Below are 144,179 nucleotides of genomic sequence, written 5' to 3'. Positions count from 1 at the left end.
ACAGGATGAGTAATCACTAGTCAGGGTTGAGGCACTGAGCCAGCATGAGCTTTGGAAATGAAATTACTGTACGGCGGTCTGCACGGACAGATTATGTTTGCATTGGCTACGAGCCCAAAGTGGGATTCCGCTGTCAAAGAGCTTGAGATGAGACGAGATGAGGGGGAAATTCCAAGAATTAATTCAATGAATAGCTCTGTTTTGGGTGCACAGATGTATGACAATGAGCCTTTAGCAATGAAAGGATTAGAAATAATTTTCTCACTCAAGCACATAAAGCTCATAAAAGCTGATGATATTATAATAGTAAAATGCTATGTAATATCACAGCCATAAGACATTTTTTACTCACAGTCTTTATCCATGATGATTGCGTTAGGTGCAATGATTATGCAGCTCTGACCAGACAACTTTGAAATGGTTACCAAAATATTTTTTCAATATTATTTGAACAAACAAGTGTAACCGGTCCTACTCGGCCTGCTCTGGGCAGGATTCGAACTGGCATCTCCAGCATGGGAGGCGGGAACGCTAATGAGGAGGCTAAAGGCTACAGCCTCTAGCATCAGTCGCTAGTGTGCCTCTTGAGGCCAGGGGAGTGAGGTTTACACATTGCACAGCTACCTACAGCTGGCTACCATTACACTCACCCCCCTAAACCTCACTCCCATCCGGGTCATGGCAACACTGTAACCGGTCCTACTCGACCCGCTCTGAGCGGGATTCAAACCGGCATCCCTGATGGGAGGCGGGCGCGCTAACGAGGAGGCTAAAGGCTACAGCCGCTAGCGTCAGTCGCTAGTTTGCCTCTTGAGGCAAGGGGAGTGAGGTTTACATACTGCACAGCTACCTACCAGCTGGCTACCGTTACACAAGCATCATTAATAGCCTACTATCAAAACCATAAATAATCAACTTTGGCATGAAACTCATCTCATGACATTTTTGCTACAGACATGAATGATACCTCAAATCGTGCGGCTTGTTGAGGAAACTTTTCTAATGCACGAATGTAAACACGTTCAGCGGGAAATGCTGATGTATACACAGAGAAGGTGCAACGGTTAAACCCTTCCATATAGCGCATGGTGTAGTTTTAGGTATTACATTTATGTTTAATTTAATGTTGTCGCCATGTTTGTCTAACCCTTACAAAAATTAACCTTCCTTTACTATAATAATGTTGTAGTAACTATAACTATAGTAACCATGTTTTTTTTTAAAGGAAACCATGGTTTTGATTAAATGTTACATTGGTTTTACTACAGTTATACTGTGGTAACCATATAGTAATATAGTTTTAATATAGTAATCTTGTAGTAACCATGTGGTAACTATGGATTTACTACAAATACCATGGTTAAGCTAAGATTACTGTAGTAAATCCATAAAACATTTTTGTAAGGGAATGTCACCCTAATTAAACATTTCACAGGTGATATTATTGAACTCAGAACCTCTGACTGCAGAATTCAATAATATCATCCCATTGTGATATTTTCTTCTTTAAATGGCTTCAGTGTAGTTAGCTACTTTTTGTTAGGAGCTTGTAGCTAAAAACCTTTTTAAAAGAGTAATTTGGCTAGTTTAACTACTTCAGGTTTATAAGTAGCTTGGGAAGTAACTACTTTTATAACCAATGATTCTTCAGAGAAAGAGGTGATCAGGTGTATGCAATAGCCTAAATATAACCCAGTTGTTTCAGATCGATAACTAAATGGTATGCATTATATGTACACAAAATCACTAATAACATTAACTAACAACATATTTTTTTTTTGCTGTTAAACAACATGGCTACAAGTTCACCAGACCAGCCTACACCAGCATGGAATTTCATGCCGGTTTATGCTGGTGGTCTTTTAACAGGGTAGAGACAGAAAGGGGTGAGAAAGGGACAGAGAAATGGAGAGAGAGAGAGAGAGAGAGAGAGAGAGAGAGAGAGAGAGAGAGAGAGAGAGAGAGAGAGAGAGAGAGAGAGAATGTGTGTGTGTGTGTGTGCTGGGGTGGTGATTGTCCTCATTTGATTACAAGTCATGTTCATCTTGCTGGGAGTCAGCTGGTCTGGAGTCAGCAGTATTATAAGAGCATGGCTGTGCATTTGGCTCAGGTCTGCTCGTACATGTGCAACTCCACTTCTGCTAAATCAAATCAGTGCTGAGACACTTGGAAATATTAAGCACCTGCTTTTACATGCAAATATGAAGCTTAAGCAATGGCCAATGAGCTCCTGCTGTGACATTATAAATGCCCCACTGTGGAACATTGAGACCTTCATGCATCAGGGCCATATCTCTACATGCACAAACGCAATAACTCTGATTAAAGTAAACTGAAATATACAACATGAGTGCACATTAAGATTGAGAATTTGCTGTGACGGTAGGCAAATGGAGTATTTCATCATAGTAATAAAATCTGCCCTTTAAACACTTGGTGTTTTTGACTTATGCATAGTAGTTTACCATAAAAAGCTTAAAAAGAAGCATGTATAATTGTGATTAAGGAGCAAAATGAACACTAGCTATTGAATAAAGTGGTGGTTTATTGTTTGGAACACTGTTTTTATGGGTTAGTGCTATTTAAATGAAAAATTATTTATATGCAATTTTTTACCATAAACACAATTATACTATAGGTTATCAAAACACATGACATTTCCATAAAAACAATAAGAACAATCAAGGACCAAAATAAATGAAAAAAGAAGAAAGAAATATAAACACAAATAAATGAATAAATACAAACATTCATGAATGCATGCATGCATAAATAAATGAAGGAATAAATAAATAAATGTTAAAAGAGATATTAAAATAATTAAATGCAGTGATACATAAATAAATAATAATGAAATAAGATATTGAAATGAATGAAAGGATAAATAAATATGGAAATAAACATATTTAAATAACAAAATAAATAAATGCAAGAAATATTTACAAAAATAAATTGAGAAGTAGCAAATCATATAGTAATAAATAAATAAATGTATTGTATATAGTATTGTATTGTATTGTAGAATATTGTATATATAATGTTATATTATATAAATGATGTTAACTAATGTTAACACATTTACAATTTGTTAACATTAGTTAACTTAATTAGTTAACATGAACTAACAATGAACAATACTTGTACAGCCCTTATTCATCTTGGTTAATGTTAATTTTAACATATACTAATACATTTCTTTTTTAATTAAAAGTATATGTTTACATTAGTTCATGCATTATGAACTAACAATAAACAATTTATAAATGAACATTTAGTTATTTAATGATACCTAATGCAGTAAAATAGAACCTTATTGTAAAGTGTTATAATTACAAGTATACAAGTATATACTATATTATTATTATACTGTATATTATTAAATCATATAATATACAGTACATACAGTATATATACAGTACTGTGCAAAAGTTTAAGCACTTGTGAAAAATGTTGCATAGTGAGGATGTCTTCAAAAATAATGCCATAAATAGTTTTCATTTATCACTTAATGTCATACAAAGTCCAGTAAATATAAAAAACTAAATCAATATTTGGTGTGACCACCTTTTCCTATAAAACAGCCCCAATTCTCCTAGGTACACCTGGACACAGTTTTTCTTGATCGTTGGCAGATAGGATGTTCCAAGCTTCTTGGGGAATTCACCACAGTTCTTCTATCTATTTAGGCTGTCTCAATTGCTTCTGTCTCTTCATGTAATCTCAGACTGACTCGATATTCAGTGGGGGGCTCTGTGGGGGCAATGCCATCTCTTGCAGAGCGCCCTGTTCTTCAATTCTAATCTTTTTTACTTGCAAAAAGTAATGTTTGGGAGTCTAAAATGTATATTTCCTATCGACACACTAAAGCTGAAGATATAAATAACCATCTTAAGACAAACATTTTTGTGAAACATCTTAAGTGCCTAAAACGTTTGCACAGTATTGTATATATATATATATATATATATATATATATATATATATACATATACACACAACAGTTAGTTCCGGTCCTCGAATCTGATTGGACAAGAGACATTCCATGAGTACTCGGACGCATCACAGTGTGTATCACTCCACTTGTGTTCGTGCCGTTCTAAACTAAAGTGTAAGAGCAGTGCAGATGTCTTAAGAGCTATCTGTCTCTTTACATTTAATATTTTGACACTACATATTTTAGCCAGCAGGTGGAGGCAAAAGACCATTTTTGTGTGTAATATGAGCCAGTTGGTGACGTGAAGTTAGTCAGCGTCACTCAGTGTTTACATTCAACAGCACTCCGTGATTGCTCGTATTACTACTACACTACTAAAGCTAGGAAATAGCTTTAAAAGGCTTTAAACTGACAACTTCAGCATTAAGGCTCATCACAGCTGAGAGACACAACAGATTGATTAATTACACTAACTCAAGGCGCTTACCTCTTACCGGAGTTTCCACATTGGAGAGAAAATACCATTCAAAATGGCGGAGGAGACTGCGGTTTCTATAGTGAAAGACTCTTGTGCACCAGCTACCCCAAAATAGGGAGGAATACCCCCGATTGAACTGCTATTTTTCCACTGAGAAAATAGGATGAATTTCACCAAAATGACATTATCTTCAGAAAGCTGACTAACAGACTATAGCATCATCAACAGGTGATCGCACATGCTCCATCTCTCCATCTCTCTCTCTCTCTCTCTCTCTCACACACACACACACACACACACACACACACACACACACACACACACACATCCTTGTTTCTCCAACAGCATGTTAGAAACAGCCCAAGCCATGATGCTAATAGTTCTGAAGTGATGTTTTTGAGAGGCTTGGACGAATCATTTGTTTTGAAACAGCAACGGCAGATTCTGATCCGTGGTGTAAGAAAGTAGTTCCATGCATAAATGCGTTTTAATGAACGTACTTGGTTTTTCCTAATTTTTAAAAATGTATTTGTTCATTGAACTGTTGTATATAAGCAATATCACATGAGCAAGAGTGCTATATGGCCCTAAATCAGTACTGCTGTGATTACCTATGGCCGAATCACAGCAATGCTTATGTAGGGCCATATCGCACTCTTGCTCGTGTGATATTGCTTATATATATATATATATATATATACAGTTTTTTGTATATTGTAATATATACCCTAGTTGTGTTCATGTAGACTACTTTTCTGCTACTTTTGATGCATGAAAGCCCCATGTCACAATATACAGTAGGTTCATTCTACGAGACAGCAGCGTAAAAATTCTTCAGAATATGTCTTTTCATGTTCCATGGAAGAAAGAAAGACATATGAGTTTGGTACAATATGAGGGTGAGTAAATGATGACAGAAATTTAATTTTTGGGTAAACTATTCCTTAAGGAAAAATGTATGTCTTCTAAAAGGGATACAGAAATACAGTAGATGATTACAGAGCTATCATGAAAGCGGGCAAAAGAGTGAACTGTATTGGTGTTGGTTTGGTGCCAGTGACAGAGGTGACCCTGTCACAACACCCTGTCTCTTTAATTAGTCCGGGTACCCCGAGGATGTGCTGATTACTCCTTTCATTACGACCGCTAAGAGCTGAAGAGCAAATGGTTGACAATTATCCGCCTGCTCTGATGTCAGGCTGTGAACTAATCACTGCTAAATCAATTGATACAGCACAGATTGACCGCACTGGACTGAAAATATGCAAAATATGCAACAATATGACAAAACATTTTCACGAACACAATTTACTGAAGTAGGATGTGTTTGTGAATCAACATCCCTGTTGGTCCTGTTTTATTAACCAATCAGATTTTAGGGTTAGGCTTTGTTCCACACAGCAATTGAACTGCAATTCTGTCATCATTTACTCACCTTCATGTTGTTCCACACCAGTATGACTTTCTTTCTTGCATGAAACACCAAGTAAATGTTGGACAGAATGTCAGCCTCAGACACCATTCCCTTTCAATATATGAAAAAAAAAAAAAAAAAAAAAAAAAAAAAAAAGGATGCAATGAAAGTGAATAGTGACTGGGACTAGAACATACTGCCTATAACATCACCTCTTATAAAATACATTACAAGGTTCATGAGGAATGGCCTTTAAATATGTTCTTTTACCCTAAAGAACGAGTGACACTAACACATCAGCTGGCTCTCAGCAGAAGGAGTGTCAAGGACAAAATCTCCTGGAAAAAAATCCATCGATGCAACCTTGAGCTGCTGTTTTTGCCCAATTAAAGCACTCCTTTGGCATGACTCCACTTCTGCTTACTATACACTGGTGATGTACACTTGAGGGTATAAAAAGTGTTGAGGGTCATTCTAATGATGAAGAAATACTGGGATTGAAAGGAAGAGTTTGACTTCTTGTTATAACAAAACTGGCCGATTGGACACTGCCTCACCAGGGAGGGCACTTATCAGTTGAGATCAATGTTAAATTAACTGTTTCACATGCAGTTTCAGCAGAACACATATGTAAGCACAGTCATGACTTTAAACAAGGCTTACAGCACCTTTAAGACAAGAGTATATATATATATATATATATATATATATATATATATATATATATATATATATATATATATATATATATATATATATATATATATATGTATACTCAATAGCCACTTTATTAGGTACTCCTGTACATCTGCTCATTCATGCGATAATCTAATCAGCCAATCGTGTGGCAGCAGTGCAAGATATGGGTCAGGATCTTCAGTTAATGTTCACATCATCCATCAGAATGGGGAAAAATGTGATCTCAGTGATTTAGACCATGGCATGATGGTTTGAGTATTTCTGTAACTGCTGATCTCCTGGATTTTTCACGCACAACAGTCTCATTCTCTCGAGTGTAAAGATAATGGTGCGAAAAACAAAAAAACTTTCAGCGAGCGGCAGTTCTGTGGGCGAAAATGGCTTGTTAATAACAAAGGTCAGAGGAGAATGGCCAGACTGGTCCAAGCTGACAGAAAGGTGACAGTAATGCAAATAAACATGTGTTACAACAGTGCTATGCAGAAAAGCATTTCTGAACACACAACATGTCAAACATTGAGGTGGATGGGCTACAGCAGCAGAAGACCCCTCTGGGTACAACTACTGTCAGCTAAGAACAGGAAACTGAGGCTGCAGTGGGCACAGACTCACCAAAACTGGACAGTAGACGATTGGAAAAACATCGCCTGGTCTGACAAATCTGAATTTCTGCTGAGTTACACAAATGGTAGGCCCATTACAGCCTCAATTTTCTTTTCTTGGCTGACAGAATTGGAACCCAGCGTGGTCTTCTGCTTTTGTAGCCCATCCGCCTCAAGGTTTGACATGTGCATTCTGAGATGCTATTCTGCTCACTGCAATTATACAGAGGGGTTATCTGAGTTACCATAGCCTTTCTGTTAGCTCAAACCAGTCTTCCCATTCTCCATTGACCTCTCTCATCAACAAGGCATTTCCGTCCGCAGAACTGCCGCTCACTGGATGTTTTTTGTTTTTCGCACCATTCTCTATACACTAGAGACTGTTGTGCGTGAAAATCCCAGGAGATCAGCTGTTACAGAAATACTCAAACCAGCCCGTCTAGCACCAACAATCATGCCACGGTCTAAATCACTGAGATCAAATATGTTTCCCCCATTCTGATGGTTAATGTGAAAATTAACTGAAGCTTCTGACCCATATCTGCATGATTTTATACATAACACTGCTGCCACATGACTGGTTGATTAGATAATCGCATGAATAAGTAGATGTACAGGTGTACTTAATAAAGTGGCCAGTGAGTGTATATTTATACATATATGTATACTGTATGTACTACTAACACTTTATACAGGGCAGGGTAACATGTTTTTTACGTTGCAATTTTATTAATTAATTACGATTTCTTCTAGTCAAAACAATGGTTTGATATTTTGTTTACTTTTTCCATTTTTGCTGTTTCATGAATTGTTTTGTGTTTTATAATTGTTTTACTTGTTTAATTTTGTTAAAATAGCCTATAATAAATTTAATAAAGTTTTTCAAAAAGATATTTATAATTTTTTTTTTAAACTTAATATAGTATTTCATGTTTCTTTAAAGGTCTTTTTTTTTCTTCAAATCAGCATAAAAAACAGCAAATTTCCACTGTGACAACTTGCCCCATGTAGTGTGCACCACTGCCCTGCTATTAGTGCATGTTGTCAAACAAATTGTATTACAGAAATATTAAGTAAACAACTAGGCCTTTTCTCCCCTACATAAGATAAAAGGCATAGATTGGCACATAAAGTGTTTTTTTTTTTTGTGTGTGTGTGTGTTTTGTTTTACTTATATTTTACTTGTTTTTAAATAATAATAATAATAAAAAAATGTACATGCACCACACATCAAATTTGTTTTAAGCCAGCTTTGAATAATAAAAAAAAAAAAAAACACACACACAAATATTATTACACCTTGACATTTTTTACATTTTCCTCTCTAGTTTGTGTTAAATAACTACATTAATAAATCATGGAAGGCACAGTGCTGCATGTCGTGATAGATGGCTTCGACTCGTCAATACTCGCACCACAGAGGATTTTAATCAACTGTGCCTACCGATTTATTCTTCATGGTCAAATATAATTTAATATCACTTTGTCAGTCACAAATGCACAAAGATTTATTTGCAGTTTAAAAAATTACGTTAGACCCCAAATGCGTGTGTGTCTGCACGCATTCATATCTGCAAACTCTGTTTCATTTATTTTGGATGGAGAGCCAATTTCTTCAGGTAACTTCTAAAGTGATGTATTATATCACACAACTGCTACGGCCTCATGCCTCTCCATTAGATTTCAAAGCAGTGCAGACAACTTTCATTCCACCAGCCATGGGCGGTGCTAGGGGTGGGCTACTGTGGCTTAAGCCAGGAATGTTTTCAGGAAAGCTCTGATTGTTTTTATCAACTTGTAGTGATGTGAAAAGTACCAGTGCTTCGGTATCAAGTTCATACTAAAATCTACATATTTTAATATAAAGTAATATGTATTTAAATTAATAATCTGTCTTTCTACTGTATCAATAATACCAAATAAAACTCAATTCAGTACCCATGCGCTGTCTTGTTGGTGGCTGTTTTCCATCACTCAAGCCTGGTTCATGTGTATGTATGCGCATGCAAGAAGATAGCTTGCGACTCGTATGTGAATGGTCAAAATGCCTGTCTTGGTGAGACGTTGGAAACTGTGTTCAGTTGGTTCATCCAGATGCAGTAAGTACCAAATATTTAGAAATACAGTAAAACACTGAAATAATAAAGTAATATCACACAAGCAAGAGTGCTGTATGTCCACACAGCTGTGATTCAGCCGTAGGCACGGGGCGCAGGTAATCACAACCATGTAACAAGTTATTGGAGAAACAAGGATGTATGTGTGTGTGTGTGTGTGTGTGTGTGTGTTTGAGAGGGAGAGAGAGAGAGAGAGAGAGATATTGACTGAGCGTGTTATTGTAGTGTGATAGTAATCCGCTCCAATTGTGGAGTGATGCTGCCATACGTGCTATCGGAACTACCCTAAGAGTATTACAATTACATTCAAGTGTTTTGTTGTCAGAGAGAAAACAAAGAGGACACCAGTTTCATTCTTGTATATTTCTTGGGGAACTCTTATTTTGACACAGAAAGTGTTCTCTCCACCACCATGTTAAAAATGTTACTTCTTCTACCAACTCTGCCAACAGAAAGTTGTGTATCAGCTAGGCGTCCATTCGTCGGAGCACAGCAGGGAAGTAAAAAATAACCCACTTGCTGTGAAAGTGTGCAATATTAACAACAAAGCAAAGATTCGGGTGTTCAGAGCACAAGAGATGAAATCGTGACCCTGAAGGAGAAAATTCTGAAGAACTGGAGCCATGCTCTGCTTTATATGCACATCGGGGGTGGAGCATCAGGCATCATCTGCCAATAAAATGTTTTTATAGAGCTTCAGAGATCTCCACTACTGGGGGGAGTTTCTCATAGCGTCAGCTACTGACGTAGTGTCGAAGTGACCTACTTGAAAGGGAACTAAAGGTAGCGATGCTACTACATTAAGTACATTTTTCAGTAGTATGACAGTAGTTCAGATATTTTCTTAATAGTGTAACTTTCCCACTAACAAGCTATATTTTCCAACAAGTAGTGCTGTAGCTACACAAAATGCTACATTTGTCACATTTTACTGTGCACGCAGCAACGGAGTCGAGGAAGTAATATAACTTGCTCACCTAAACAGTCCTCTCTCTTTCTCATGTAGCGCTGGGAAAACCAAATAATTTCTGTAAATTGGTTAATGTAAAAGGACCAGTCAAAATAAATGATACCCGTAGGCTATATTTAGCATTAGGAACACCAGTTAATTTAGAGAGTCGTTGTTTCCCCCCGGATGGTTCATGTAAATGAACTAGTTCATATAAACGCTTCACTGATTCACTTGAAATATCAAGTGTGTGCTGCTGTTTATCACTATATTTTGATTCAGTTGTATTAAACAGGGTATTTTCTAGTTTATTGATGTATATTAGGTATAAACTTATATTCCGTTTAATACTGTCACACTATTTGTTTAATCCTTATGAAAAATTAACCATGGTTTTACTATATAGTAATATTGTAGTAACCATGACTGTAGTAACTTTAACCATGGTTAATTTTGTGTTTACAGTGGTTTTACTACAAATACCATTGTTAAACTATAGTTACCGTAGTAAAAAAACAAGGTTAATTCCCATAAAAAAAATGTCACTCTAATTAAGGTGATAATATTGAATTCTGCAATCAGGATTCAAAATCGTAGCTACTTTTGTTAGTAGCTTAAAGTGTAGCTAACTACTTTTTTAAAAGAGTAGCTTGTTTGTAGTTGAACTACTTTAAGTTATGAGCAGCTTAGCTTGGAATGCTACAGTTTCAAAGTAACTTCACCAACACTGGAAAGTCCCGTAGCGAACACAAAGACATTATTCCAAATAAAAAATAAAAAAAAGTCTTCATAGTCTTTAACCAAAATAACTTGCTCTGCCTCTGAAATGACTTTCCATTTGTATGACAGTATGAATCTCTTTATTTTTCAACCTATCCCCTCTAACCACCTAGCTTCATTATACTATATATCCTTTTTATCACGATCCAATGAAGTCCCAACCCACACTTCTGAATAACCTGTTTCTCTCGGATATATCTTGTACATCAGATTACAGAAGTAAATTGGGTTGCTAACAGCATTTCAAATTGACTAAGATTACGGATCTGTTGTAGAGTGCTTCTCTCTTATAATATGAGGTCTCTTTCTCACCCAGTCTCTGTGGTTGTGTTTCTATTACTCAACATTGTCTCACCTTTACCCTTCTGTGTGCTAGCAATGTCTCACCCTGACTTGCTCTGCACCCCTATCTCAGAGAAACAATAAATGGAGGCTAATCTAATGCACAAACACACAATAATCCACTCAAACCTATGTATGAATGTGTGTGCGTGTGTGTGTGTATGTGGAGTACCTGCAGAGCACAAATACATGGTACAACACGATAAAAACAATGTAGATGAACAAACAGGAATAAACACTTTATGTACAAATGTTACCATTATCAGTATCTTGATGTCTTAAAGGTGTCCCAAGTTGTAGTATTTTGCCACATAAAATACTTTTACAACAAAAGAAATTTGATTGACTTTTGACAAATACTTTATGATTAACACTCACATGAGATGAAGAAAAAGCTGTTTTATTCTAAGGGCAACACCATGCTGAGACAAACACTCTCTGTTGTGGAAAAAAGTAATCATCTACAATGGTATCAGTAACCAAAAACATTTGCTTTTGAATTATGCTGCATCCACGCCAATAGGTGTCAGCATAAATTTCAAGATCACTGTAGTATCAGCCAGCAAAACACACAAAAATTACTTTGTGCACCCCTACTTCAGAATGCAAATAAATGTATAAATTAATACTGCATTTTCACAAAATGGTTGGAGAATATGCTCAAACTTCTTTTATTACCTGGAATTTACCTATTTTTATTATTTAATAAAAGGACCAGAGCTCCACACTACACAACCTCTTGAGTCTTACTTGTCTCGCCTGTTCAAGACCCAGCAATAATTCTAAACTGAGATTAAAACTACATGTGTGGTGGAGATTTCCTTGCTCTAGATGTCTAGATGAGTCAACACAGCCCATGAAATCAAGTCAGACTGTGTGCTCTCTGTCATGTGTCATATTAACAGCTCGAGGACTGGCCAGCGCCCTCGGCAACTAATCCTTATTCCACAGCCCCATATTGCTCTGCGGCCTTGAAAAGCGTCTGAAGGTAATACAACACTGTTTATTATTAAGAGCTGGCTGCTCCTTCAGCTTTCATAAACCAAGATCAACACAATATCACCTTTGACATTGTTTATTTCCAGGGTTGGAGAGGCAGGACATACAGAGCAGTTGAACCGATGTGTGATTTTTTTTGGGAAATGTTGCTAATCAAGCTTGTAAATTAGAAAGTGGGAGAGTTTTACCCAACATATAGTAGTTTCATGTCAACTCTTAATAATTCGTACAAGTTGGCAAAATATTAAGATATTATTTTAATATGTTCTTTGAGTTCCACTTATAATATAAGTTAAAAAAAACAAAAAAAACATATATTTGGTTATACAAACATTATAATTTTCCAACCCTCATTCTGACCCTCTGTCAGAAATACTCGATTTTGGAGCTGCTTCTCCTTTAAGGCTTGACAGCAAATGCCCACTGTTTTGATTGGCTGTCTGGTTTTGACTGACATAGGCTGAGTGCGGAATGGCATACTACCCATATTACTCTAACTACTTCTGCCATATGTGTCAATGGCAGAAATAGCATGAGTAGTATGGTAGTACGCCATTCCGAACTCAGCCCTACTCACTTGATATGTTGTTGTGGAGGTAGTCAGATGCAAATGTCTACCACAGTGTGACATCACAATGTGAATGAAGAAGAGAATGAGTCGTTTTGGCAGGTTGGTTTCAACAAATGCTCTTTTTGCAATGAGGAGGAAGTTTTGAGTTTTGAAACTTACAGTAGGAAAATGTTATTCTTCATGTTCAATCCCTTTAATACAAATGCCTGATGTTTATCAATAAGCTGTAATATACTTGCCTCATCTCGTTCAAAACCCCAATGTTTTCTTTCTTCTGTGGTACACCACAATGATTTTACCATAGAACCATAATTTAGGTTTAGGGTTTGGGTTAGGTGTTAAAAATCGTACTACTATTACAACTTGTCATGAGATTAGGTTAGTTTTACCTCCTACTAATAATGTATTTAATTTTACAGTACTCAGTGAAAAAATAAAATTTTCATAATTTGTCTGGACAGCCAAAACCATAAATTTTATCCGTAAACATAAAATTATCTATTTAAATCGTTTACATTTTTTAACAATTTCAAATAAAATGTGAAAATTGTCCTGCAGTGTGATTGTCTTCATTATGAACTGTGAAATACAGAAACATGTTAAAATGAACAATGTCAATATTGTTTCTATTCAAAATCTTAGACTGTTAAATCCCGAGGGACGTATATTATTTTATCATTGTGATGGTGATATTTAATAGTGGTTTGTGTGTATTGTGTCTCCCTGTGCTTTCCTTGTCACTTTCACTGTCCATTAAGCAGGATAATGAGAGCCACCTGCTGATCATTACCTATGATTGGCTCAGCTGAGGAATGGAGAGTACAACAGGCCCACAACTCTCTTCTTGGAGAGAGACGCACAGAGAATATTTTCTCTTGCAAGGTTATTCTATCGCTTGGTCCCAGCTTTTGAGCAGATTGTGCTAGTTGCTGTGCTAAAGTGAGTAGTATAACAACAATCTTGTCATATTTGCAGTTGTGTACTGCTTATACTTGTGTTGAAATACTTAACAGTTGTATGTGTATTTTCTACACTAGTTTTATTACACCAGCTTTATTTTGTGTAACTCATAACTCAAGTTGTTTATGTTGTGGGATTCTTTAGTAGGGAGGTGGATGCCATTTACTTTAAAAGATTCTGTTTTCTCCTGTTTATTTATAGAGAGGGAGTTAGGGAAGTGATTGTGTTTTCTTGTCTTTTATTTTCGATAGGTAAGCTATTTTCTACACCCTCTAGGAAGAGTGTCTTTGTTTGTTATTTTGTCCGGTTCCACTCCTGAAGTCTGTTTGTTTATCCCACTGTTTCTTTAATAAATTGTTATATTTTTGCAATATCACATGTTGATGTAATTTGTGGTTGCTCTGGGACCTGAAGACAGGATCACTCTTGCACTCTTTCCAAAACATTTGTTACCCACCTTCCCATACCCCTAGACAAAGGAAGGTGTACCATAACAATTGGGGGCTCGTCCGGGATAAAACGAGTGCTCGTTCTTTTTGAAGCCCACAGCGTGACAAGTGGGGGCTCTTCCATCTGAAACAAAACAATTAAATTGATGCTGTAAGTACAATTTCTCTTAATGTCTGTTTTTCACTGTTTTCACTCTTGTGTGGGGAGAGAAGTCTCTGTGATGATAGAAATGGAGTTCGATTTGATGATGTTTACTCCTCCCACCATAGAGGTTTTACATAAGTGTCGAAAAAAGGATCTGCTCTTGATTGCAGATTTCTTTAATTTGGAGGTACCGAGAGAAGCGACTAAACGGGTAATTAAAGAGTCTCTTTTTGAACATTTGGTGCACACTGGCATTCTACCAGATGGTGAGGGGGTAGAGCGACCCATAGTTGCAGCAGAGGCTGTAGCTGAGGACGTTTTTTTTCTGGTGTAAATGCTATTGAAAATGTGAGTTTCGATCCTGCGCTAGCCATTCGTTTAAAAGAGATAGACCTCTTGATTAAACAGCAGGAGAACAAAAATTTACGCTTAAAATTTAAGAGTTGTGGAGGCGGAAGCAGATCGAGACATTAAACTCTGCAGTATAAAGTTGCGAGCTGAGGAGATGAGCAGGAAACCTGTTCCCGCTCCGCACTCTATGCCCTCCTCTGTCACTTTTTCTCCCTCCACACCTAGTCCTCATGTTCCTGTTACCTCGAATGTAGAGCAAGAAAATCATGAATTCTATGTTGGTAAGTACTTCAAGCTCATGCTTCCCTTTCGAGAGTCCAAGGTTGATGCTTGCTTTGTTGCTTTAGAGCGCGTGGCGGGTAAGCTTGGATGGCCGAGGGATATGTGGGCCTTGCTGCTACAATGCAGTTTCACAGGTAAGGCTCAAGAGATTTGCGTGTCATTATCAATTGAGCAGAGTCTCGATTATGATGTAGTCAAAGCCGCTGTTCTCAGAGCATATGATCTGGTTCCTGAGGCTTACCGCCAAAAGTTTTGAGGGCATTAGAAATCCGTGAAACAGACATACGTAGAGTTTGCACGAGAGAAAAGATCACTGTTTGAAAAATGGTGTTTCTCCAGCAAGACCACTACCTTTTTGAGCAGTTACAGGAATTGTTCTTGCTGGAGGACTTCAAAAGTTGTCTGCCCGAAGGTGTCGTCATTCATCTAAATGAGAAAAAAGTACATTTGCTGCCGTGTTGGCAGATGAGTTTGTCTTGACACACCGAAATGTATTTCCATCTGTTCGGCCGTCGAATGCTTCACTTTCAAATAAAAACACTGTGACATGAGATGCGACGCGTGTGTTTTCACATGTGTCAAAAGACAATGTTCATTCAGACAGCAAGTCTGCCTCATGGAAGAGACAGACGTGTCTTTTACTGCCTTGAACCGGATCACCAGATTGCTGAGTGACATGCTTGGAAACGGAAAAGTGCTGATGCATACTAAGTTGCGCTTGTCCAGACTGTGCCCAGTTTATGTGGGGTAGAGGATGCATCAGTGCAGCCTTTTCTCCTGTCTGGAACAGTTTCCTTTTCTGACACTGATCACAGACCTGTCGTAATTCTGAGAGACACTGGTTCAGCTCAGTCCTTCATTTTAGAGGAATTGCTGCCCTTTTCTACAGAATCATACACAGGCACTAATGTTTTGATACTTGGAATTGAAATGGGATGTGATAGTGTACCCCTTCATAATGTTTATCTAAAGTCTGACCTTGTGACTGGTCCAGTTAAGCTTTGAGTGCGTTCACAGTTACCTATTGATGGTGCTGGCCTAATATTAGGTAACGATCTTGCAGGTGACAAGGTTTTCCCCTGACCAATCGTAGCAAGTGATCTTGATGCAAACGAACAGTCCAACCTTTTGCATCAGTTTCCTTCGGCATTTCCTGTGTGTGTGGTGACACGTCTTTGAAGTTTGGAGATGTTGACCTCTCTGACACGTTTTTAAGCGTCCTGTCTGAACCTCTTGAGTGTAAGTTAACTGTAGAACCTGAAGTTCTTACTGGCTCTGTTAAGTCATCAGTGGAACCAGAGTTATTTCTTAAAGTTGGAAGAGAGCAGCTGGCTGCCACACAAAAGGCAGACCCTTCCTTAGTCAGGTGCATCAATGCAGTAGTGGACATTACATATGTGCCTGAGGCTAGAGTAGCTTATTTCTGGGAAGATGGCATACTCCTGCATAGATGGAAACCCCAGCTCTCTGACTCGGAGGGACAAGACGTACAACAAATTGTCTTTCCCTCTGGTTACCGTTCACAAGTCCTAAAATTAGCCCACGAGCATGTACTCTCTGGACATTTGGGGGTCAGGAAAACATCTCAACAGGTCTCTAAATATTTCTTCTGGCCTGGTTTCAAATCATCTGTTTCGGAGTTCTGTAGAACTTGTACGGTATGTCAACTAGCAGGTAAACCAAACCAAAAGGTTCCAGTTGCCCCGTTACAACCTACACCGGTAATGAATAAACCATTTGAAAGGTTTATTCTAGACTGCGTGGGACCATTGCCTAAGTCTAAATCAAGGTATCAGTACATATTAACTATCATGTGCACCGCAACTAGGTTCCCGGAAGCAGTTCCGTTACGAACAATTAAAGCTCCAGCAGTAATTAAAGAACTGACATTTTTGTACTATGTTTGGGTTGCCAAGAGAAATCCAAACGGATCAGGGTTTGAACTTCCAAAAAGTTCAAACAGACTTTGGCGGCACTGGGGGTGTCGCATTGGTTGTCGAGCGCTTACCATCCTGAGTCGCAGGGTGCGCTCGAGCGGTTCCACCAAACTTTAAAATCCATGATTCGTGCTTCTTGTGTTGAGACTGGAGGAGATTGGGATGTAGGTCTTCCTTTACTCATGTCCGCTGCCCGAGAGTCTGTGCAGGATGCTGTGGGATTTAGTCCTGCCGAGATCGTGTTTGGTCATACGGTTCGAGGACCCTTGAAAATGTTGAGTGAACATATGCTGGCTAAAAACTCCTTACCCGTGTCTAATTTGGACTATGTTAGTTCTTCCGAGAATGACTTCATAAGGCCAGGGAGGTTGCTAAAGTACATTTGGCTACAGCCCAGTCTGAGATGAAGACTCGTTTTGATAGTAATGAACGAGAATGTAAACCAGGTGATCTTGTTGCTGTACTTTTGCCTGTTCCTGGCTCAGTGTTCCAAGCTAAGTTTTCTGGGCCTTATAAAATCAAGAGAAAACTTAGTGATGCTGACAATGTGATCTATACTCCTGATAGCCAACGAAAAACACTTGTGACATGAGTGTGTCACTTAAACATGCTAAAGAGATATCTGGTACGTACTGACAAATCTCTTCCTGTAGCTATAGCTTCTGCTGTTATACCGTCTTCTGTTAGCTACTGTCTAGATGATGATGGGTTGATGGACAAAGACCCTCAAAATTCTGACAAACATTTTAAAAAAACTCTGTGATATTTAAAGATTTGCCTAACTATCTTTCTCACTTGTCTGACAGTCAGTGAGAGGAGGTGATTAGTTTAATGCACACGTAACCCAATCTGTTTTCGGATGTGCCAGGGAGGACCACCGTGCTGTTTCATGATAATGATGTAGGTGAGTGTACTCCAATAAAACAGCACCTCTACAGATTGAATCCCAGAAAAAGAGAAGTTATGAAAGAAGAAGCTGAATACATGTTGCGTCATGACCTTGCAGTGCCCAGCCAAAGCCCGTGGAGTTCCCCCTGTCTGCTCGTTCCCAAATCGGACTCCTGTTTTCGTTTCTGTACTGATTACCATAAGGTAAATAAAATAACTAAGGCAGATTTATTTCCCTTGCCACAGAAGGAGGATTGCATTGATAAGGTAGGGTCCTCAAGGTTTGTTACCAAGCTTGACCTTCTTAAAGGATATTGGCAAGTGCCTCTTACTTATCATGCTTCTGAGATTTCTGCAGTATAAGGTACTCTCTTTCTGGATGCGTAACGCACCCGCAACGTTTCAGTGGCTTGTGCAGAAAGTCCTGGCCAGGGTGAAAAATTTTGACATTTATTTAGATGTAGTCATCTATTCTAAAAAGTGGAGAGCATGTGCAAACTCTTAGGTTGGTATTTAGCCGCTTGGCTGAAGCCTCGCTAACTCTGAATCTCACCAAGTGCGAGTTTGGAAAGGCTGTAGTCACATACCTGGGCAAGCAAGTTGGTCGGGGTGTGTGAAACCTGTTGCTGCTAAGGTAGAAGCTATCCTTAAGTTCCCTACCTCACGTAATAAGCGTGAGTTACGTCGATTCCTGGGAATGACTGGATACTACAGAGGTTTTTGCAAAAACTTCTTTGTGGTAGTCTCCCCACTTACTGACCTCCCTGAGTTCCAACAAAAGTTTCACATGGAGTAATGAATGTACCATGGCATTTGAAGCTTTGAAAGATCTGCTTTGTAACACTCCCATTCTTTCTGCTCCTAATTATGAATTGCAGTTTAAACTGCAAATAGATGTGAGCTCTCCAGGCACTGGAGCAGTGTTGCTGCAGGAGGACAGACAAGGTGTTGATCATCCTAACTCTTACTTCTCTAAGAAGTTCACTAAATGTCAACAGCATTATAGTACCATCGAAAAAGAGGCTCTTGCTCTTCTGTTGGCATTGCAGCATTTTGATGTATGTAGGAGGTAGCTCTGTTCCCATTGTGATCTATACTGACCATAACCCCTTAATATTTCTATCATAGATGTCTAACTCAAACCAACGGTTGATGCATTGGGCGCTCCTTGTTCAGGAGTATGACCTCTACATCGGTCATATTAAAGGCTCCGAGAATGTGATTGCTGATGCGCTTTCCAGAGTAGATCATGTTGAAAGTTAAGGTGGTGTATGTGTGTGTGTGTGTGTGTGTGTGTGATATTTATTTATATATAATTTCTATTCTTTTACTCTTTATGGTAAGTTATACTAGTAGAATTGACAACCTATATTTGTAAACTTAATGGTGGGGGTGTTACGTCCAGAGGGATGTATATTATTTTATCATTGTGATGGTGATATTTAAATATGGTTTGTGTTGTGTCTCCCTGTGCTTTCATTGGCTGTGTCTCGTTTGGAAGGATGCGTCCTCCGGAGGTCGCATTTGTCGACCGCATATGTCATCGAGGCTGTCTCGTTTCAGAAAAGTGAGTAGGACACTTCGAATGCGACCTTCTTTCATGGGAATTCGGAGGATGCATGAGGTGTATCCTTCGTGGGCACTCGCAACCCACAATTCTTTGCTTCAATGGAAATGTCTAATAAAAAAATGATGCCAATTTGCCCGTAAACATGTTCAAATGCAAGGAATGTTAATTCCCAAGTTAAAGTACCTCAGTAGATGGTGCAGTATATAATGTGTATAATTATATTAATATATAATTAAAGTTTTAGACTAAAAGTGCAACTGTAAAATCTATTTTCTTTTCTTTTTACATCTTTATAACTCTCCTAAAATGTACCTCATACATTCCCTTCCAGAGGGACTTTGTTCCCTTCTCACTCAAAGTGCTCCCGCTTGTTAAAGAGTGGCATGCTGTTATAGCAACCATGTTACTTTCTGTTTGTCCTACGAAGTCTGTCTCGTTTAAACGAGATTTGTTTAAAGGAGGACACTCGGTATACTGCAGCCTTCAAAGGACACGTCCTACCTAGCATGCAGCCTTCCAAATGAGACACAGCCCTTGTCACTTTCACTGTCCATTAAGCAGCATAATGAGAGCCACCTGCTGATCATTACCTATGATTGGCTTAGCCGAAGAATGGAGAGTACAAGAGGCCCACAACTCTCTTTACCTTGGAGAGAGACGCACAGAGAACATTTTCTTCTGCAAGGGTTATGCTATTGCTTGGTCCCAGATTTTGAACAGATTGTGCTAGTTGTTGTGCTAAAGTGAGTAGTGTAACAACAATCTTGACATTTGCAGTTGTGTACTGCTTATACTTGTGTTGAAATACTTATGTGTATTTTCTACACTAGTTTTATTACACCAGCTTTAGTTTGTGTAACCCATTAAGTTGTTTGTTGTGGGATTCTTTAGCAGGGAGGTGGATGCCATTTACTTGAAAGATTCTGTTTTCTCCTGTTTATTTATAGAGGAGGAGTTAGGGAAGTAATTGTGTTTTCTTGTCTTATTTTTGATAGGTAAGCTATTTTCTAAACCCTCTAGGAAGAGTGTCTCTGTTATTTTTGTCTGGTTCCACTCCTGAAGTCTGTTTGTTTATCCCAGTGTTTCTTTAATAAATATGTATTAAATATTTTTGCCATATCACATGTTGATGTAATTTTGTGGTTGCTCTAGGGCCTGGAGACAGGATCACTCTTGCACTCTTTCCAAAACATTTGTTACCCACCTTCCCATACCCCTAGACCAAGGAATGTGTGCTGTAACAAGACCATAGTCAGGGTAGACATTTAATTTTTCGCACTTTGAAAATGAGGCTGTGAAGGATATGTACAGTCTGTCAATGGATTGTACTATCTTAATGTTATTGATCATGTTAACAGCTGAACAATCGACACCAAGGTATTAAATAGTACAGCATATTGAACAGACAAAATTTGAATATGCTGTCTACCCATACTAAGGACCAGAAGCGGATTTAGGCATGGGCGACGTGTCGTTGCCCAGGGTGGCATCTTGCGGGGTGGCACGAGGCACCCACAAAAAGCCATGTTTGCTGGAAATTGGAGAGAATAATTTGTCATCCTCAAAGCACGACACTTCCTTTTTTTTTTTTTTTTGTATGCTCTCTTTGAAATATCTGAAGGATAATCTGGGAGGAAACTTACATCTTGACACAGCAGCTCTCGCTACTTTAGTTGTCCGTCTTATCATGGAGTGCAATCAAGAAGTTATCAGTAAATAAACCAGCTATGAAAAACATATGCATTGACATTTTCCCTGTTAATAGTATTTTGGACCCGCTTAAGAGACTTCAAAACATCTTCCATGTATAGCTTTCATATAGCGCTACCTAAGAAACCAGTAACAGGTCTTAAATAATGGTGTATGCCATGGCAAATGCCACATTTCATAGACCTAACTCATGGTAGCGGCTTCTTTGATTTTTAATGGGAATGACAACGAGGCTGTGAGGGGGATAGACTTCCATTTCTTCAATGGCATGCACAGTATAAAGCTGTGAAAAGCTTCAAGATCAAACCTGATTTTCCACAACTCATGTCGTCTGGGTTTTTTTGGCTACTGCATGTTCTTAAATGTTTTCAATGTTTTGTCTACAGAACGATCCAAAAACACTTTAAACTGCAGTACAACCTATTGAAGAAACTACGTCTATCCCACACAGCCTTGTCATCCCGTCAAAAATCAAAGTTGCCGCTGCTGTGAGTAAGGTCTTACAGTAAGTATTAACGTTTGTTGCATAACTCATCTTGCATTGTACTAAAAACGACTCAACACGTTTAGGCTAGAATCATACTTGAAACAAGTATGCCAACGCAGACACAAATGTTTAGCCAATGCATTTTGCAAGTGTGTGTGGTCGTGTCAAACATTATTGGCTGTAACAAACCACAGCACAAAAGGGGGTGATAGAGTAACTATCAAATGCCTGTGATTAAACCAAATGTATTAGCATTCAGGGAGCTAGCTATAAACACTGACAAACTAATTTTCTCAGCAAGATTCTCTTCAAACTATTGTTTCGCTATGACAGCAGAAAACTGTAGAACAAAATGAAGTGCGTCTGGAATTTTATTTTTACTACTTGCTTGCATACCTAAAGAACATACTTAACATCCGAATGCAGTTAAAACTCGGACAGTATGCATATTGGGATGCAGCTGTAGAGTTTGTTTGGGATCTCAGAAACCGTATAGAAACAACCCTGAAAAATTCTGTTTTAAAAATGTAGAATGTAAAAATCAAGTTTGTTTTTGTCAACAACAAAACATCATTGAAGATACAGGTTTAAAGAAATTTGATCACTTTGTATAACCATGGGCTGCAACAGCAAAGAAATGAAATGTACAGATTTTAAACATCAAACAACTCTCGCAGCTAAACACTTTTGCTAATTAACATCCACAAATTAAAATTGAGCAGTTTTCTTTTGATCTGGAATTAATTCCAAATAGCCTGCATGATTACAATACATTACAGTTGAGTCATCACTTGTGGCATTGGTATTATTGCATATAGTTAGCAACAAAGGAAAAAGACTTACCTTGATTTAAAAAGTTCTCTTCTTTAGAATAAAGAGTCGTCAAGTGACATATGTGACGTAGGTTCCTTTTCCCAGGTTGCATTGTATTTTTAGCCCCATGCTTTCGCCTTTTGTGTGTACATTAATAGCAATGTTTAAATTGGAGGATGTCCTTTTGATAAACCCTCTACTGAGGGAGATGTTCCCATAGGTTGATCTCCAACGACAGGCCGAAGTGACAGTAAAAAGCATCTGAGCTTGGGGAATGTTTGACTTCCTTTGCTTGTTTTAAGCAAAACCACTCGATTGACATCAGTGATAAATCCATGTTCCCATGGAAACTTGCTATTTTTGGGCATGTGAGTCGAGCTTCTATCACTGACGTTTGCATATTCATGTCTGGACAAAGACAAGATGCTTGAAGTGTTTATCATCGACTGTGAGCTATGACTGAATTCAGAATAGCTGCTTGTATCATTATTAGGTTCCATTAGTTCTAAGAATAATCTGGCATCATTGGATAAGGACATTTTAGCTCAAAGATGGGCAGTGTTTTAGTATTCACAAAGATTTCAAAGTAGCTGGTGCAATTACGATATGAGATAGATCTCAAAGTAATTGGTGCCACATCTTCATATCAAAGTGTAACAGCTATCAATTGGTTCATATTTCACAGCTCATTTTTACCCCTTATCAAAGACACATCCCTTAATATGAAAATGCTAATGCAAGGAAATGTAATCTATGTGAACCTTGCCATTCCTAGAACTAAATTCCCTGCTAAAGAAAAGCAAGTAGAATGCCTAAGCAAGTTTGCCGGCCTTTTTTGGTTTAGCTGCTTTCCCAGCCTGGCCAAGTTGGTCTTCAGTTGGTCTCCCAGCCTGAGTAAGCTTGTGTTTAGCTGGTTGGCCAGCTGGTCTCCCAGCTGAAAAGTGCCAAAAACCCATCTAAAACTAGCAAAGCAGACCAGCCTAACCAACTTGGCCAAGTTTGGAGACCACCTAACCACGGTAAGCTGGTTTTCAGATGTTTTTTTGGTAATATTCTCCCATATTCTGAATTTCCAGATGCTTAACACAGTAGATGCTCAAGGTAGTTTGGTTCAGCTGAACAGGGACCGGGGTGATGGATGACCTTTAGGGTCATGGATTGATTGTACATTGAAACCAATGTAAAATCTAATTCACCAGTAGTGTAAGCTCATTAGCATAGCTGAAGACCTAAACACAACCTTTCTTGGAGATCTAAATCTAGACAGTGATTGATAAATTTACGTGAAGCTGCAGGAAAATCCCATTAAGATTTCCTATATAGTGAATGGCAGTGAGTGCACTAACATCTCAGCAGTGAGTGAACCAAATAAGTGAGTGAATTCGGATGCTGACGTTACACACCGATCGTCGGAGCTCTGGGGCTGTCGCAGAAACAATGTCGCATGTGAACTTTTAAAATACTTGGGCCTTGTTCTTAAATATATTATTAAAATAAATCTTCATTCTGTTTGTCATTTTTAATATATGTTATTATAAAGAGTAAACATTTTATCAAAAGTACATTTATTGTATTGATTTGTTATACTTTTAGTATCTTTAAACTTCAGTAAAAGCTGGGTAGTGTTTCTGTGCACCCTCATCCGACCATAAATGGCACCAAAGTTATCATAACCTACATGTTATAACCAAATATTTGAATCATCCACAGAATTATCATTTCCACTGTGTACCGTCTGAGTTAAAATAATATCACCTCAGTGAATTATTTTGTAAATAAAGAATTCTTCAACTTAATGGCAAAATTCTGAATAAAATATAATTAAAGAGTACATGTTAAAATGTATCTGTATCTCTATATTTTGTTTTAATCAAGTAATGATTTGTCAAAGTAATTTAGTACATTCAGTATGAAATAAAACATTGCAGGAGGAGTGAAGGAAGCAGTAAACTGGCATCTCTCTCCTGCACGTGCTCCCTCTCTGCCCCCTATCCACTATATAGTGCGCTATTTTGGGTGTCCACCATTTTGGAAAAGTGTCTGATTTCTGAGTGAGCCACTTTTTCCCTACTTTTGCTCACTCATTCAAGTGTACATTTCGATGACGGTTAATTGCCCATAATCCACCACGTGGAAGACATACGAGCTGGGAGAGGGAGCGCGTGCAGGAAAAAAAAAAGATAAATATATAAAGGTAGGGCTACAAAACATTAGATCTCTTTCAACCAAAGCACTAATTGTAAATGAAATTATTACAGACCATAGTTTGGATGTGCTGTTTGACAAAAACCTGGCTTAAACTGGATTAATATTTTAGTCTAAATGAATCTACTCCCCCAGGTTACTGTTACAAACGTGAGCCTTGCCTGAAGCGTCAAGCAGGAGGTGTTGCTGCAATTTACAGTGACGTTTTTGGTGTTACTCAGAGGACATGATATAAGTTTAAGTCTTTTGAACTAATAATGCTTAATGTGAAACCGTCAGATACAATTAAAAAATCTGTCATCTTTTGCGCTTGTTACAGTATATAGATCACCCAGGCTGTATTCTGATTTCCATGGTGAATTTGCAAATTTTCTATCAGATCTAGTAGTTACTGTGGATAGAGCTTTAATTGTTGATGACTTCAACATTCACATAGATGATGAAAATGACATATTAGGATTAGCATTAATCAATATTCTAAAATACCAACTAAGCTCTTAAAAGAGATATTCCCTGTAATCTCAGAACCTCTTCTCAATATTATTAACTCCTCGCTTTCCTTAAGACATGTCCCAAGAAACTTTAAAATGGCAGTTATCAAACCGCTTAAGAAGCCACAGCTTGATCCTAGACAGATTTCAAATCTCCCGTTTACGTTGAAAACACTAGAAAAGTTAGTCTTGCTCTTACCATCTGATCGCGGCAGCATTTCTCTTCTAGTGCTTTTAGATCTTAGTGCTGCCTTCAACACCATAGATCACGACATTCTCTTGAATAGGCTTGAATTACGTTGGCATTTGTGGTCTTGCATTAGCATGGTTTAGGTCCTATTTTGCAGACCACTACCACTTTGTCTGTGTAAACGAGGAATTGTCAAATTAAACAAGTTTAGTATGGAGTGACACAGGGATCAGTTTTAGGGCTTTTGTTCTCCTTATACATTGTAACAGTATAAGGACGGGCAAGGAGGAGGCGGGAAGTGGCTGAACAGTCAACGTAAAATGTAATTATATAAATGAATAACAAACAAACGAACAGACACATGCAGTGCAGCCACGTGCGTCTCTCTCTCTCAAACTGGCATCTCTGGCTCCACTTTATCTCGCTCTCCCGCTGATCGGCTGATTCAGCGCCGGCCGTGCATAATCACGGACTGGCCACGCCCTCCTCGTCACACTCCTCCCCTGCCCGATTCAGACCAGAGTGCCACCGGTCTGACCAACTTCCCCCCCCCCCTCCATCTTTGGAGGAGAGACGCTGCCCTTCCGGCCATTCTTTCAGCCGGTGGTCCACCCCACCTCCTGTGAAACTGGGGGAGAGACAAGGGGAGGTGTGGGGAGAGAGAAAGGGAGAGAGAGCATGAGAGAAGAACTTGCTCTCCTGGATGGGCTGTCGCCTGGTCCTCAACCGCTTCTCCACCCTCTGGCGGACGGCAGCAAGTCCTCCGGCCCCTGGCAGACGGAACCGCTCCTCCCCTTCTTCGGCAGATGGCAGCGGATCCTCCGGCTCTCAGTGGCCGGCAGCGACCCCTCTGTCCCCAGGCAGACGGCTGCGGCTGCTCCCCTGGTGGATGGCAGCAACGAGGACTCCGCGATAGCGCATCCCTCCTCCCTCCTGGGTTTCTGCACCACTGGAACTGGCTGAACAGTCAATGTAAAATTTAATGATTTAAATGAACTTAAAACATAAATGAACAGACACACATGCAGCGCGGCCACGTGCGTCTCTCTCTCAAAATGAAGCCAGAGACACCAGTTCATCTCGCTCTCCCACTGATTCAGCGCCAGCCGTCCATCATCACGGCCAGGCCACACCCTCCTCCTCACATATATGCTTCCCCTGTGAGATATCAGGAATCGTGGAATTTTCCACTTATGCCGATGATACCCAAATTTATATTTCTTCGAAACCTGACGAAATTTCACAATTCTCCAAATTAGCATGTATATCAATGAAATCAAAGATTGGATGGCCAGAAATTTCCTTCTACTCAATTCCGACAAAACAGAGGTACTAATTATTGGACCAAAAACCTCTAAAAATAATTATATATTAAAATATAATTTGACAATCGATGGATGTACTGTTACATCGTCTTCTACAGCGAAGAACTTAGGTGTTATATTTGATGGCAATTTGTCCTTTTGAAAACCACATTTCCAATGTTTGTAGAACAGCATTCTTCCACCTCAGAAATATTGCTAAATTACGACACATGCTCTCTGTTGCTGATGCCGAAAAACTAATTCATTCGTTCATGACCTCAAGACTAGATTATTATAATGCATTACTGGATGTCCTGCAAGTTCAATAAATAAACTTAAATCGGTTCAAAATGCAGCAACCAGACTGCTGACTAGAACAAAGAAATATGATCATATTAGCCCCATTTTTATCGTCATTCCATTGGCTACCTGTTAAATTTAGTATAAATTTTAACATTTTGTTAACTACGTACAAAGCTTTGAATGGTCTAGCTCAGCAGTAATTAAGTGACCTTCTACCACGCTATATTCCATCATGTTAATTATGATTGCAAAATTCTGGCCTGTTAATAGTTCATAGAATATCAAAATCCACAAAAGGAAGTAGATCATTTTCCTATTTGGCTCCTAAACTATGGAATAGTCTCCCTAACACTGTTCGGGATGCAGACACACACTCAGTTTAAGTCTAGACTAAAGACTCATCTATTTAGCCAGGCATACACCTAATTTATCCATCAACTCACAATTAGGCTGCTTTAGTTAAGTCTGCCAGAACCAGAAACATTTATCGTGCTCTATAATTCTGCAAAAAATTGAATTGCATCTACGCTAATATTATTCTATTTGTTTCCCTGTCTCAACCTCGGGATTCATATCCCGAGGTTACCGGAGCCTGCTCCATTCCTGCTTGGTGTCGGACTCCACTGCTATGTGTCTCTGAGTGATGACAATTAAATGCAGCCGGTGTCAGCCAGACATCACTTCAGTCTATTATGATGGACTTCAGGGGATGAACTGATGCCAGCTCCAACCATAAGACATGGGATACTTCATATGCCACTGCCTGAACCTTGCGATGCACCTCATTGATCACCTTGGTCTAATGATGGACTACACTCAAATACATAGACTTTCAATTATTTGCCAAAAAAAAAAAAAAAGCCTTCATTGGCCAATTAACAAATGACAATGCATCAATGTGAAGTTCTGCACTTAATCCAGGCTGAACATTTTAAAATATACTCTTTATATTTTATACAGAATTTTGCCATTAAGCTGAATAATTCTTAATTTACTAAATAATTCACTTAGGTGATATTTAACTCAGGAGACTGCACACAGTGGAAATGATAATTCTGTGGATGATTTAAAGCTATACTGTAACTTTATTTTTTTACAAAAAAAAAAAAAAATGTTATTAATGTTACGTTGTGCAACAAAAATCCATCTTCCAAACCAAATCTTTACCCAAATACACTCTGATAAACCTATAATAATGATTTATATTTTAGAGCTGTCAGGATGGATTTTGCTGGAAATTGCATGGCTGTGTCTCGTTTCGAAAGCTGCGTGCTAGGTAGAATGCGTCCTTTTGAAGGCTGCAGTATACCGAGCGTCCTCCTTTAAACAAATCTCATTTAAACGAGACGGCCTTTGTAGGACAGACAGAAACGTAACGTAACATGGTTGCTATGACAGCACGCCACTCTTTAACAGGTGCAAGCGCTTCGAGTGAGATGGTAACAAAGTCCCTATAGAAGGAAATGTATGAGGTAAATTTTAGGAGAGTTATAAAGATGTAAAGAGAAAAGAAAATTGATATTATATACTCTGCACCCATCTACTGAGGTACTTCAACTTGGGAATTAACATTACTTGTGTTAGAACATCATATTTATGGGCATATTTATGGTATTTATTTTAGACATTTCCGTTGAAGCAAAGAATTGTGGGTTGTGAGTGCCCACGAAGGACAAACCTTATGCATCTTCCGAATTCCCGTGAAAGAAGGTCGCATTCGAAGTGTCCTACTCGCTTTTATGAAACGAGACAGCCTCGATGATGTGTGCGGCTGAGAAATGCGACCTCCAGAGGATGCAGCCTTCCAAATGAGAAACAGCCATTTTATAGCCGCAGACAAATCTCCAAACTGCCAGCAAAGTGATTCTCAGTCGGAAGGCTGCAGCCTGGATTTCTCAGCCGCCATGTCATCAAGCACCGTCGAAGGTCGTCTCAATTGTGAAGACCCTTGGAAGGCAGCCTCGTTTCGCTGCCTTTGCTCGCCTTATTTTGAAGGATGCATCAATTAGCACCTGTAGGATGCCCCTAACCTAACATTTACCCTCACCGTGTGTGGAAGTGATGGCCCCTTTGGAGTTGGTGCAGCCATCTTTTGGACTAACCCCACCCCCTTCTGGAGTAACCCTGTCCTCTTTGGGAGATTCCATCCCCATTTGGAGATCTCGGGCTTGCAGCGATACCTACTTGGCTATTCCAATATCTCCAATTAATGTTAATACAAGTGCTCTGTCTTGAGCTAAACAGTCTTTGACTCACGCACATTTTGTAAAATAATTTCAGCCATCCTTTTTTTTTTTGTGTTTGTTAAAGTTATACTGCTACTCCTAGCTATGGTGGTACTGTAATATTTGCATGCTGAATTTCAGTTGATCATCTTTCTTACATCTATTTGCAAACTGAATTGTGATTGGTCTTTTCTATCGGGAACGCGATAACTGGGCACAGAAGCTGTCGTTATCCATTCATCCAAAATTATTGCATATTACTATCAATCTCAATCTATATTTGGAAAAAAGTTTGATAGTTATATCATTGAAAAAAATTATATATATATATATATAATATAAAAATATATTTTAAAACCTTTCAAGCATCAGTATTTCCTTCAGAATTTAAAAAAATGTGTGCAACTACTGTATAACAATGCAGCTCATTGAATAATACTATACACAAAGCGTATTAAATTCTAGTTTATTTTATATAATTCACAGCTATGCACCACCAACAGACAAAAACAGCTGAAAAACATGTCAGACATCAACATAAAGAGAGATGTGTCATTGTTTTATCACATGCAACATGAATAAAGGCATTACACCTACCGCCTCAGTACAATCCATCTCATATTTCAACATTGACATGGACAGAGTGTCAAGTTAATCTTCAGATATATGGGCTATTACATTAAGAGTTGTCTGAAGAGAACTGATTTCCTATGATTTATCACTGGAGTTAATGACTCAGTGTTAACTGTTGGGCGGACCAGCGAGAAATCGAGCTGGTATTTTTAAATACACAGCAGTCTTGTGACTCTGAGCAAAATTATCCCAAGACAAATGCTATTATTCACAGTCAATTCTAAAATAAAGGCTCTGGCTGGGGGGTTTTAGAAGAAGAACCTTACCTCCATCTGTCTGTCATAATCCCCTTCTTTTCCTAGATCTACCCAATAGCCTCTTACAGTTCAACCAGAGCCAGGTATATGCAGGGATAACTTAAAAGCTCCCAAAATACAATCTGTGTCCATTTGTCTTATTTATCTGGTTTACAAGCCATTAAATGTGAACCTTTTAATCTGGATTTAATCTAACCAAATTTATTTACAGGGATTTGATTATGGGAGCACATTCTGCTGTTCTGAGTGTGTTTAAAGCTCATAACTGTGTACAGATTTGAAACAGACAAATAAATCATTCTTGAGGTCTGTAATCTCCTGGGATTTGTTGTTTATGAAATTTGGCAGCACTGGTCTGTTTTGAAGGTACGTCAGCAAACAAAAAGCATAGAGAACTTGCGGCTGAGTGCAAGTTTTATATTACACAATTGTACACAACCAAATGTTATTTGGACACTTAAGCCACACTTATAAATGAATGTCTTTGCATTTGATATACATGTATGGGTATTTATTTAAAATAATTATAGCACAAACAAGTTTTTTTAATGAAGTTTGTTAGGTTTTAAATCATTAAAAAAAAAAAAAAAAAAAAAAAAAACGATACATTGTTCAAAATTAAGAAAAAAATGATTTAGACACTTTCTGGTTGTCAAACCCGAACCAGTTAGTGGAATATGCCAGTAGTTAATGTGATGAACTCTGCTAAGACACCTGCATAACCACTAAAAATCACTTTGAGACTAAAAATGTTCAATGCAATTACAACAATAGTAAAGTTAGTTCTGAGGAAAAAGTCTAGAATCATTTGTTTGCAGATGCCTCTTGGATTGATATTTTGCTTCTAATGCACGTCTTAAGAGCCGAAAAGTATCAAAATAATTTGTGCCGTCACTGTAAATCATAAAACATCTATCTAAAAATAAATCCAGGATGTTTGAGAACTGGCTACAGTAGTAACTTGCCATCGTATTGTTTAACCAAAGAGATGACGACATTCAACTGCTGTGAATGGAAAGGATCTATATGGTATCCGTTCTTCACTCTGGTCTTGTCATGAGTAAATGAGATGTGACAGGTCGATTTTTGATTGAAAGATGAGGGAAAATTCTTTGGAGAGCAGATTGTGCAAAGCCACGCCGTCGTGAGCATACACCCATCGCTCCCCCGTCCAATCATAGCGTTTTGGCCCACTGAGTAGTAAAGCAAGTAAACAAGAAATTTGCTGATTATATTCTTTTACATAAAACTGAATGTTACAACAACAGTAAAGCATGAAATAACATAAATCATCAAATGAATGACAGAACTTTTGTACCTTGTTGGTGAGGAGAGCCAAATCTGCCGGTTGGGTGTTTGCTTGTTGATGACATATGTACCATGGTCAGAACCCACTTTTACTGTCAGCACACCATTCTGTGAAGAAATAAAACACACATGTAAGCATGAGCTGCATGAACGATTCTTCAGAAATTCCACGGAAGAGAGAAAGTCATACAACAACATGAGGATGAGTCTGGCCACATTCACACTAACACATTTTTATGTGAAAACATTGATTTTGCTATATTTACGCATACTCATCCCCACTAGAACACAATTTTCCTCCATTGAAAACAGAACTTATTGAAAACACTCTCCATTACCACATACCACATAAACTATGACATTAGGAGATTGAAAATTGAGTTTTCAGGGGGCCTGGGTAGCTCAGTGGTAAAAGACTCTAGCTACCACCCCTGGAGTTCGCTAGTTTGAATCCCAGGGTGTGCTGAGTGACTCCAGCCAGGTCTCCTAAGCAACCAAATTGGCCCGGTTGCTAGGGAGGGTAGAGTCACATGGGGTAACCTCCTCGTGGTCGCTATAATGCGGTTCGTTCTCGGTGGGGCGCGTGGTGAGTTGAGTGTGGATGCCATGGTGGATGGCGTGAAGCCTCCACACGCGCTTTGTCTCTGTGGCAACTCGCTAAACAAGCCACGTGATAAGATGCGCAGGTTGCCGGTTTCAGATGCAGAGGCAGCTGGGATTCGTCCTCAGCCACCCGGATTGAGGCGAATCACTACGCAACCATGAGGACTTAAAAGTGCACTGGGAATTGGGCATTCCAAATTGGGTGAAAAAGGGGACAAATCCAAAAAAAAAAAAAAAAAAAAATTATAATTACAACGGATTAGTGTGGATGTTGCCTAAATAATGACTGAATTTTCCGTACTGTTCTACACTTTTAGCTTATAAGGGTTTTTCCAACATTCCTAAACCAAGACCAAAATTGGCAATTGTACATCCTTCTAGAGCTTTCAAACTACATCCACCAAACTTGGCACAGACCTTCAAACTGTTCTGACTTGGGTTGTTATGACTTTTCTAACTGATCCGACTTATGGTTTCCCATAACGGATGATTAAAATTCCCAAAACTCCCAAACTCCAATTTCCAAATGTCAAATTCCAAATGTCAAACCATTAAAACATTTTAACACACAAGACCTATAAATCCTTCAAACTCCAAGCTTTTACTATTTAAACTATTTTAAACTTTAAGACAAGGCTTTTTCATGCCAACATAAAAGTTTGTCTTGACCTATCTAGTTTTTGATAAAACTACGCATTTACCAATAAGGCAACAACAATATTCTTTGAGTTTAGTTAAGAGTATTTCCAGCCTGATCTCATGACATTTACGTGACAATGGCACAGTTTTTGCAAACCAAAATTACGTGCTTCATTACACGTTTGGCTGCAGTTTCCCAGTGAAATGTCCAGCGAGGGGCGCCAAAAACAAGTGAAATGATGTTGTAATCAGACAAGGTTTTAAAGGTGTATATTAGATGGATGTTTTAATGAGTAAAATGTACCTCCCCAACCTAAAAATGTAACCTAAACATAAACAATAGTGTCCTTAAAGATAAATAAGATGTGAACAAAACAGACATCTTTACCCTAAACCAACGCTTAAACCTAACCGATAGTGTTTATAAAGATAAATGAGAGGTGAACAAAACAGACATCTTTACCCTAAACCAACGCCTAAACCAAACCGATAGTTTTTATAAAGACAAATGAGAGAACAAAACTGAAATCATTACCCTAAACCAATGCTTAAACCTAACCGATAGTGTTTATAAAGATAAATGAGAGGTGAACAAAACTGAAATCATTACCCTAAACCAACGCCTAAACCTAACCGATAGTGTTTATAAAGATAAATGAGAGGTGAACAAAACAGATATCATTACCCTTAATCAACGCCTAAACCTAACCGATAGTGTTTATAAAGATAAATGAGAGGCGAACAAAACAAACATCATTAACCTTAACCAATGCCTAAACCTAACTGATAGTGTTTTAAAAGCAAATTCGACATGAAGCACATTTACTGAAGCAACCACGTCATACTGTGTCGCCTCTATGAGACTTTCGCTTCACTTTCACTTTTATTTCGAGCATCCTTGGCTGGGATCGAGGCTCGATCTCCTAGTCCAAAGTCCAACACTCTATCAGATGAGCTACCCCGGAAGTTAAATGTAGGTGGGTCTGTAATACATGTGTTAAACTGTATTGTTTTACAAATGATATGTTAAGAGTAAAAGTGTTTTGTTATCATTTACATAGCAGGGTGTAATAGTGTGAAAAATAAGTGTTTATAAATTCATAAACAGCCATAGTATCCATGGTTTGTGTGAAAGTGAATAAAACGCACAGTTGTAGCACCTGTAGTGTTCATTTCACCAGGAAAATGCAGCAAAACATAGAAAGCTAATTCTATGAGACTAGATTGAATAGTTAACCCAAAATGAAATTATGTCATCATTTAATCACCCTCATGTTGTTCTAAACATGTAGGACTTTCTTTCTTCCGTGGAACACAAACTAACAACATAAGGGTGAGTAGATGATGACAGAATTTTCATTTTGGGTGTACTATCCCTTTAAGCACCAAATGATGGTTGAATGATGTGCAACAAAGGAGATATATACGAAACAACCACAACAAAGCTGATCTATGTACAGATGTTCACTGCATGTGTGGTTGAGTGTAGTGAGATCCGAAGTCAAGTGTGCTGCCAAACTGGAATACAGCTCAATCTGTCAGCCACACCTTGGGCTGTCCAGATGCTTGATTTAAAGGGCCGCAGTCTCATTATATCATCCCAACTCCAGTGACACAGTTGGTGTGCAGTATGTTCTATATGACATTAAATGGGATGACTTTATTAATGTTGCGAACACCAGCACTGCTGTGGGTGTCTGTGAGTACCAACTGCACGTGAGGCTTAAGAGAGTTGTAAAAATGGACTCCTCAGAATAAACAGCTGACAGTAAGCTCACCTTCTGACATTTATCCAGCCAGCCGAGAGAGTAGAGTATGAATGACCAATCAGTCTGTCAGCACTGCCTGCTGGTCGCTCCACCAGATTTGTAAAAAGAACAAGCCCATTGACTTAAAGAGCTGCAAGCAATTTTTTATGGAATAGTGTGCAGAAAATGTTCCTTCTCCCTGAAAGATATCACTGAAAGAACTGTCCTGAGATATCTCACCAGTCTCTGTGACTGCACTTGACTGCAGATACAAATGTGATCGCAGGCCGCGGACACATTCTTTGATCATCCAATAATGTTCTCATAGTGTAGTAAATGAGGCGGAACATTCCGGTTTCTCCAGCATTACTCCATCCACTCCAACAATAACATACTGAAAGCTCAGAGTGTTTGTGGCCTTCATAAATTCAGCAGGAGATGTGCATTTTCTCTCAATACATGATGCTGCAACAAAGGCTGCTATACAGAAAGATGTTTTTTCACTGTGATTTTTTAACAGAACTCTTGCTGGAGCACTCAAACAATCCTTTCTTATAAAACCAAGTGAACAGATCCCATCATAAAAGTTTAAAGATCTCTTTTCACCTCACAATAAAAAAAGGCTGGAGATATAAATGCAGGTTAGACAGATTTGTTTGTACATAATGGGTAAAGTGTGTCATTTCTCTGCTACTACCATTGGTTGGGCAAAAAGTTTGTACCATCTTAATCTTATGTCATTGGTTGAGCCAATGTTGCTGTTCCAGGCTGGTCGGGATGCTCAAACAGAGCAATGTTTTGAAAGCGTCACAGTGTCACTGTATTTACACTTTATGGGAAGACAACCAAATAAATGGCTTGCAAACACATTTTTTTAAACAGACCAACAGCATCCCCTAGTGGATATTTAGGAAAACGACACCTTTCATAAGAAAGAGTTGTGAAAGCATATGTAATTGGTGTGTAGATATGTGCATGTGTACTTACAGAGAATACGACATCATAGTCCATTCCAGTGAAGCTCTCATCTGTGAGGTCTTCAAAATAATCTGCTAAAGCGTAGAGTGTCTCTTCTGCTAGTCTGTCATACTCTGTCTCTGTTAGTTCTCTGTACATAACAGTTATTGGGCAAGTTAAGGCAATAGTGGTACTCCTACTGCAACATGATTACGCAAATTGTATAATAATGGATGGAAATTATGCTAATACATTTAAGATGAAGAATTAACACACACACGTTGATTCATGCACTGATTACTACAGTATGTAAGTAGTGCATGAAACTACTATCCATGAAACTAATATGTAGTAGTACTTACTATTACATAACTTACTATGCTGGCAAACTATTCAGATTCTATTTTGAGTTTGTGCAAAATAATAAAATAAAATTCTATGGACGAAGAATCGGATGCTGAAATTCTTGAATGGGACTATATTTTTATATTCACACGCAAAAAAATAAAAATAAATACACTGTCCCTTCATGCTTTAAAAGCCATTTTCTATTTTTACACACACAAAAACCTCACTAACGGATGAACTGCCTTTTAATCAATACAATGACTAATATGTCTTATTACTTAAGACAGTAATAAATGTAAAAGAAATGGCAATTATTTGCTCTGTGAGTCTAGTAAATATTACAAGATGAATCAAAACCTTAAGCTCAGAATTCAATGTACACTGTTTACCTGACCCGAAGTGCATTTTCCTCCTCAAGAGGTGCGCTTAAATGAAGGTCTCTTCTCTGTAGAGTGCTATTAAACCACTGAAAAAAATAAAAAATAAAAATAAAAATAATAATAAATACAGTTATGCTCAAAAGTCTGCATAACCTTGGAGAATTGGTAATATATGCACCATTTTTAAAGAAAACATGAGTGAGCAGGCAAATCACATTTCTTTTATTTCTTATGGGATTCATATTAAACTGTAGGTTATAACAGAATGGCACAATCATAAAACAAAACATGGAAACAAAGAAAAAAATGAAATGACCCCTGTTCAAAAGTCTGCATACCCTTAGTTCTTAATACTGTGTATTGCCCCCTTTAGCATCAATGACAGCGTGCAGTCTTTTGTAATAGTTGTCTATGAAGCCCCAAATTCTTGCAGGTGGTATAGCTGCCCATTCGTCTTGGCAAAATGCCTCCAGGTCATGCAAAGTCTTTGGTCGTCTTGCATGAACTGCATGTTTGAGATCTCCTCAGAGTGGCTCGATGATATTAAGGTCAGGAGACTGTGATGGCCACTCCAGAACCTTCACCTTTCTGCTGTAACCACTGGAGGGTCAACTTGGCCTTGTGCTTAGGGTCATTGTCGTGCTGGAAAGTCCAAGAGTGTCCCATGCGCAGCTTTCGTGCAAAGGAATGCAAATTGTCTGCCAGTATTTTCTGATAACATGCTGCATTCATCTTGCCATCAATTTTCACAAGATTCCCTGTGCCTTTAGTGCTCACACACCCCCAAAACATCAGTGAGCCACCACCATGCTTCACAGTGGGGATGGTATTCTTTTCACTATAGGCCTTGTTGACCCCTCTCCAAACAAAGCTCTATTTTGGTCTTGTCACTCCAAATTACAGTCTGCCAGAAGCTGTGAGGTGTGTCAAGGTGTTGTCAGGCATATTGTAACCGGGCTTCTTTCTGGCAACTCGACCATGCAGCTCATTTTTGTTCAAGTATCGTCATATTGTGCTCCTTGAAACAACCACACCATCTTTTTCCAGAGCAGCCTGTATTTCTCCTGAGGTTACCTGTGGGTTTTTCTTTGTATCCTGAACAATTCTTCTGGCCGTTGTGGCTGAAATCTTTCTTGGTCTACCTGACCTTGGCTTGGTATCAAGAGATCCCCGAATTTTCCACTTCTTAATAAGTGATTGAACAGTACTGACCGGCATTTTCAAGGCTTTGGATATCTTTTTATATCCTTTTCCATCTTTATAAAATTCCATTACCTTGTTACGCAGGTCTTTTGACAGTTCTTTTCTGCTCCCCATGGCTCAGTATCTTGCCTGCTCAGTGCATCCACATGAGAGCTAACAAACTCATTGACTATTTATACACAGATACTAACTGCAATTTAAAAAGCCACAGGTGTGGGAAATTAATCTGTAATTGCCATTTAAACCTGTGTGTGTCACCTTGTGTGTCTGTAACAAGGCCAAACATTGAAGGGTATGTAAACTTTTGATCAGGGCCATTTGGGTGATTTCTGTTATCATTATGATTTAAAAAGGAGCCAAACAACTATGTTATAATAAATGGCTTCATATGATCATTATCCTTAAATAAAAGATAAAAAAAAAAATGTGCACAATCAGTCATATTTTCAAAATCAATGCCAAAATTTCACAATTTCTGCCAGTGTATGCAAACTTTTGAGCACAACTGTGTATATATATATATATATATATATATATACACACACACTACCAGTCAAAGGTTTTGAAACACTTGATTGAAATGTTTCACATGATCTTAAAAATCTTTTGATCTGAAGGCGTATGCTTAAATGTTTGAAATTAGTTTTGTAGACACAAATATAATTGTGCCACCATATTAATTTATTTCATTATAAAACCAAGTTTTTGAAATTGATGACTTGGACTAAATAATAAAGAAAAGCAGCCAATAAGTGCCCAACATAGATGGGAACTCCTTCAATACTGTTTAAAAAGCATCCCAGGGTGATACCTCAAGAAGTTGGTTGAGAAAATGTCAAGAGTTCATGTCTGCAAATTCTAGGCAAAGGGTGACTATGAAGATGCTAAAATATAACAGTTTTGATTTATTTTGGATTTTGTTTAGTCACAACATAATTCCCATAGTTCCATTTATGTTATTCCATAGTTTTGATGATGTTACTATTATTCTAAAATGTGAAAAAAAAATTATAATAAAGAATAAGTGTTTCAAAACTTTGGATATATAGTGTGTGTGTGTGTGTGTGTGTGTGTGTGTGTGTGTGTGTGTGTATATATATATATATTTATTTATTTATATAAATCAGACAATATGGATGATAGCAGTTGATTTTAACACTTTTATTCCATCATAATATATACAAACAAAGAGTGTTATGTCCATTACCTTTGTGTGTGTGCGTCCTCCCAAAACATTGGTCCTCACATCCGTCTTTGCAGAAGAAATACTCTTAAATCTGCCGCCACACACTGACTAAAAGTTAAATGGGTCAGAAACAAACAAATAGAAATGACAAGTTTTTCAAGCTTCTCAAAGCACAAATAGTTAAAGGAATATTCCGGGTTCAAAACAAGTTAAGCTCAATCGACAGCATTTGTGGCATAATGTTGATTACCACAAAAAATTATTTCGACTCATCAGTCCTTTTCTTAAAAAAACAAAAAATAGAAAAAGAAAAGTTACAGTGAAATGGAAGTGAATGGGGCCAATTTTTGGAGGGTTTAAAGGCAGAAATGTGAAGCTTATAATTTTATAAAAACACACATTAATCCTTCTCTTAAAACTTGTGTGTTATTAGAGCTGTAAAGTGGTTTTACCTGTTAACTGTCAAACCCCCTTGTTTTTCTCCCCAATCTGGAATGCCCAATTCTAATCGCGACCACAAGGTTACCCCATGTGACTCTACCCTCCCTAGCAACCGGGCCAATTTGGTTGCTTAGGAGACCTGGCTGGAGTCACTCAGCACGCCCTGGATTCGAACTCGCGACTCCAGGGGTGGTAGTCAGCGTCAATACTCACTGAGCTACCCAGGCCCCCGTCAAACCCCTTTTTGAGCATAGGCCAAAAAATTAAATACTCAAATTTAAATGGTCATAACTCATGAATGCTTGGGAGTACAGACCTAAATTTGGATTGGACATTTGTAGTGGAAGTGAAATTAGTTATATATATATAAAAATAATTATAAAAATAATTTAAAAAAAGTTATAGCAGTTTAAGTTTATTTCAATAAAAATACACTGCACTAAATTTTTTTCCTTTTTATAAAAATATATATATAAAAAATATGATTCACCCTGAAAACAAATGTCAGAAAATCAAAGCCATATGGCTAACAAGTTTCTAAGTTTTAATATAAGCTGTCTGTAACAATTTGTTTGGACGCAGTACCAGAAAATGGCCACAAGATAGCGACAAAACTCCATTGTATATTAGAAAGTAACTAGTCTTTTTTTTTTTTTTTTTTTTTAATGAAAGTACAATACAAGAATCTTTGAAAGAGGGCAAGAAATGACATTAAAAAAAAAAAAAACACTGTGGAGCCAGCGCCACTTGTCTGACCATGTCCTGATATAAATTTGAGAATGATACTATAAAAGGATGAAATTTATGAAGGCTTTATCAAAGGACAGGACTAGGCTTTTTTTAATTTATTTTTTATAAAGTTTTTCTGGGAATGTGGGGATAGTTAGATTTACAGTATGTGATATAAACAAAACTAATTTCAGAAATACCACTCAAAACACATATGAAGACAATTTCTATTTATTTAATTTTTTTGGCAAAACATTATATAAGATGTTTAATTTGAAACATAAGACATAGTCTATAAAAACAAATGCCTTTTACCATGAACATATGAATACAATAAAAAACAACAACAATACAAATAAGAAAAACCAAACCACAAATTATTTATACTACTACATAAATATATACAATTATATAAAACTATATGGCAGATCTCTGCCTTCCCTACGAAGGAGGAAGCGGGAGCCGGGTGAACTGTTCACTGAAAACTTTAATTAGACAGTTTCACTTGGACACAACATAAAACACACACAGCTCCGTGTGTCGCTCACACTGTTGGCCTTCCCAGCCCAACGCAGAATGCACACGTTCGTCGGCTGCATGCATCTCTCTCTCTCTCACTGGTGTCTCCAGCTCCTCTTTATCCCTCTCCCGGCTGATTGGGGTAATTTAACGCCAGGCATCCATCCTTAAAGCCCGGCCACGCCCTCCTTGTCACAAACTATTTACAACTTTTCAGTGCTAAACACTACAAATTATTCTCATCATGACAGTGATTGAAGCAGTCTCACCTAATAAAGGTCACAACACCTTACAACTCCACACAACTCCTAACAACAGATGTTTTGATGCATAATGATGTCACAAATTAATACATTTCTGTTGGTATATCATTTCTAATCACAAAACAGTGGCCAAATATGGAAACTTGAGACTCAGATCTTTCCAGTGATATATACAGTTGAAGTCAGCAGTTTACATACACTTTAGCCAAATACATTTAAATTCGGTTTTTCACAATTCCTGATATTTAATCGTAGAAAACATTCCCTGTCTTAGGTCAGTTAGGATCACTAATTTATTTTAAGAATGTGAAATGTCAGAATAATAGTAGAGAGAATGATTTATTTCAACTTTTATTTCTTTCATCACATTTCCAGTGGATCAGAAGTTTACATACACTTAGTATTTGGTAGTATTTGGTAGCATTGCCTTTAAACGTTTTGGTGTCCTTCCACAAGATTCTCACAATAAGTTGCTGGAATTTTGGCCCATTCTTCCAGACAGAACTGGTGTAACTGAGTCAGGTTTGTAGGCCTCCTTGCTCGCACACACTTTTTCAGTTTCAGTTCAGATTGAGGTCAGGGCTTTGTGATGGCCACCCCAATACCTTGACTTTGTTGTCCTTAAGCCATTTTGCCACAAATTTGGAGGTATGCTTGGGGTCATTGTCCATTTGGAAGACCTATTTGCAACTGAGCTTTAAATTCCTGGCTGATGTCTTGAGATGTTGCTTCAATATATCCACATAATTTTCCTTCCTCATGATGCCATCTATTTTGTGAAGTGCACCAGTCCCTCCTGCAGCAAAGCACCCCCACAACATGATGCTGCCACCACCATGCTTCACTGTTGGGATGGTATTCTTCAGGTTGCAAGCCTCACCCTTTTTCCTCCAAACATAACAGTGGTCATTATGGCCAAACAGTTCAGTTTTTGTTTAATCAGACCAGAGGATATTTCTGTGATGAATTTCTTTGATTTCTTTCAAGATATTTGTCCCCATGTGCACTTGCAAACTGTAGTCTGGCTTTTTTTATTGTGGTTTTGGAACATTGGCTTCTTCCTTGCTGAGCAGCCTTTCAGGTTATGCCGATATAGGACTCGTTTTACTGTGGATATAGATACTTGTCTACCTGTTTCCTCCAGCATCTTCACAAGTTCTTATGCTGTTGTTTTGGGATTGATTTGCACTTTTCGCACCAAACTACATTCATCTCTAGGAGACAGAATGCATCTCCTTCCTAAGCGATATGATGGCTGCATGGTCCCATGGTGTTTATACTTGCGTATTATTGTTTGTACAGAGAACGTGGTACCTTCAGGCATTTGGAAATTGCTCCCAAGTATGAATCAGACTTTTGGAGGTCCACAATTTTTGTTCCTGAGGTCTTGGCTGATTTCTTTTGATTTTCCCATGATGTCAAGCAAAGAGGCACTGAATTTGAAGGTAGGCCTTGAAATACATCAACAGGTACACCTCCAATTCAGTACACCTCCTATCAGAAGCTAATCGGCTAACTGTCTAAAGGCTTGACATCATTTTCTGGAATTTTCTAAGCTGCTTAAAGGCACAGTTAACTTAGTGTATGTAAACTTCTGACCCACTGGAATTGTGATATAGTCAATTAAAAGTGAAACAATCTGTCTGTAAACAACTGTTGGAAAAATTACTCGTGTCATGCACAAAGTACATGTCCTAAATGACTTGCCAAAACTATGCTAATATGAAGTCTGTGGAGTGGTTAAAAAATGACTTCAAGTGTATATAAACTTCTGACTTCAACTGAAGTTTATCAAGATTATAATAGGATTTGATGGTAAAATAGTGCAGTAAAGTCAAAAACACAAAATGGCAGTTAACAGTGACAGTTATTACATTATATTTTAATATTTTTGGACAAAATCTAGAGTGGATGCTATGTCATGAACCCTTAGCATGAAAATTGAAGTTTGCATTGATTGTAAGTTTGTGCATTCACTATTCCTAATAAAGGTCACAACTCCTTACAACTCCATAAAAACGTAAGATTTTTTTGATGCATAATCATGTCACAAATTCATTTCTGTAGCTTTATCATTTCTATCACAAAACAGTGGCCAAATATGGAAACTTGAGACTCCGATCTTTCCAACGATATATACTTTATCAAGATTATAATAGGATTTGATGGTAAAATAGTGCCGTAAATGTAAAAACACCAAATGGCCCACCAGTGGGTCAGTAACAGTTAACAGTAAAATTGTCATTTTTACAGTCGTTTTAGGGTTTGTTGACATTACATCGTCATGGCAACGAAGTTGTAAATTTGGATATAACTTTCCAAAGAAAAGGTTAGTAAGAGATTTTATCACACTAAAATCATGTACATACACTATATTGCCAAAAGTATTCGCTCACCTGCCTTTAGACACATATGAACTTAAGTGACATCCCATTCTTAATCCATAGGGTTTAATATGACGTCGGCCCACCCTTTGCAGCTATAACAGCTTCAACTGTTCTGGGAAGGCTTTCCACAAGGTTTAGGAGTGTGTTTATGGGAATTTTTGACCATTCTTCCAGAAGCGCATTTGTGAGGTCAGACACTGATGTTGGACGGGAAGGCCTGGCTCACAGTCTTCGCTCAAATTCATCCCAAAGGTGCTCTATCGGGTTGAGGTCAGGACTCTGTGCAGGCCAGTCAAGTTCTTCCACACCAAACTCGCTCATCCATGTCTTTATGGACCTTGCTTTGTGCACTGGTGTGCAGTCATGTTGGGACAGGAAGGGGCCATCCCCAAACTGTTCCCACAATGTTGGGAGCATGGAATTGTCCAAAATCTCTTAGTATGCTGAAGCATTCAGAGTTCCTTTCACTGGAACTAAGGGGCCAAGCCCAGCTCCTGAAAAACAACCCCACACCATAATCCCTCCTCCACCAAACTTCACAGTTGGCACAATGCAGTCAGACAAGTACCGTTCTCCTGGCAACCGCCAAACCCAGACTCGTCCATCGGATTGCCAGATGGAGAAGCGTGATTCGTCACTCCAGAGAACGCGTCTCCACTGCTCTAGAGTCCAGTGGCGGCGTGCTTTACACCACTGCATCCGACGCTTTGCTTTGCACTTGGTGATGTATGGCTTGGATGCAGCTGCTCGGCCATGGAAACCCATTCCATGAAGCTCTCTACGCACTGTTCTTGAGCTAATCTGAAGGCCACATGAACTTTGGAGGTCTGTAGCGATTGACTCTGCAGAAAGTTGGCGACCTCTGCGCACTATGCGCCTCAGCATCCGCTGACCCCGCTCTGTCATTTTACGTGGCCTACCACTTCGTGGCTGAGTTGCTGTCATTCCCAATCACTTCCACTTTGTTATAATACCACTGACAGTTGACTGTGGAATATTTAGTAGCGAGGAAATTTCACGACTGGACTTGTTGCACAGGTGGCATCCTATCACAGTACCATGCTGGAATTCACTGAGCTCCTGAGAGCGGCCCATTCTTTCACAAATGTTTGTAGAAGCAGTCTGCATGCCTAGGTGCTTCATTTTATACACCTGTGGCCATGGAAGTGATTGGAACACCTGAATTCAATTATTTGGATGGGTGAGCGAATACTTTTGGCAATATAGTGTATATTGTTTACATCTTGTGTCTATTATATAGTATAGTATTTAATGTTTATGCATTGGTCCCATTCGCTTCCATTGTAAGTACCTCTCTGTAACCCAGAATTTTGCTTTTTTTTTTAAGAAAAGGAGGGCAAGTGAAAGTGTATTTTTGTGGTTATCAACATTATGCCGCAAATGCTATCGATTGAGCTTATCTTGTATTGAATCCGGAATATTCCTTTCACAGCATACATCCAATTTAAAAAGTTAGACTGCCATTTGCCATTGGCTGCAATTACACAGATTGTTGTGCATGAAGGACCAAATACTAAAATAAATAAATAATATAACAGAAATATAATAATATATGTATATAAACATAAAAAAGTAACAAATAAATGAATATTACTTATTTAAAAAAAAAACTATAATTTACACAAAACAAAATGTCTTTCCCCTCTGCACACATATCATAATATATGCATCACATAAAATATTAAAGACAGTGGTGGCTAACAGCAAGTTACCACAGTTTTATTCCTAGTAACAATTACATTAGTGTCTATGGCATTTCGGAGGACACAGATGAGCAAATTTGATTGTTTTCTTAAGAGATTGCTTTATTGACTTGTTATTTTGGCATGCTAATGTATATTTATTTATACATAAAATATATTTCAGTGTGAATGACTGAAGTCAATGCAGTTGACCAAAAAACAACCAACCAAAAAAAAAAAAAAAAACAACAACAACAACCAACCAAACTTTTCTGTAATAATTTATCTTTTTTGTTTATTCCTTTTACCATTTATTTTTTATGTATTTATTTCTTAGCCAGTCCTGTGAGCAGCTGAACTATAGGCAATCTGTCATGTCAAATTTTCCATAGCATCCAAAGAAAATAAAACTTGAAATCGAATCTAAAAGAAACACAACTCACATGCAGTTAGTCTATTTACATGCATTTTACATGATGTTATTCTGCAGCATTAAAAGTTATGCTACTGCGGTAAAGTTGTTTTTATATTGGATATTCGTTAGACATTCGATCCTTCCTTTAACATTATTTGGTATGTAATCACAAAATAGTGGCGGTTCATGCTGTCTTGTTCAGATAATACTGTAAATCATAATAGCAAAAGCAATTATGATGTTATTCGATAAATGTAATTGTTTTAAGCATCAAAAGTGAAACATGCACAACTGAGAACCCAATAAGGGCAATCAAAGTTAGGGAGTGTCTCAAAAGTGCAATACGCACAAATCAGTTAAGAAATACATTATTCCATGACTACCTTAAAAAGTGGTTCTTTTTACATGTGTTAAGTTTATGTTGGTAAACAAATTAAGTTACATTTAGACAATTTTTAATTTTCTTATGAGTTATATTCCTGTTGTAACTATTTAATATAAACTGAATGCTTTAATGAAATAAATTGATTTAACTTTCTGGCTTTATTACCTAAAGATCTCACATCACCTGCAATGTATTTATACACACTTGATACATATCTTATACAGCTTTGTTTGTGGAAATATGGTTGTGTGTATTTTTCTGTAATTTTTAAAATACTAAAATCCATTTAACATCTTGTTCATTTGACCTGATGATGTCACACCACCTGTAATATATTCACAAACACCTATAACACATCTTACATGACTTGGATTTTGGAAATATGATTTTGCATTTTTTTTAATGAATTTTTGGCATTTTCAAATCTACAGGTGCATCTCAATAAATTAGAATATCGTGGAAAAGTTCATTTATTTCAGTAATTCAACTCAAATTGTGAAACTCATGTATTAAATAAATTCAATGCACACAGACTGAAGTAGTTTAAGTCTTTGGTTCTTTTAATTGTGATGATTTTGGCTCACATTTAACAAAAACCCACCAATTCACTATCTCAAAAAATTAGAATATGGTGACATGCCAATCAGCTAATCAACTCAAAACACCTGCAAAGGTTTCCTGAGCCTTCAAAATGGTATCTCAGTTTGGTTCACTAGGCTACACAATCATGGGGAAGACTGCTGATCTGACAGTTGTCCAGAAGACAATCATTGACACCCTTCACAAGGAGGGTAAGGCACAAACATTCATTGCCAAAGAAGCTGGCTGTTCACAGAGTGCTGTATCCAAGCATGTTAACAGAAAGTTGAGTGGAAGGAAAAAGTGTGGAAGAAAAAGATGCACAACCAACCAAGAGAACCGCAGCCTTATGAGAATTGTCAAGCAAAATCGATTCAAGAATTTGGGTGAACTTCACAAGGAATGGACTGAGGCTGGGATAAAGGTATTAAGAGCCACCACACACAGACGTGTCAAGGAATTTGGCTACAGTTGTTGTATTCCTCTTGTTAAGCCACTCCTGAACCACAGACAATGTCAGAGGCGTCTTACCTGGGCTAAGGAGAAGAACTGGACTGTTGCCCAGTGGTCCAAAGTCCTCTTTTCAGATGAGAGCAAGTTTTGTATTTCATTTGGAAACCAAGGTCCTAGAGTCTGGAGGAAGGGTGGAGAAGCTCATAGCCCAAGTTGCTTGAAGTCCAGTGTTAAGTTTCCACAGTCTGTGATGATTTGGGGTGCAATGTCATCTGCTGGTGTTGGTCCATTGTGTTTTTTGAAAACCAAAGTCACTGCACCCATTTACCAAGACATTTTGGAGCACTTCATGCTTCCTTCTGCTGACCAGCTTTTTAAAGATGCTGATTTCATTTTCCAGCAAGATTTGGCACCTGCCCACACTGCCAAAAGCACCAAAAGTTGGTTAAATGACCATGGTGTTGGTGTGCTTGACTGGCCAGCAAACTCACCAGACCTGAACCCCATAGAGAATCTATGGGGTATTGTCAAGAGGAAAATGAGAAACAAGAGACCAAAAAATGCAGATGAGCTGTCAAAGAAACCTGGGCTTCCATACCACCTCAGCAGTGCCACAAACTGATCACCTCCATGCCACGCCGAATTGAGGCAGTAATTAAAGCAAAAGGAGCCCCTACCAAGTATTGAGTACATATACAGTAAATGAACATACTTTCCAGAAGGCCAACAATTCACTAAAAATGTTTTTTTTTATTGGTCTTATGATGTATTCTAATTTTTTGAGATAGTGAATTGGTGGGTTTTTGTTAAATGTGAGCCAAAATCATCACAATTAAAAGAACCAAAGACTTAAACTACTCCAGTCTGTGTGCACTGAATTTATTTAATACACGAGTTTCACAATTTGAGTTGAATTACTGAAATAAATGAACTTTTCCACGACATTCTAATTTATTGAGATGCACCTGTATATAACTTGTAATATATTCACACACACCTGACACATACCTTACATGACTTGGATTTTGGAAATATGATTTTGTGTATTTTTTTTTTTTTTTTTTTGCATTTTAAATTTTCAAATCCAAATAACTTCCTGGTCATGTGACCTGATGATGTCACACCACCTGCAATATAGTCACAAACAACTATAACACACCGTACATGACTTGGATTTTGGAAATATGATTTTGTGTATTTTTTATAAATTTTAATTTCTGAAATATTTAAAAAACAATCAACCTCCTTTGACACAGGCCAGACTTGAACTTATGTTACCAGCATGCCTACCTTAATGAATCATGGCAAAGCACTTGCACTACCCACTAGGCCACATCTCAGCCTACTTTGCTTCTATTTACAGTTTTTCTCAGTCGCTTTGGCTCAACTCTCAAATGAGAATTATTTTTTTCAATACAATAAGTTCAAATCTCTGAAAAATAAGTTCAAACACCAGATTTGAATATCTTATTCATTTAAGCAAATTGCACGCGTTTTGGCACATGTGCAAAAGAGCAAGTACAATTGTCTACAATTTGCACAATAACTAAATGCACATGGCTTGCTGATCAAAACTGATGAGTTTATTCTCAGTGAAACTGTCATACTCTTCACAACTTGTAAACATTCTTTCATTGTGTGAGCCATCACATGCAAAATGATCCATTCAATTATCAAAATCTGTCAGACATTCATGCATATTCCATAAATACCTATGACATGGAATGTTTGTTCATTGTTGTTTTTTTTTTATTTGTCTTTTTTCATTTTGTCATTTTGTGACAATTTAATGTTTAAATGTAACACATTGCTACAAAAATAAATTTACTGTATACATACAAATGTGCATATCCTTTTTCTGTGTACTACAGTATTGTACAGTATTTACTTTTACCAGTAAACTTTTACCTACTGTTGAAATCGGTATCTAAGAAGATCAGTGTGATACACAATAGCATTCAGCTACAGCATATAGTACAGTAAGCAGTCAGTGTCAACAAAAAGTACAACAACAAAAAAATATGTATATAATAAACATTTCCAGGGTTGACAGCCATGGTGAAAAAAAAAACAAAACAAAAAAACACCATCTAAACATTTTGACCAGTACGGCTCATACGATGACAAAAAAATAAATAAAATAAAAATAAAAATAAAAATAAAAATAAAAAAACTTTTCATTTTGGTGGCATTGGCCAATTTACTGACATAACAACCAGGTTTGGAAGCATTAATTAAATGTTTTGGGTGAGTTACTACATTTTGCAGACACGCAATAGAGTTGTGATGTCTCATAAAACAGTTGTGACAATTGCACTTACAGTTTAGAGAATGTTAAGACTGTTTCAAAAAATGAGCCAAAGCGATTAAGAAAAACTGTAAGTTACATCTGGATAAAGCTACACATGTTTTTATAGCCACAGAGTAATCTGTTTTTCACCGGACTTTGTCCGTTTCACACTTTAGAGACACTCCCTAACTTTACCAGCCGAATGTCTAATGAATGTCCAATATAAAAACAACTTTACCGCAGTACGTATGCTTATATTTTGTAACTCGTGTGTACATTGTCATTAACAGACACCTACACTGTATCTCTGGATAATGTGTTACATTTGTTCTGATCTGATATCGATAATAAATAGGTAAATCTAAACCAAATGCATTTGCACAGTACTACTGATCATGCTATGCATCCATGCTGCTAACCAGCTAGCAATTCTCGTTTTAACTCACGTGAACTTCTGTTGAACAAGGTCCACCGATCATTGTTATCAGTCTGGACGCTTGTTGCCATCTGGAGTTCAGGTTCAGTAGATAAAGACAGTGACATTTACAGGTATTAGTTAACATTGACATATTGTCAAACAAGGATGGAAGTCTCTGACTAGTCAAACTGAAGATTGTGTCCTTTGCTTTGACAGTCCTCCGGTAACCGGCGATCTTTCAAAATAAAAGTCCCAACAAAATAAATTCAGGAAAAATTTTACAGCAATATTAGTACCAGAAAATGTAGTGTGTGTGTGTGTATATATATATATATATATATTGAATGGTAAAACTTTAACTAATAAGATTAAGAAAGGATATCACATTGTATAATGCGTAACGGATCAGTAGTTAAAGATATAGTTCACCCAGAAATGTAAATTCTCTCATCATTTACTCACCCTCATGCCATCCCAGATGTGTATGACTTTCTTTCTTCTGCAGAACACAAAAAGATTTTTAGAAGAACATCTCAGTTCTGTAGGTTCATACAATGCAAGTGAATGGTGGTTGGAACTTTGAATCTTCAAAAAACTCATAAAGGCAGCATAAAAGTAATCCAGAAGACTCCAGTGGTTAAATCTATATCTTCGAGGCAATATGATCAGTGTGGGTGAGAAACAGATCAATATATAATTCCTTTTTTTTTCTATAAATCTCCACCTTTGACCAGCCCTGACCAGTAGGTGGCGATATGCACGAAGATTGCAAATCAGAAAAAAGCAAAAGAAGAAGAAAGTGAAAGTGGAGATTTATGGTAAAAAGGACTTAAATATTGGCCTTTTTCTCACCCACACCTATCATATCACTTCTGAAGACATGGATTTAACTACTGGAGTCATATGGATAACTTTTATGATGACTTATGTAATTTTTGGACATTCAAAGTTCTGATCACCATTCACTTGTATTGTATGAACCTACAAAGCTGAGATATTCTTCTAAAAATCTTCATTTGTGTTCAGCAGAAGAAAGAAAGTCATACACATCTGGGATGGCATGAAAGTAAATTATGAGAGTAAATGATGAGAAAATTTTAATTTTTGGGTGAACTATCCCTTGAACATCCATTTTCGTTTTTTCATATAGGCTACAGTGGGGTCAAAAAGTCTGAGGCAACATTGAACATATACTTTCTTTCTCTCTCTCTCTCTCTCTCTCTCTCTCTCTCTCTCTCTCTCTCTCTCTCTCTCTCTCTCTCTCTTTCTATCTCTCTCTCTCTCTCTTGCCATTTTAACCTGGAAATGAACAGTATGGTTTTGAAGTTTAAAAAATTAAACAAACTTTTTTAAATTTCACAGTAAGATACTGACCCATCGCATTTGTTTACATTTCGCAAAGACACTTTTATATATATATATATATATATATATATATATATATATATATATATATATATATATATATATACCTTTTGTAATATTAGCTTTTTAATATTAGATTTTATGTTGTTTAGGTGATGTTTATTTACTCTGGTGGTGTTTCGTCTGTGCACTGTCTTTGAATATTTGCTGTGGTTGCTGTAGATGCCACTTTTGACACACTTTACAGTAAGTTATCTTGTGGGCATTGTACAACATGTGTTATTATGGTGGTTATCAATATATTTACTGAAAGAATCAAACCCATTTTTGCATGCAAGTGTTTAGTATTTTTAATGATACATCTATGAACTGTAAATTACAGTCACTAAAATGCCATTCCATATGCCTATAGCAACTACAGCTGCCAATTTTTGTTTTTATTTTTTTCAGGCAGGCAGGCAGGCAAACAGACAGATAGATAGATAGATAGATAGATAGATAGATAGATAGATAGATAGATAGATAGATAGATAGCCTGCAGGTGGCATCTAAAGCGCATACTGAAACTGGGTTTTCCTCTGAAGTGCTGGAGGAGGCGGAGTCTCGCGCTGCTGTGACTTTACAGTCGCCTTCATTAACAATTTCACAAAGTAGAGGGAGCATTCAGTACACCTGTCTAGTGAGCGAAACGTTTTCGGATCTCGGAATATCAGTTTACACAAACCCTTCTTTTTCTGAAAGCAAGACAGACACCACCCAAAAAAAGAGGTATATACAGGTAAGATTTTTAATTATTATTTTTTGTATTATTATTATGTTTGCGATGTAATGGTTATGTAGCAGCATACTATTTTTTTTTAAATAACAGGAAGTATACAGTATACTATACAGTATTCTGTAAGTAGTAATAATGTACTGTATAGTTAAGACTGCAAAATAAATAGACACAACAACTTTTAAAAGGAGAAGAAAATGCTTCCCATGACTTTTGTTGTTGTCAAAGTTCATGTGTCCAGTCAAACTCCTCAGCGTTTTGATCCAAATGGGTTTGATACTGTGTTGGGTCACCACTTGATGTCCAATGTAAAGTCTGGATACTGAAGCAAAACCAGCTGAGAACACTGTCCTAAACCCTCTATCAGAATCAGACCAATAGACCATTTACAATTTTTTTTTAATGTATTTTTTTTTATCTTTGTTGAGCCTTTGAAAACGTCAGCTGGAAGGTGAACAGCTCCTGTCGTGACCGGCGGTTTCACTCCCATGCACATTTTTATTGTTCCCACAGTGTCATGCTACATTCCTCCCTTCTATTCAGACTGCAGACAGCCAGTTGACAGACATTTACATACTAGCCCCAAACCAGCTTTAACGCCTCTTTTATAATACAGTAGAATAGGTCACATTTGAAGGCAACTAAGCTGGTCCCAGATCAGTACGAGTTATTTTCTGGTTTGGTATGTGACATTCTTTTTTCATCTTAATGTGTGAAATACCATCTCTCTGGCTGGATTAGGCCATAGTCATCATCATTAGTATATCTGTAGTGGGGATTTGATTGTGAACGTTTGACTATGAGAAGGACTTTCGGTCCAGAGAGTATAAAAGAGAACACACTGTGAGTCACATGATATCAAGATTTCTCTTTAGTACTTACTTAGTTTGCTGCATACAATAGATAGCAGTGTTACTGGATTTGTGTAAGGTATGTAATTCAATGATGAGAGTAGGTCTTGTTAGTATACAATAAATAATTGTGGTACGGCCTTGTCTACGAAAGCTTAAAGGAATATTCCGGGTTCAACACAAGTTAAGCTCAATCGACAGCATTTGTGGCATAATGTTGATCACCACAAAGATTCATTTCTACTCGTCTCTAATTTTCTTAAAAAAAGAAGCAAAAATCGAGGTTACAGTGAGGCACTTACAATGGAAGTGAATGTGGCCAATTTGAAATGTGAAGCTCATAATTTTATAAAAGCACTTGCATTATTTCTTCTGTTTAAACTCATGTATTATTTGAGCTGTAAATTTGTATAAATCAACGTTTTTACGGTTGTTTAATTGTTTACAGCACTACGTCATCACAGCAACAAAGTTGTTTTTATTTTATCACACTAAAATCATGTCAACACGCATATTATTTACGTTTTGTGGCTATACTTTTGAACCAGTGAGTATTTTAATGTTTACAGATTGGCCCCATTCACTTTCATTGTAAGTGCCTCACTGTAAGCCAGATTTTTGCTTTTTTTAAGAAAAAGAGGGACTAATTAATTAAATTAATAAAAAAAAAATAATAATTAATTTTTTTTTTAATTACATTAATTAAATATTTGCCGTAATCAGTATGATGCCACAAATGCTTTAGATTGAGTTGAACTTGTACTGAACCCGGAATATTCTTTTAACTGTCCTTTCTGTTTACATTAAGATATACACTGGCAGCCAAAAGTCTGGAATAACGTACAGATTGTGCTGTTTCGGAAGGATATTGGTACTTTAATTCATCAAAGTGGCATTCAACAGATCGCAAAGTATAGTCAGGACATTACTGATGCAAAAAACAGCACCATCACTATTTGAAAAAAGTAATTTTTGATCAAATCTAGACAGGCCCCATTTCCAGCAGCCATCACTCCAACACCTTATCCTTGAGTAATCATGCTAAATTGCTAATTTGGTCCTAGAAAATCACTTGCCAGTATATCAAACACTGCTGAAAGCTGTTTGGTTCATTAAATGAAGCTTAACATTGTTTTTGAGTTGCCACAGTATGCAATAGACTGGCATGTCTTAAGGTCAATATTAGGTCACAAATGACAAAAATGAAACAGCTTTCTCTAGAAACTCATCAGTCAATCATTGTTTTGAGGAATGAAGGACAGAAAGAGATGTAGAAGGCCAGATGTACAACTAAACAAGAGGTTAAGTACACCAGAGTCTGTAGTTTGAGCAGTAGACACCTCACATGTCCTCAGCTGACAGCTTCATTGAATTCTACCTGCTCAACACCAGTTTCATGTACAACAGTAAAGAGAAGACTCAGGGGTGCAGGCCTTATGGAGATAATTGCAAAGAAAAAGCCACTTTTGAAACAGAAAAACAAAAAGAAAAGGTTAGAGTGGGCAAAGAAACACAGATATTGAACAACAGATGATTGGAAAAGAGTGTTATGGATCTTAACCCCATTGAGATTTTGTGGGATCAGCTAGACTGTAAGGTGTGTGAGAAGTGCCCGACAAGACAGCCACATCTATGGCAAGTGCTACAGGAAGTGTGTGGTGAAATGTCACTTGAGTTTCTGGACAAACTGACAGCTAGAATCCCAAGGATCTGCAAAGCTGTCATTGCTGCACGTGGAGGATTTTTTGATGAGAACTCTTTGAAGTAGTTTAAGAAGTTCTGAATATGTTTTTCAAATTGTAATAGTAATTTTTCATGTTATTAATGTCCTGACTATACATTGTGATCAGTTGAATGCCACTTTGGTGAATAAAAGTACCAATTTATTTCCATAAGAGCAAAATCTGTACATTATTCCAAACTTTTGGCTGCCAGTGTACATTATAAATAAATGTTATTTATTGTTATAAATAATTAGTGCCTTCCATCTGGGTGTGGTTGTGGTTTTGGAATGCTTTACACTTAAAATGCTTATTGCTGTAATGTTTTTGAGAAATCTAATACATACAATCTAAAAAAAACATTCATCATTAATCACTGACCTCAAGCATCAGAGGTTTTCACAGCCAAAGCTCTTACTTTGATAATATTGGTATAATCTATGTGGTATTTGTCAGATAACACTGTTGGAACAGGTATGTCTTAGGACAGGAGGATTCCTTGCTTTAATAGTTTTTGTCAAAGTCACTTAGGGCATGTAGAAAATGCTAAAGTATATTTTGTAAGGGTTTAAGGTTTGTTTGAGGGGCGATGCATTCTGAAAGATGACATCTGGCGTAGGAGTTCTTGTTCTTTTCAGTCTGTCATGCAGCTCTCTGCAAAAGGTTATTTAGCCAGTGCCTTTGAATAGGAAATGAGCGGATGCAAATGAGTGCCAGGAAAAACACATGCTCGGAACTTTCTCTACACCTGTATGCAGCCTTTACTTGAAGAATTTCATAACGAAAGGTGCGAAAATGCATGGCTGAGCCAAAGGTTGATGAGAAAATTGCATTTTTAGACCTCTATAGTCTAAACAACCACAGGTCAAATTATTGTCATGCTAGGGCTGGACAATTTAGCTAAAAATATATCTCAGTATCAGTCTTTGACAATAGACTGTATGTCTAAATATTTATGTATTTGCTCTGAAATGGCTTAAAAGGGTGATACTGTATTTTCAATTAGAGATTTAAAGTATATTCAGAAATGTAGTGTAAGAACTAAAACAGTTATAATCTAGTTAGTTATAATCAATTCATGTTTTCTAGGTTCACTAAACAAGGAAGAATGATATTTAATCATCATATTTAATTTCATTCATAACAATACAAATTATACAATACAATAGTTAGTTCCAGTCCTGTAATCTGATTGGCTACTATTTGTATTACTCCACTTGTCAGTGTTCTGAGCTTTTCTTGAAGTACTGGAGATTTTGATTCATATCAGTGGCTCGAGTCTTTTGAAACTGTGACCATTTCTAGAGATAACACTCTATTCTCTGTGTATTCACTTGTAATGTAGGTGCTGACAAATGAGAATATTTTATATTTTTTATTTTATTTTATTTTTTATTTTTTATTTTTTCTCCCCTTTTCTCCCCAATTTGGCATGCCCAATTCCCAATGTCTAGGTCCTCGTTTTGGCACAGCGACTTGCCTCAATCCGGTTGGTAGAGGACGAATCTTAGTTGCCTCCGCGTCTGAGACAGTCAATCCACGCATCTTATCAAATGGCTTGTTGAGCACGTTATCGCAGAGACCTAGCATGTGTAGAGGCTCACACCATTCTCCATGGCATCCATGCACAACTCACCACGTGCCCCACCAAGAGCAAGAACCACATTATAGCGACCACGAGGAGGTTAACCCAACGTGACTCTACCCACCCTAGCAACCGGGCCAATTGGTTGCTTAGGAAACCTGACTGGAGTCACTCAGCACACCTTGGATTTGAACTTGCAACTCCAGGTGTGGTGGTCAGTGTCTTTGCTTGCTGAGCTACCCAGGCCCCATATTTTATGTTTTTAATGAATCACTGAATCATTGATTCAACTGATTCATTACAGAACACCCAGTCATTCACGACCAAAACAATGGAAGTGAACGAGAATGATTCATACACTTAAAAGATTTGTTCAAAAACACAGATTCTATCCATTCGAATGAAACACCACTAGTTCGAAAGAGCCGTGCAGAGTGCCGAGTTGGCTCCTTTTGGAACTATTTTCGTTGGTTTGAGAAAAAAAATGCATGTTAATCAATGCAATGCAAGCTAATCAATATTATTTACTTTTTTTTTTTTTTTTACTAAAACACTGTGATATACTGTATGAAAAATGCCACGCAGAGACCTCTGTGAACACCAGTCATGGAATGTGAATCGTTGAATCAGAGTTGTCTTCGACTTGCAAGTCGCGAGACAAGGAGGGATTGTGAAACTATAATCTAATGACACGCTCTTTAGCAAAGTAGTGTTTTAAAGTCATCACGATAATCACGATGCTACTTAATATTAAATCGGCAACAGAATAATTGTAAATCTATCGTGAATATTCAATATACCACCCAGGCTGGCTTGCATTAGTAAGAACCGAATGACATTTCTTCCCATTGATCTATTGAAATGGCATAGTCACTGGAGGAGTATGATAAAGAAAAGGTAAAGCATGCAGTCTGTATTTGACACTTGTTACATAACCACGTTTACTGAGGCTGTAATAGCCCACAGGCAGACATGATCACTTGGGCCTTGTGACATTTTCAAAAGCATAATGAAGTGCATTCTTGAACGTTGTTGATCATGGATAAAAATTGAAAGAGCATGATCGGTTTGTTGACCATGAATATGCTTCTGTCTTCTTTTATTCAGTCTGTAACAATGATAGTGTGTTTGAAGGTTTCTTTATCTTGTAATCCATCTGTTAACACTATATGTAGATATTCATGCTCCATTTTTCTTCCAATGTAAGAAGGCTGGAAATAGTGAAATAGGTGCGTCAAATAGTTATTGATCCACTACTGGGACAGTGAACAGATCAACTGAAATTTTCTTCCAAACTATTAGAGCAGGAACATTTTTCACAACTAGGTTTTGACATTTTCTGAAGAAAACATGAGTGGTTCTTGCCTGTGCAAAACCACAATGCTAGAGTGTTTTATGTGATTGCCATGGCATTGCTATGTGTTTACTAAGGTGTTCTGAGTGCTTTTAGGTGTTCTGGGGTGTTCTGGGCTGTTGCTAGGGCGTTAATAAGTGGTTGCTTACTGGCCCAAGTCACAAGAGCCCACCTCCAAGTGTCTATCTTTTGGCCCCTATGTTTTATTGTCTACCAGGAAATAATAAAAAAAAAAGTTCCAAAATGGACAAACTGCTGAAGCTTTCAAATCTCCTTTGCAGTTGTTTTTCATTGTGATTGGTCATATGATATGCGAGAATCAGTGTCGTTTGGTGTCAAATGATGTCAAACCTGCTGTGACTCATCTAAGGCCTTGTCCACACTAATACGTTTTCGTTTGAAAATGCATCTTTTTCTCTCCGTTTTGGCCTTCTGTCCCCACTGAGATGGCGTTTTTGTCCGAGAAAACGGAGCTTTTTGAAAACGCACTCCAAAGTGGATACATTTGAAATGTCATTTTCGCGTTGTAGTGTGGACTGTGAAAACAGATGCTTTCGAAAACAATGATGCATTTTTAGTCATGTGACGCAGTCATGTGACCCATTCAGTCCAAAACAAGATGGTGGACGACATTGTATCACAGTTGTTTTGGCTACTCTCCAGTTTGAATGCTGATAAAGATCGTTGTTGAAGATTAATGTCAGTTTGTACATACTTCAGCTTACATTTCTTCAAAGGAGACGGGATGTTTACTCGCAGTTGTTGTTCAGCGGCAGAACACGAGGACAGTTGCGTTTCAGACTGTACATTGCCGTGACGTTTCAAAGAGGCGGAAAGTAAATAAACGCCTGACGGAAATGGCGCATGTCGAAGCGTCTTATGTTTTACTCATGCGCAGTACAGTGACGTAAGTGTTTTCAGACGTTTCAATGTGGATGAGCAACTTTTGGAAAAAGCTTGAAAACGCTAGTGTGGACGGAGAGTGTTTTGAAACGAAAACGTTTTCAAATGTATCTGGATTAATGTAGATGTAGCCTAAAGGTGCAATTTTTTTTAATTGAACACAAGTGCAAATGAGATTTGAGAGCAAATGGGAATATTGTCAGCAAATAACAGCCTAAATTTAACTTATGTATTTTTTTTATTATTATTTTCTCCCCTTTTATCCCCAATTTGGAATGCCCAATTCCCATTGTGCTCTAAGTCCTTCTGGTGGTGTAGTGACTCACCTCAATCCGGGTGCTGGAGGATGAATCTCAGTTGCCTCTGTGTCTGAGACAGTCATGTGGCTTGTTGAGTGTGTAACTGTGGAGGCTTCACACTATTCTCTGTAGCATGCACAACTCACCATGTGCCCCACTGAGAGTGAGAACCACATTATAGCAACCATGAGGAGGTTACCCCATGTGACTCTACCCTCCCTAGCAACCAGGCCAATTTGGTTGCTTAGGAGACCTGGCTGGAGTCACTCAGCATGCCCTGGATTCAAACTCACGACTCCAGGGGTGGTAGTCAGCGTCTGTACTCACTGAGCTACCCAGCCCCCATGCTATCATATGTTTTTCAAAGACTTTAATTATATTTTATATTCAAAGACTTTAATTATATTTAATTATAAATAAATTATATTATATTAGCTTTGCATTTTAAATCACTATGCAATTTTCTGAAGAATAATAAATAACCGGAGTGACTATTTGCACTAGGTGTAACTAGCATCTGCCACAGGGCTATTAGCACTTTAATAGTCTAGTGGAAACACCAAAAATTGAAGGCAAACTACACCCACTAGTGTTGCTGTAGTGGTGTAGCGGGTAATGACAGTGTGGTTGCTTCTTTTCATGTGGAAGACCCGGGTTCTCATCTGACTTTTGTCTCACTTTTTCCCATCCTGAACTGTTAACGGTGAAGGTCAGGGAGTTCAGAGAAAGGTTTGATTCGGGTAAAATGAACCATTGTTTTATAGTAATATTATAGTAACCATGTCTTATTTGCAGAAGCCATAGTTTTATTGCAGTTAACCATTGTGTTACTATAGTAATATGGTGTTAATAAAGTAACCATGTTTAATTTTGTGGTGACTGTGATTTTACTACAAAATACCATGGGAGTACTATGGTTACTGTAGTAAAACCATGGTTAATTTTTGTAAGGGAAGGTTGAGTTAGGGGAAGGGGTTGTTATGGGGTGTCTGTGGGACTCTAAATAAACAAAAATAAATATGCTGCAGTGATGCCACTATACTCTGTTAGTATTTAATTAGCGGTGCGCATTATTGTTCTGAATCTGCCATAAATAATACAGTGATGGAACAACATGAGTTGAGTAAATGATGACAAACATTTAATATTTGGTTAAACTATTCTTTTAATACTTAGTGTTAAGGTAAGTGTGAGCAGTAATAATGGTGAATAACTAATTGTGATCACTAAATGCCATAGCAAGCATTAATAATTATTTCTAGTAAAAATTACAAAGAGATTACTCAGACTAGAGTGGGATGTTGTCATGATTGGCTGCTTTATGTGTAGGACTGAACCAACATTTTCACATTTAAGTCTTAAATGTCAGAAAGCTGTGCGTGTTAACTGTTGTGAGACAATGTGGTGGAGAGACGGACGGAACTGCAGGCAATGTTGTTGATCTCATTGGTTTCATAACAACAATGGAATCTAGACATACACATATCCTGTTCTTTTCATCTTCAGAAAAAAATGCATCAATTGCCTCCAACAGCAACATGTCCCCAGTGGGCAGTAAGTTTCCTGGAAAAGCTCTCGTCAGATACAAGCTTAGGCAGTAATTTGTCCCCTGCATGGACAGGGCTCGGTCACGGGATTTGTTGTTGTAGTTACCATGTTTTGAGTTTTAGGATTAGATTTAAACATCCCATATACCATTTGCCTTTTTGTAAGCAAGTGCCCCTGCAAAACAGCTTGCAAGAACTTAATTCTTTTTTTTTACTGTTAATATTTGTTAATATATTAATACTAATATATTAACATGTTAACATATTTATATTTTGCACTCCTACTTTCAGCTTTTAAGACCTAAGCTACAGTATTTTGAAAGCTGAACATCTAAAATAATTAATTTAAAGTACTCCCTGAGATTTTACACAATATACCTTTCAGTAAACAAGATTCATTTCACATCCTCACATGTTGGTACTAGGCTACATATAATTAAAAGAACCAATTTAATCATTTATATGATATCAAAGTGTTCTATATTGATATTTTAAAATTATATATTCAGTACTGCCGCTCCCTATATATTACACAGTCTGTGTAGGGCACCGGCTTCCTAGTGGGGCACCATCTTACCCTAGGGGGGCACCAGAAACTCCACTGGCTGCACTTAATAGGTTATTCAATGACCTGAGAAGCTCGCACCATGCCTCGCACAACCGCCACAGGCGATTGTGGAGCTCTGCGTAAGGCATCAATTTGGCAAGCGCTGGTCTTGTATATAAAGGTCAAAATGAAATCAAAACTGACCCTATTTACTTTTTTTACTGTACTTTTTACTGTTTCTGTCTTATTGTGCATGATTCATTGGTTGTTCGAGAAATGCAATAACTTGCTCCACCTCTGAAACAACTTTTCTTTACTGCTGATGTCATGAATCCCTCTTAGTTCTCAACCCCACTAACCACCTGGCTCCATTCTGGTACAGTATGTAATGGATACTTTTCACGATCATTTCAATTGCTGAATGGATAAAATCAAGCACCGCCCCCAACCTACTTTTTTTCTTGATGAATATTCTGTTTAGCTCAGAAACACGTCAGATTGCAAAAGTGAAATGTGTAGTGAACATCATTTCATGTTGACGTTGCATTTCTGTCACTATTTCAAAATCCCCTTGGAGTTGCAACAGATATTTGATAGGCATAACCTTAAGGAGAACTTCTTGAGGTATAATTTCATTGCAACAAAATGATCTCGAGTGATGTTGACCGCAGATCTCTTCACTTGACGATTCCTCCTGTAATAATAACAGTTGCATATGGTGAATCTTTTCATCCCAAAGTATCATATAGTCCGTTTAAATCTACAACTTACCACAACTTCCTCCAACATGCAGTGACTTAACAGACAATGAAAAGGGAAGTGTACAATGATTCACTTATCACTGGGCTGAGAGTGCAACAGCAGGTACGCCAATATCAGATAGCAGTTTTTTTTTAAATATCGCATAGAGGTTTATCATGACCCTGTTCTAGACAGCCACCTTCCATATCTGTTACACCTCATTGGCTTTCAAAAGATTTGTCTAATCCCTGGAGAGTTAAATTAACTTTTTAAAACATTTGTCCCAAAGTGCTGTTTTACTCTTTTTGTGTTTTTCTGCAGAGAAATGTGCCTATTTTATTGTTTGACCTGAAACATACTGTATGCAAGTGATCACTTTAATCTTTGCAAACTAAATTTTTTTCCATTAAAAAATGTGTCAGACTGCAATTAATAGCTCAGTGCAGTTACGCAATGTATTCTCAACATTTCCACAACGAGCGGTATAGTCGACACTGTCATGGCAGAGCAAGTTAGTGTGTCATTTTTTTCCCGTGTTAAAATACTTTTTAGATCCCAGCGTATTACGACAAGACATTCGTAGGTTAATGTCTTAGGTTGAAAGTGTAAACACTGTGGCTCTGTGACACTTTCAAAAGATTGCTTTGCTTGTGTAATGGTAGCCAGCTGGTAGGTGACTGGTTGCGGTGGTGCCGTGACCCGGATGGGAGTGAGGTTTAGGGGGGTGAGTGTAACGGTTGCCAGCTGGTAGGTAGCTGTGCAGTATGTAAACCTCACTCCCCTGGCCTTAAGATGTGCACTAGTGACTGACATTAGAGGCTGTAGCCTTTAGCCTCCTAGTTAGCGTGCCTGTCTCCCATGCCAGAGATGCTGAAGAAAACATGAGTGGTTCTTGCCTGTGCAAAACCACAATGCTAGAGTGTTTTATGTGATTGCCATGGCATTGCTATGTGTTTACTAAGGTGTTCTGAGTGCTTTTAGGTGTTCTGAGGTGTTCTGGGCGGAGCAGGTTGAGTAGGACCAGTCACACTTGTTTCAGCATTCTTGGGGTGGGACTATTTATCTGTCTGACCAATAGAATTTGGGGGAGCGTCCCTCTTGAGTACTGAGTTTGGTTACTCAAAAACCAAACACATTAAGTTGTTGCACTTTAAGTATTCAACGAGACTGCTCATTCTTTTTTCGTTTCACTCATTTGACCTCTGCAGCAAATCTTTCTGCCTTTGCTACGAGTTGAGACTTTCAGCAGTTGGTCTGATCTCCTGACTCACGTTACTCTGTGTATGCTGTGGTGAACTCACTTGGAATAGTAAATAGTAAATGTTATCCCTTCCTTTGTCTCTTACTATTTCTTAGTTTGTGCACTGACACTTCCCTGGTGCCCTTCAGAGGTCATAAGACACGCTTCACAATGCTACTGAATAAAGATGCTTTTTGCCATTTTTGTATGGAGAAAAGGGGACAAAGAAATCAGCATATTTTTCAGTCCGGATTTAAACTTACTTCACCCACAAAAGCACTAATGCTCAATGTGTTCAAGCATACGTGCTAACTAATAGGCCATGCCTCTTACAAATATGCTTAATTATTTTTAGACTAAACTAACTATTGCAGTGATAGGTTACAGGCTTTATTCTCCGAATATTCTTTAAAATAAATTAAAATGGAATTTTGTGGCTTTAAGCCTGTTCGTTAGCTTTAAAACCATGCTAGTGTACTCCTAAAAGTTGAGAAAATAAAATTTTTGCAGATACAGTTATTGCATTTAAAATTTGCAGACTTTCTCCCCTGCGAAAATGTGCCAAAATATTGATAAATCATCTTGCCCTCACGGCTGTATCCAGATTTTATCCAGTGCTCCTCGATACGGTGCTTTCAAAGTTGCAGTTTTATCTGTGTATGTGTTGTCGTTACGAGCTATAATATACAAAGTAAAATTTGCTGCAGACATACACTTTTGGAGGTGCGATGTCTCTTTTCTTCTTTTGGCTAGCGAAGTCTTGAAGTCTAAAAAATACTGTTTTTGAATGTTTTTAAGTACTAAACTATTTGATGCTTTTTTCAATTTTAATGAATGGGTAGCTACAGCAACCAGAATTTAATTTCCCTCATGCAAAACCACCCCCGCGGTACATGGTTTTGCCAACTGTATCTATTCAATACAGCAATAATTAGGATTTATAAGTACATTTTATTCATATGCAATGCTTAATAACAGCTTTTTGCAGGAAACCTTCACATGGTACACTAAGCTAATTATGTAATCACTGTCACTGTACCCAATTAGCAAACTGAAGAAAGAAGTCTGAACAAAGAGCGCATACATGAAGCCTGTGTCATGTTGGATACGGTCTTAATCTTGTTTCATAGCTTTAAGCCCTCAATTAAAAGAAACAGCATGGAATTCTGTCCCTTACACATGAATAATCCTTTGAAACTGTTAAAAACCTTGAAGAGATTAAGTTTCCACTGCAAAGCAACATTTGAAAGTACAGTATGTGAAATTGGGACGGCTGCACATTGTACAGCATTTGGGAGACAAAATGGACAATAAACATATGCATTCATTCCCAATTTGATTAGCTAAATCAAAACGTTAATCATGAAATAATATAAAAGACCAAAATTATTTGTTAAGATTGTTTTAATAACAGATTTCAAATAATCGAAAAAAAATCTTAACAACAAGGTCATCATACATGTAGCTTCTTTAGCTCAAATCATGCAAAAAAATAAATAAAATTCAGGTTAGACAAGCCTATGCGCATGTGCGTTTTAGAGTAAACAAACAACCGTTGTCTCTATCAAAATGGTGATTGGCTCTTTTTACTGAAAGGGGGGTATTTTATTCCAGTAGCCGCAACATTGCGTGTTATGATTTCTCCAATTAATTTTTCTATCTGTGGCTTGTCTACTCCCCCTTAAACTGTCTCTATGTTAACACTGGAATACTGGACATAAACACTATTTACTAACACTGAACTTGGACGCGTAGCAACCATGTAGAGAAGCGATATAGAGATAAATGGAAGGAAAGAGAAAGTGAGGACAGGTTTTAAAAGTGTTATGGTGATATAAACATAAATGTTTTATGTTCTCCATGCTCTTAATGTCTGGCACATGGTCACGTATCTTTTAATACATCGAAAGGTCACTTCCCTCAAGTTCTGCATGATCCGTGACCTTCCACTGTCAGTGCCACGTAAGTTGCTTTTCTTTGTACAATGGGACTATTGTTCTTGATTGGATCACAGAAGAAAGTCAGATACGATGTTTTAAACTTTAGATTTTATGTTACAAGCTTTTAAATAGGGAATATGATGTTCGCGGATATTCCTGTATGGACAAACAGTGCCTAAGGCTTTGTCAACAGGTTAAAATTGCAATGTAATACAGTAGAGTTACATATTATTAGATGTTACATAACTTGCATAAATTAATCCAGAAACCGATACAAAACCGATATTTGTTAAGCTAATTCTCAGACATGTTGTATGCGTTATTTGAACTCAAATATTGACTCATGTATCAACTTATATTGACACTTGTTTCATAATAGCTTGGTTTCATCATAACAGCTGTGATTCGGCATTAAACCCACAGTGCGTAGAAATTATGAAACGGATAGTTCTGACTCTAAATTCTGATTGGATTTAAAGCTGTAGTTATATGCAGATTACCACACACCTGTGATTGCACATTCTGTATTAATGCACCAAATTGCCACATTCAGGGTTTGACATTAACTTTTTGGCTCACTGGCCACTGTGGCTACTGGTGTTCCAAAGTCACTAGCTACTAAGCATTTTCGCTAGCCAAAATACCCCACCCCACAAAAAGGGATGCAGGTAACTAGAAACTGTAACTGCATGCATTTCTTTGAGCATTTTATTTGAACAAGAGTTTAGCAAGGCACAGGTGTAATGATTTAAGTCATCTCTATAGAAAATATCTGAAGGCACACATGACCAGTTAAAACAGGTGGAAAACTTTGTCAAATATTGTAATTGTACTTGCCTTCATGAAAGTTAACCATTGTTCTTCCATTTTTTAACATTGGCATAATTGGCATTTGTAATAATAAAGGCCATAACCACAGGTATGACTTAATACTGTGGTTAGGCTAATGTAGATAGTCTTTCTAAAAAAATAAACTATATTATTTGTTATGAAAAGCTAATAGCCTAAATACATTAAGAAACCTTTAACTACAACTTTCACTGTTAATAATTCCATGGAGTAATCATTTACCTTCATTGCACCTTTTTCCATAAATGGAAAAAACATTCATCTTTTTTTTCCATTCATAGAAGAAATAAAGTTCTGAGGGTTTGGATCAAAGGTGAGTGAATGATGATTGAATAGTTAGGCTATTAATAATACAAATTAAGCTTTACAGACCTATTCGATTTAATATGCTTCTACACCACCAAACATTAGTTTGGGTGATGATGTGTATTTTAAAAACCTTAAGGTTTGATGGTAAGGTAATCTATGCCAGTGCATGGCACACTGTAGTCTTTTTACCTCATCAGTGCTGTTTAATGTCAGGGCTGTCTAGCAGTTTGAGAGGCTTCCTTCATATAACTAGAATGTTCTCTGTAGAATTCAAATGGGTCACATAAGTTTTGTGGTCTCCACCGGCTGCCACGCTATCGAGTGAAGCCGACTGAATCATGAAAGTTTCGCTCTGCGCTGAACTCTGGCTCTATCTCTGGAGCACACTGATGTGCACTGTGGCGGTTTGCACGAAAGCACGCTTCATTTGTCCCACGGAGATGCACGTGTCAGATTTGTGAAGCAGATATACTGCTTATAAAGCACTGAACACGAGATGAAAATTTGCCAAAGTGGCTAGTAAGAGTAACTGAGTTAACCGCCTCTCCAAGTAGGTATAACTGCTGGCTGGAGACCACCAAATGGGGGTGGAATCTCCAAAAGAGGGCAGGGTTACTCCAAAAAGGGGTTGCACCAACTTGAAAAGGGGCCGTCACTTCCACTCATGGTTAATGTTAGGGAAAGGGTTAGGTTAGGGGCTCCATATATCTTTGCTGGCAGTTTGGAGCTTCCGCCTCTTTTTGGAGCTCTTCCTGCAGCTATATCCTTCTCCAACACTGCCCGCATTTTGCGGGTGGGCGGGTGTTAATGTCAAGCCCTGGCTACGTTGCTTTGCAACTGTAAACATCTTAAAATTAGGCCATGTCCACACTAATGCTTTTGGTTGAAAACGCATTATTTTTGCACACTGAAGTGATGTTTTCCTCCACTGAAAACGCTCTCTAGTACAGCATACTTTGGAAAATGATGACATTAGAAAATGGAAAACAACATTTTCCACCAAAAAACGTATTAATGTGGAATAGGCCTTTTCTGTGTTAATTTGTTATCAGAATTATCGTAAATACTTATTCTATCGTAAATACCGAGTTTCTTCTCTGATGTAGCACTTGAACTCACTCAAGTCATAATTACGACTGGGAAACTTTTCTGGCCTTCAAGTGGAATTGGAAATATCCTAATTATGTGTTCTGAACACATTAATGACAAAGCAAAGTCGTATTTAGAAGTGGGAACCCCGGAATTCTAGATGATACCTGAGTTGCATTGAAAAGTCGTTATTTTAGCAATTCGCTTGGTGATGTTAGTGGTGCAGAAATGACACACTTCAACTTTAATTAATCACAACATTGTGGATAAAGACATGAGGAGGAAGTTGTCTTTGTGCATGAAATCTACTGGGATGACTTCTGTCACCCTGGAGGATTGTGTAATATTGTGATCTGGATAGCAGTGTTGAGGCAAACTGACACGCAGGTGTTAAACGCTACAGACAACAGCTGGTTATCAGGAGCAAACATACACACTTTCTCACCCGTCCTCCCTTTTTCCTCACATGCCCGCTGCGTGTGCTCTCTCTCTCTCTCTCTCTCTAGCTCTTTCTCTCTCCACAGTAGACCCATGGATATAAACACGCTGGCACAGAGCAAATGGCACTGGTGCTTTAGATGTTCCGACTGAGTCAGAGGCTGCTCTTAGCTCTGAATAAGGGCTCAGTCTCACAGTTTGTTTATGCCTCCAATTTGAAAGGCCATTATTCCTCATTCACACCAACTCGGAGGGCCTGCACTCTGTCTGCTGGCTTTACGAGGAGCAATTTATTCAGTGCTACGGCTGCTGGACGGCTGGCTGCAAACACACACACACTTAGCTGATCACGAGACCAACCTATAAAAGCAATTAAGTTGCTGCATCAACTCAGTGAGACTCACTCACTATTTCACTAAAGGTGAAGTGAGACAGTTTGCAAAGAGGTTTCCCCAAAGACTCCCCCCATCTGCAATTTGTCAGACAAATGTCATGTCATTTTTCTACCCAATGTTGCTATGTCAGGCCGGACGTGCTGGTTGTATGCACCTATACAGGCCATCATATGCATATGTTGATATTAACACACACACACCTACAGACCCACATTTACATACACACTCATACAAGGCTATGACTCAAGTTTCCACTTTTTAGTATTGGTGATATTTGTTTGTTGGAGTTATTGAATATGTGACAGATCTGTCTGATCCAGTTAATAATGTCACTTTTCTGTTCTCTCTTGGGCTTTCTTTTTAGGGTCAAATGGCTAATGTTTTTGGTCCAGATCTATTAAGTCATTCAAAAATACATAAAAAATACAATTTATGCAAAATAATTGCTTTAGTTCATCTCTTCTATAAAAAAATGTGTTTTCAATTTCTCATTTCAAAGTTATTTTGATATTTTTTCTGGGGCTAAAAGTAAAAAATGTCATGTGGTCTAACCGTCAGGAGACAGTAAAAAAAAAAAATCAGTCTCATTAAAGCTGAAATACTTGAAAAAAGTAATGTTGGCATGAGTGCAAAAAAAATTAATAAAATAATAATAATATTATTTGATTATAGGTTACCATTTTGTTGTCGTATGACAAAAAACAAACAAACAAAAACTAAAAAAGCAAGGTAAAACAGAGGAAACCTTTAGACCCTCGTGACTGTTTGTGAAGTTTAAAAATATTAATTCAGCAAAAAAAGAAACGTCCCTTCTTCAGCACACTATTTTAAAAGATAATTTTGTAAAAATCCAAATAAATTTACAGATCTTTATTGTAAAGGTTTTAAACAATGTTTTCCATGCTTGTTCAATGAACCATAAACAATTAATGAACATGCACCTGTGGAACGGTCATTAAGACACTAACAGCTTACAGATGGTAGGCAATTAAGGTCACAGTTATAAAAACTTAGGACACTAAAGAGACCTTTCTACTGACTCTGAAAAACACCAAAAGAAAGATGCACAGGGTCCATGCTCATCTGCGTGAACGTGCCTTAGGCATGCTGCATGGAGGCATGAGGACTGCAGATGTGGCCAGGGCAATAAATTGCGATGTCCGTATTGTGAGATGCCTAAGACAGTGCTACAGGGAGACAGGAAGGACATCTGATCGTCCTCGCAGTGGCAGACCACGTGTAACAACACCTGCACAGGATCGGTACATCCGAATATCACACCTGCGGGACGGGTACAGGATGGCAACAACAACTGCCCAAGTTACACCAGGAATGCACAATCCCTCCATCAGTGCTCAGACTGTCCGCAATAGGCTGAGAGAGGCTGGACTGAGGGCTTGTTGGCCTGTTGTAAGGCAGGTCCTTACCAGACATCACCAGCAAAAATGTCGCCTATCGGCACAACCCCACCTTCGCTGGACCAGACAGGACTGGCAAAAAGTGCTCTTCACTGACGAGTCATGGTTATGTCTCACCAGGGGTGATGGTCATTCATTCGTTACACCGAGGCCTGTACTCTGGAGCGGGATCGATTTGGAGGTGGAGGGTCCGTCATGGTCTGGGGCGGTCACAGCATCATCAGACTGAGCTTGCTCAATGCTGTGCGTTACAGGGAAGACATCCTCCTCCCTCATGTGGTACCCTTCCTGCAGGCTCGTCCTGACATGACACTCCAGCATGACAATGCCACCAGCTATACTGCTCGTTCTGTGCGTGATTTCCTGCAAGACAAGAATGCCAGTGTTCTGCCATGGCCAGCGAAGAGCCCGGGTCTCAATCCCATTGAGCATGTCTGGGACCTGTTGGATCGGAGGGTGAGGGCCAGGGCCATTCCCCCCAGAAATGTCTGGGAACTTGCAAGTGCCTTGGTGGAATAGTGGGGTAACATCTCACAGCAAGAACTGGCAAATCTGGTGCAGTCCATGAGGAGGAGATGCACTGCAGTACATAATGCAGCTGGTGGCCACACCAGACACTGACTGTTACTTTTGACTCCCCCACCCCCTCCCCCCCTTGTTCAGGGACACATTTTTCCATTTCTTTTAGTCACATGTCTGTGAAACTTGTTCAGTTTATGTCTTAGTTGTTGAATCTTTAAATGTTCATACAAATATTAACACATGTTAAGTTTGCTGAAAATAAAAGCAGTTGAAAGTGAGAGGACGTTTCTTTTTTTGCTGAGTTTATATCAGATTTTGACATTTTTATGAAAAGGTGCATTTTGGTCAGGTCATATGGAGTAACTGAGGAAACTTCTTAAAATTCTGACTCAAAAATTAAATATTTATTATTTACCTTGAAAAATATTTTAAAAATGTATTAATTTTATTTTTATTTTTTTTAAATGTATGAGACCAAAATGATCACAAAGATTACATTTCTATGAACATTACACGTGTGTTTTAAACTAGATTTTTAAAAGATTTCTCATTTTTATTACCTCTTTTACTGTCCATGACCCTTTAATCACATGCAACTTCTTTGTTGGAAGTATATTTGTCAATTTAGTATTTTAATCAATTAAAAACATTTTTACGTAAACAAGCCTGGTGACGTGTTCACAGGTTGATTTCCGCAAAAAGTGTAAACACTGCAGCTTTGTGGTGTTTTCAGTGTTATTCTGTTTGTTTGAGCGGTCCAACATGTCAGTTTCTCAACCAAGGGTTTGAGTTTGGGGCCTGGGCCTGGACTATCAGTTTGATCAATCAATGATAGATTGGATGGGTGTTTAGGAAACCTGTTGGAAAATCATTGTCACTATTTTTGCAGTTGCATTTTGTGCCACTAGCGGTGGAGAAATTCTACACTTCACCATAATTTCCACAAAGAACTTTACATTCTAGTTAGTTACAAACCGTTTATGTACTGATGCTTTAAAGACCCCAGAAACCAATACAGTTCTAGAAGAACCTACTGTATAATGTAACCTCCAAAGAAAATCTAACCTATTTTTGGACCATTAAAATTAAGATTTTACGTGGTATTACAATAATGCATTCAGAGTTTTAGTGAGAATAACTATTCTCTGTAGTTATTCTCATTAGATTCTCATTACTGTAATACAGGTAAAACAAAATTTTTTAACCAACATAAATTAAAGGCAGTGCATCAAACACTACCATGCTGTATAAATACTTTACAATCTAAATAATATATCATAATTTTTTTTCTACATTACAGTAATGAGAATGAGATGGTTTTGCATTATGACAATGAGAATTGGGGAAAAGAGTGCATAATTGTCAATAAAATAACATCACAATGCAAACATACAATATCCATATTTGTACTTGCGTTATTCTTTCATATAATATATTTCTTTATATATATTTTATGTATTTTATTTTTAATATCTGTGTCATGTTGTCATATTCTCTGTGCACTGGGTGCTTCTGTCACCAAGACAAATTCCCTGTGTGTTTATGCATTGGCAATAAAACTCATTCAGATTCTGAAAAATGTTAATGGTCTTACAGTAGACTATTTTTTCTAAATATAATTTTAAATATAATTTGTAATGTATTTCTGTTGATTTTGGTGTGAAATATGACCTTTACATGTTCTAGACAGGTTTTGTGAGATTAACCCTTGTTGTTTGCCATTTAAGCTTTTTGGTTTTCCAACCACAGCCACAATAACTAGGTCTAACTAGGTCACACTAACTTAATCTCTTCCCATCCTCAGGTTGATAGAAAGAACATCCATTCTAAACAACTCCCAGACCTCTGCCTTCTATCCAGTCCACATGACTGAGCCATGCAGAAGCCGTGAACAGCGCACGAACAGCTGCGTTCTTGGTTAAAACAAGGTAAGCCCCAATGACATCATATTTCATTAGCAGAGCCACACATTGCTCCATTTACAGGCTACTTACACATTGTGTCAGGTAATCCTGTGGTCCGTGTCAGGCTCTGTTGCAAATTGAATGGTTTATGGCTGGGCAGGGCCTGAGGACATTATTTACATATACTCAACTATAGGGCTGGGCGATATGGGCAAAAATATTATCACAATATTTTTTTTTCATATCGTTCGTAATCGATATTTACAGTATCACAATATACATTTCATACCATTAATGGGGAAGCAATGCACAAGCTAAATATCAGGATAGTTTTTTTTTGCCCAGCCTATTCAACTAATGGTTGTAAACTTGTCTCGTTTGACCTTTAACTCTTTATTGCTTTAATCAAAGATGTCATCGACCAATGAGAATGGAGTCAGTGGGTCTAGAAATAACAGTCGAGAGAAAACGTACAAAAAGGTAAAACATTTTCTTCTTTATTTATTTATTTATTTATTTGATAATTAAATTATTTTTATTTTATTATAATTAAACAGTTTTAAACATTCATTTATTTATTTATTTAAATAAATGTATTATTATCAATTCATTTAAAATGACCATTGTCTTTTTTAGTTGAAGTGTGTTATTGCTGTGGCACACCAAATGGAAATGCAAAAATTAATGTTTTAAAACATGTTTTCCAAACACTCCCCCAATCTGACACTGGTCGAACAGACAGTCCCGCCCTGAACTCCCGTCATTGGTTAAACCACTGTTGCTATGTCATGCTCATAGAAATGCACAAACAGAGCAGTGCCACAAAGCCACAGTACATTTTTCAGGGAAATCAACCGACAAATGGCTTACTTAAAGGTGCATTAAGACATGAATTGTAATTTTTCAGTATACTGTATGTAGGAAATCATGACCAACCACATTCAAATGAAGACTCCAGAGTCATATCAGAAAACTTATAGAAGCTGTTTTAATCTACATGGAGAGGGTCCGCACATGGGGGCTGCAATATTATGATCACATGACCAGTGGAATACTACTCACTTAATCTCAGTAACCATCCTGTTATTTGACACTTTCACTCATTGATTAAATTAGTCATGGCTGACTGTGAATACTAAATTAATACAGTGGCACCTGAAACTGAAAACAATTGATTATAAATTATGCTGCATCCAAGCCACTAGGTGTCAGTGTAAGTCCAAGATGACACAAAGACAAAAGTTACTGAGTGCACCTTTAATGTTCTCTTTGCAAATGAAGCTAGTATTTTCATGTAAAAATTACACACTTCAACTTTAAAAAGCATTTTTTGATTTGTGTATTAGTTTTTGTGTTTCATTAGTTTGATTTATATACTCTTCCTCCTTGCGTTAAATATTAACGTCATTAGCTTGTAAATGACACATTGAAACGCTAGCCTACACCAGTAAATTATCCCCCCAACACCTCTGTTTAGTCTGAAGAATGAGCTACATTTTTCCAATCACCTTATTTTCAATGTCTCCAATGATGATTTCATAATGTTAATAGTGTCCACTCTCCTAAATGTTGGTATAAACAGCGGTCTGTTGAATCTGTCCAAGATTCCAGGAGTTTATGGTGTAGTTAGAAGCCACCAACATGTAGTCTACTTTTCTTGTTATGGTTGATCAAACCATTTCAATGAAATTTGCTCAAGAGGTTTGACCCATTAATGTCATTTGTTTAACCAAAGCAGATTTCTGTCATCAAGCAAGTTTATTCTCTAGGGCTCCCATGGTCATGGAAAATCTGGAAATATTTAAAATTTATGTATTCCAAGACATGTCATGTCATGGACATTTCTGTAGTGAATATTATTTTTTTCTTGTTATGCTGTGCACTAAAATATTTCATCAGCTAGATATTGCTCTTGTGTAGAGTAAAACTGCGCACAAGCTATATTGATAACTCATTTAGAAGCAAGTGGTTCTTTTAAGTTGGTTCTTTCCAAATGAATCAGATTCACAACTTGATCTGAATGATTCATTTACACATTTTTAAAAAACATCCTTATCCAGTAATCTTACTAGAAAAGGTCATGCAAAAGATGGAAATGGATATGAAAATTAATTGGTCATTACCTGTGGAAACCAGTTTTGTGCATCTAAATTACCTCAGTAGACCTAAATTAAAAAAAAAAGAAAAAAGAGAGAAAAAAAAAAGAAAAAGTACTTGGGTAGACTGATTTATTTTGCTTTTTTACCAATATTTTTTTCAGACTACTTCATCTGCCCTGAAAGGAGCCATCCAGCTGGGCATTGGTTACACCGTGGGGAACCTGACCTCAAAACCTGACCGAGATGTGCTCATGCAGGACTTCTATGTGGTGGAGAGTGTTTTCTTACCAAGGTATGGACAAAGAACAGTGTTTTGTGCAATTGCTGCATTTGCTGAAGAGGTTTTAAAAGGGTCTTGAGATATTCTTTTTTTATCATTTTATTATCTTCCCTGAGGTCCACTGATAATGTTAATAAAGTTTTTTTTTATTTTTTTTTTTATCAATTTAGTTATATATGATAACAGTCAATTTAGTTATATATGATAATGGACCATCCTGTTTTGGCCTCAGCACCTCCTTTAAACTTCAATGTAAGCACCCACTGTTAAGATTGGCTAACATTGTGCAGCCCCTCGAATACAGCCATATTTGAAACTCAATCAGAAGAGAATGAACAAGCTCTGTGACATTATAAAACTACATTTCAGTGTTTACACATAATGCATATCCAACACATTGCATCAAAATATATTAAACCTCACTCAAGCACAGCAGCACCATAAACTATCAAACAGTCATGAACATTTGAAATATTCATGAATGAAACTGTTTACTCACGGATTTGCGATCAGGTCCAACAGTGTTTTTAACTGCCCCATCATTCAATAACAGCTCCTTTGCAAAGCTTGAATCATATTATGACTGTTTCAAGCAATCCACATTGATATGAGCCAAAAGAACATACAATCCACGCTGATATGAGCTGAAAAACCCGCACATACATAGTCCAAAACAGGATGAACAAGACACGCGCACACATATTGTACAGTATCATCGTGCACTGAGGTGCACATTGGCGGAAACGCATCAAAACCGTCAAAAATGTCCATCTAGTGCATCACAAACAACTAAAAATAGTGCAGATGGGTGCGAGAACGAGCCAAGCACGAGCAGCTGACTGAAACCGAATGGGGTCTCCTTTTCAGAGTTGTAACTTGACACCGCGTCTTTTAAAAGCAGCGCAATATACATGACACCAGTCAAAGATGTCTGTCTAGTGCTTGTTGATATACAAATATAATTCAAAATAGTCCTTTGGTGTTCAGGAATAGTTAGTAGGCCAAACAACAAATTATTTGTTTAGTTTGGGTCATAAGCTCTCCATTTCTTTGCAAACAAGGAAATATTAGTGACCCAATTAAATAAAATTGTGATTAATATCATGGTTTTGTTTTTTTGTTTTTTTCAGTTTCTTTTGTAAGGAAAGAAAACAAAATAATAAAACAAAAAAAATAGTGCAAGTTTTATACATTTGTGTACCCATAGCAAAACATATGTCTGTTGGTCAGTCTGTTTTTCAGCATTGTATTAATTGTAAAAATATTGTTACTTTTTAAACATTAATGATAATGCTACAGTAAATTATATCCAGTACAATATGGGTTAAAAGGAACACATTCTTTGTTTGGTGTCGATGAAGGGGTGTTTGAGCCTTATTGATGCGACTATGGGGGTACATAAGACAAAAAAGGTTGGGAAGCCTACATCATCAGCAAGGCCATGAAAAATGAAGTGTCGATTTAGGAGATTTGCACACGGTTTACGGTGTAGAGTCAGGTCAGTTGTCTGGCTCCCATTGGCCTGCTATTGTGCCAGAGAGTATTTAGAGAATAGCACCAATTTAGAGGTCAATTGCAATTGTTTGGATTGTGTTTTATAATGGGCACGGATTGGGATTTATCTAGTTGTGGGACATAGTCTGAAAACAGCTAATGCCTGGAACTCTAGAGTGTTCTCTGAGACGTGCCCTGAAAAAATAGCAACTCTGTAACCCACTTTTCAGGGATCACTGGGACTTTTTATCATAAGTGATTAGTAAGGTATTTTTTAGTGATTATAAAATCATTAAACCCTTTAAAGTCACATGTTTTTATTGAACAATTAAAATAGGGTTAATCCAAATGACATAATCACAACCTTTGAACACACTTTCTCATTTAAAAATGAAAATGGGGTTAATCCGAATACTATATGGAGTGGCCTGGGAAAAAATAAAAAAGCACAAAAGTGGGTTACAGGATTTTTTTTTCACAGAGCTTGGCTCGTTTATAGTACATTTTATCATATGTAACTTATTTGGTTGACCGGTCTTTAGTTTGTGTAAACGCCAGTTGAAAATGACTAGGATCGCCTTGTCTCTGGAAAAGATTACCTCTGGTGTTTACTGCTGGTGGGTCACATTGCAAAAAGGACACACTGCATGGGGCTAAGAAAGATCAAATGTGTTTCTGTTCCTCTGGGATAAAGAAACATTTAGGTTGGGTTACAGTTTCCCACAATTTCTGGTCTTCTCAGAGGATCCTCAGATTCTGCCCTGAAGTTTCTTGTCCTGGAGAATGTGACAGTAATTAATGAGACTCACTGTTGTTTTACAGTACATGTACGTGTTGTTGTTTGTGATACCTGAAGCAAATACTTTCACTTTTACAGTGAGGGGAGCAATCTGACTCCAGCGCACCATTATCCAGACTTCCGCTTCAAGACATACGCACCTTTGGCTTTCCGTTACTTCCGGGAGCTGTTTGGAATCAAGCCAGATGATTACTTGGTAAGACACAATTAATTTCTTTTGGCCACTGTTTATTAAATGAATAGTTCACCTAAAAATGTGTTTTTCACTAATGCATTTTAAACCAGTACTATTTTCTTACTTTTTTGAAACACAAATGGGGATGCTAGGCAGAATATCCAAGCCTCGGTTTTTTCAAATTACAAAAGTAGATAGTGGTTTTTACTGTTTACTTTTAAAAAGGACAAAAATGTACCAGAACATTTCACAAAAGTAGTCGATACGTCTTGTTTTCTTTTTTACAGGTTTTCTAAAGTCATATGATAGTTTTATGTGAGAAACAGACAGAAACTGTAGCTGTTATTCACTGATAATCTTCCCCCTACTCCGGAGTTTTCAAATAACATTCACGCTGATGTTCAAATTGAAAATGGTGCCTTTGGATGCCAAATGGCAGGTCTGACATCATTGATGCCAAACGTCATTGGTACTAGTCAAGTGATGGATCGTGACGCATTTAAAAATGCAGTCACATATGATATTTGAGAGCTTTGACAAAGGGGAAGATTATCAGTGAATAATGACTTAAATATCTGTTCCTCACACAAAGCTATCATACGACTTCATAAGACATGGATAATAGCACACGTATGGATATTTCTATGGTGTTTTTTTGTCTTTTTTGGATTTTGTCAGTAGCTCAGACATTCAGCAAAACATCTCCTTTCGTGTTTCATGAAAGAAAGAAAATAATACTGTGTTGCAGTGGTGTAGTAGTGTCTGAAGAGATGGGCATACCCCAACCCCCCACCCCCCCACATAATTTGTTTTTAATAAAATAAAACATGCACACAACCTCAAAAATGAACATATTTATAAACAGCTCATATGTAAAATGTGTAAGAAATATATTTTTTCCATGTGCAATAACATGCAGTATTTACACAAAGTTTAATTGCATATGTTAAATTTAAATGTATGTATTTACATTTAGCAGGAAAATTAAAACTTAGAGTGCATTAGACGCTGGAAATGTCCTGCCCCTTACTGAAACGGAAAATATGATTGGTTTGCAAATATCTAATCACGTCTGAAATTAATATTCCTTTTTGGGTGAACTATCCCTTAAAGGGATAGTTGAAAGATGACTGAAAATGACAATGAGACGAAGGAGGTGGATTTGAATTATTTCATGAATGAACTGCAAGGCCCGATGACTCTGACAAGGTCATTCCCTTAAAGCTCTCTCTCTCTCTCTCTCTCTCTCTCTCTCTCTCTCTCTCTCTCTCTCTCTCTCTCTCTCTCTCTCTCCATCAGAGCAGAAACAAAGCATCTTTGTTTCAGTAAAAGTGTACTACTGACCAATAATGAACTTTAACAGTGTACCTTGCCAACTGTGACAGGCAGAAACTCAAACCGTTATTTACGTCCTCATTTCTAAATTCCCAGCAGGAATTAGTGCTTTGGTTTGATGTGTTCTCACTATGCAAAATGTGTCCTGGCACATTATTTTGTGAGACTGCAAGGTGATGGAAGTGTGCATATCCCAGCCCGGGACTGCACTGCAACACTGCCTCACTCGCAGCCACTGCAGTGTCTCTGCAGCATCCATGAAGCTCTTGAACAGTTTAATCTGTGGATGCGTCCCAAAGATTAAAAATGCTGCCTTCACATGCTGTATACGGAGTTTGGAAGGCATCAGTGTCCAAATCCAATATTTGCATCACGTCTACTAAGATTCATAGATGCATCCTTCGCTACTTTTGATATTTCAAAATACTGTGCGTGCGATTCGGTGGTTCGTTGAAAGAATAAAAATGGTGTCTGAAGGAGCTGTTGAAAGCAGTAAATTAGTTTATAGATATCCTCTTTTAAACATGCAACTTTATGTAAAATATGCTTGGTTATGTCTAAAGCTCACTTGAATTTGTTGTAGATCATTAGACAGGACATTCACTGAAACCAGTTTCCATATGGGCTGTTCACACCGAATGCGTTTTTGCGTCCATTTGTTTGAAATAAATCCATTTGTTTTACCATTTTGCTGTGTCTTGTGTTTTTTCAGCATCTTGCACAGGAGCGCTGCATTTTTAAGACACCATGTCAAGTTAAAAGAGCTTGATCTTTTAAAAACACGTCTCAAAACACCTGCATTTTGTTCCATTTGTTGCTCTTTGTTAATCTTGTCAATGAAATTACTGAGCAAAATGTTCATAGACAAATGAGTTGAAAGAATAAAAATGGCATCTGAAGGAGCGATTGAAAGCGGTAAATTGGTTTATAAATGTCCCGTTTTTCCTTTCTCTCAATGTACAACTTATGAATATTTGCTTGGTTGTGTCTAATGCTCACTTGAACCGAACGTGCTTTTTTTCCGTTTGCGCTGTTTTTAATTGTTTTTATATGTAAACGTGCTAGACTGACGTCTTTGACCATTTCACCATATCTCGCTCAGTAGCGCCCCATTTTTAAGACGGCTTGTCAAGTTAAAAGTACTTTCTTCTTTTAAAAACGCATCTTGAATCACCTGCGTTTTGTTCCATTCGCTTATTCATTAGTTTTGGTTTAACAAAATTACTGATCAGTTTTTTATTTTTTTTTTGACAAAAGTTATAGGTTATGCCTTTTCACTATGCCAAAATTGAATATAATTAATGAATACAACATGACGAAATATTGACTGTATTTGAAGGACATTTTCATCAAAAGACAAAAATTGACTAAAATAAAAAAAAACTTGACTATAATTAATGAATATAACATGAACAAATATTGACTGAATTTAAAGGACGTTTTCATCAATAGTCAAAAATTATGACTAAAATAAAAAAACTTTATGCCAAATTGACTCAAATGTACGAATATAACATGAGGAAATATTGACTAAATTTAAAGGACGTTTTCATCAAAAGACAAAAGTTGTGACTAAAATAAACTGTTAAAATGAACATTGCTCTGGGTATAATGCGAGAATGCATTTGGTCTGAACGGCCCCTTAGGAGGTGGCTTCATAAACAAAATGCTGCCTGTGAAGTCATTGACTGACTGGGCAGTGTGGCAGCAATGCAGCCCGTGTGCTTGCATGTGTGTGCGTGCGTGTGTGTGTGTGTGTGTGTGTGTGTGTGTGTGTGTGTGTGTGTGTGTGTGTGTGTGTGTGTGTAAGTCTGTGAGAGAGAGTCAGGAAGGAATTGTGGATGATGCTGATTAGGCGTATGATCTCATTCGAGCTGTTAATTGTCTCTTGTGCTTTTTAACATCAAATGGGCATGTAATTAGCCCAGTCGAGCGGTATCACTCCCAGATGTCTGTTAAGTCTGCTCTTCCCGTGTAATTTGTGAACCTGCACTATCACCCCCTGTTAAATGAATCTTTTGTGTGCCGCCTTCAGCTTGCATTAGACAAAAGAGATTTTTACTGAAGAATACGTGAATAGTGCTTGCTCATGCAAAAAGTTGCCTCAAGGTTACAAGGGTATTCTATGTGATTGATAGAGCATTGCTAGGTGCTTGCCTGGTTGATCTGGGTGGTTTTAGGTGGTTACTTGTAAGTCTATGGAATCCCCTATGGAAGAGAAATAGGAGCCCTGAACTGCTGAGTGTGTTCAATCCAATGCAGATGTTGGGTTTTATGATGTCACTAATGACATGGGGACTACATTTTACATAATACAAATTTAAAGCTAAAGATTGTATTTTGCATTTTTGCATACATTTACATAGTCACATGGGAATTCCTTTAAATTTGTTTATGGCCATACTTAAATATTCCAGAAAAAATCTGCATAAAGGTTCTCAGTCAAGGGCACAATAGTGGTAACATACTAGGAATACTAGCATACTGTTTACTGCATACTACCTACTATTCATAGTATGCAGTGTGCATCTAAATATTTCAAACCCTAATATGCTACATTGGTATGACCTCACTGTATTGCATGTTTAATTCAATGCTATCCAGTTATCATCTTGAACATATTCTCGAACACATTTTCAATTCAATGCAGTATGCAGACTTTCTATACTCCTACATTCACATGCAACATGATGTAATGTGACTACATATGAATATACGGTAGCATACTACTGTTTAAAACGTTAATCATGGAATAACAATGTATGAGTATACAGTGTATGCTGTGCAGTATTCAGATTCTTTTCCAAACATAGCCATGCATGCAGAAAATCTGCACAGTATACAGTATGTACTTCATACTGCAAAAGTGTTTATACACTAGTCTTTGTTCACTAGGCCATGTTTCAAAGGCTGTACAGACACTATTGTGTTCCCCAAGTGCTTTTGTACAAATATAAATTTCAAAATGTTTTTTGTATTGTAATTAGGTACTAAACATTTGGATGTCTATATGAAAAAGGAATGTAGAGAAAAGGATGAAAATAAAGAAGGAGTGGTTGAGGCTAAAGAGGAATAAATGAAGTGCCGCTTCATGCTTCTTGAGTTTGTTGTTTTCATTTTTGTAATTATGCAGGATAGGGCAGAGGAAGTGCAAGCTAATTAAGAAGTCACACGCGCACACATTCAATGACTCGCAGAAACAAATGCAAACGGCCATGTGTTTGAGCTCGGGGTACAACGTGACTAGTGACTTTCATTAGGCACACTCTGAATATGAGAGTCTGGCCTCAGTTCAGTTCTGTCCTCACTGTTTTCCTTAGGGAAATCTGACAGCACAGAAACCTTAGTAAAAAATGTTTGCTTAAAGACCTCATAATGTTTCTCTTTTTTTCTGAACCCCAATTAAACCGTGGGACATGCAGGCAAAAATAAGGTAGTCTTTCGGTGTGTTTTGTGGATAGTGCCAATAAAACATATTCACAAAAACATATCAGTCAATGCACTGATGTTTTATTAGTGATGTTTAAATAGTAATGAATAGTTTTTGTGTTTTCTCTTGTTCGTTTATGCAGTGTTTTTGCAGTTATGAGCAGGAATATGAAATGCTTTCAGTGGTCTATCTTTGTAAATGTCCCAGAGTACATCATTATAAATTGCAAATGCTGTTGTTGTTGTCTTGTGCATTTCAGAATTCAGATGTCTTCTAATTCTTAACTAGATTTTAATTTTTTGAAGGAAATGGTAACACTTGCATGGCAGTAAAAGAATAGTGTTAAAGTTTAGTATTTTAGATAAGCTTAGGTTTTAGGCTTTGGTTCTTTAGCTTGGGGCATTTCCCAGGGGTTGATATTTATTAAAACTAACAGATTTCAACTTTTTCCTTTTTGTTATATAAGGTCACATTAAAACTGACTTGGAAATTTGTTCCCAGGCCTTCATCATTTTATTTTTGGTACTTTTCAAAAGCATTTTATTAAGAATTGTTTTGTTTTAGCCTTGTCTCAGACCCAGACTTTCAATATAAAACTATGAAAATCCATTAAAAAAATAATTACGTTTAGAAATATGATAATCTGAACGAAGAGTAAAATAAACATATTTTAATATTTATTGTATGAACATGATTTCTATCAACTTTTCTAATATATGACTGTCCCACAGTTGTGCCATCATTTCCACCCCACAATTTTACCCCAAATTAAGTGGGTTTTTTTTGTGTTTTTTGTTTTTTAAGTTAGTGTACTTGTTTACCAAGTTGACAAAAGTTTCAGTGAAGAGCATTCTTGAGGTGAAATATGAGACAAGTGAAAAAACTGAATATTTAACCCTTAAAAGCATGGGAATTTCACCAAACACTCTCACATATTTGGGTCTTTAGAGACACAGCACATATATCTATCACAAATGGATGTACAAAATGCCCAAATAGTGTCACATTTTCAATATATTTTCAAGACAATTAGAAAATAATAGAATAAAACAAATTTTGATGTTTTATTTTTCATATTTCAAAGAGATAATGCAACAAATCAAGACAAATCTAGAACAGGATCCATTACTTTTACACTGAAATTTCATGAGATGCAACTGGCTGTCAAACACATATTGATCGTAACACATAAGCTACACATAAGTATTTAGTTATTGGGTCTAAATAGATGCACAACTTAATAGAATTTCAGTACTACACCCAAATGACAAAAGTCATATCATGCTGTTCATGTGTTGGACTTGCTATAGTTTACTGCCATGTTGTTTCTATATCAAATAGCAATGTCAAATGTAAATCAAGTCAGTCACTGACACATCAGCGCCACCTTGAAAAAGAAATAGCATGTAAAATATGTATGTGTACACGCATATGCAATACTGATAATTCACCATTGTTGCACATAAAATCAATGTGATACAGTATTTATTTGTATGAATATAGTACTCATTTATCTTGTAATAAACAAAGAAATAGATATCCTGTGATAGTAAGCTTAAATAGATATGAAATAATCGTAAAAATATAATTTATGGAGTGCAAAAAAAGGCAACACTATTACATACCGAGGGTCTCTAATGACCCTATACTCTTTTGGTACTCAAGCCATTATAATTTTTTTTTTGCAATTTTGAATTTTTATTTGTGTGTTACACAATTTATAAGATTTAGGAATACTAAAGAAGAGTGGGCACAACTCCAAAAAATGGATGAGGTACAGGGGGTGGAATGAGGTCCCAGGTCACTAAAGACCCGATTTATGCATTTAACAGTTAAAGGAAATTTGCCTTGCTAGCACTGTAATTCCCTGTCAGTGATATTTGCATGCTCATAATATTTTGTGTTATTTATTAATTTTTCTTTCTCTGCAGTACTCCATTTGTAAAGAGCCCTTGATTGAGTTGTCTAATCCGGGCGCCAGTGGCTCACTTTTCTACCTGACCAGCGATGATGAATTCATCATCAAAACTGTCCAGCATAAGGAGGCAGAGTTTCTACAAAAACTGCTTCCAGGATACTACATGGTAGGTCTCAGTAGAGCATCATTTACATGTATTCTCCCCAGTAAAGAAGGGTTTTAATGACCTCAGTAGCTGCCTAAATACACTGAAAACAAAAAGTATTTTGATAAAAATGTATGAATGTCATTGCATAACATAACAACACATCACACCATGTGGCATTTATTTTAAAGGAAGCTCACACACCCTTTCCAAGTATTTCATTTCACAGAAAAGTTATTTTTAAGGTTTAAAATTAATAAACAATAGATATCCTGTTAAGAGTTTTCATAAAAATGTATTTGGACAGTGGTTGTCAAGCTAGTCGATAATTGACAAACTATACCTGTGGTAATCTGCTAGGGTACCTGACTTCAAACATTCACTAAACATCACCTTGAGACTAGTTTGTTAAAAGTAAATGCAAAGGGGGCCTGGGTAGCTCAGTGGTAAAAGACACTGGCTACCACCCCTGGAGTTCGCTAGTTCGAATCCCAGGGCGTGCTGAGTGACTCCAGCCAGGTCTCCTAAGCAACCAAATTGGCCCGGTTGCTAGGGAGGGTAGAGTCACATGGGGTAACATCCTCATGGTCGCTATAATGTGGTTCATTCTCAGTGGGGCACGTGGTGAGTTGAGCGTGGATGCCATGGTGGATGGCGTGAAGCCTCCACATGCGCTATGTCTCTGTGGCAACACACTCAACAAGCCACGTTGATGAACGGATTGATGGTCTCAGACACGGAGGCAGCTGGGATTCGTCCTCCACCACCCGGATTGAGACAATTCACCACGTGACCACAAGGACTTAAAAGTGCATTGGGAATTGGGCATTCCAAATTGGGTGAAAAAGGGGAACCCCCCCCACCCAGTAAAAAAAATGAATTGCAAAAATGGCTCAGAAAAGTGAATTAGTTGAGAAAAGGCCTAGCATCATTAGTTTGCAGATGATACTTGGTTTGATATTTTGTAATGTAATGCAAATTACATTCAGACATTTTTTCTTAAATGTTCAAATACTTTTTGAAACACTGTTTAGCACTATGGCCTGTATATTCTGAGGACTAACTTGATTTGAGCATTTAAAATACATTTTATTTTACGGTACTTTCAAATACATTCTTCACGGTCAGGTCACACAGGTCATGTGTACTCGGTGTCACTTTTTCCAGCCATTCCAGTTCAGTATGATGTGTAAACATTGTTGCTAATAACCATAGATGAATGGCTAACAAACTTGATTTATTTCTTGTGTTGCGTAACCTTTGCTGGTAAAGTCATGCCATCTATGGTGGAAACTAACTGGACCAGTCAAAGAAAATAGAATTAGAATTTAAGGAATAGTTCACCCAAAAATGAAAATTCTTTCATCATTTTATGTTCCTCATGTATGACTTTCTCTTTTTGGGGTTATACAAAATGTGAATTTTTGAAGTGTATCTTAGCTGCTCTTTTCCCTTTAATCAAGGTGAATGGGGACTGAAGCTGTCAAGCTCCACAATGACAAAAAAAAAAGTACCTTAAAAGTGGTCCATATGACTTGTGCGCTATATTCCAAGTCCTTTAAAACCATACGATAGCTTTGTTTGAGGAACAGTCTGAAATTAAAGTTGTTCGTCGAAAATCTTCCCCTCCACTGCAGTTCTCAAATAAAATATGACACCATTAGATGCTTTGCGTCATGTATGATGTCAGTGATGACTGGTCACAGGACATGTGAGATCAAATGTCACTAATTCTCCCATGTCTTGTGACCAAACAACATTGACAGAATTTTCATTTTTAGGGGGAACTGTTCCTTTAACTGAGTTACATAAATTATCATTTGACTTGCTGTTATAAATCAAAATGAAGCTAAGTTTCAGTTCGACTAACAAAGTAATTTCATTCCATTTATTTGCACAGAACCTCAATCAGAACCCAAGGACTCTCCTACCCAAGTTCTACGGGCTGTACTGTATTCAGTCCGGAGGAATCAACATTCGTCTCGTGGTTATGAACAATGTTTTACCGCGGTCTTTAAAGATGCACTACAAATATGACCTGAAAGGCTCCACGTACAAGAGGCGAGCATCACGGAAAGAGCGGGAAAAGGCCTGCCCCACATATAAAGACCTAGACTTTGTGGACATGCACGATGGCTTGTATTTTGACACAGAGACTTATAACGCCTTGATGAAGACATTACAGCGAGACTGCCGGGTGAGTGCGCAAATCTCAATCTGTCAGGTCTGGGTTTTAGCTGCATATCTCCATTTGCATACTTTGCACACTACCCATCCTTAATAGTATGCAAGATTAGGATTAGTGCATCCAACAATCATAATACATTGAAAATGGAATGTCAAAGGTGCCCAGATGGTGTACTTTTCCTGCTAAAAAGACCATCATAAACCAGCTTAAGCTGGTCTAGCAAGTCTACCAGCCTGGCTGAGAATGTTTTCAGATGGTCTAGCTGGTTTGGACCAGTTGACAAGTGCCCCAAACTCTTCTAAAACAGTGGAAAACAGCTTGGTGGCCAGTTAAGACCAGCAAACCACCTTAGGCTGGTTTAAGAAGGGCTTTTTTGCAGGGATTTCCAATTATTTGTTTTCCAAATATGCATCCTTGCATGCTTTTTTTGGTCCACGAAACTTTGTGCTACAGAAGAGGAGTTTTTAACAGTTCTCTTTCAACTTTTTTGCTATGCCAAGGGTGCTACTTGGAGCACGATTCAGAAACACAAAGATGTAATTTAAAAGATATACTTAACACATTGGTGTGCCAAAGATTCCATGATGCCCAGTTTTAATATAACCTAATAAGCTGGCCTGAGTGTTAACACAGTGTTAGATTACAGGGTATCAAGAGACAAATCATGCTGTAAATGCATCATTTTGCTCATGTATCACTGGAAAAAGCCATCAAAAAAATCTTTTATCTTAAAATAGAGACAAACAATGTGTTTGTCATGTTTTGTTTTCCTGCCTGTGTTTTGGGGGAATTCCTGCCTGTGTTTTGGGGGAAAAAAGGGGTTTTTGGGGGATTCCAGAAATGCCATTTAGATTTAGATTTCCCCAGATTTTATATAAATCAGCACCAGTGATTGGGAGTAACTAACCGAAAGTAGCAACATTACTATTTGAACTGGATTTTTTAGTAGCATGACAGTAGTTCAGCTGTTTTTAAAATGCTGTAGCGTGACAAATGCCAAATCGCTGTTTTATTGCATTGTATTGCACATAAAAGAGCAAACTGATGCTATAATCTTTGGGTTCTCCTAATATCCTCTCTTTGTGTGTGTGTGTGTGTGTGTGTGTGTGTGTATGTAGCATTGGAGAGTCTGATTCGTTTTGGTAAATTGGTTTATTTGGATGGTGTGAATGAACTACTTCAAAAAATTATTCACTGCTTCATTTGAATTCATTTAATTCATTTTTTGTAGCTAGTTATTGGTTAAATGCTTCTGTTCACCACTATGTTTATGAACCAGTTATGTAAAGTTGGGTTTGGAACAACAAGAGTAAATGGGTGAGTAAATGATGACAGATTTTTCATTTTTGGGTGAACTATACTTTTAACTGCTTCAAAATTATGTCTTGGGAAACTACAGTTTCAAAGTAGCTTTCTGAACACTGATCTGAGACCACTGAGAGAGTCTTCTGTCCCTCTAGCGAATGGAAAGGATGTTCTGTTTCACCCTTATTCACAAGCACCCACTCTGAGGAGATGCCACAGTTTCACAGAAAACAAGTTCATGACAGTTTTCGGCCTTGCAGTAGCTTATTAACAGATTAAAAATGTGCTGAGTGGCTAACCTCTCCGTTCAGCTGGGAAAACATACTGCATAAATCCAGTCTGGCATTCCTTTCTTTTTCAGAATATCAGGCTCTCAACATTGTCTAGTAGATACCGTTTTAGTTCTTATGATTTTTCCACGAGATGATTTTGAAAACAATCAGACAGTATATTTTCCCTCCTAGTTGTCCATCAGTGCTTCATTTGAGGCTTTTGTTGTGAACAGTTAATGTGTTTGTCTTGGTCTGTTGTGATATATTTGGTAAATGGTCTATTGTGATATTTCAATATACATGACAGTATTTGACAACCATAGAAATTGTTTTTTTGTTGCCCAAGAAAACTGATTGATATATAGCCCAACAATATGTGTTACGGTCTACTGATTTGCATTTGTTAATTTGACAGACACTTTTATACAAAGCAACTTACAATTTTAGGACTTTCAAACGATTAAAATGTTTAATCAAATTAATTACATGATATACCAATTAGTTAATCAAATTAATCGCAATTAATCACATATATCAATGTTTGCCCAGAAAAATATAATTATTAAATTATTATAAATAATCATATTTAAATAATTACAAATATAATATATACATTTAATAAAATAATTCTGATAATTAATATATTTTTTTCACATTATTGTGGCAGACAAGTAAAACATTGATTTGGCAATAGAAAAGTGACTTTAAAATGCAATATATTATTATATTATAGATATTGTTTATTTCCATATTATTGAACATATTTATTGGCCCACAGTCCATAGCAATTCGTCAGTCTGTCTGAGGTAGACTTATAAGAGTATTTTGTAATGAAGCGTCTATGTACACGTGTCAAACGGACGCTTTTGGGGCATCTCATTTTTATAGTGTTGCGTCATAAATACAGTGTTTTAGGACACAGCGTTGACACTGCATTTTAGAACGCAAGTTAAACATAGTTTAAAACATAGAATTTGTGTTTGGAATTGCGCCCCGTCCAGCTGTGTTTGAACATAAGAGCGAGTCCTCATCTTGAGCTGTATGTAATGCATTCTGTAAGTGCGGTTTGTTGCCTCTATGGCTGCACGACTGTACAGCTAGATTTTGCACTTCCCTCTACTGAAAACATGAAGGTGGTACTTCAAGCTTGAATTGCTCTGATGGTAGGGATATTCCTTATTACGGTCTGGGGAAATGATCAATACCCCTTTCCACCATGCTGCTCATGTCAGAGCCGCTTACCGCAGAAACTTAAGAAGCGATCTCAATACCGGCCAGCTTTTGCAAAGACTTGAGAACCGAGCGATGATCTAACTGACAACATTAATTCATAACCAGCCCAAACAAGCGAGTAAAAGTTCATATATCCATGTTTTGAATCACTATACACTTAGCTTAAAGAATAAAGAACACTTACTCAAGCTGTACATCCCAAAAAAACTCCTTCTGCACAAAAACTAAAGCAACTTTCCTCGCGTCCAGCTCCCACATTGCCGCGTCCGATTCAGAAATGATTATCCCTATGCCCTATTCCCTTCGAAGACGATTACCCTCCACAGTGAGAACTTTGGATGGCTGAAAGATGATAACGGTCAGTCAGAACTCACTTTTTAAGTGATTCTTATTAGAAATTCTGTTTGTAACAGCCCTAAAGGATGGATTGTGCTCTCTTCTAAGTGCCCTGTGAATACATGATCAGCGCCATTTAGAACACAGCCAGGCACGCTGAACAGTTGTGGGGGGAAAGTGTGTTCTCATTCTAGAAAGCATTTGATTGGAAAAGGTTTCTCCACCTCTACATGACGTCATTTATGTTACTGAGTCTTTTTTAACTGGAAGAGAGAGACTGCATATTAGAAATGCTTATATCATCAGAAAATTAAAGTTGTCAATGTTTAGAAGTACACTAGCATATAGATGACCTTAAAGCTAATAGATATGAACTGAAAGCAGCAAAACGTTCATTTTGATTTCACGGGGTTTTTAATGTTGCTAGTATCTTGTGGTTGAGCTTACAAGTAATAGCTCCTATAAATAAATACTAGTTGAGATCTGGTGTTTCAGATGATTCTCTTAAAATTCTTAGTAGAAATAAAAACGAGACATAAAGTTGTCGACATAAAGTAAGAGTACTGCAACTGTATTACTAAAGAGTATTGCAGTGTCTTCCCAGGACAAATACAGTCCCTGATATGATTTGTTTTACTTCTAAGGTTCCCACCAAACCAAGCTGTTAACAACAAATCACAAATAAACACAAGTAACTGAATTACCCAAATCAATGTGGCATGATGTTCCAGCAGTCTGTGGCTGTCTTGTGCTTCTCGAATTCTTGAGCGGGGCTGGCGCTGGGCCAAATGCATTTTTTTTCCTGTTCATTTTGTTTACCAATAAAGCTTCACGATGTTGCCATTTTTGGTGGCATTCCAGACATGACATGTTAAAAAGGTTAGCGACTGAGGGTTCCATTTATAACAGTCTATTTCCTGAAAAGGCCAGATTTCTTTCTTGGCACCTCAAGTATGTTCTGTCTGGCCTCTATGAGCACTGAACAGCTAAAAGGATTAGCCATAATGCAAGTCACAAGAGGGCCAAGCTAGGGAAGACTGAGAACTGAAGTTTCACACAATACTGACCATGTTTGGTGACAGTCTGTCCACTGTAGCCCATGAGAACTCCCTGCGATTTAGTCTGGTGTAGCTAGAGTTTTGATTTGCAACATGAAGTCCAAATTGCAGCTTATTCCAGCTAAAAACTGCCCATTTAGACAGGAAGAGGCCTTTTTATTGACATGTAAAGTGACCAACCATGGTTCATTTTGTTTTTACAAGCCTTTTAGTTTCAGGGATATCTTAAATAGATACCACAATAATAGCTCCCTGAAGAAAAATGTAATTGAATAAAGGCGTGACAGTACCAATGAACCGTTGTACAGAAAACTATAAAATAGAGGTGTGCCATCTGATGCCAAGGGTGCTTTCACACTAGCACTTTTGGTGCGCAACTGGGTTCATTTGACGTCAAAGTTTAGTTTGTTTTGATGATGTGAATGCTGTGCACCTGCTAAACGCACCCCGAAAAAGGTGGTCATGGGTGCGGTTCATGTGAACTCCAATACAGTTCCCTTCTGAAATTGGAATTGCGGAAGTTAACCGCTATTGATGACATACATAAACTTAGATGCCTTAGATAAAAAAAGATAAACATAAATTATGATGAAAGCCAAAAGCTATTAAATGCCATGGATCAGTATTTACTGAGTAATCCATTATTTTGTAGAGAATACATTTTCGCCTATGATTTTGGACCAAAACTATAGATAAATAAAGAACCCCATAAAGTTGGCAACATCATTATTTTATTTTTACACAGAGATAGGTAGGTCAGTTACTAAAATCAGTTGACTTCAGCACCCATGTTGCATTATATACCATTGGTGTCCAAAAATGGGAAAAACACTCTTTTTGTGTTGTTTTTCCAAAGTTGGAGTGCCTGTAATTCCAGAAATATTAAATATATCTTAATATCATTTTAGATTCTGGTTCTGAACAAACTTTCCTTTTTGTGTCTTCATTTATAGGGCCCTATATAGTAAAATCCCAGAGATATAGGGCCCTTAATGTGGCTTCATCTGAAAACTGTTCAATTATATCCATTTTCAACTGTCGCAAAACCAAATGTGGGTCACATGTATGAAGCTAGTTTTTCTTGTCCAACAAAACAAAGGTCTGAAGCACAAAAAATTTTGAAACTGGAAATATATCTTTATTTATTCACATAAAAACAATAGTCAAAATTGTAATTTTTGAGAGTCCTAACCATATTAATAAGAATAAGCAACGCATGTTGCTTTTCAGTTAATGCAATACCTATAACTAGTTTTTTGAATTCAGAAATGTAAATATCAATCCATGGCATTTAATATTTTGGTTTTCATCATAATCTATGTTTTTCTTTCTTTAGAAAAAGTTTGGTTGCTTTGACATGGAATTACCCTACTTTTGGTTTTTAGCATGCTGTTCTCTCGCACAGTGCACGTGCGTTCATCACAGTATGCTCGGACTGTCCACATGCAGCCAAGTTTATCTCAACACGTGAACAGTCCACGTCTGAGTGCATCACAAAGTAGTCGGAATCGCCTCCATATCAGCTCGTGTTCAAAACAGAATAGTTTGAAAAGTTAGAGCGCTTAACTGTACACGAGACATAACAGCACGCGGAAAAACAACTCTAGCCTTAAGACTACATACAACCTAACTTCAGCATTTTAGAATGTCATAGTCTTTTACAGATTGCCTGCGTGATTTCTTTGATATTCTGAAATTGTTGTTAACAAGTTCTTTAATCTTTTGAATCTACTTTTTTCTTTATATTGTCTTCCTTTTAACACTATGTGCTTTTTAAAAAGTATTGTGCTTAATGCAAGGAAGCACACACACACACACACACACACACACACACTTACTGCAATCCAAACAAATTCCCATAAATACTATAAGTGTCCACTCTAAGATTTTATTGTTAGCTTTTCCTTTTGGCTTTGTCCTGTTAACAAAGTGAAATGAACACTAAGCAGAAAGTTTTTCCTGAGTAAGCAACACACCCAGGGCCTCACAGCCACCAAATGCAGAGCACATTAAAGCCATATCTATAAGAATTAAGAACAGTAAGGCATTGCTGCCTGTAAATGGATCATTCTTTGCAACCCATCACTGATCAGACAACATATTTTAACAGCCCTTATGGGATTTCAATACGGCACAGAGCATATCCCAGCCGTTTATCTTCACTCTGTCTAAATGCCTTATATGCGGTGAACGGAAAAGTGTAAGCATTCATTTTAATGACCCGAGGCTGACAGTAAAGATTGCTGCCATTACACTGTCCCTGACACATGAAAAATAATGGTTCCGGTCTTTTTGGAGAGCTTGGAAATGGAGGTTAATGATGGGCTACTCATAGTGCTAGCAGTTGTCTTTTACTTTTTACAGTAAGAAGAGAGCTGCTGGTGTATTTTGGCTTTCAGTACATATTGTACATCTTATTACTGTATATAAAGCAAAATGTACCTTCATGTGCTACAGTAACTAATTAACCATAGAGCTTTATTACAATAACAAGTAATTGGTTTGTCTGATTTGTATTTTTGTTACAGAGATTTAGTTGATTAATGGTGCAAGGATGTATCTAAATATTCAAGATTGAGGGACCAAATTTAAAGGTGCATTGTGTAATTTCTGCACCACTAGTATTGTTGTCCTCTCAGTGACCACGTTTACATGTACTTAAGAAAGTGATTTATTCCAGGGTTTTTGCAGTAAGCAGTGTTCTGAAACGTCATGTAAACGAGAACCCAGATTTCTTTACGCCGTTTAAGCGATTAAGGGAAAGCGGATTAACATCGACATTGTCTGATCAGCCTGCTCATGGAGTTGTTTTGTATAATAGCCTACAACAAATTCAATACTTCAACACTGGTAAATCGTAATGCTAAATTTAGCTATTAACCTTTTTTTTAAAGTAACAAGCACTTTGCGATAATTTTTTTAAATGCAAAGTGCGTGAGATGTGTTAGTTTAACGACATTAACCGTCATAGGGAATTTACTTGCTGCTAACCATTTTATACATTTTAATTTGACATGGAGAAAAGAAAAGAAACAAAAACTTCAGTAGACAAGAGCTGGATGTTCTTGTTGAGGAAATTACTTCAAGGAAAATGTTCTCCTTGGGAAGCTTGATAATATCACGTCGGAAATTAAGAGGCAGGTAAATGGGAAAGGGTGGCAAAGGCTGTCTCCGCTGTGCCAAACTCCGATAGGAGTGGTGAAAAAGAATGTCTCAGCTTTCTAATGTTATAATTATTATGTTTCTATAAACTCTAAAGATTGTGTAAAGAGAGCGCTATATGCAGCGCATCCATTTGAAATAGCTGATTAGTCAACACATTAAAAAGCTTCAAAACAACATTTATTGTTTGAATTTGGTGATAACATTTACAAGCTGAAAATAAAAATAAGATAAAACAGTCAAAAAAGTTTTTTTGGTCTAAAATCACATTTCTACGTAAACAGCCCATTGCGACTTCAGACTCAACATGAAAAATCCAAGTAAATTCATTAAACATCGTACTTTTTAGAATTTAAGACAACTGTGGGGTTATCCTAACTTCAAGATGTTATTTATGACGATTTTTAGGATTTTATTTTTTTTAGAGAATTTTAATGCTTACATTTTTTCTTAAGAAAATAGATAAGAACTTTCTTAAGAAGTTTTTTCAGGAATACAAAATTGTAATGGGGTAAGGTGGGCAAGGAGGAGGCAGGAACCGGCTAAACAGTCAACATAATGATAAAATTCAGTGATAAAACTCAACATAAAACAAACACAGACACACATGCAACGTGGCCGCGTGCACCTCTCTCTCGAACTGGCGCCTCCGGCTCGTCTTTATCCCCCTCCCGGCTGATTAGCCCGATACAGGGCTGGCCATGTGTCCTCACGGCCCGGCCTGGCCCTACCTTCCTCCTCATCACGCTCCTCCATCGCCCGACTCAGGCAGGGGAAACCCCCAGCATGATGCACTCCCCTCCGTTCCTGGAGGGGATGTTGCCCTTCCGGCCATGCCTGGCAGCAGGTCTTCCCCGCCTTTAGGAGCCCTGGGGGAGACAAGGGGAGAGACAAGGAAGCGAGGAGAAGCGACAGAGAGAGAGAGAGATAGAGGAGAGAGAAACTTGTCCGCTTGTCCGCCAGCTCCCGGACACGCTGTCGCCCGATCCTCAACCACTCCTCCCCTTCTTCGGCAGACGGCAGCAGTTCTTCTGGCTCTCGGCGGCCGGTAGCGACCCCTCCGTACCCAGGCAGACAGCCGCAGCTGCTCCCCTGGCGGATAACAGCGGCCAGAACTCCACGACAGCACATCCCTCCTCCTTCCCGGGCTTCACCACAAATGTAACAGGGTAAGGTGGGCAAGGAGGTGGCGGGAACCGTCTAAACAGTCAAAGTAAATTTAAATGATAAAACTCAACATAAAACAAACATAAATAAACACAGTCACACATGCAACGCAGCCACGTGTGTCTCTCTCTCTCTCTCTTGAACTGGCGCCTCCGGCTCATCTTTATCCCCCTCCCGGCTGATTAGCCCTCCTCCTCATCACATAAATATTCTTAACTTTTTTCTTTAGTTAGAAATTAAGAAGAAAATGGTAGTTAAGAAAAAATGTCTTCTTAAGAACGTTGTGTGAATCCGGCTCCTGGACCTAAATGCTATATAAACAAATCATTTTGTAATATCATACGTACTGTAGTTGAGGAACTATATGCAAAATGTGGTTCTTGTAAATATAGTGGGAGTTTAGATGTCTGGGCTAAAGTGCTGAAAAACTTTTTTAAATATATAATGCACATATAAAATTTTTTGTCATGTTTCTTACAGATGTCTGATATCCGACTCGAGCCCGTCGGGACTTTATATAGACATGCATTTGGTTGCGTTGCATCATAAACAGTGTTTTTTTAGGCCATTGTGTTGCGCTAAATGTAGTTTGAAACTCAGAAATGCGCTCCATCCATCTGTGTTTGAACGCAAGAACGTGTTCTTATTTTGTGCTGTCGCTAGTGTCATGCAAGCCTGAGTGTGGGGTTTTTTTTGTGTCTGTACAGCTGTGCGTTGTCTATACTGCTGGATTTAGTGTTTTACAGAAGTTCAGGTTGCAAAGAGGGCTTCATGTGTCTGTTTCGCATGATTCAAGTTTCAGCTGCTTGATAAACAGTAAACCAATGTTCAACTTAATGGCCATTAGGCTTGGGATCGATGCCGTTTTCACGTATCAATAATTGGAAGATTTTCCCGATGATTATCGATATACAGTATATCGGAATTTTTTCCGATTTAAATAGGGCTCCACATTGCACAATAGTCTTTGTCTTTTCAAATATATTTGTCAACACAATTTTGGTAAAGTGTGAGCGGCAGGGTTAATTAAAGTGGGTCACACACCAAACGCATCTGACAGACGACATGACGCGTCCTAAAATTCAAAACAATTATTTTAAATGAAGGTATGTACGCACACACAGCGGGCTCGCTGTCTCCAGAGGCTGTTCAAAATTCTGCATCGTCACGGAGCGCAACTCGCATAGTTTTCCATTAAATTCGACCCAAATCATTACCAAAAGACATAGATTATTTACTCTAGCCATCAGTGGATGACATACAGTGTACTGCATATGCATCTTTCATGTAGTCTACACAGTGTATTTTCAGTTACATGTATGTCTTTTTGTGGTTTGACAGCTTGAATGAAACCTGTTCAAAGCTACATACAGAGAAATTGCATAATAAACTTTGCCATTTCTAATCATTCAGTTTGCACAGTTACACCAGTTTCATACTCTAACCTTTAATCTTTAAAACTCTTAACTCATCAACGTCACTGTGTTCATTCGTGAAGAAGTACAAAAACCTTTGGAACTTTGGACTGTCATCAGCTCATAATGTGTGTGTGATATGCTGTACCAGTTTCAGTAAATGTTATATCACCCACTTGTGGACTCCCAAAGCTATTACATCAGACTACAGTGAATTGAAAGCACACAAATTCGGCTGATGTTAATATATCAATGCCTCAAAAACGTATTGATAAATTAAAGTGCCGATCAATAATTGATATATCAATATTTTATGACATCCCTAATGGCCATGCAGACCTCTAGGTTATTACTCTTCAGAAACTTTAATGATTTGAAATAAAACACAAATACCAAAATATTTTTTTCCCCAGGTGGTCATTAAACAATCTGCCACTATCTGTGTGTTCACATGAGAGCAATTACAAGTGACATATTTTCTTGATGAAACTGCACCTAATTCCTGCTGTTAATTAATGTGCAGAGAACATCCTGGCTGCTCACACAATCTCATTTCTGCTGACTCCACTGATGTCAGCACATAGCAGCAAAACATGTGATTTTATATAGTAGTGGCATGACAACACGTCACTGCTGACTGCTGCCCCAGAGCCCAAGATGTTTTCCGGGGAAAATGGAATGAACTTTACATAAAGAATTTTAAAAACAGGAAGAGTATTCAAATTAAACAGACTGTTCACATTTGTTCACCTGTATATTACAGGATTATCAGTGATGTTTGTATAAATTCTGATGGTTTGAAAAAGCCATGCCTGAAAGTTTTAAATCATTTTAAAAGCTTGAAATGTTAAGGTCATAGTTTAAAAAATCTAGACAGACAGACAGATTGATTGATTGGTTGATTCATTGATTGATTTTTGTCAAGCCAACATATCTCTGCACAATCTCTGCTCTTTTGTTTTGAAGTGGTCAATTAAAAACCAAAAGGCTTAGATTAGCTTTATCTTAATAATGATCTTTACTTAGAGTCTTCCACCATGGAAATATCTTGTCAAACCAGTTTTTGAAGATGACTGCTGCCTACAATGTTTATACATCTCAAGCCTAAGGGATTTTGTAAATAGGGACATTTTTCAAACACCTTCTCAGAGCAAATTAAAATGTTAAAAGACATTCAATCCTCTTTGTCACAACATTTGACAATTAACTAAGAAGTAAACCTTTGACCTAATGGCTCCATGTAAGAGAAAAAACAATTCTCTTTATATCTGTCCCTTTGAGTGACCAAACAAGGGCTATTACCTTCCGCTGTGGCCTTCGTCAGGTATTACCATGACCTAGATGAGGGCTGTTTTAGAGGCTTTTAGGCATTCCTGACGGGATGCAAAACAAGTATGTTTTGTGTGTCCCTATTCCAATAATATGCATTTGAATATGGAGGGAACGAGTGGAACAAGAGCGCCATGCAAAACTGAAATTATTTTCACCTATTATTGGTTCACTGCTGTAGCTTTAAGTTGCTTGTCTGGGCTTGTTCCATATAACACCATAAGGTAACTCAGAGTTACCTTATGGCGTTATATGGAACGCATCCTGGAAAACCTGGAATTTCGCAATGCAATTTTCCAGTCATGGAAAAGTCATGCAAAATGAAAAAAAAAAAAAAAAAAAAAATCCTAAATGTCCTGGAAAATAATTATTTGTCCTGGAAAATATTTTAGTACAATAAAACTGTTTGACTGTGTCACTAACAAGGTTTTTGTTACATGTAAAAAAACATGGTAATGATCGGGATTTGGGATAGGTATCAAATACACAAATTCGTATCGCTTTGTCACTGCTGGTGGCTGCGCGTTGTGAAGCTACATCAACGGTTGATTGTTATGAACGAAGCCCTGTCAGGTACATTCTCTGCACATCTGCTGTCATCTCTGCTTTGCCCTGATGAAATAGTTTAAGTAAGTATTGATAAAGTGCAAAATATGATTTTTTCGTTCCAGCGTTGCTGTTGTGTTAACAACAAAAACATTTGAGTTGTAAACTTTAGACGATGATGAAGGTCAAAACGCTGATTAAAAAAAAAAAAAAAGGAATTCACACCCAATGTCTTATGCAGCTTTTACACATGTAAAATGAATTAATTTTCAGTAATTCAATGATCGGAGTATGCTTATACCGCTGTTACCACATTTCCCCGATATGGAAGATGCGGACAGAATCACTGAACCCAGTCATAAAAATAGCATTAGCTATTGTCATGGAATGTGACATAATTGGAACGAAAACGAATGTTTGAGTGCATAATTAATCAAGTTAAAATCGCAATATGTCCTAGTGTGATTATAAAAGCGCAAAAGGGTGATATTTAATTAAATACATAAATAATCTGCATGTGCTGCGTGCTTCAAAATGAATGTTTGAAGCCGGCCGCTTAAACACTGACAGCACAGACCCTTACAAAAAAATCTAAACTAGCTGCAAATTTGCCACTCGTTATTTTCACATGCAAATGAGCTTTTGAATTGCCGCAAATGTTTGCCAGAAGTTTGCAGCTCTTCGCCAGTAGTAGTAAACCTCCGGCAAACCTTTGGCAACAATGGACAACTCGCTGCAAGTTTGCCGCAAATCTCATTTGCATGTGAATATTGTCAGTGGCGAATTTGCAGCAAGTTGGCGGCAAATTTGCCATGAACTCTCGATTTTCATAAGGGGAGTCATGAGCATCACGCACGGTCGGTGTGTGTGTAGTAGATGCAGGGCTGTACAGTGTGACAATTTTGCTCACATTTGTGATTTAAAAAATTACAATGTGCGAATAGAAATCTTAACCCATTGGCACGTGTGCGACAAGTTTTATCTCTTGGAAAATCCACAAATGATGCCTTTTAACAGTGTTGCAACAAAGAACATGTCAAATAAGTCTGATGTCTACTTTGCTATTGCGAAATCTCAAAAGCTTGAATTTCAGCACATGGCCATGGATGCATTTTCAGAGTCAAGGTAATGTTTCCTTTGTGCTTTGTGCATTTTAATTAATTAAAATAACTATATTTCCAATAATAAAATTTAATTAAACTGTCGAATACAGAATTCAGAAAAGATAACCATCCAGTAACCACAATATAATTTACATCATGACCACTCATGTGTTTTTGCATAAATATTACACCCGATAGGTACATAAAATGTCCTGGAAATGTCCTGGAAAATTGTGCAGTGAAAAGTTTGGGAACCCTGTAACTATGTATAGGCCTGTCATGTTACGTACTGTAGGCCTAATAGTATTCAGATTATTTAACGCATTAATTTAGTTTAATTATAAAAACAAAACATGTCCCCTGACTTATACATAAATACCATAATAAAAAATACTCCTTCCATCTTCCATCTGATTCATGTGTAAATGGATCAACAATTAAAAAATAGTGCAGATGAAATCTAGAACACGTTCTTTGTGAATAGAACACGGCTATGTTCAATGATAATAAACGATATATTGACTTTGCCATCAGCAAATCATGTAATAAATTCAATTGAAAGCTTAGGCCTTTTTTCAGTTTAATTACATGATATGCTGTTGATGATTCTAATAAATGATTCAAACATACACTAACACCCAGAGTACACTTTGTACTCTGACAAATCACATAAAAGTGCATTCGTAATTTGGAATATTGTTGTGCTTGTTTCCTTTTGGAGCATTATGGGTATTTTTAGCCAGTAATCACCGCAGAGGATTTTTGTCTGGTGACCTATTAATAAATGCTGATACTCTGTTCAATGTGGGTAGTACTTCACCACTCATAAACAGCTTTTCCTCTGACTCATTTTTGGAAGTACTGTGCAGACTTTCCCATGCTGCTATCTCAGAGCATATTTTAACCTTTTCACCTCACTGTTATTTAATTAAGTTTTTTTGTTATTATTATTATTATTTGCACTTTAATGCTTGACATCAGGTTTGATTCGTGACTCCCATGGATTAAATCTGAAATATGTGTGTAAAGTGCCAGTCAGTCTGGCACTTTCATTACAACAATCATATTGTGCATGAGATTCACAGTGTCAGTTATAGATTTTCTGCTGATGTAAGATGTTTTGTATGTGGTTCAGGTGCTGGAGAGTTTTAAGATCATGGATTACAGTCTGCTGCTGGGAGTCCATGTGTTGGACGAACGTCACAGAGGAGACGACGTCAGTGTTGTAGACGGCAGGAGAACGGTAGCACAGAGAGTTCTTTACTCCACTGCCATGGAGTCTATTCAGGGAGATGGCAAAGCAGCTGAGGCCTTGACAACGGACGACACGTGAGTATTACGAGTATTTTAGCTGTTCATATATATTCATACAAATACATCAATACAAAAATATGTATTATTTAAATTCATATATAATAGTATTTGTCATACTGCCTTTAATTTATGCTGATTTAAGTCCTGTAGCACAACTGGTAGAGCATTGCGCTAGCAACAGAAAGATCATGGGTTCGATTCCTGGGGAACACACAAACTGATAAAATGTATAGAATGAATACCCTGTAAGTCGCCTTGGATAAAAGCGTCTACTAAATGTTAAATAAAACACATTTTGAAATCCCAGTTATGAGAATCTAATAAAAATTACCATTAAGAAGTCAAAACATCTCAAAAAGTAATTGTTTATTATTTTCATTATTTTGGGGGGGGGGGGGGACATGTTAAAGAGATAGTTAGCCCAAATGTGTATGTAATGTGTATGACTTTCTTTTTTATGCTGAACACAAACAAAGATTTTTATCTCATCTCTGTTGGTCCATACAGTGAAAGTGAATGGTGGCCAGAACTTATAAGCTCAAAAAGCATATAAAGGCATCAAAAGTAATCCATACGACAGTGGTTAAATCCATATCTTCAGAAGTAATATGATAGGTGTGGGTGAGAAACAAATCAATATTTAAGACCTTTTTTACCATAAATTCTCCTCCCTGCCCAGTAGGTGACGATATGCACAAACAATGCGAATGGCCAAAAACTAAAAAGGAGAAAGTGAAAGTTGATATTTATGTAAAAAAAGGACTGCTTCTCACCCATACCAATCATATTGCTTATGAAGACATGGATTAAACCACTGGAGTCTTATGGATTACTTTTTTTTCTGCCTTTATATGCTTTTTGGACCTTCAAAGTTCTGGCCACCATTCACTTGCATTGTATGGATCTACAGAGCTGAGATATTATTCTAAAAATCTTTGTTTGTGTCCTGCAGAAGAAAGAATTTTTATTCTTGGGTGAACTAAACCTTTAACATAATATGCAAATATTTCTTTTTCTTCAGAATGGGCGGCATTCCTGCAAGAACACACAGGGATGAGAAACTACTTATTTTTCTTGGCATAATCGACATTTTACAATCTTACAGGTAAGACTGGCAAAAATCTGAAAATCATGTTACATGTCAGGTGACTTCATTTTAGCTCTTTATACAGTCTTTACATAAGCTCCCTTATCCCTAACAATATTTCTTATTTCACTTCAAGATTCATGAAGAAGTTAGAACACTCGTGGAAGGCACTCGTCTATGATGGTGTAAGTCTATTTGGCTCATATCTGTGCTTATGAATAGGCTATTCATACCACTTGGTAATTAAAGATGTTTCCCTGTTTAATTGTATGCTCTCATATTCTCTTTCTTCCAGGATACAGTGTCTGTGCACAGACCAGGTTTCTATGCAAACAGATTTCTCAAGTTCATGAGCACCCGAGTATTTCGGAAGATTCAGCGTAAGTCAACAAGATACGTTCGTTCTGTTTGCATGACATGGCTATGTTTTTAGATTGAGTGTAATCTTGCCCTGTATGCTATCTTTGGGTCAATAGTTCTGCATTGGAAATGCTGGCATTCACAAATACCATTTAGAATTAAGAATTAGAACCCAAATGTAAGAGAAGTTTTGCTTTCTTTCACTAGAAAAGTAAAGTTTGTCAAGAAAAACTTTGAATGTTGACTAACAAACTCTGGTTTGAAGTTTGAAAGAAAAAAAAATGTTAAAATCCTTGAAAGCCATATGCAGCTTGAAGCGGGCTTTAAAGATTGCAGTTTGAGGGTTACAGTATGTACGAAAATGTTGCTAAGGTGTTCTGGGTGTTTGCTAGGTGGTTCTGACTGGTTACTAGGCCATGGATGGATGGAGAGAGAGAGAGAGTATGGATGGATGGATGGATGGAGAGAGAGTATGGATGGATGGATGGATGGATGGAAAGTTTGAAAGCCTTATGGAGTTTTTTTGAAGCGGGCTTTAAAGATTGCAGTTTGAGGGTTATGTACTAAGCTGTTGCTAAGGTGTTCTGGGTGTTTGCTAGGTGGTCTGACTAGTTACTAGGCCATGGATGGATGGATGGATGGAGAGAGAGAGAGAGAGTATGGATGGATGGGTGGATGGATGGATGGATAGAGAGAGGATGGATGGATGAATGGATGGATAGAGAGAGGACGGATGGATAGATAGATAGATGGGTGGGTGGCTGGGTGGATGGATAGATGGATAGATGGATGGGTGTCTGGGTGGACGGTTGGATGGTTGGATAGTGAGAGAGTATGGATGGATGGATAGATAAAGAGAGGATAGATAGATAGATAGATGGGTGCGTGGCTGGGTGGATGGATTGATGGATTGATGGATGGATAGAGAGACAGAGTATGGATGGATTGATAAAGAGAGGATGGATGGATTGATGGATAAAGAGAGGATAGATAGATAGATAGATGGGTGGGTGGGTGTCTGGGTGGACGGATGGACGGATGGATGGACGGATGAATGGATGGATAGATAGATAAAGAGAGGATGGATGGATGGGTGGGTGGGTGGATGGATGGATGACCAATACACTCGTCATCAACGTTCATTGTTTTCCCACTCTCATTTCATTCGCAACATTATTTTGAAACAGAATTACATCAGTATTTCTTTCTTTTATATTTCTTGTTTCTGTAATATTTTTTTTATTTTTGAAACAACAAGAAGTATGAAACTGTAATGCATCATTTTAATCTCATTCGTATCAACTATATCAATATATAGCAGAATTCTGATTAATTTTTATGCCTTCTAATGATGTTAGACTGAGGGCAGAGGTTTCATTTCATGGTCTAATTGGCTGCTGCCAGGTAACAGTTATTATATTTTTAGTAAATGAAGACAACTTAATTAACTTTTGTTCCCTTCTTTTTCTGCTCTCCAAAACTGTTGCTTCACACCTCCAGCAAATCGTTTCTCCCCAAGCAAAAGGGCACGGAATTCCATATCTGCGCTGAAGTTCTCCTCTCAGGAGGTGCTTTCCACACAGAAGGAGGAGAAGGGCGATGAGAGGGTGGACAGACTTGCAGGAGCCCGTAGTCTAGCCAGTCTAGATGGACAAGGTGGGCGGCAATGACTGTGTTGATCTATTAGGAGAAAGGTTTGAGTATGTTGAGTAAGTTTTTGCACTTTTTTTTACATTAAAGGGGTCATAGTATTACACATAAATTACACCTGTTGGGTGTTTAAAATCTTGGCCTGCACAGTCATGGTGAGGTAATAAAGCGAAAGCAGGATAGATATTATTATTCCTAAAGACCAAAATAACTAATGATAATGTCTGGAAAAGTTAGCCAACCCTTTTCCTGGTTTTGTGTAGCACCTTCTGCTTTACATATTCTTCTGAAGAATCCCAACATAAAAACATAAAAAGAAATTTCGAACAAAGTCCCTGATCATTTCAGTCTGTCTTGAACCTGTTATGTGGCACATTTCAGCGTGGATCATTTTTGAATCTGTTACAATATAATGTAGGCTTTGCAAAGAGGCTGTTATTGAAAGATGAGGCAATAAAAAAACGAACTTTATACTTTAGGACATGATAGAAAACTAGTAGCCTCTTTCATTTCACATGCAAAGGGGGTGTTTTTTCAAGGAATGTTCTGGGTCAATATAAGTTCAGCTCAGTTGACAGCATTTGTGACATAATGTTAATTACCAAAAAACAATTTCGACTCGTCCCTTGTTTATTTAAATTTTTTAAAACAAAGAAACCGCAGTTATAGTAAGGCACTTACATCGTACGTGCCTTATGTTTTGTGGTAATCAGCATTATGCCGCAAATGGTATTGATTGAGCTAACTTGCACTGAACCCCAAACATTCCTTTAAGGCTGCACTAGTACGTTTTTGTTGTGCTGACACCTAAATGTACCGATGCAGCATCATTCAAATGCAAAGGTTTTCAGTTAAAAATGCTATAAATTCACTACTCACAGTTAGCCATGATTAATATAATCCACGATTGAAAGTATCTAATAACAGAGTGGTTACTGAGATTAAACAAGCAGTATTCGGCTGGTCATGTGATCCAGAATGCAGTAAGTTCCCCCCGGAAAACCCGGAAAAACAAGCTGACATTCCAGAGAGTCATTTCTTCCTCATTCAACTTACTGCATTCTCAACCTGAACACAAACTCTACTGTTCAGAAGCTAAGGTTTGCCAGTGTCTTTCTGTTGACTTTTGTGCTTATGTATTAGTAATCATCAGTTCAGAGCTGCTGCTGATATGAATCGTAATTTTGCAAGTGTAATTGTGATGGTACAGACAGTACTGTATTTAATCGAAATCTAAAGTGTATTGTAACTCTTTCACTATACTATTCTGTTTCCATCTCATATGATCTCTTTATCATCTCCTACCACAGTGTTCTGGTCCTATAACCGTCCTGACCTGGTTCCTCAAACTCATTACCCATATGAGGCCTCTTCCTTAAACCACACCCTCTCCCCGCCCCCAGTATTCGTCTCACCCCCACACTACCTGGAGGCCAAATCAAACAAAAGGTGACACCTTTCACACACATATCACAAACATTCTGACCCTTAGCATCATTCAAACCCATAAACCTGACACAAATCTGTTACCTTCCTATTTCATCCACAGAGACACTGAACTATCCAACTCCTTGAGAAAATAGTCAAACAATGCTACATTTAAAGGAATAGTTCACTTTCTCGTCTTTCGAAACCCGAATGACTTTCATTCTTTCGTGAAACACAAAAGGAGTTATTTATAGCAGAATTATCAAGCTGCTCTAATCCATACAATGATAGTGAATGGTGACCATGGCTGTCGAGCAAGTTTTCAGCATATAACTTGCAATATTTTGGTCTATTTCTCACTGGATTCAGAACACTTGGAATATAGTGCATGAGTTGTTTGGTTTTCAATTATCATACTTTTATGGTGCTTTTTGGAGCTTGACAGCCCCTGGTCACCATCCACTTTCACTGTATGGAAATGAGCTGATTGTGGAAGAGCATTCTGCTAAACACCTGTATTTGTGTTATGCAGAAGAAAGTTGTGCAGGTTTGGACATGAGAGTGACGAGGTAACTCTTATGTTTGGGTGAGCTGTCCCTTTAATTATTTATGATAAATTTCCTGTATGATGCTACAGTTGGCGTGAGAAACTGACCAGGTGCTGTCATGCTACACTTGTCCTGTTGTTTGATTCTTTGTGTCTGGTTTTCACTGATATCCCCACCGTAGACACACACCTGTTTTAAGTGGAATTCCTGTAAAAAGACCTCATAAATATTTCACCTGCTTGCTAAGGAAGGATATAATGGTGTTAGTTTTATGACACAGAAGGGAACATTTGGTATTCCTGAGCTTAAACAATGATTGTTGAGTTACATAACATTGTCAGCTGTTATCTTTGACTTAATCAGTATGATATATTAATTAGTGGTGCTGAATGATACCTCAAATGATATGGCTTGTTGAGGAGAGGTATGCTGTTACTAAGCAATAGCAGATGATAAAATGGGTGGAAAAAAAGTGTGAGCCTTATCGAAACCCTTACAAATATCGAGAGTTCATGGCAAATTTGCCATTGATTATTTTCACATGCAAATGAGCTTTGTGGCAAATTGGTTTTTGTTGCCAAAGATTTGCTGTAGGCTCACCACTACCGGTGAAGAGCTGCAAACTTCTGCTAAACATTTGAGGCGAATCACAAGCTCATTTGCATGTGAAAATAACGAGTGGCAGATTGCGGCAAATTTGCCATGAACTGTCGGTTTTTGTAAGGGAAGGAGTTTTGCACACTCATATGTTCTTCAGAAAATCTAAGGCCACATCTTCACTAATCCATTGTCATTTGAAAACTCTGTGTTCAGTTTCCTAACGTCATCGTTTTCCAAAGTGTGCGATAATGGAGAGCTTTTGGTGGAGGAAATGCGTTCTAGTGTCGATTAGATGAACAAACATAGCAAAATGTATGCGTTTTCAAAACATATTATTGTGGACGTGGCCTAAAAATCTATTTTACAACAACAGAGTACTAATAAACTTTCTCAAGAATATTTACAGCTTGAATTAAGGCTGGGTATCCTGATTTGATTCGGTTTGATTACGATTTAGATACTATTTGATTAAATCCTGATTCATTTGGGTAGCCTATATTTCAGTTATAATGTCCATTTTGCTTACATTACATATGAAAGAAATTCTCTCTCAGCTAATGCTGTAAATTACACAGGGAACCTTGTAAACTGGTACATTACGAACATATTAATTAAAAAAATGAACAACAGGGCCCAAACGGAGCAGCTCAGTTGCTGTTTAACAGACATAATAATTAACAAAACTGACGTAAACTTTAAAAGATCGATCTTAGGATTTTATAAATCGATATCGGGATCATTTAACTGCCCAACCCTAGTTGGAACGACTTACTATGTTGTGTGAATCTAGTTAACCAATTGACAAGTGTACTGATGAGTTAAAAAACACTCTGGCATGTGATGAATTCTAGAAAATGTTTGATTATGTAAAGGACAAGCCTGTGTTAATGAATACTCTCAGTGTCTGAAATGTGTCATAGCCACAAGAAATATTACAGCTGACATGCTCTTTCTCAGTCTCTTTTTCATAAACAAATAGACAAGCCCACACATATTTCCTCAGATCACTGCAAACACACTATGCTAATTCATATTTTGAGACCATCAATTTTTGCAGTTACATTTTGAGAACTCTTAACTTGGCTTTGCGCTTTTTAATTCAATGGTGTGGTTTTCTTTGTGGATCAGAAGTGGCATTGTTTCCTGCTCAACTTTCACATTGGATGACAGCGCCATCTGTCTGTCATCCGAGCAAAGCACCATGGACATAGATCGAGATGATGATTCAGTGCTGGACGTCTACTTTGTAAGTTTGTGCATTAGTATTACAGTTAGTGGATTGGATCTCTTGGGAGGTATTGGATGTGATACTGTATTGTCAAAAGTGATAGTTAATGTTATTAAGTTGCAGTAATTAATAATAAGTTATTAATATATTATTAAAGGTTTTATTACACTGTTCTCTGAAATACTTGGTAATAATTGATCAATGGCAGCATATGTGGTCAAATATTGTGTATAATGATCATTGAACTGTATAACTGACCCTTGTCCCAGGCAAAAATATATTTATGGCAATATAACTTTAGAAAAAAAAAAAAAAAAAGAATAAAAAATAACCTTAATGATATCAACAACTTTCATAATTACATAAACTAATAAAAATAAGTAAAAGATAATGTGCAGCTATTTTTCTATAGCACCATTAAAGGAAACTTCCTGTGGTGCTTATATAGGAGAAAACAAGATATTTAAATAAAAATGCAGAAAATATTAACATATAACAATGGGAACAATAAATAAAAATATAAACCATTTTTATATTAAAATAATATTAATAATAAAATACAAAAACTAAGCAATCAAGTAACAGATTTTCTAAAATAATAAGTGGACTGCTAGTTATTATCACAAATTATAAAACAGATAGTTCTGGTTCTGGTTGCTGATTGGCCAGTACAGCATTCCAGCTAAAATGCTAAAATACACAATATAGTAACGGCTGACACACAACACCTTTTTACCAAGCTACTATGTACAGTATACTGTGGACTATGTGTATGCAGCTCACTTTGAGACCAAATATTTACATGTTAGAGATATCTTTTATAATTTTCTTGATAAAATAGCATTTTAATAAAAATGTGTGGCCTTAATAGCCTATATTTATTATACAGTAACCATTCAAGGCAGTGCTGTATTGTGAAAATAGTGACGATATAACCCCGTAGTCACAGGATTTCATTTAGGGTGCAAATAGCCAGTGCAAATAGTTACATCCAATTGTTGCTCCGTAAACCCTTTATTAACTTTATAATTATTACTACTGTCTTTGTTACTTACTATTATTCTTTGCTAATAACTCTATGAACTTTGATTTTTAAATATTGATTTCATGTGTAGATGTGACAAACAAAAATAAAAGCTATTTTGAATGTAAAAGATTTTAAGTCAATTTGAGGTTAAAGGTTTAGTTCACCCAAAAATGAAAATTCAGTCATTGTTTACTCACACCTTTGTTGTAATAATCCTATATGCCTTTCTTTCTTTTTCTTAACACAAAGGGAGAAATTGTGAAGAAATGCTGTGCTCAGTGATGTCATATAATGGCAGTTTATGGTGACCACCTCTTCAAGCTTCAAAAGGACACAAAAGTATAATTCAGAAGTCTAATAAATTATTCCATGAGACTCATGATTATTATGAAAGCTTACGATAAGGTTTGGTGCGAAACAAACCAAAATCTAATGTATTATTTAGTGAAAATGTTCACTGACAGTTGATCTCCTGCGTACGATTCTTGATAGGGCACGAGAGCAACAGTTCACACAGCCCCCTTGCGACATTGGGGCGTTCAAGGGAAAACTCAATTTGTTTATCTAAAAACAGGTCATCCACAGCGATAGTAACAAAAGAACACAACACAGCTGTATATAAAACAGAGAAAAGGTATATTTTCTTTGGTAATCAGAGTTTTTGTCCTAACCAGCAGTGACGAGCGACGATACATTCTATCGATCGCTTGTTTTCAGTTTTCAGCATCGCGCGGGTAACTCCGTCCACTGTGAACTGGCACCGGTCCAAAAAAAATAAATAAAAAAATAAGGCTGGGCATAGAAATGCATAAATCCTTTGACTACAAACTCTTCAGACCTGTTTAGTAAGTTCTGTTCTCTGTTTTGTGTGCAGCTGTGTTGTGTTCTGTTGTCACTATCGCTGTGGAGGACCTGTTTTTAGATAAAAAAACTATTTTTCGCTTGGACGCCCCAATGCCGCGAGGGGGCTGCATGAACTGTTGCTATCTTGCCCTATCATGACACAGGAGATCAACAGTCAGTGAACATTTTCACTAAATAATACATTAGATTTCGGTTTGTTTCTCAAACTTTATCATATGCTTTCATAACAATCATGATTCTCATGGGATAATTTAATAGACTTTTGAATTATACTTTTGTGTCCTTGTGAAGCTTGAAGAGGTGGTCACTATAAACTGCCATTGTATGACATCACTGAGCACAAACATTTTTCACAATTTCTCCCTTTGTGTTAAGAAAAAGAAAGTAAGTCGTATAGGGTTATAGCAACACAGGGTTGAGTAAACAATGTCTGAATTTTCATTTTTGGGTGAACTATCCCTTTACTGTCTTTCAAAAATAAGACTTTTTCATTTTTGGGTAGACAGTTCCTTTAACTTATTTCTACACAATCTCTAACATTTGTTACAATTTTTTTGTTTAAGTGAGGAGCCAAATGAGATGATCCTTCATCATCTTTCAGTCCTCCTCATCACCTGCTTCTATGGTCCTTTGGATTCTCATGTGCAGAGAGCGCCCCCTGCTGCCAAACCACACATCATTGTGCAGACATTCGCCAGTATAACAGCTACAACTACCAACATACATATTTATACATCAAATCACAATGCAAAACTGTTAGCAGGAGTTGTAGCTTTAAGTGGCCTAAGAGGTCACACGATCTTACATTCATGGACGCCATCAACCAAATAAGCAGAGCTGGCTGTGTTTTTGTGCTGCTTCACTGCAAAAGAACTTTACAGACCTTAGATAAAATGGCAGCTCTGGGGTCCGACTGAAAATAGACTTGACTTCATGTGATGTCATCATTCTTTGTTTAGGAGACATGCAATAAATTTGCTTATCTGTTATGCAGAAACAGTTTGCATAAATGGCTAGCAACTACACAGTACCTCCTAAAGGGATAGATCACACAATGCAAATTAATTTACTCATGTTGTTCCAAACCTTTATGACTTTGTTTATTTCATGGAACACAACGAGATGTTAGAATGTTAGTCTTATTTACCATCTACTTTCATTATATGGATAAAAGATACAACGAAAAGTCCTTTTTGCGTGAACTATCCCTTTAAAGGATTTAGTGTTTAGTGGCATAGATGCTTTGTGACTTAAACTCTATGTAGGTAACACAGCAGTTCAAATATTTTTAAAATGTGCAATTTTCATACAGTATATAAGTGTGTTATTGTAATTCTCCTCACTGGAGTAATAATCTTGACATTTTAATTCCAAGGAAACACACAGTTTCTAGGAAACAGTCAATGTGTGACTTCATTTCTCAAAACTATGAGCACAGACATGCCATGTACTGTAAATATACGTATGTGTAACTTTCACTGTACAATTTTTAGTCATGCTCAGATTTATGCTGGTACATCAGCTCCTGATAATCAAGAGTGAAATTTGTATCAGCAGTAAACATTTATACACTGCAAAAAAAAATTAAAGAAATTATAATAAATTTAAAAAAAATAAAAAAATAAAGAAATTATATATATATATATATATATATATATATATATATATATATATATATATATATATATATATATATATATATATAATTAAGATTTTAATATTGATTAAGATTTTTTTAATTATTATTGTGTATATATATATATATATATATATATATATATATATATATATATATATATATAACACACACACACACACACACTACCAGTCAAAAGTTTTGAAACACTTGACTGAAATGTTTCACTTGATCTTAAAAATCTTTTGATCTGAAGGCGTATGCTTAAATGTTTGAAATTAGTTCTGTAGACAAAAATATATTTGTGCCACCATATTAATTTATTTCATTATAAAACTAAAATTTAATTAAAAAAAAAAAGGTTTTGGAAATTGATGACTTGGACTAAATAATAAAGAAAAGCAGCCAATAAGTGCCCAACATAGATGGGAACTCCTTCAATACTGTTTAAAAATCATCCCAGGGTGATACCTCAAGAAGTTAGTTGAGAAAATGTCAAGAGTACATGTCTGCAAATTCTAGGCGAAGGGTGACTACTTTGAAGATGCTAAAATATAACACAGTTTTGATTTATATTGGATTTTGTTTAGTCACAACATAATTCCCATAGTTCCATTTATGTTATTCCATAGTTTTGATGACTTTACTATTATTTTAAAATGTGAAGAAAAAAATTATAATAAAGAATGAGTGTGTTTCAAAACTTTTGACCGGTAGTGTATATATATATATATATATGTAATTAAAAAAAATCTTTATCAATATTTTTGTCTTGTTTATAATAAAATATCTTAACATCCTTATAAAAAAATACATTTACTTAAGAAGAAAAAAGATATTGTGAGTTGTTTTCAGAGAATATATCTTTAATTATTAATTATTATTATTATTATTATTATTTATTTTTATTTATTTTTTCTTGTGTTTAGCATGAATGTAACAAAATGTAATGAGGTTTATGGTTAAATTAAGAAAAACCCAATTGCCTATTATTGAAGATACAGTATATTCACTGAAAACAAGTCTTATTATCTTACACAATTTTGCTTCTCAAGTAAATTTATATTGTTTTAAGAATGTTTAGATATTTTTACTGGAATACAAGACAAAAATATTGAATAAGAAAATTATTTTTGCAGTGCAACTCTACAGTTTTGATAGATGCCAGAACTGTTTTGTGCTAAAATGCAGATAAGAAGAAAGTCTTAATGTGGGGCAGGGAGAGTTTTATACATACATATGCATTCTCTCAGGAGGTCCTTATTTCTGAAGTTGTCAAATTGATTGCTTGATCTTAGATGCTAGTATGCTTCTATGATTTTAAATACGGTGTCAGAAATGTCTTTTGAATATTATATTGCACCTTTATTTGTTTTGAGGCCATAATTTATTAAATCATTATTAAATAACCACTGTGTTTGTCTGAATTTCATGTCCTTGTTTAGTTGAAAAGTTGGAGTAGTGATAGTGTAGTTTTGCTAATGTTTCCTTTATCTCTGCGCTACACATGTATAAAGAACAGTCTAGAACTTGATTCTCTTCTTGTATTGACATCAGCCTATAAATCAAGGCTTACCAAGTATTAAAGTGATAGTTCACCCAAAAATGAAAATTCTCTCATCATTTACTCACCCTCATGCCATCCCAGATGTGTATGAATTTCTTTCTTCTGCTGAACACAAACGAAGATTTTTCTAAGAATATCTCTGCTCTGTATGCCCATACAATGCATGTATTGAATGGTGACCAGAACTTTGAAGGTCCAAAAAGTATATAAAGCAGCATAAAAGTATAATCCATAAGACTCCAGTGGTTTAATCCATGTCTGGATCATATGAAAGTAAGTAAAACACATCTGGGATGGCATGAAGGTGAGTAAATGCTGAGGGAATTTTCTTTTTTTGGATGAATTATCCCTTTAACACAACACCATCTACTGGGTGATTTGTTTCCTAACATTGATTACACAGGGTGAGAACTTAACAATGGTGATAAACCATTTTAGATACACAAAAAAAATAACTCATTATAAATCAAGCTACTAAAAGTTACAACAAAAACCACAACAAGGCATAATAAAAAAAAGATCCAAAGGCAGTTCACACTGGGAACCGGGTCTTTACCGGCCATGTCTTCACCAGTTGGTCGTGCAGCTCGGGAAAGAACAGCCCTAGGGATGTAATGAATGATTACACCAGCTAGGTCTCAGCATTAGAGGCCTCAAGCAATATATCATCTTCCTCATAGTTCTCATCGCCAAATGTTACAGAACCATGCGCATCGATCGTAAAGATAGGTCATCACAGGCGAAAGCTCGAAGATGCTGTATATGGAGGAGCAGAGGTGCGCAAGGCATGTGTCGGCGACAAATCCTCCTCATAATTTCCATCCCCTAAATCCCGTCCTCTCACACCTCCTTCATGTGGTCCCTTGGAAGGCACAGAAGAAATGAAGTGCAAGGTAGGGGGACCGGTTTCAACTTTCTCAATGAAAGTGCTCAGAGTTTCATGCATTCACAGTTAACAAAATCAGACCGCAAGCGCTGCTTCAGCATGAGCTCGGCCCAGGCTTTAAAGACAGCACTATTGCCTGTCTGACAGAGGGATATATCACTCACAAGGTGGAAAACACTGAAACATTTCCATCTTTAAAAAGACGTTCTTTCTGCAAAATTCTTTTAGCTTGTTCAATATACTCAGTATAACACAATTTAAATAAACATGAAAGTGTTTTAAGTGTATGGTTTTTGCTGGAGCACACAGGGAGAAGAAGGAGCTCTACTCACTAGGGTTCCAGAGCATGAAAGATCTGTCTGTGACCCTGAAAGAGTAAAATTCTGATGGTGTGGTGCAGGGCTCAGGCTTTTATGCCCACAATGAGGAAAGCATAGGACAGAGCACCAAGCATCACCAGCCAATCAAATTGCCATGATGGTAAAGGGTTTCAAGGCCACCGCCCTTAGGAGGAGCTCCCACAGCATCAGCTACTGCCGCAGCGTGAAAGTGACTGACTTGTAAGGGAACCGCATTTACAGTGCAGTCTGCACAACACTTGTGCACATTTGTAGTAAAGGTGTTTACATCCAATGCAAATTTGGAATAATGGGCAAAAACCAATCTGTGTTGAATCGTTTATGACCTTACCCTGATAAAGGAAAACATTATAAGGTGTTTAAAGGAATATTTTGGGTTCAATTCAATTTAAACTCAGTTGACAGCATTTGTGGCAAAATATTGATTACCACAAAAATTATTTTTGACTTGACTCTCCTTTTCTTTAAAAAAAAAGCAAAAGTGTGGCTTATAGAGAGGCACTTACAATGGTAGTGAATGGGGCTAATCAGTAAACATTAAAATACTCACTGTTTAAAAAATATAGTCGCAAGATGTAAACAATATGTGTGTAAACATGATTTTAGTTTGATAAAATCACTTACTAACCTTTTCTCTGTAAAGTTATAGCCAATTTTACAAAAATGACATTTTAAACAACTTACAGCTCAAATAATACAAGTTTTAACAGAAGAATTTGCCCCACTGTCAGGTGTATTTTGTTGATTCATGTCTTTTATTTTGAAATTCTAGTTCCTGTTTCATGTCATGTGTTCCTGTTTCCCTAGTCATGTGATTTCTGTTTTCCCTCCATGTTCATGTGTCATGTTTTCATTGGTTTATTGTTTAATTAGCTTGTTATGAGTTCTGTTTGTTCATTGGTTTATGTTCTCCCATGTCTTGTATTTAAGCCTCATGTTTTCCATTGTGTAGTTGTCGAGTATTGAATGTGAATGTGTATGTTTATAGTCAAGCCATGTTTGTAGTCATAGTCATAGTCATAGTCATAGTCATAGTCATAGTCATAGTCATAGTCATAGTCATAGTCAAGTTCATGTTCATGTTCATGTTTCACGTTTGTAGTTAAGGTTTATTGGTTATATTTAATAAACTGCACTTGGGTTCTTCATCTCATCATCGTCTTCGTTATTGCCATCATTGTCAGCAGTTCCAGCATACATTACAGAATACTAGACCACCCATGAACCCAGCAGTTTTACTTCTGCGCCTTCATCAGGGCAATCGTCCCCTGGAGGACTATGTCGAGGACTTCTGCGGTGTAGCCTGCCAGGTGGACTTTAATGAGGTTGCCCTCAAAGACTGTTTCAGATTTGGATTGAATGAGTCCATTTCTTTTTTGATGCCTGGCGGTCGCAGTTCCCTCAGCCTGGTTCAATATATCGACCTCGCCCTACGGATCATCGGTTCCACGTTCACTGTGGGGGAGGCGGATGCCAAGCCAGAGTTCCACGTCATGGCCGCCGCCGAGCCAGAGTTCCACGTCACAGCAACGTCTCAGCCTGCTCCATGCCATGTCACAGCCACACCTGAGCAGTGGGACCTGGAGATGGTTCCCACCCTTATACCCACCCTTAGTTCTCCTGAGCAGGCAAAGGGAACTTTCGGCCCTCCGATCCCGCCTGGACCCTCCGAGCCCTGGACTTCGCCTTGGCCTGTCAGTCCCTCGACATTGCCTCAGCTCGGCGTTCCCTCGGCTCCACTACGGTCCTTCAGCCTGTCGGCTGTGCCCGGGTCCCTCGTCCCTCCGGCTCCTCCTTGGTCTGTCAGTCACCTGGCTCCACTTTGGCTCTCCGATCCTCTGGCTGCGCCTCGTCCCTCCGATCTGTCAGCTTCACCGGAGACCTCCTTCCCTACGGCTCCACCTTGGTCCTCAGTCCCACCGGCTCCACCTCAGTCTTCCGATCCCTCAGCTCCGCCTTGCTCCTCCGAGCCTCCAGCACCGCCTTGGTCCTCCCTGCCATCGGCTCCACCCTGGCCCTTCGAGTCTTTGGCTACTCTCCGGGCACCATGTTCCATGGCTCCGCCCCTCGAGCCTCTCACGGCTCCGCCTTCCATGGCTCCGCCCCTTGAGCCTCTCATGGCTCCACCCCCCACGGACTTTGCCTTGGTCCCATGCCCCTCGCCCTTTCTCGCCATGCAACGCCCCACACCTCAAGACACACCCTCCCCCCAGCTCCCTACAGAACTTTGAAATTATGTCATGTTTTACGTGTTTTGTTTATGTGTTGGGGTGTCAGGAGCCACCCCTTAGTGGGGGGGATATGTCAGGTGTATTTTGTTGATTCATGTCTTTTATTTTGAAATTCTAGTTCCTGTTTCATGTCATGTGTTCCTGTTTCCCTAGTCATGTGATTTCTGTTTTCCCTCCATGTTCATGTGTCATGTTTTCATTGGTTTATTGTTTAATTAGCTTGTTATGAGTTCTGTTTGTTCATTGGTTTATGTTCTCCCATGTCTTGTATTTAAGCCTCATGTTTTCCATTGTGTAGTTGTCGAGTATTGAATGTGAATGTGTATGTTTATAGTCAAGCCATGTTTGTAGTCAAGTCATAGTCAAGTTCATGTTTATGTTTCACGTTTCACATTTGTAGTTAGGGTTTATTGGTTATATTTAATAAACTGCACTTGGGTTCTTCATCTCATCATCGTCTTCGTCATTGCCATCATTGTCAGCAGTTCCAGCATACGTTACACCCACTCACTTCCATTGTAAGTGCCTCACTGTAACCTTGATTTTTGCTTTTTTTAAAGAAAAGGAGGGACGAGACTAAATCTTTTTTTTTTTTTTTTTGGTAATCAATATTATGCCACAAATGCTGTCGATTGTGGTTAACTTGTATTGAACCCAGAATATTCCTTTAATATAAACTAACAATAAACAATAGCCTTCTTTTAGAGCACATAGTAATCTTGGTAAATATAAATTTCAATATAATACATTTTTAACATTTAAAATGTTAACGTAAGTTAATGCATTCTGAACTAACAAAGAACAATTATATTTTTAAAGACTAACGTAAACATGTTAATAAATGCTGTATTAAAACACTGTATACTGTTAGTTTATTATATCTAACGCATTTACTATTGTTAACAAATATAATCTCATTGTAAAGTGTTACCAAAATTTTGACAATTAGCGAGAGGCACCAATAAACTACTATTTTTGTTTGTGATGGAGTTGTTGAGACCAGTCAGCACTTTAAACATTATTCATGGTATGTCGAGACTAAATACATACCACAATAACACTGACCAAACAGGACAGACCCACAAGATTGCAGGACGTTTTGATCGTAGAACTTTCCCCCACTTCACTCCGGTCTTCGAGAGCTCTTCCATTCTAGAAACTACCAGTCAGGCCTCCACTACACCAGCTGTTGGAAGCCACCACCACCCCTGCCCCCCGCCAAATGGGTGGGTTTGGACATTTGCTACTGATTTCTCAGCTGTCATACCCTCTCCCTAAATAGACCATATCAGAGACAGTCCATTCCACTGATATAAGGGATTACCAAATAACAGCATTTTATAATTCATATACCATTACAGCAATAATCCAATAGAATTGCATGGCATAGTAAAATGTATAAAATATATAATCTCATTTAGTTATTTGCATTATTATGCATTAGTTTATCAACAGGTGGGGTGCGTGTAAACTGTTCCACCCCCTCACAATAAAAATGGTTCCACCCATTATCCTGGTATGTGCCCCCCCTTTTGCAAGATATAAATAAGTGACTCTTTGGGGGCTGTTACAACTGATAAAACAAAACGTCAAGAAGCACCACAACTACACTGTTAAACAACAGACTCTTCTCTAGAACAAAGAAAGAGAACTCACTTCAAAGAAGGTAGGTAACTATAATAGCATGCATGCAGGATTGCTTGTTTTTGTATGTGTAATCTGTAGAGTTGTAGTGGATGGATTGGAGATTATATCTTATCTATAGGTAAAGAGGTTGCCATCCACTCTATTCAATATTGTGGAGGTAGGACCCCTCAGGGGGCCACATTGTTGCCCAAATAAGGCGTGAGGTCAGACATTTAGAGTTGGAGGTAACGTGCTTGACTATTTGCTTGAAAACATTTTGAAAAGTGGCACCTGAATGGTAAGTGTGAGAATAGTACATAAAGTATTGAATTTATATTATGATTGAAAAATGTTGCAAAGAATGTGTTTGGATGTAAGGTTTGTAATTAATTCATATTCATGACTTGCACAAGTGTTGTTTGGTTTTAAAGGGGAAAATGCTGCTATTTTTAAGATCTGTACCCTGCTGTGTACATTTTCACATAAAGCGGGGTCCAAAAGTCTGAGACCCCTAGTGAAAATGCTTTTAAATTGCATTCTTTTTAAATTTAATCAAATTATTTTATTATATTAGCAACATAACAATTTGATTGAAAAGTTTAATTGACAAATTTACTTGCATTTTAAGATTTCCTTAGTAGGCCTATGATTTGCCCTCCTTTTGCCTTAATAACAGCAGTTGATGATCCATGCTGGGATGCCTGCTTTGAGAATAAAGATCAAAGAGTATCTTGTGTGCTTCAATGGAAGCAAGGAAATGTGAACATTTGTACAATAGATCTGACATAGTTAATGTCAAAAATGTGCCTACAATTGATTAATGACCTAGACATAGAGTTCTTCTTCTTTATTTTCAGTCATAACCTTTAAAAATACTAAAACTTTACATTTTTGTCCAGGGTTAACTTGAAGGAAAAAAAAAACAGATTTTCAATGTGGTCTCAGCCATTTGAACCCAACTGTTCTGTCTGAAAGCTAAATTAACTAGTTTATTGACAGTTCCTTGTTGTTGATCCTTCACTTGATTAATTTTAACATTCTGTGTTAGATGGGCGAAATGGAAGTTCCAGTCCAGTTAAAGGAAGAAGGTAACAAACATTTCCAGGCAGGAGAAATCGATAAAGCCATTGAGTGCTACACTAAAGCCCTAAAGACTTGCAAAGACAAGAAAACACTGGCTGTCATTTATAGGAACAGATCAGCCTGTTTCCTGAAAAAGGTATGAATCTTCATACATAATGTAAACAATACAAGTCTATATAAAACACATAATGTCTTTCTGCATGTCACATTCCATTTATTATCTCGTTTTCCAGGAAAACTATAACAATGCAGCATCAGATGCCACTAAAGGTTTGTCTGATTTGTAGATGAATTACATCCGCATTCTTTTTTTGTTTAATTTTGAATGTTTTCAGCCCTGACTTCAAACTGTCATTACTATTTAAAAGCTTTATCATGTAATATTGCAAATTTCAGCTATCGATGTGGATGCTGCAGACATCAAAGCTCTGTACAGAAGATGTCAAGCTCTTGAGAAGCTTGGCAAACTTGACATGGCTTTTAAAGACGTCCAGAGATGTGCAACAATAGAGCCTAAAAATAAGACTTTTCTGGAGACCCTCAGAAGACTTGGAGCTGAGATTCAACAGAAGGTGGGGATTGTTTATCAAGATCAAATTGGTTGCAGTTGTTTAAACACTCTTATCTTCTGTAACCATACATTTGATTTTCTAAAGAGAATATCTTATTTTCTCACAGCTGAAAACATCCTTCTCGACAGATTCCAGAGTGCAGAATATGTTTGACATCCTATTTTCAGATGAATCAGATAAGGAAAAAAGAGAAAAGGTTTGAACCCCCAACCCCTGTGCGATTAGTCTATAACTGAAAAGCTCGAAAACTAAATGAATTGGTAACACACTTTACAATAAGGTTTCAATTGTTAACATGAATTAACATGAACTAACAATGAACAATACTTATAAAGCATTTATTAATCTTAATTTTAATTTCAACATATAGTAATACATTTATAAAATCAAAAGTTGTATTTGTTAACATTAGTTAATGCACTATGAACTAACGTGAACTAACAATAAAAAAAATATATTAACTGACATTAACAAAGATTAATAAATTATGCAAAAAATATATTGTTAATTGTTTGTTCATTAATGAATTAACTAATGCTAATAAATGGAACCTTATTGTAAAATGTTTCCAATGAATGTAAAATGCACTCACAAATTTCCCAGTGAAACTGAACTTCATGGTTGGTTCCACTAGGCTGCCAACAACCTGATAGTCCTGGCCAGAGAAGACGCGGGTGCAGAGAGAATATTCCAGAACAACGGTGTGCCCTTACTAGTGCAGCTGATTGACACTGGAAAACCCGAGATGATTCTGGCTGCCATTCGGACTCTGTCAGGAATGTGCACTGGCCACAGAGCAAGGGTGAGGAACTGCTGTAGACTGATGACACCATACTGTTGTGTTAAACCTCAGTAGAAACTGCAAGTTCTTCCATTTTCTCTGCATTTGTAGTCATTTATATAGTATGTATTTGTTTTATTGTGGTTCTAAAGGCAACTGCCATCCTTCACATGGTGGGACTGAACAAACTGTGCAGCATCATGGCTGTGGACAACGAGGAGATTGCTTTGGCAACTGCAAACCTGTTCCAGTGCATCAATGACTCCCTAGCCGGAGCGGACAAGAGAATTTATGGCAAAGAAGAGGCTCTCGTGCTTGGTAAGAGAATGGCATGTGAACAAAAATGGGCATTCAGAGTGTGATAATTGAATGGATTTGCCATTGACTCCATTTATGAAAGGATTGTTCACCCAAAAATTTTTATTCTGTCATCATTTACTCACCCTCATGCCATCCCAGATATGTATAACTTTCTTTCTTCTGCAGAACACAAACAAAGTTTTCAGAAGAATATCTCAGCTCTATAGGTCCATACAATACAAGTGAATCGTGACCAAACATTTGAAGCTCCACAAATCACATAAAGGCAGCATAAAAATAATCCATAAGACTCCAGTGGTTTAATATATCTTCTGAAGTCTTCTGAAGCGATGCTATCACTTTGGGTGAGAAACAGATCAATATTTCAATCCATTTTTACTATAAATCTCCACTTCCACTTTCAGAATGTGAAAGTGAACATGGAGATTTACAGTAAATAAAATGACTTACATATTTATCTGTTTCTCACCCACACCTATTATATCACTTCTGAAGATATGGATTTAACCACTGGTGTCATATGGATTACTTTTATGCTGCCTTTATGTGATTTTTGGAGCTTGAAACGTCTGGTCACCATTCACTTTCATTGTATGGACCTACAGAGCTGAGATATTCTTCTAAAACTTTGTTTGTGTTCTGCAGATGAAAGAAAGTCACACACATCTGGGATGGCATGAGGGTGAGTAAATGATAACAGAATTAAAATTTTTGGGTGAACTATCCTTTTAAACAGACCATTAAAAGTGTACACTCAATGCTGATCTTTTTTTGCTCCTATCTGGTGACTGGCAGACTCCAGTAAGGATTTGAAGGATATCTTACTCGCCTTACTGGAGATGGTCGCGAGCAAGAAAGTGTCAGGACATGGCCGAGACCAAGCTCTGAACCTCCTGACAAGAAATGTGCCAAGAAAAAATAAGAAAGATACTGACAACTCTAGGAGCCTTTTCACAATTGACCATGGTAGGTCATTCACCAATATGGCATAATTAACATGAGCCAAAACAAATTGGTGTTACCGAGTTCATGCAGCAATTCCGGTCAAAAGTTCAGACACACCTACGGATTGTTTATTATTACTATTTATGATTACTAAACTAAAACAAATAAAACTTGTAAAGAAATTCATACTTAGGCACACTTTATATGTGTCTACAATAATTTCAAGTATTTAAGTATAAAACAAATTTTATAAAATATTAAAATAAAATAAAAAAATGAATAAATGGTTTGGTAAAAAATTCATACATAGGCACACTTAATATGTGTCTATATAGCATTTAAACATAAGCCCTTCGATGAAAAGATTTTTTAAATCACGAGGAACATATATTGATCCAAAGTGTGTCCAAACTTTTGGTAGTGTATTTTGAAGCAAAAGTTTAAGAAAACCTGAGAACATTCCTGTTTATAAATGGTTTTCATGTGAATGTCTCAAAAACAGGCCTGAAAAAGATTCTGAAGGTTTGTGGTCAGGTTCCAGATTTGCCAGATCAGTTGCCATTGACGGAAAACACACAGCTAATTGCCAGCGTTCTCCTCAACATGCTTTACGATGACTTGCGTTGTGACCCTGAGAGAGATAACTTCAGAGATATCTGTGATGACTACATTAAGTAAGTTCAATCATGCCAACTATTGGAAAGATTTAGTGTGTGAATGTGGGTATGACATATATATAGGATATTGGTCTTGGTGGACTAGATCTGCTACACTACTGCTGTTGCAGAGCAAGTACAGAGACTTGCTACTGCTAGAAAAACACATTCATACCGAGTTAGCATGTGGACATGCTGCTGCTGCTGAACAATAAGACAAAATACAAATCATGCTGCATCGAGCATGCGGCTTGATGTAGGCATGGGCAGGGTTGGGCTGAGCCCACCCAAACGTGAGTCTTGCCCACCCAATCAAACATTTACGATTTGAGCATTGGTTAAAAGCAATTTGGGGGCGGGCTATGTGTTGCAAACATTGAGGGTGGGCTGTAGACCGCCCCAACCAATCACAAAATAGCACCAGAAATTTGTAGTATTATTTTATTTTTGTCATTGGCCGAAAGCAACGAGACACTCAAGAAGCAGCTGCTGCAAACCAGAGAGTCAGGGCCGTCACGTGAGTGAGAACAGTAATACGAGATATTTTTGTGCAGTGCATAGGATTTAGTGCCCATAAAGAAGCCTGGTGGTGTCTCTAGCAGTGACTATGTGGCTTATATTAATGTACCACAGGCTCCCTCTTCCCGCTCATCAAATATCTTATATTTTTAATATGGGGAATACGTGTAAAATATAGGTGTAGTGGGCCTTATGATCTTAACAATTACACCATGTTATGCCAATTATAGACATAGCCTGGTGTTAATAAATAGTTACAGCTGAGATTATCAAACTGGCATACGTGGTCCTTGACGTACCACACGCACAAGACGGTGACTCTCAAATCAGCATAATTAAAGGTGCACTCAGTCATTGTTTTCCTCATTGCAAATGTTTACTCAATGAAATCAATAGTCATTTTAAAATATATGTATAAAATCGATCACTCACATGAGATGAATACTCCATTTTAGTAACCTTATAAAAGTTGTTTTAGTCTGTTTTTCTGTCTGTCTGTCTATCTATCTGTCTTTTTCTCTTTTTATTTTTGGAGGAGGTTTGGCACAGGGATTTACAGGGGAATTTAAAAATGTCACTTCATGTAAAAAAATATTGCAGACCCCTGCTGTATATCCCTGCTGAAAAGACCAGCTAAAACCAGCTTAAGCTGGCTGGCTGGTTTTTAGCTGGTCGCCCAGCCTAGCCAGGCTGGTCAGTTAGCAGGTTTCAGAGGGGGTTTGAACACTTTTTAGCTGGTCAGGCTGGGAGACCAGCTAAGACCACTCTGACCAGCTAAGACCATCCTGACCAGCCTGACCAACTAAGATCACCCTGACCAGCCTGACCAGCTAAGATCAGCATGACCAGCCTGACCAGCTAAAAGAAAGCCAGCATAAGAAGGATGGCTGGTTTTAGCTGGCTTTAGCTGGTCTTTTCAGCAGGGCAGCATTTAATGATTATTCAATGGCTTTGCAATGTAATTATTGCAATTACAGAGCTAGTTATTTCATTCCTTGACTTAAATCAATTATGAAAATAAATTATACACTTGTCCAAAAGACGTTTTATCATATGTATGCGTGTGGTATCTGTATCACGATACTGACCTTTTTTTTCCTTTCAAATCAAATCAAATCCCTTTATTGTCACTCAACCATATACACAAGTGCAACAGTGGGTGAAAGTCTTGGGTGCAGTTCCGAGCAACATAGCAGTCATGACAGTGATGAGACATATACCAATTTACAATAAACATCAGATTTACACAACACAATTTACATATCTAATATACACATAATTACACACAACACAATATACAAATAATAATATACAATGTACAGTATACAATACACACAATATAGAATACACAGTATACAATAAAAATAGTATATATAAAATATACAGTAGGTTGTATTGTGCTGTATTGACATTCAGGCTGTCGGTTGATAGTCAGTTGCCAGTATGTTGTTAGGAGAGAATATAATTATGACAGTCCAGTGTAAGATTAATAAAGTGCAGTGCTGATGTATTTTGATCATGAGAGATCAAGAGTTCAAAAGTCTGATTGCTTTGGGGAAGAAGCTGTTATGGAGTCGGCTGGTGCGGGTCCTGATGCTGCGATACCGCCTGCCTGATGGTAGCAGTGAGAACAGCCATTGGCTCAGGTGGCTGGAGTCTCTGATGATCCTCCGAGCTTTTTTCACACACCGCCTGGTATATATGTCCTGGAGGGAGGGAAGCTCACCTCTGATGATGTGTCTGGCAGTATTGCGATACAGTTTTTTTACAGTGCATTCACAAATGCCCACCTATGAATTCTCCCAGCCTACCCAAGCATAGCTGGCAGGAGTCGGGCCTGATCGAGCATGTGTTACATGCTGCTGCACAAACAGACATAAATAATCCCCCAACAAAGAGGGAAGCTGCACAAACGCATAACACATAAACATGTGACATGTATTGGCTCAACATGTCACGTGTGAGTGAGCCGATTGGCTAACAGACAAGTCAAAGAACCTATCAGTTTGCGCCACATAGAGTTGCATGACTGAATTTTGGTCATTTCCACACTGGCCATAAAACCATGTTGAATAAAACATAATGCTGGTGACCATAGCTGCCCATACAATAAATTGGTATATGGCAATTTATGCAAAACACACATTTGATACTATAAATGTTCATAGAGTATATGGTTTTCACTGACATAAAAACTCATTTTACATATATACAACACATATTTCAAAATACTACATAAATTAACATTTTCATATATGTAACATATATTTTCACAAATACTTGTGGATTTTGAATATATACATACAGTATATGCTAAGCTCAAATAAATAAATGATCATTTTTATAGTTCATTTATGGCCATATACCAAATTTATGTTTGGGTAGACTAGCAGCTTCACGAGAGAGACCATGCTGGTTGACCAGCTGAGATTTGCTGGTGAACATCTAAACCACTAGCTAGACCATTACAAGACCAGCAAAAAAAACAAAAACAAAGAAAAAACAGTCTGGACCAGCATGGAAATTCCTGCTGGTCTTTCCAATAGGAAAGTGAGATATGTTTGCTCAGAATATGCATATGTTAATGCTTAAAAATCCTATAATTAATGTCCCTGGTTTTCATCAACAGGAGCAAGTTTGACCCCAATGACATGGACAAAAACATCCATGCTATCAATACTCTGTCAGGACTCCTACAGGGGCCTTTCGATGTGGGCAACGTCCTAGCGGGTCGTCAGGGTGTTATGGAGATGATGGTGGCCCTTTGTGGATCTGAACGTGAAGTGGATCAGTTGGTGGCAGCAGAGGCCCTCATTCATGCTTCCACCAAAACAAGCAAAGCTTCGTTCTTCATCAGCAATGGTGTAACTCTGTTGAAGGAGATGTACAAGAAAACTAAGAATGAGAAGATCAAGATCAGATCCCTGGTGGTAAGCCGACATGCTTCTCAATTTGTGGTTGCTTTATAATGTTCATGAGTGGTTACATGAGTCCAGCTCATATATTTAGTGGCCTAGGTAAGGATTTAAACAAACCGCTAAACTGATGTTAACTGGTGTGTAACTGTTTGTGTTACGGACATGAATGATACTTCAGATTGTGCGCATTTTAAGGAGAGGTGTATTTTTACTTTTCTAAGCAGTCACTCAAGTCAGATATATGTTTTTTGTCTGGCAGGTGGTAATGAGGTGAAAAAATCAAACATAGTCTCATGACAACTTGTAATAAAATGTATGGTGAAATTGTAAAATATCATACGGCTTGGCATGTCTGAAAAGGTATGGAATTTAGTTTCATACAGACAACTAATCAAGAAATATGATTTAAAATTGATACAATACAGGCATCACATTTTAGCTAGCATCCTATCCCACACTTTATTTTAAGAAAAGAAACATCTGACAAATTTGGTCACTCATTCCATATATAAGCAATACAAAAGGGTTAAACTTAGGACAAATTATAATAACACTGCTTGGTTCGTATATTTGTCTCTATGGGAGTAAAAGTTGTAAATTTTTTATGAGCTAACTCATGCGATTTCATCATCTCGTACTATTATTACGATTGTCATGAGATGGGGTTGAAATAAATCCCATAGACTTACTGTACATGAAAGGAGAAACTCAAGCCACAGGGACAGGTAATGTTATAGAGACTTGGTGGTGGGCTCTTTTGACTTGGGTCAGAAAGTTAAGCAATCACTTAGCGACGACCCAGAACACCCTAGCAACTGCATAGCAATAGCATAGCAAAGCCCAATCACATGACAACAAACCCTAAACATCGCATTGTGGAGGGAGTTTTGCCTGGGCAAGTACCACTTAAATTTCCTGTGTTGAAAATGGCTAAAAACCAGTTCCTTATGTAATATCCCATCTCTTTTCATAGGGTCTATGTAAGCTGGGATCTGCTGGAGGAGATGATTACAGCATGAGACAATTTGCTGAGGGTTCCACCGAGAAACTGGCCAAGCAGTGCAGAAAGTGAGAATGCAAATCAACTTTTCTGTTGGTTGAAAGGAGTCCAATAACAAGAAATCAATTTTTTCTTGATCTTTTGAGTGAAATGAGTTTTTCTTTTTTTTTTTTATTGTTCTTTGAAAACCTTCTCAGTACTAAAAAAACATTCTCCAGTCCACAAAGAGAATTTATTAAAACAAGTTCCTTGCTGTATGTAGCACCCTCTGCTCTGTGTGTCCTTCAGAAGAATCCCAGTGTTAGCAAATATTAGATATTCTCAAACACTATTACTTGTGGGGGCCTGGGTAGCTCAGCGAGTATTGATGCTGATTTCCACCCCTGGAGTCGCAAGTTTGAATCTAGGGTGTGCTGAGTGACTCCAGCCAGGTCTCCTAATCAACCAAATTGTAGAGTCACATGGGGTAACCTCCTCATGGTTGCGATGAGTGGTTCTTGCTCTCAATGGGGTGTGTGGTAAGTTGTGCATGGATCGCGGAGAATAGCATGAGCCTCCACATTCTGTGAGTCTCCGCAGTGTCATGTACTGTGTCAGAATCGGAGGCAACTGAGACTTGTACTCCGCCACCCAGATTGAGGTGAGTAACCGTGCCACCACGAGGACCTAGTGTGTAGTGGGAATTGGGCATGCCAAATTCGGGAGAAAAGGGGAGTAAAAAAAACAAACAAAAAAACACTATTACTTGTTATTGTTCCATCCAGACATAATGGGGTCCTACTGCATTTCATAGGGTCTGTTTCAAAATATAGTGAGCTGCCTACATAGGCAGCTGTCTTCTTTGGCAGCATCCTACCTGAAATGAAGCCTCATAAGAGACAGATTTGGAACACTCTTCATAGGTAGCAATTACTCACATCATTCAAATAGTGGTCCACACGGGCAGTGCACAGGAGACGTGACTTGCAACTGATTTCAATACAGGTGATGCACGAGGATGATGCGATAGTTTAATGACCATAAATATGCATAGCACACATTTTTGATAGAACAGTCCGTTTTTACCATTATAAACTATTTTTTATCTATGCTTTTTAGTACTGAATAGATAATAAGTATATTTATAATAAAAATGTATCTCGCTTAATCCACCATCTTGAGTTTACTTTCCCATCAAGCTCATCACGGTGATACCTATCTTTGGAAAAGCTGGTTTAAACCCCCTTTGATGTGGTATATTCCAGGTGGCTCTGCAACCCTACGCTTGATGTGCGTACCAGGAAATGGGCCATTGAAGGTTTGGCTTATCTTACCAACGATGCTGATGTGAAAGATGACTTTGTTGAGGATGAACCGTCCTTGAGGGCCATGTTTGAACTCGCTAAGGTTTGACAGATGGCTTGAAAAGTCAGAATTACTTTGACCTCATGTTTTTTGGCTTATCTAATATGTCAAATTATTTTAATCCGTATACATGTTCATATGCATTCTTTCTTATAGTCAAGAGATAAGACCATCCTGTATGCTGTAGCCTGCACCCTGGTCAACTGCACCAACAGCTATGAAAAGAAAGAGATCATCCCTGAGCTAGTACAGCTAGCAAAGTTCTCCAAACAACATGTACCTGAGCAGCACCCTAAAGTAATCTATCTATCTGTCTGTCTGTCTCTATCTATCCATTAATTTCCAATGCTTAAAATTGCATGCCAATAATCCATCAGCAAATTAGCTGATATGTGGTTTTAAAGTTTTTCTCTTGTGCTTTAGGATAAGAAGGACTTCATTGAAAGGCGAGTGAAGAAGCTATTGAAAGCTGGAATCACATCAGCTCTCACTGTCATGGTCAAAGCTGATAATTCCATCCTGACAGATCAGTCTAAAGAGATGCTTGCAAGGTAAGACCCTAGATAAAGTTCTACAGCACACTGAGGCCTGATGATGTCAGTAATGACTCTCCACTTATCCTTTTGCCCTTTTTTGAAGTTAATACTTTCTTCTTTTCTCCCATACAGAGTGTTCCTTGCATTGGCCGAAGATGTTAAAGATCGTGGCACGATTGTAGCCCAAGGTGGAGGAAAGGTAAGGGACCATTGATCCGAACACAAACCCTGTTAATACTTAAATTAAGAACATTTTCACTCTTGTGAAACTAAAGCTATCTGCTACCATGTGCAACAGGCCTTGATTCCATTAGCCCTGGAAGGAACTGACAAAGGCAAAGTAAAGGCCAGTCATGCTCTAGCTAAGATCGCTGCCGTCTCCAACCCTGAAATTGCCTTCCCTGGCGAGAGGGTAAGATAGCATTTTTACGTCTCTACAGCTGTGAAAGCCTGTTGAGCCAAGTCTGACAAAATTGTTTGTCAGGAAAGCTGAAAGTCTAATTTTGTCCTTCCACTCTATAACAGGTATATGAAGTTGTGCGACCATTGGTTTCCTTGCTAAACACAGAACGAGATGGAATGGAAAACTTTGAAGCTCTACTGGGTCTCACAAATCTTGCTGCCTTTAACGACAAACTTCGGTGAGTGCTGGAGAAGATACTCAGTACATACTGAATTGAGATATCTCTTTCTTGCATCAATATAATCATATATAGCCGTCTTTACATTGCAAAGAAGGTGTCATGTACTGGTATTTCCTTTGGGAAATGCTAATCTAGACCTTTACCTCTTTTTCCACAGAGTGAAAATTCTGAAGGAAAAAGCTCTTCCAGAGATTGAGAACTACATGTTTGAGGAACACGATCAAATCAGACAAGCTGCCACAGAGTGCATGTGTAATCTAGTTTGCTGCAAAGAGGTACTAAATTACTACTCAAGGCATTTTGTTAGTCAAATTATTTTGCTGAGTGCTTTCAGAAATGTATGGATGGAAATGTTCACTTGATTCCTTTATTTTGACAGGTCCAAGACAGATACCTGGAGGATGGTAATGATAAACTCAAGCTTCTTGTTCTGCTCTGTAGTGAAGATGATGAGCATTTACAGAAGGCCGCAGCGGGTGCACTGGCTATGCTCACTGCCGCACAGAAGAAACTCGCTGTTAAGATTACTAAAGTGGTATGTATCATTAAGCAACTGACATGTCCATGTGTTTTTGGTTAGGATTTGATCTAGACCCCTAACCCTAAGTATGAAACTTCTGCAATTAATTCTGTCCAAACAGATTAACGCACAACCACTATTCAAACTTTTTTGTAGATAATTTCAGCCTTATGTGTGCTATCTCTTTATATTTATTTATTTATTATTTTTGTACATAGTTTTTACTCTTTTAACAAAATACAAATATGATTGAGTTTTAAAAATCTCCTATTGACTTCCATTGATAGTCGATTGCCATTCAAAATCTAACCAACAATTCCAATTCTGGTTTTCTTTCCTGGATTCATTTACATACTGAATTGTGATCAGTGAATGGAGCAGTGTTCAAATACCATTGTATAATTTCAGTCTATAGTATTTGTAAGTGACTAATCTAATACTCTATGGCCAAACACATGATTTGTATCATAGCATACAATATACAATGAAAGATTTCAAGAGGTTGCATGACTGTATGAACAATTAATTAATTAATTGCTGCTATTATCTTTTATCATCCACAGACTGGGCAGTGGCTTGAGATCATGCAAAGATTGTGTCTCCATGACAACCCTCAAATTCAGCACAGAGGTCTTGTGACTGTGTTTAACATGCTGGAAGCTGATGATCAAATAGCCAAGAAGCTGTTAGAGAGTGAAATGCTGGAAATCCTGACATATGTAGCAAAACTAGAGGACAATCCAAAAAAGCAGGAGGCTATTGACACAGCACGTTCCTGCCTGTCTAGAGCCATGGATAGTGGCCTAATAAAGCCTTTCTCCAATTAAATCTGAAAAAATAAAAAATAAAAAAAAAGTATATATATATATATATATATATATATATATATATATATATATATATATATATATATATATATATATAATTGTGATGTCTCATTAGAAGAAAAGAGAATGGTCTGCTTTCTGGGAAAGTGGAAAGACTGCAAACCATTTGCAATATGTTTCATTTTTTAAATTTAAAAAGTATTTTTTTTTTCAGAGTATCTGTTTGTGTGGCTGTTTGATTGATTAGGGTCTTGTATTTGGTATTTATTTAACATGCTTGTTTCATATGTAGTGTATTTGCACTTGTGAAATTTTGATTCACAGATAAAATAAAAACGTTTGTTTTTTTTTTGGAGAAAAATTGACTGGAATCTTTTGTTATTATCATATCAAAAACAAGACATACAATACTATCAGTTACATCTATTTCTAAAAATTGGGAGAAGTAACATTTGTAACTTTTCATTTATATATTTCACAACCACACACACATTTACCTAATTACATTTTTACTCACCCTCATGCTGTTTCAAATGTGTATGCTGCTATTTGTTTTCTATCTGAGGAACACAAAAGGAGAAATTTTAGAGAATCTTCATGTAGCTCTTTTCCATACAATGCAAGTTCATAGTGACCACCACATTGGTTGAGACAAGCAGTTACCCTCTGGTTTATCAATTTATAAACAGAATAAAATATTGAAACATTCTTAAGCATTGTCTATAGCTACATGTTATAAAAGGAATATTCCAAGTTCAAAACAAGTTAAGCTCAGTCGACAGCATTTGTGATATAATATTGATTGCCACAAAAAATAATCACATTAATTTTTCTTTAAAAAAAGAAAAAATCTGGGTTCCAGTGAGGCACTTACAATGAAAGTGAATGGGGCCAATCCGTAAACATTAAAATACTCACTATTTTAAAAGTCTAGCCACAAGACATAAACAATATTTTAGTGTGATAAAATCACTTATAAAGTTATAACCGATTTTACAACTTTGTTGCCATGATGATGTAATGTCAACAAACTTGATTTTTTGAGTTAAATTAGTTTATTTTTCTTTGAAAACATTCTCAGAACACAATTTTTTTTTCTCCAGTCCAAAAAGACCATTTATTAAAACAAGATCCTGGCTGTGTGTAGCACCTTCTGCTCTGCATGTCCTTCTGAAAAATCCCAATGTTAGCATACATTAGATATTCTAATACACTATTACTTGTTATTGTTCCATCCAGACATAATGGGGTCCTACTGCATTTCATAGGGTCTGTTTCAAAACTTAGTGAGCTGCCTATATGCAGCTGTCTTTTATGGCAGCATCCTACCTAAAATGAAGCCTCATAAGAGACAGATTTGGAACACTCTTCATAGGTAGCAATTACTCACATCATTCAAATAGCAGTCCACACGGGCAGTGCACAGGAAACGTGACTTGCAACAGATTTCAATACAGGTGATGCACGAGGGATGACGCGATATTCTAATGACCATAAATACGCATAGCACACATTTTGGATAAAATGTTATAAACCATTACAAACATTTTTTATCTATACTTTTTAGTACTGAATAGATAATAAGTGGGGCCAGATTTAGGCATGGGCAGGGGTGGGCTGATACCACCCAAACATGAGTCTTGCCCACCCAATCAAACATTCTGGAAACATGGTTTTAAAAAAAAATACAAATAATAATAATAATAATAATTTTCCAATTTGTGCATTGGTTAAAAGCAATATGGGGTTTGGCTATGTGTTGCAAACATTAAGGGTGAGCTGTAGACTGCCCAACCAATCACAAAACAGCACAAGAAATGTGTAGTGTTTTTCTATTTTTGTCATTGGCCAAAAACAACAACACACTCAAGAAGCGGCTGCTGCAAACCAGAGAGTCCGAGACATCACGTGATCGAAAATGGTAATAAGAGATATATTTGTGCAATGCATAGGTTTTTAATGCCCATAATGAAGCCTGGTGCTGTCTCAGTGTGCAGTGACTATGTGGCTGCTGTTAATGTACCACAGGCTCCCTCTTATCAAATATCTCCCTCCACATCAGCTCCCCAAAATTGCGCTGCGGGTGTTCGTGAAATACTGGACCTGAATTATAGAGTTGAGGTCTGCGCGGGATGGATTTTCAGACCTGCTCCCGCGAGGTTCTATCACACTCCCGCAAATTTTTTTTTTAAATATTTTGTCCCGCACCCGCCTGCAACTTTCACGTTTTGTCCTGCTCCCACCCGCAAGCCCGCATGTAGAGGTCTGCACAAATGTTTCAGTCCCGGTCCCCTAGGATTCTGTCCTGCTCCGGTATTCCTGGGGCATAGATTCCTGGGGAGATGGGGGAATGTAATCCCCCCAATAGTTAAAACAAGCAAGTACAACCCCCCCCCCCCCAATATTTATACCATGATCAATGGAAACATGTAAATGCTTCGCGCAGCAACCCCCCAATGTCAAAGAAAAATCTACGCCTTTGACCATACATGATCATGATTCGTAGCTGGATACAATGTTTTGCAGGATGTGTGCTTCTGTTTCCTCTGTTGTTGTTTTTTTTCTCCCAATTTGGAATGCCCAATTCCCAATGTGCTTTTAAGTCCTCGTGGTCGTGTTGTGATTCGCCTCAATCCGGGTGGCGGAGGATGAATCTCAGCTGCCTCCATGTCTGAGACTGTTAACCCGTACATCTTATCACATGGCTTGTTGAGCGTGTTGCCACAGAGACATAGCGCGTGTGGAGGCTTCACGCCACCCACCACGGCATCCGCGCTCAACTCACCATGCGCCCCACCGAAAACATTAAACATTAACCACATTATAGCGACCATAAGGACAGTGCTGTGATAGTTTGTTGTTTATTGTTTGTCACTGCGCTTTAAACTACTCTGTTTGCTATGAAAATGACCATTGGTGCTTACATGGCATTACTTTCCATCCATCTATCATCCATCCATCCAAATTCCTGTATTCCCTAAATGACTTTACACATATACCTTCACTGATAAAAAATATCAATACCCTTTACCACCCTACAAAAGCCATACTCATTAACTAACATTGAAACTGAGAAAAATGGCTTGAATTATTTTGATGTGGATTTTTTAGTTACTGCATTTTCACACAATGATTACTCTGAATTTCAGCAAACGAGACAAACTCATCTATTACCGGACAGATCATTAGAGACCTGTTTCATTCATAACTCTGTTTTGCATTTTGCCTTTGTGTGGCAGGATCATTGCTTATTACATTTCTGTCAAACAGACAAGTCAAACAGAAAGAATTGTCATAATTTAATATTATATAATTACTTATTTAAGCAGTTCCCATCTGTGTCAAATTGTAGGTTCTTAATTTTGATCTCTCCATTTAATATATTTCCTTTCACTCCATCCTTATTTTCCTCCTTGATATTATTTCTCTCCACTCCATCCTTGCATTCGTGGGGACTCTGATTTGTCTTTGTAATTTGCTTTTAGGCTGTAATTCTAATTACTCTGAAAGTCTAATGTTGTCAGGGCCCAGGGGGCCTGGGTAGCTCAGGGAGTATTAACGCTGACTACCACCCCTGGAGTCGCGAGTTCGAATCCAGGGCATGCTGAGTGACTCCAGCCAGGTCTCCCAAGCAACCAAATAGGCCAGGTTGCTAGGGAAGGCAGTGCCACATGGGGTAACCTCCTCGTAGTCATGATTAAGTGGTTCTCACTCTAAAGGGTAGAGTGACATGGAGTAACCTCCTCGTGGTCACAATTAAGTGGTTCTCACTCTCAATGGAGCACGTGGTAAGTTGTGCATGAATCATAGAGAGTAACATGAGCCTCCCATGCTGTGATTCTCCATGGTGTCATGCACAACGAGCCACATTATAAGATGCGTGGATTGACAGTCTCAGAAGCAGAGGAAACTGAGACTTGTCCTCTGCCACCCGGATTGAGGTGAGTAACTGCACCACCACAAGGACCTACTAAGTAGTGGGAATTGGGCACTCCAAATTGGGAGAATAAGATTGAGTTTTGATTTGAAAAAATTGTTGTCAGGGCCCACTTCAATCTTATGCTTATATACAATGTTTATCAGTTTATTTATTTCAATATATTTTTTAATATAGGGAATAAGTGTAAAATATAGTAATATTGGGCCTTATGATCTTGACAACTATGCCATGTCACACTAATTAAAGACATTCAGTTAGTAGTCTGATATTCTATCTATCTATCTATCTGTCTGTCTGTCTGTTTATCTATCTGTTTATCTATCTATCCATTAATTTTCAATGCTTAAAATTGCATGCCAATAATCCATCACTTTAATTATATGGAGAGAAAAAAAAATGCAATGAAAGTAAATAGTGACTGACACTTACATTAAGCCTAACATCTTTTGTCAAATGTGTTTGGAACAACATAATGGTGACGGAATTTTCATATTTGGGTGAAGGATTTCTTTAAAAAGTCGGAAAAAGGGTTTCATTAGGTAACCTCTTTGATGTTTCATAATAGTAAAATGCTGTTGTATTTTTATACATTCCTCCAAGACTAGGTTTAAATATTTTCCACCAGTATTACTGTAACCCGAGTTTTTGGGTTTGTTTGACCAAATGTTTGTTGGCAAAGACAGAGAAATACAGTACTGTTGAGTTTATCTTGTTTCTCAGAACTGCAAGGCAAAACTGGGTAAGAGGAAGTTCAGGAATGCAGACAACTGAATAGCGCCACTTAGAGGCGGGAAGTGTAAATGACACTTCTTCAATGCAAGGAACAACATGTTCCTTTGGACTAGTGACGTGATTTTCTACAGCTTATCAATATATACATACATACATACATACATATGCTTTCTCGCTAAATGTTAAACCGTCATATCTGAGGTAATTCAGCCTATAACATCTTTGAAGTTCCGTTTTAACGCCGTCGTCAGGACACGGTGCTGCGACTACCAGCGACGCAAATCGGAACAGCAGCGAGACGCAAGATGGACGCGAACTTCTGACTTTCTGTTTCCTTTTCAGTTTGATTCGGCTCACACGCGCGCTCGAGTTCTCGCGGCAACCCTTTAATAGTCAGCGCGCACCGTTAAATGAATTCAGATTCCAATCAGAATTCGAATTCGGTTAACAAACGGTCACTCAGGCGGGTTCGCTGGCGGTGCTTCTTTTCCACAGCCCAACCTTTGCTGTCTCTATGTGGATTCTCTTCCTGGTTGCAACACAGTTACACACACGGGATTTTGAGTCCCATAAAACGCAGTTGAGCTCGCGAAACCAGTCGTCGAGTCTGAAAATAAACTGAATCGCTTTAACTAGGCAATTCTAGACTATTTTGGGTAAAAGACACAATCTTTTTATTCCTCTGAGTGGAATGTCGTGAGCCATTGAGGATGAGAAATATCTAATATATCGAATGAAAAGCAAAAAACACGGGACCTATGCCTCGTCTTCATGGAGAATGAGACTACTCCAGCTAAAAAAGGTGACTAGTTCGTCGACGTGGTACACATTTTGTTTTGGTGTTCGTGTAATGTATACCATATGTGTCATGGTATGTGCTGAAATATGTGTATTTATTCAAAATTCTTGCACAAGAATTTTAATTTTGAAATGTTTTATTCAAGAATTCTCTCACGTGTCTTTTTTGTGTTGACAGCCAACGGAAATCTCTGGTTGTTTTTTTTATGGGTTTCAGTTATATATTTGTGTAAGGTTTTTACGCAATTATAGCAGTACTGTATATATATATATATATATATAAATTACCAGTTTTTACTGGTTGAAAGAAGTCACTGGTTCTTGGTTTTGTTGGTTGATTTTAGCTCTAAATCAGTTGAGTCAACATGGGCCTGGTAAACCTACACGTGATAACTTTGCTAAGAGCTTTATGGTTAATATGAATCAGAGGTCAGTACAATCACTTTTCAATCCACTTTGTAATATACATAACCCATTGTTATGTATGTTTCAGTGATTTTTTTTATTTTATGAAGGACCTTCTCCTTGTTTCGGAGTTATTCTCTTTGTCATTTTGTGTTTTTAGAAATGTTCCAAATGTAGTATGGCATAACTAGACAAAACACTGACTTAAATGGGTATGATAAAAAATTCTAGAACTTGAGAATCGGTAACATGTCAAGAAGACTTTTGGCTACATTTCATATTACTATTTAATTATTAAGAACTAAGTGTTATCTACACTTACATCCTGGCCATTATTGCTCAAGGACCTTGTTAGCTTTTCCTTTTTTTAGAGAAAAAGTTCTCCAACCAGTTTTTTTTAAACTGTTGGTTCTTTATACAGCCTATTGTGTATAGAAAAGGTTTCTGTACTAGCCTTGTTCTTTTTACTCACCACTGATCTCAAGATCTGGATATTCTTGTGATAACCTTAACCCTTTGACAACAAGGATCTTTGTTTGGAATATTCTGCAGTGAAAGAGACTTACCTACAAAAACTATCTTTGAATTTTTATTTAATTTGTTTTTGGTTTAGATCAATGAATCTATTTTTTCTGTCAGAGATGCAGACTTCTCACCTTTCAGTTAAAATCACCTTTTTCTGAAGCTAATTTGCCCAAATTGTTTGGTAACATTTTCTACATTTCCCTCATTAAATCATTTGAAAGGGTTACTTTAAGATTAAACACTTAAAAAAAACTTTAAATACAACAAACAAATCAACAGAAATTATATATCTGGAACACCTGCTATGACTATCACCTTTTTCACCGCTCATGAGTTTGCATCCCTGATCTGTATAATAAAACAAATAATTTGTAAACTATATGTTCAGTGTAAATAGGTGCAAGAACTAGGCTTATGTTCAAAATTTACAGATTTGAACTTTAATGGCTGTTTCTGGTTGCCCTCTAAATGAAAAAGGTTTCATAGTTAACAAATATGACCACTTGCAATTTTCAAGTTGTTGTTTTGGATTTGTTTGAAATCCCCAGTTTTCTCTGCCTCCAGTTAGCCTACACTGAATATGCTACTCTCTTTCCCGTACATTTCTTGGACAAGTTGGCACAATTCTTAAACATGCCTGTCGACTAATTTGGCCACAGACTGAAGTACATTTCTAAAATTCTGCCCAGTGTTTTGCAGCCTTAAACACTGACTGAGCACTTTATAAGGAACACTGTGGTCCTAATAAAGTGCCCGACATGGTCTTCTGCTGTTGTAGCCCAGCCACCTCATGGTTTGACAAGTTGCGCATTCTGAGATACTATTCTGCTCACTACAATTATACAGAGTGGTTATCTGAGTTAACGTATCTTTTTTGTCAGCTCGAACCAGTCTGGCCATTCTCCGTTGACCTCTCTCATCAACAAGGTGTTTCTGTCTGCAGAACTGGCACTCACTGGATGTTTTTTGTTTTTCCCACCATTCTAAGTAAACTCTAGAGACTGTTGTGTGTGAAAATCCCAGGAGATCAGCAGTTACAGAAATACTCAGTCCAGCCCGTCTGGCACCAACAGTCATGCCACAGTCGAAATCACTGAGATAAAAAATTGTTTTCCTATTCTGATGATTAACGTGAACATTAACTGAAGCTCCTGACACGAATCTTCATGAATTTATGCATGATCTCATGAATAAAAGCGCGGTCACACATACCATCTCATGGCGAAATACTGCCTTCTCAGTGGGAATCCAGAGTGTCCGCTCATGGATTTCGCTTAGAGTTCAAGTTTGGTGAACTTTGACAGGCTAAACCCCGTGTTGACCAATAGGAAGTCGCTTGATTTGGCAATGACCTCTGTGTGGGCGGTGCTTTGTACACAGCTACATTGAATAGTCACAAAGGACAAGGATATGGGTTTCTTTTTAACGTAAGTCTCGATGAGTATAAAGTGCAGCATTAAAAAAGGCTGCTTGGCAATCATATTTTTTGCTGGTTTCAAATGCGTTCAAGGTCCACCCACGCCGCCATCTCCCATGGAATTTCGCCTTCAGAAGGTGTGTGTGACTGCGCCTTAAGTAGGTGTACAGGTGTTCCTAATAAAGTGCTAAGTGAGTGTATGTCCAAAAAAAAACATTGCTAACATTTTTAATTTCCTGTTAACCTCATAATTTTGAACTTGTAAATTTGCATACATTTCTATGTGCATCACATGATTTTCTATGTTAGCTTTGGAATAGCTCAATAGAATGCTTGGAATGTTTTGAAAGAATGTTGAAAAATAGAACTCAGAAAAATGTCCTGTCTTACCAGGTCTTCTGGAGCCTGTGCTTCCAGGCTCAGTAACCTTTAATAAGAGGATTCTAGCGCCACTTCGGAACAACTATTTGTATAAGGAGTCCAGGGAATGTTTCACATACAACTCTGCCCATTTCATCAACAATTCTGATTTACAAAAACGGGTAAGTTGCATTTGGATGCTGTCCACTCCATACTAAGTTTAGTGTTGAGCGTCAGATTTCTGATTTGTATCGTGTTATAACGCAAATGTTTTCTGCTAACAGTATGCTGCCTTTCGTGCTGAGAAACAAGAAAAGGGATATTCTGAGCAGGAACTTGAAGAATCATTTGGCTTCCTGTTGTTTAATGATGAAAACAAGGTACAGAAACCCAAAACTCATTTAGCGTTTTTACTGAATCTATACTGACACAGCCTGTTTTTAAAACTGTACTTTCTAAATGGTCAAAACCATTAATGTAGCAATCGATTTTCCTATAGGCAAAGAAAGTTGGGGAAACAGGCTTGTGGGTTGGACAGGGAAAATGCACTACTCTTGGAGATTCCTTGAAAGGTAAAGACTTAAAGTTAGCCATTACACTTGGGGATAATTTTAGCATTACATTTTTGTTTTTTACTTGAATGCCGAAGATCTCATGTTTCACATGTGACTGCAACAAAATCAGCCAAGAGGAGGTTCAGAAGTCTTCTTGGTTATCAGACAAGAGATGGACTGTGCTATATGAAATGTGCTGTTGTCACTGACCGTTGTCGGGACCAACTTTCATTTGACTGATTCAGTGCAAATCTTATTATACACAGGGATCAACAATTATATTTATTTTTCTGCTGGCCCGCTCATGCCTGAATTTCTGATTTTTTTACCTGCCCTACTTTCCACAAAAATTATATGTTTTATTTTTAACAACATATTTTTAGATGAATGGTGTATAATAACAGATTACTAAAATAATTGTGCCATTTTAAATCATAATATTTTCATTTTCAAGAGGACATGTACATATATCTGCAAGTTAAAAGTCTTTACACCTACATATGTAAAGGAAAGGTGAAAATATGAATTGTACTGCTACAGTACATAGGGTAATAGTTATGATTAACACTTTTATTGATTCAGACACATGAAACAGAAAAGCAAACATATACACAGAATCAACTTTTAACCCCCATAATTCCCTTTCGCCCTCCCAATCCCCAACCCTACCCTCACCCTCAACAAATATCCCTGTGGTCCAACTTGAGAATACACACAAAACAAACAAAAACAAAAATGTTATATAAAAATCACACACATTTAAAACTACACATCTCTCTCCACTTCCCCTCACCGAGAGCCTTCCAAAAATGCCAAATAGTTGCCCCATTTTTTCATTAAATATCCTGCCTTTTTATATGACATTTATTTGAATGCCACCACCCTGCCCATCTCTATGCACCACTCCTGAAAGAGGGCGCTCCAGCCTACTTCCATTCCCTAAGGATGACCTGCCTGCCGATCATAACACTGGCTAGGACCAAATTTTGTATGTATTTATCCCCTATATTAATGACCGCCCCATCGCCTAAAATACAGAGTCTGGGGCAAAATGAAATTTGATTGTCCAATACGTCACACATAAAACTCTGAACCCTCAGCCAAAAATCTTTGATCTTAACACACCACCAAAAAACATCGGTTGTGTCCCCATCTTCTGATTGGCATCGCCAGCAGGTGGGTGTGTCTTTAAGACCAAGCCTATACAATCTAGAGGGGGTCCAATAGAATCGATGTAAAATCTTAAATTGCATAAGGCACACCCTTGCATCTCTAGAAGAAGAGAACATCCCTGCCGGGTGCCCCTATCCAGAGTAAAATAATCTGAAATTAATCCATTTGTTTGTACCGCCGCTACCAGGTGTCTATAAAGTAACTTGATCCATCCAATAAAGTATTCCTGAATCTGTATTAAAAATCTTCAAAACATAATCCCATTCTACCATATCAAATGCCTTTTAGGCGTCAAGTGAGATGGCAGCGACCGGGGTCTGATCATTCGCCACTGACCACATGATATTGATGAAACGCCTAATGTTATCAGAAGAGCTACAACCCAGAATAAACTCCACCTGAACTATATGTATAAGAGATGTAATAACTTAATAGGTTAGCCAAAATTTGGATCAGGGAAATTGGACGGTAACTCTTTCACTCATTTGGATCTTTGTCGTTTTAAGAATCAGACTGATCCGGGCTTGTGTCATGGTTGGCAGAAGCTTTCCATTCTTTAATGATTCCGTATAAACTTATAGCAAAATTGGAGCCAGTTCTGTAGTATAAGTTGTAAAAAATCAATGGCAAAGCTGTCTGGCCCCAGAGCCTTGCTGTAGGCAAGGCCTTAATAACCTTAGAGGAGCTTGGCGAGGTAATCTCAGAATCAAGGGAATTTTTTTTTGCTCAGTTGTCAGTTTAGGAAGTTCTAATGGTTTCACAAAGTTTCTAATATCTTCCTCAGTAGACGAAGACATGGAACTATAGAGATCAAGATAGAATTCTTTAAAAGCATTAATATCAATGGCCTAGGTAAATATTTCACCACCAGCAGATTTCACTGAGGGAGTGGTAGAAAAAGACTCTCTCTGTTTTATATATATCTAGCCAGAGGCTTCCCTGCTTTGTCCCCCGACTCAAAGTATGACTGTCTTGCCCTGAATAGCAAAAACTCCACCTTCCGTGACAAAATAGTATTATGTCTGTATTTCAATCAGGTAAATTCTCTGAGGCCATTAGACGACATTCTGTGCTTCAGCTCTGCCTCTGCACTTTTAATATTCCCTTCCAATTCCACAAGTTCTTGGGCTTTGGATTTTTTTGGTGAATGAGGCATACTGTATGATCTGGCCCCTAAGAACCGCCTTAAGTGTCTCATAAGCCATGCCCACAGAGGAGACTGAGGACCAGTTGGTCTCTATATAGACATTGATTTCAGCCTTTGTTGGAATTCAGGATTTTGCAAAAGGTATACATTAAAGCACCAACTATATGATTTCTTTTTCTCCATATGTGGCAACACCTCTAAACACACCAGGGCGTGATCTGAGACTAAAATGTTTCCAATTGAGCAATCAACAACAGATGAAATGAGGGACCCCATATCTTTCCAAATTTTTCAGTTTCCTGTGGGGAAAGGTGCGTTTTTTTAAAGAAACATTATATAATATTTCTTGCGCTTAAGAAGAGAAATAACCTTCCTTCTTTTTATGGGGTGCCCCAACCCATTCACATTCCACGTAGAGAGAGACAGTCCATTCATATTAACGTTTTACATTTTGCCATGTAAGAAAAAATTTGTGTCAAAAACAGGATTATAAGGACCACATTCCAACATTAGTGCAACAGTCAAACCCCGAACTTTCCCCAGAACCAAACAAACAGAAAAAAGAAAAATGTGCGCATTAACCCCACGCACGACAGCGCCAACTGGCGTCCATCCCTCCAAACTCGAACAGTCCATGCACTCCTACGAGAACGTCCGCAACAACTTTGCCGTCGGATTGCTCAAGTCCGGTGTTTCTATACAAATTTTATGAGACAGAATTACACAGCAAAAGATAATCTATAAAACAAACTCCAGCCAATAGGCAGAATAAACACACAGAGCATGTAGTTTCATCCATAAAACTGTCCTAAAGATGTATTATTTTACAAAATAAACTCCAGCCGCTAGGCGGAACCAGCACAAAAAGAGTGTGCAGATTCTTCAGACAGTCAAACGAATGTTCAGTGAGCCGGTCCATTCGGCTGCAACATGAGTGCAAGCAAATGACTTACTCCAATGACTTAGCCAGAAATACTCCACAAAATAAACTCCAGCCGATAGGCGGACTAAGCACAAAGAGCGTGTAGATTCATCCACAAAACCGTACCGAAGGTGTGTTGCTCTATAAAATGAACTCCAGCCGCTAGGCGGAACCAGCACAAAAAGGCAGCGCAGAATCTACAAACAGTCAAGCAAATGTTCAGTGAGCCAGTCCACTCAGCTGCAACGTGAGTGCCACAGGGTTACTTACTCACTCCATTGACTTTATGAAGCACATCACTTGCTGTGGGCATGTGAATGTTTTAAAGCCATCCTTATCATCTATTCTCAATTTGGCCGGGAATATCAGTGCAAAAGCGACCTTCTGTTGATGCAAAAATTTATTGCGTTCCTTGAATCGATCATGTTTCTCTCTTGTCGAGTTGCAAAGTCTGGGAACAAGAAAATGCTGTGGTTCTTCCAAGAAAGCCTTCCTTTACTCCTCGCGTAACACAAGATTTGGCCAGAATTGATCGGGGCCTGTCTCCTTCCGCATTTCGCCGAACCGGAACCCTGTGAGCTTGCTCGATTTCCAGCTTATGGCCTGCTATGTTAAGCAAATTCGGAAAGAGCCCATCTAGGAATTTCATCATATCCTGTCCTTCTTCGCCTTCAGGAATTCTGACGATATGGACATTATTCCGCAGGCTACGTTTTTCCATGTCCTCCAACTTCTCCCAGACACGCTCCAAATCCACCTTGGTTGCTAGTGGATTAGCAGATAATTCCCTCTCCCATGACTCCAGATAATCGATCCGTTTCTCGACATCCCCCACTCTTGTAACCATATCAGTGAATTTCGCCTCCATGGCAGTGATCGATCGATGTATCGCAGCAAGATCCTCCAAGTCAGCAAGACCTTCATCAGCATTGCCGACATGTTCAGCATCTCTCGCCGCATTTCCCGCATCTCTCCAACCAAATTGACTCCCGGGCCCGCAGCCTGCTCTGGGTAATCAGCTTGAGCACGTAAGTGTCTTTTAATGTCCCCAGAGCCCGAGGATTTTGAATTCTTTGACATATTGTCCTCCTAGAACAGTTATGGAACAGAGTGTATCGAATCTCACCAGTTTATGTCATTAAAAGTGTTAAAACTAGCAAAGTGCGCAGAGCTCACCGTTCACACGTGCGATCCTCACATGCCGTCACATGACGTGATTAGTTTTAATTTTGGCAATGTGCCCACAACCATAGGAAAATCCCTGTATGTTTGTGCAGACCATTTTAAGTCAGACTGCTTCATCAACGAGGGTCAACACAAGGTTGGATTTGCTTCCAAGCTAAGAATCAAGGCTGGATCAATACCAACTCTCCGTGACCCAACTTCAGATTTGCAAGTCGTAAGTTTCGCACTTTTAAAGTTTTTAATTTGGCTTTCTGAATTTGCTTGAAATCATTGTGCGAAAAATGCTTGTTGTGAAAACATTGTGCTTTGTGTAACATGACAACTCTGTAGGCATCGTTTCACAGTTTCCACGTAAGCACCTGTACCACAAATTAAAAAATGAGCATTATACTAAATGTATCATGCCACTATATTGCGCTTAGTGAACGTCATTACAGTACTTAGTGTGTGTTGCTTATTGAAGTAGTACTGTTCCCTACAATGGAAAGCGGAGGAAGCTAAAGTTGGCGTTCGACACCGAACAACACATCATCCATCGTAGCAAAATGGCTGAAATAACCCTACAAAAGTTACACACATTCATCAAACATGTACAGCTGAACTACGGTGTTTCAGTTTTCAGTAGCAGCCATATTGGATCTCCTGCATTGTTGTCGCCAGGGTATCCATGGCATCAGCAGGAAAGGCACAGTCCAGTTCCAGAAAGGGGTGTGGGGAGCAGCAGCTCCTTTACATTTAATGCCACAGACACTAAAACAGCCCGTTTGGAACAGGGCTACAAAACGGGGGTATAAAGGCATGGTAGAATAAATGATCTGTGAGGTATTTTGAGCTGAAACTTGACAGACACATTCTGGGGGCACCTGAGACTTCTATTACATCGTATAAAAAGGGGCATAATATGTCCCCTTTAAGATTTGTAAATCAGACAAAAAAAAAAAACTGGGTCTTCCAAGAAAAAAACCTCATACTATCAATCACATAGTGAGAGTATCATAGCTTGAGCAAATGGTTAGCTGTTATTAAGGATTTTGTAATTAATTTTGGATTGTATACACAAATTTGCATGGGAATTTCTGATGGAGAGCAGAAACAATAAAACATGGGTCATGCAGCACTAATAATAAGAATAAACCTAAACGCACACTGTAGCAAGACATCCACAAAATAGCATTTACTAAAAAGCAGTTTTGTGAAGACAAATGCCATTCGCTAAAAGGTGCACTCTGTAATTTGTTTGTTTATGTCATCTTGGGCTTACACTGTCACCTAGGGGCATGGATGCAGCATCATTCAAATGCAATAGTTTTCATTTACCGATGCCATTGTAGTAATTCACTATTCCCAGTCACCCATGACACTCTATGTAGAATAAAACAAACTTTTATAAGGTTACTGATCTGACGGGAGTCTTCATCTCATGGGAGTGCTCGTGATTTTATACATGTTTCATAATTACAGTTCATTGCTTTAGGAGTAAAACTTGAACATACTGAGTGCACCTTTAATCAAGTTCTCATTGGCTTTTGTTATGAGGTGAAATTCAGCTGACATTTTAGTCAAATTAATGTAGTGTTTCTGATGATTCTTAGAGTTCACAAATTTCTTTTCAGTTTTTTCAAGTATCATGTAGCTGTTGAGCTACACCGATTTAAAGTGGTTTTAAACCACTTCTGCTTCCTCTGAGGGAAAATCTTGATATACACAGTTTTTTAAGACAGTGTAAAAGTGGACAGTGTTATTCTGTATGAAGGCTGGGGAGCCGCAAATACAGGTAAAATCTAAGTGAGATTGACTGTAAGATACAAGTTGCTGTTGGATCCTTTTATTTTTGCAAAACTATTTTAAGGTGCAGGATATGTTTATTTGCTGGATAAGAAAAGGTTTATATTTCAAAGTTTAAAAATGGCTAAGTTTATGTTTTTCTGTGTTTCCAGATTTGTGAAATCTCAAATCTTTGAAAGATACTTTTGTAAAAGGCACTGCAAGATAGATAGATATCCACATGTAGAACTGTATATTCCACGTTTTAATTGTCTTATTAGTTGTAGATGGACAATACCTGATCATGTCTAAACACATTTTCCGATATATTTTTTCTGTGTTTAGTGTACAACCATTTGAGGGGGCTGCCACGCAGTCTTATAAATTGATTATTTTTCTATGCTGGTCTATTATTGTAGTGTAATCTATTTCAGCTAAACACACTGCTAAATGTATATGTAAAAGCGAACTGTGGTTGGTCGCTTTACATGTAATTTAGACCGTTTCTTCTGTGTTAAGCCTAATTTATACCATGAAAGAAGCCAAACTTTTTTCTCCTG

General features: G+C 37.6%; 3 protein-coding genes across 6 annotated transcripts; 2 read left to right on the top strand and 1 right to left on the bottom strand.

Annotated features, from left to right (window-relative positions):
* Positions 1 to 29,654: 29,654 nt before the first annotated feature.
* On the bottom strand, positions 29,655 to 49,244 carry LOC127414707 (frataxin, mitochondrial-like). Its single transcript, XM_051652905.1, has 6 exons — positions 49,068 to 49,244; positions 38,479 to 38,565; positions 36,078 to 36,154; positions 35,371 to 35,491; positions 31,404 to 31,501; positions 29,655 to 31,278 (listed from the first exon to the last, which is right to left on the bottom strand). Exons 1-6 carry the CDS (start codon positions 49,188 to 49,190, stop codon positions 31,140 to 31,142), a joined length of 645 nt encoding a protein of 214 aa, XP_051508865.1. The 5' UTR covers positions 49,191 to 49,244; the 3' UTR covers positions 29,655 to 31,139.
* A 1,800-nt stretch (positions 49,245 to 51,044) lies between these two features.
* Positions 51,045 to 109,380, top strand: LOC127415111 (phosphatidylinositol 4-phosphate 5-kinase type-1 beta-like). 4 transcript variants are annotated; one of them, XR_007892910.1, is made up of 16 exons: positions 51,069 to 51,182; positions 70,732 to 70,855; positions 71,243 to 71,311; positions 73,092 to 73,222; positions 75,582 to 75,699; positions 82,375 to 82,527; positions 84,407 to 84,703; positions 98,756 to 98,949; positions 99,956 to 100,039; positions 100,158 to 100,206; positions 100,317 to 100,401; positions 101,882 to 102,037; positions 103,342 to 103,480; positions 103,581 to 104,117; positions 105,736 to 105,853; positions 108,290 to 109,380. XR_007892910.1 is itself a non-coding variant. In XM_051653672.1 (15 exons), exons 3-15 carry the CDS (start codon positions 71,243 to 71,245, stop codon positions 108,290 to 108,292), a joined length of 1,596 nt encoding a protein of 531 aa, XP_051509632.1. In that variant the 5' UTR covers positions 51,045 to 51,172; positions 70,732 to 70,855; the 3' UTR covers positions 108,293 to 109,379. The 4 variants fall into 4 exon arrangements, 2 of the variants coding, with proteins under 2 accessions (XP_051509632.1, XP_051509631.1); XM_051653672.1 differs by lacking the exon at positions 103,581 to 104,117 and having other exon boundaries at positions 51,045 to 51,172; positions 108,290 to 109,379; XM_051653671.1 differs by lacking the exon at positions 103,581 to 104,117 and having other exon boundaries at positions 51,047 to 51,182; positions 108,290 to 109,379.
* A 6,585-nt stretch (positions 109,381 to 115,965) lies between these two features.
* Positions 115,966 to 129,053, top strand: unc45b (unc-45 myosin chaperone B). Its single transcript, XM_051654075.1, has 20 exons — positions 115,966 to 116,071; positions 117,080 to 117,250; positions 117,348 to 117,384; positions 117,511 to 117,686; positions 117,793 to 117,882; positions 118,321 to 118,488; positions 118,620 to 118,785; positions 119,584 to 119,754; positions 120,236 to 120,407; positions 123,538 to 123,838; positions 124,800 to 124,894; positions 126,071 to 126,212; positions 126,327 to 126,467; positions 126,594 to 126,721; positions 126,839 to 126,905; positions 127,005 to 127,118; positions 127,232 to 127,347; positions 127,508 to 127,625; positions 127,730 to 127,885; positions 128,434 to 129,053. Exons 2-20 carry the CDS (start codon positions 117,080 to 117,082, stop codon positions 128,695 to 128,697), a joined length of 2,793 nt encoding a protein of 930 aa, XP_051510035.1. The 5' UTR covers positions 115,966 to 116,071; the 3' UTR covers positions 128,698 to 129,053.
* Positions 129,054 to 144,179: the final 15,126 nt, after the last annotated feature.

This window comes from Myxocyprinus asiaticus, chromosome 24 (genome assembly GCF_019703515.2).
Source record: "Myxocyprinus asiaticus isolate MX2 ecotype Aquarium Trade chromosome 24, UBuf_Myxa_2, whole genome shotgun sequence".
Lineage (NCBI taxonomy): Eukaryota > Metazoa > Chordata > Actinopteri > Cypriniformes > Catostomidae > Myxocyprinus > Myxocyprinus asiaticus.
The sequence above is the reverse complement of the archived record's forward strand: the minus strand, read 5'-3'. Positions and strand labels throughout refer to the sequence as shown.

What these genes read in the sequence shown, in the direction of transcription:
- LOC127414707 (XM_051652905.1), bottom strand. Translation starts at nt 49,190, where the DNA reads ATGTCAATGTTAACTAATACCTGTAAATGTCACTGTCTTTATCTACTG. An exon ending in CTTGTTCAACAGAAGTTCAC is followed by an intron (nt 38,566 to 49,067) that starts GTGAGTTAAAAC and finishes TTTAACTTTTAG; the next exon opens with TCAGTGTGTGGCGGCAGATT. An exon ending in TGGCTCTCCTCACCAACAAG is followed by an intron (nt 31,279 to 31,403) that starts GTACAAAAGTTC and finishes TTTACTACTCAG; the next exon opens with TGGGCCAAAACGCTATGATT.
- LOC127415111 (XM_051653672.1), top strand. Translation starts at nt 71,243, where the DNA reads ATGTCATCGACCAATGAGAATGGAGTCAGTGGGTCTAGAAATAACAGT. An exon ending in CATTACAGCGAGACTGCCGG is followed by an intron (nt 84,704 to 98,755) that starts GTGAGTGCGCAA and finishes TATGTGGTTCAG; the next exon opens with GTGCTGGAGAGTTTTAAGAT. An exon ending in AGTATTTCGGAAGATTCAGC is followed by an intron (nt 100,402 to 101,881) that starts GTAAGTCAACAA and finishes TCACACCTCCAG; the next exon opens with CAAATCGTTTCTCCCCAAGC.
- unc45b (XM_051654075.1), top strand. Translation starts at nt 117,080, where the DNA reads ATGGGCGAAATGGAAGTTCCAGTCCAGTTAAAGGAAGAAGGTAACAAA. An exon ending in CCTTTTCACAATTGACCATG is followed by an intron (nt 119,755 to 120,235) that starts GTAGGTCATTCA and finishes TCTCAAAAACAG; the next exon opens with GCCTGAAAAAGATTCTGAAG. An exon ending in CCATGTTTGAACTCGCTAAG is followed by an intron (nt 126,213 to 126,326) that starts GTTTGACAGATG and finishes TCTTTCTTATAG; the next exon opens with TCAAGAGATAAGACCATCCT.